This window comes from Oryzias latipes, chromosome 18, assembly GCF_002234675.1.
Source record: "Oryzias latipes chromosome 18, ASM223467v1".
NCBI lineage: Eukaryota > Metazoa > Chordata > Actinopteri > Beloniformes > Adrianichthyidae > Oryzias > Oryzias latipes.
Genome location: NC_019876.2, coordinates 4,510,821 through 4,654,999, shown reverse-complemented (window position 1 = coordinate 4,654,999; position 144,179 = coordinate 4,510,821). Strand labels below are relative to the sequence as shown.

The 144,179-nt window shown below is 42.4% G+C and overlaps 1 protein-coding gene across 3 annotated transcripts; it reads left to right on the top strand.

The window, feature by feature from the left end:
* Positions 1 to 33,857: 33,857 nt before the first annotated feature.
* Positions 33,858 to 137,465, top strand: LOC105356347 (dachshund homolog 2). 3 transcript variants are annotated; one of them, XM_023965843.1, is made up of 12 exons: positions 33,858 to 34,691; positions 87,883 to 87,998; positions 101,915 to 102,025; positions 117,955 to 118,155; positions 120,515 to 120,684; positions 122,069 to 122,174; positions 123,263 to 123,337; positions 126,237 to 126,337; positions 127,044 to 127,191; positions 127,283 to 127,453; positions 128,006 to 128,071; positions 136,007 to 137,465. In XM_023965843.1, exons 1-12 carry the CDS (start codon positions 34,090 to 34,092, stop codon positions 136,042 to 136,044), a joined length of 1,905 nt encoding a protein of 634 aa, XP_023821611.1. In that variant the 5' UTR covers positions 33,858 to 34,089; the 3' UTR covers positions 136,045 to 137,465. The 3 variants fall into 3 exon arrangements, with proteins under 3 accessions (XP_023821611.1, XP_023821610.1, XP_023821612.1); XM_023965842.1 differs by having other exon boundaries at positions 33,862 to 34,691; positions 128,003 to 128,071; XM_023965844.1 differs by lacking the exon at positions 117,955 to 118,155 and having other exon boundaries at positions 33,863 to 34,691; positions 128,003 to 128,071.
* Positions 137,466 to 144,179: the final 6,714 nt, after the last annotated feature.

Below are 144,179 nucleotides of genomic sequence, written 5' to 3'. Positions count from 1 at the left end.
ACCGGAGAGTCCGCTTCCCGCTGAGAAAACACGACTCGGTGGGAATCGTCTGTTCAGGGTTTCAATCCGACAACCTGTCGGATTAAAGGTAAAGCTTCAAACTCCGTCCATGGCAGAGCGTTCGCCTGCGTTCCTGCAGAGCGGATGTTTGCCTTCGAGTAGAGCTCTGTGACGGCGGCGCGGTGCAGGCCAGCGCTTCGTTGCCGCCGTGGCTGAGACGCCAGATTGTGCGTCTCTCTGTCCAACTGGCCTAGTTTCTATTTAAAAGGGTTGTCATGAGATTTTTCCCAACATTTGTGTCTGAGTCATAAAACACATTTGGAAGCCAAACAGACTCTGGACCAAGAATATGTGACCCACATAGTGGAATTGACTTCTGCTCCATGGACAGTAATAACTCGGACTGACACACATGGACGGACATGAATGAGAAAAAGATCTGTCTTCCTGTTATGGTGCCATCAAGTACTCGACTCACTACAAGTTACAGACATAGTGAAACATTTCAGTGGATGTCATATAAACAGTGTTCTTCAGAGATATACTGTACAGCATAGACGCTGGTATCGGGGTGATAGACACGCCTTGTTTAGTGTTTTCTACATAATGTGTGTCCTACTTTTTGGGGCTAAAACTAGAAAATTCTGTAGCATCAATTTCAACACTGCAGGTAGAAAAGGCGGATTTTGTCAGTAAATTATTCCAAATTCTTCATGTAAACAGACACCTACAGACGGTATCGGACAAGCGGCGCTACCTGGCCGTAGCGCGCCTTCGGGTTAGGGGTAGGCAGTCATTGTTGCAGGTGAACTTGTCTCAAAGTGTCATCAGCACACTTGCATTAAGACACAGAACTACTGTCAGAGTTTGTGACAGACCCGGGAGTGGAGCCCCGCCAGTGATGGACCACAACCATGACCAGAACCTCAAGACCTCTGGCCTCAGACATGGTTTAGGAAACGCCACCAAGCTGCAGGCCCGTTTACCAGATGTGAGGGGTACTTGGGTTACCAGACAAACCAGCCACAACCGACTCCACCGCTCTGACTCGAGAGCCAGACGACGGTTGCACGTGACTCCACTGACACCAAAACACCACCGTGAACACTTGCAGTGAACACAAGAACCATGAGACCTGGACGATGCAGTAATGGTCTACCGTCCTGTTGAGCCATGGGCGTCGGGTCACGTTGGATAGAAACGATGGTCGTCATGGTTGCTGGAGAAGGCGAGGAGAGCAATACGCTCAGGTCAACATGCTTGGGTTTGGTGGAGGAGGAACAGTCTGGACAGGCACCACCAATATGGTTACTGTAGACGGTCCCGTCGCTGCACATTCTCACCTAAGAGACATCATTAAACCATCATATTTCCCCGACTGCACCAGAACACCCCCAACGTCCAGGTCATGGATGATAATGCTCCACCGCACGGTGGCAGAACTGTCCTTCAGGAAGTGGGACTGTCTCATATGGTTGGGCCAGCAATGATCCCTGACCTGACTAAATCTAGTCTGGGACCAGCATAAGCTCAGACTGGATTATTGTACCCAGCAGAACCAGAACTAGAACAGCATGATGAGTCTACTGAGGACAATGAGACGTCCCCGTCAAGATGTCATTGCAGCAAATGCTGGAATCAACATTAACATTGTCAATGTTTGTTATTTTGTGTATTTTTTTATTATTCTCTTAGTTTTGAAGGTCATAAATATTAAGTGAATGAAAACTGTGTTTCTTCTCGTTCATTATTAGTGATATCAAAGGGAACTTTGACATATTTCGTTCAAATTCAGAACCAAAAAGGAAAAACATCGCGTGAACAGCAGCATCCCTAACTTGTGAGTAGTATGTGTCAATAATTCACCCAACATTAGAGAAGCAATTCCTGATTCATTTATCACCATTTTTGGTTTTGACCCAACACTTTAGGCCCCTAAATACCAAGTTGGGTCCAATTCTGACTGTTAGGGACAAACAGTTGAAAAGCCTCAGCTTGTCCTCCCCACAGCCAAACACACACGTCTCTGCAGCAAACAGCAGAGTTATGACTCTTTCATCCAGCTACTGAATTAATGTCAAAAATTTATGACCCTTACATGTCAATTTATTCATCCATTTCCTATGGCCGCTTCATCCAACTCAGGGTCACGGAAGGGGGGGTGGAGCCTATCTCAGCTGTCATTGGGTAGGAGATGGGGGACACTCTGGGGGAGACGTCCATCCATCACAAACGGTTTCATCGTTCGGTGTGACTTTTCCGTTCTGTACCATGAAAGGGTCTTTTTCTTCAACGTTTGTTAAAATGTTCAGTTGTGTCCAGCCTGAACACGCCTGTTCTTACTTCTAGGATGTCTTTAGTGATTTACAGCAACGTTTTGAACGGTTTCTGGGAGGTGTTCATTCGGTCAAGTTGGTACGAAAGTCCTTCTCTAAGGTGGGACACACAGGAAATGGATGCAAAAATGCATTTTTTAGGGAAAAGCGCCAGATAAATCCCAGTTTATGGAGACCTGCAACTTCTTTGATTTCAGGTTCCAGTAAAATACTGAACGTAAATGGATGTAAATGATGACAGAAATAAATCTACAGTCATACCATTAAACAGCTGGACCTTCCTTCCCATAGTTACATCTACTACATGTAAGACGATGACGACGTTCTACAAGGTGGAGCTGTGTGGAGTTGAAGAATGAGAGCTAGCAAACAAAACTGGGAAACGTTTATATTTTCTAAATCCTTCAAATGAAAAAAAAAAAGAAGTTTCCATGGTTACATAAAATTGTCTTTTGCTGCGTTTGTGAAGTTCATGTCTGTTAGACGGTTAGATCCATCTGTTGTTTGATTTCCGAAAAACAAGATCATTTTTTTTCTCAATGATACAATTAAATATTTTCTGTGTTTTTTCCAAAGGTTTTTTCAGAATTACAGAGTTTCTTTGTGTTCTATGCTTCACAAACGCCCTAAACTTTCTCATGTGTCCCCTGAAGTCACCTGTCTGTCATCATTTTAAACTTGACTCAAACCAATGCTGTCATTTCTGTATGCCGTGAAAGTTAAGACTCACAGATTCAGGATTGGATTACATGAAATCTTTCCACCTTTATCCACTTTTGTCATGGTAGGGAGAACACGTCAATGTCAGGGTGGGGTCATAGGATAGCACAAGGGTTAAGGTTGTGTAAGGCGCATGGTTCAGACTGAACCACTCAGGCTTTGGACTGGACTAGAATCCTCACTTCACCGATGGCGTGGGGTAAAATCCTCAAAGCGAGCCACAGCTGATGGTGAATCACCAACACCGTGAGGAGCAGGTTTTCAGGTTTTCAGGTCTGCCGTTTGGGACGGCAGCAGAAAGGACAGGAGAGGCCGTTAAATACGGAGGTCGGGTCTTTTTCTTTCATTTTTTTAGGGCAAAAAACATGATTTGCCTTCAAATCTGTGAAGAAGAGTTTTAAGCCAGTTAAGAGTTTACAGCAGCTTATTTCACACTGAGGAAATAGAGTCGCAGAAACTAAGAGATCGGAGAGAAAAACCCCTAATAATGCCGAAGCGACACTTCATTTAATTCACACGTTATTTCGTTTTTTTTCTTCTTCTTTTTGAAAGTCGACGAGGAAAGGCGGCAAAGACTAATCTGCGATTGAGTCCTAAGCCAGTTAAAGGAATCAAACGGTCGATTTCACGCTCAGGAAATGAGACTTCTTGGAGCCGTTTAGCTTTGATGTTCAGAACAATGTCGGATTTCACACAAACCGCTCCCATTGTCACGTCTCGGCTGAATGAGGCTCATTTCTTTTTTGTGGTATTTCTGTTCAAACAAAGGCCAAATGTGTCCAAATGGAATCAGAAGCTCCAGAACCAGAACGGGTCGGCTGAGCATCAGGTTCTGGACTGGAGACGGTTTGGTCTAAAGGTTTCCTCCTTTGTGTTCTTTCCTGCCTGTTCCAGTTCTCTGGAGGGGCCGTTTTAAAATCCATCTTCATCTTCTAGAACACAGACGTGTTCAAAAAGCTTAAAAGTTTGTTTTCAGCTGAAGCTATTCCAACTTTGAGATCTCTGCAATCCTAACTACACAGAAACAGCTCATTTTAAAGGTGTGTTTTCTTGTTTGGACAGGTAACGTGAAAGAATGTATCCCACCGTTCCTGTTTTAATGTGTAGTTTGTCTTTGATTTCATTTATGACAATTTTTATACACAATATGGAAATTAGGAAAATAAAGAAACGACTGTCAGGAAAAAATATGACAAATACGACAAAACGTTGTTCTTTCCTGTCTGTGAAGGTTCTAATTCATCCAGGTTGGCGCCGTATCAACAACATTTTTGAAAACAATCAAGGTCAGCTGGACCTGGGTTTTCATAGAACCTGGTTTTTCAATCCAGCTCCAGATGACCTTGATTGCTTTTTAAAAATGTCGTTGTTTATTCTTTAAAGGACTCACTTGGCAGACACACGTTCTTTGAACATTTTCGGATTCATTCCACTGCCACAGAGCAAAACGTGGCGAAGTTTACTAACTTAGCTAAGGTAAAGTCTTGTATGTTGGCGCAAAGCTGCTTTTCTCCGCCGTAGAATCCATCGGAATGACGTTGATTGTGTAAACGGTTGAAGATTTATGGGAATTCAAAGGAGATCAACGCTGGAGCTAAAGCTGTGGGGTTAAAGAGTTCAAAATCTAACACTGTTTGGCGTTTATTTACTTCTTGGGCATCTTAACGGGACAAAACTCTTTGTGAGCAGTACAGCAGCCGTACTTACTGATTTCCCCACATTAAAACCTGTGACAACCACACCTCTCTGCTGGATTCCTGCTTCTTTCTTGGCCTTTCTGTTTTCAAAAATCGGTTAATGCTGGTCCCTCCGTGAACAGCCGCCTTAGCCCTTGTGCTATCCTATGGGGTCCAGATGACCCCCCCCTTACATTGACGTGTTCTCCCTACCATGACAAAGGTGGATAAAGGTGGAAAGATTTCATGTAATCCATGGACACCAGTGAAGATCACAAATCATTGAAGAAAAAAGGTTCAGAGCACTGTCTAGTGGGTCGAGATGACCCAACTCCCAACGTTAAAGTGCCTAGGATAGCACAAGGGTTAATGTGGCGGAGAAGGGTTTGAGAGCTCCAGTGACCCCAGGAGCTGCGCTGTCAGGGGTTTTTGCCCCTGGTAGGGCCTCCCATAGCAGACAAGTCCTGGACGATGAGCCAGACAAAGAGGGGTTTACCGCGCCCTTATGAGAAGAAAAAACAACAATTCCGTAACGTCGCCCGAATAGGCGTCAGCGGGGCCCCAGTCTGGAGCCAGGCCCGGGGTTGGGGCTCGCAGGCAAGCGCCTGGTGACCGGGGCCCAGCACAAAGAAATGACATGTGATCACTCTCCAGTGGCCCACCACCTGCAGGAGAGCTCAAAAAGTGCTGATGTCATGTGGTTTGGGCGTCAGTTGAAGGCTCTACGCCCAGCAGCCCAAACCCCGGTCAAGGAACTTTAGGATGCCTCCTGGGGATGTGTTTCAGGCATGCCCCACTGGACGGAGGCACCCAGGGCATGCTGGAGAGACTACGTCCCTCGGCTGGTCTGGGGGTCGTGTCCCCCCAGAGGAGCTGGAGGAAGTGGCCGGGGAGAGGGAAGCATCTGTGCCTAGACTGCTGCCCCCGCGACCCGGTCCCAGATGAGCGGAAGAAGACGGATGTTAATGCCGCTGAAGAAGACGACATCCGTGCGTTTTTTTTCATCCAAACCAGTTTCTGAAGAGACTTTCTAAAGGAAACCTTTAAGCCTGGAAAAGCGATCCAGCATTAGGAACATCTGAGAGAGGAAAACTGCATCCATTCATGGAATGAAAGCACTTTGACGTCCATCCATCCAGTTTCTTGACCCGCTACATCCTTTTCTGTTGCCCGATCCTGTCCTTCATAAAAGCGCTAACCACTGCACCGCCGTGCAGCCCGCACTTTGACATTGCATCACTAATTTGTACGGTTTAGAAAAATGTCAAAAGTTTTAAAAAATGCAAACATATCATCTTCTCATGGTCTTTTTAACCCTTGTGCTATCTTAGATGACCCCCCCCTTCCATTGACATGTTCTCCCTACCATGACAAAGGTGGATAAAGGTGGAAAGATTTCATGTAATCCATGGACACCAGTGAAGATCACAAATCATTGAAGAAAAAAGGTTCAGAGCACTGTTTAGTGGGTCTAGATGACCCAACTCCCAATGTTGAAGTGCCTAGAATAGCACAAGGGTTACATGGTTTTGGTTAAGTTTGGAAACTGGTTTTCTTTTTTTTTATTCATAGTGGGCCCAAAATGTTTGGTTAGAATTTTAAACTTTGACAAATAAGTAAATAAAGCGTGAATTAAATTGCATTGTTGTTGGTCTTTAAAACCAAAAATTAATGTAAATATGTGTGTATTTGTTTTATCTTCATTTTTTGTTTTAATTTCCAGTCATTTGCAGATATTATGACTTACATAGTTATTTCTATCTGCTGTGATTGGTTGAAATAAACAATTCCATGAATCTTCCTCCACGTAGGGACAAACATTTGTGGGGATTTCATTCCGTCTGGTTTGGATTTCAGTGTCGGACTTTTCCACGCCGTCGACCTCGCTCCCGCTGCGTTTGTGGCCGATCCTGTGACGGGGAAGCAGGTCTGAGTCCTCACAGCAGTTGACGTGACTGGAGCTCAGTCGCTGACAGGATTCACACGTCTGACCTTAAATTTACACGGTGAACAGAAATCCTGGATTCAAGTGTGTGTGAAGGATGTGCTAAAAGGATTGCAGCAGATCTCATTATTTCAGGGAAGAGTTTAATCATAGTATTCTAGATGGTGTTTTCCACTTGGTTAACTCTCTGTCTCTCTCATTTTGAAAATTACACGTTAGCTGTGAAGTCTTCGCTGCACTTTTCTATGATCCGTTCATTTAGTCTTTTACTCTTTTTTTCCATTTCTTCCACTACTTTTTCATTGCTGTCTGCACTGGCGTTGGTTTGTCACGTCTACTATTTTTTTAAAGGTTTTAGCTCCAGCTTTGATGTTCTTTGCCCAAAAAAAGCTAAATGTCTTTGACCGTTTATGCAATTTACGCAATTCCAATGGATTCTGAAGCTGAGAAGAGCAACTTTCTGTTGATATGCATCACGCTGGGGTCGTGAAGTGTTTAAGCAATCAGGGTAAACCCAAAAGCCCCTCCCTGCATGTCCAGTTTGAACACTATGGGGTACACTCAAGAACCCGTGTTAAGCGTGTTTTTTAAGATGTGTTTGGAAACAGTGCAAAAGAGTAATGGGAATTTTATTTCAAGATAGAGGTGTGAACATTTCTACACAGATTTATCCAGTTCAGATTTGAAAAAATCAAATGGTTGCTATGGTCCAAACTCGTTCCTGGAGACTGCTGCTTCTATTCAAAGTAGAACTTCTGGTCTATTTCAGTACTACATATGATTAAATTACTGCTTAGCTTAGTGGTGGGCAAAATACACCCGGGGCGCCATATGTGGCCTGTTAGAGTATTGAATAAATTCGATTTAATGATCCTTATTAATGTTTTAAATTCACTGTAATTCTGGCGTTTGCCCATAGGTGGCGCTCTTCAAAAACACTGACCATTATCTAGGTTCAGAAAGTTATTCTGCATTCATGTGGTGTCTGTTTTTTCGGATGTGCATGTGCTTTTCGAGTTAGACACTCATTTTTCCGATCATTCCATGAACGCAGCGTTTCTCCAAGTTTTTGTTTTCCCTGACGGACATTGAAGAAAATAAGCCTCATAATTCCAAAATTTTCTCAACAAAAACAAAAACATTTTTCAATCGGAACTAAAGCAGGTTTTCGTCCAGATTCCATGTTATTTCTTTCTCGGATGAGTCGGGTTGCCAAAACGCCACGGATCTGCTCCCTTCTGTCCAATTTTAGAGCCCTTTGTGGGCCACAAGTCAAAAAGTTTGCACCCCCCTGGTTTAGCGTCTCTTATTATGGCGATGACTAACAAGTATTCACAGCAGGGGCTTCCACTGCACACGAGTCCTAGCTTAAACATCCATTCCGGTCCCCCTTTGATCCGTTTTCAAAGCGTTCCCAGTGGTCTTTTAATTAAGATTTTTAGCCAAATTCCAAAATCCTGTGTCTTTTTTTATTTTAGGACATAGTTTCTGCAGAGCGGCAGGAGTTGATCAGAAAAATGTGGGCAGGATTGTTGGTGTGGAGCAAACACGCCCCCTCTTCCCTTCACTGTAGCTGGGGTAGCGTATATTCTACGTTACAATTATGACCTTTTTTTTACTAACAACATTTTTTTTCGCCGATTCACTGCGCTTGGAACGAGGTAATTCTCAGAAATGCAATTTTTGAACTTCTATTTTTTCACATTTATCTTCCATCATCATTCTCATGGAAGAGGGTCTTTAAGGCCTTCTTATTTGTCTGTTAGATTTCTGTTTCCATGTCGACGTGTGTGGATCTTGGTCAGCAGGTAAACCCACCTTTTCCTCCGTTCTCCATCCATGTCTAATCCTTCCCACACTCGTTCCAGGTGAAGGGAAAACGGGACCAGTGGGAGCTTGTGGAATAACTGAGCTGTGTTTGTTGGCAGACCTTTAGAGAGGAGAGCATTCCTCTTTCTTTCAGGAAGGATGAAATCGTGGGTCTGTTTCAGATCCATCATTTGTCTTTTTTTGTGGTTGATACTTATCCTTCTTGTAAAGTCAGTAGAGCCTCAACAACAGCGGTTTTTGGTCTCAGCGCTCATTTAATCTAAATGAGAAGCAAGTCGTAGTTCTCCTTCAGTCCCCGTTAAGATCTTTTGTCAGTTTGTTTAGAAGTGATTTTGCGTTTGATGGCGTGAACGTAAATTTGTCAGCAGCTTTTTATCTTCCCAGAGAAGCTCCTGTTGCGTCTCTTTCTTCTTAGACGCTCGTTCGTGTCACACAGCCACTGCGTACATTGGGCACACATTCCATGTATGACATTTCAGACTTTTGTGATCCATGCCTGATCATTCGTGTGTCTGTCATTCGTCGACGTGCGCAGATGTGCGTCCACGGGTCTTTACGTGAATTGGGTTTTGAGCTGTTCCAAAGTTTTTGGTGGGTTGAGAATTTTTAAGTTTATTTTAGTTAATAAGCTAGTGTTACCTAAATCCCTTGCACTTGTGCGTGACCTTTTGGCGAGGTGCATACGCAAATTTGTGGCTTTCTACGACTGTTACATGTATGTCTAACGGACTTTGCGCTTACGTACCACCTAGGTGTAACTTTTTGAGCATGTATCACCTTCAAATTACAAAATTGACGCACAAATTTTGGGCCAGATTTGTTTTTACGTTGATTTACGAGTTCTCTACCTGGTTAATTCGTACTTCTTCCGTGGTTTTAACGTGGTTCATTCATGATACATCTGTGAAAATTTCATATGAAAGCCCAACTTTTCTCACTTTTTCCTCGTACATTCATGTACGACCAATTTTCATCCGTGCAATATGAGTATTTATGTAGTATAATGTACGTAGAATGTTCAATAATCAATCACAATGTTTACATGGCCTCCGTCACGTCTGCATCTCACGTCTGTCCGTCCGGAACGCAACTCAAGCATCCTTCAGGACTCCTAGATGGGTCCGTCAATGTTGCTGCAAACAGTCGGAGAAACACATCCAGGTTTTGAAAAACAAAAACTTTCTTTGTACTTCCAAGATAAAACTTTAGGAATTTGTATTGTATTTTTAAAGTGACGTGAACATACCATAACGCACATTAACACCGCAGATAAGTTTCGCCACGGACGGCAAAAGTTAACATTGGCTGTACAAAAACATCATTCACACAAAACATGCACTTTATAAGGACTCGGTGAGGAAGTACAGGGCTCTGCTCGCTTAAGTGTTGGTTGAGCGAAGAGGATGGGACGAACTACTTAACACGGGGGTGTCAGGGTAAACCACTCCTCCAGGAGCCAGGGGTAAACGGACTGGACACGCAACAGAGACAGACTCCCCACGCAACGCAACAGAGACGCATCGCAGATGGAAATCCGGGGTTCGAACAGCGGACACATGGATGTGAAAGGTTGTTGGTTCCACGGTTCCCCCTCCTGAAAACTGATTAAAGAAGAAAAAACGTTGACATCGGGTCAGCAACACTGCTGGTAGATTAAAATCAACTTCAGGAATAGAGACTTAAAAACAGGATGAAGTGGAAGTTTTAGCTTGGTTCAGCATTGTGTCACTTTCAGCCGCGTGTGCGATCATTAAAGATGCAAAGTGTGTGTGTGTGTGTGTGTGTCTTTGCCTTTTACCCAGCATCTTAATGACGCCCCCGCTGAATCAGCAAAACAGTGTTAGGAGGATGAAATACGGAAAGATGGGACGCAAGGGAGGGAGGGAAGGAAAGATGGACGCAAGACAGAAAAGTAGGATAAAAAAAATGCAAATTAAGCAGAAAAGATGAGTGAAAAACGCCCATTCTGACTGGAAATGTGATAAAAAGACCGTGACCTTTACCCACAAAGACAGTCAAAGAGTCTGAATTGGTTGTTTTTGATGCTAAATTGCTTATTGCATGGTTGGTTGTGAGCATTTCTTTGCATGTCCTGCATGCACGATTGCACACACGCATTGCCTGTTGGTGTGTACATTAATGTGTGTGTGTGTGTGTGTGTAAACAATAGAGTTGATTAGGCGTTGCGTGGCAGTGACAGCACTGAGGGGAGATGATTAATGATTCTCTGTTTAATGTGATTAGTCCATTAATACCTCCTGTGATGGCTCAGATTCACTAAAAGTGGGGAAAGGTCAGTATACACACACACACACGCACGCACACACACACACACACACACTCACACACACACACACACACACACACACCAACACTTGGCATTATAGATCAGTGTAGAAGTTGAGGAAAATTTAGCCAAAAAAAATCAGCAACGATTTTTTTTTAATGTAACATAAAAACAGAAATTAAATGTTTAAAATGTCAGTTTTAGTGTTGAAATAAATGAAATTAAAAAACATGAATTTTCCCCTTGTTATTACATTTACTTGACAGTTTCCCGTTCCTTAAAATGCAAAAACTTTAACTGAGATAATTTTTTCAGCTGAATTGAAATACTTAAAGATTGAAAAGTAGCTATTTTAGTCATTTCTAAAATAAAACAAAACAACTATTTAAGTAGATTTCAAAGAACAAAACAAAGTTGCTGATACAAAAATATGTGAGCGCCTCTAGCAGTATTTCTTTTTTATCGAGGAATAAACATTACAAAATATTTAAAAGCTCATAAAAGGTTTGCTTTTTAGTTTTGTGTTTTTTGCTACATTTATTCACCTATTCAGATTTACAAAACAAAACACAGACGAGTAGAAAGGCTTTGAATAGAAATAAAATAAACTAATGTTAGCATTAGCTTGCTAGCTTGCTAATGCTAACATTAGCATGCTGACAGATTTAGCTGACATAATGAAATGAAGACTTGTTTGTGGAGAATATAAAATTTTATGTCAATGTGATTGTAAAACATAAAATAATAACAATTGTTGACGGTTTGGGGCATTTCTATGCTAATAAAAAGCTAAATGTTAGCATCAAATGACCTTCCTACCATGTAAGCTGCAGGATTTGTCTTTTCTCTTTAAACCTTCACTCAGCCATCCCGTTCTGGCTGCGGTGCAAAAACTCCCGGTTGGAACCGTGTTTTACACTAAAGTGTGGAAGAATTCTGCTTTTAGTCGACTCGAGCACGCAACACCGTAAGTATCTGGGAAGCCCCCTCAGAAATCTGATGTATTCCTCCTTTTCTGGCCGGTCTGAGGAGGAAACCCTGCAGCTGTGCCAGTTCCTTTCCATGGGAATCCGGACCCCACAGAGGAAAATAGTTCAGCTCCACAAACGGCTTTGATTTGTTAGAATTTGATTTCAGTCGGTACATTTTTAGGTGAGTATTTGCACCTGCGCGTACCTATCTTTATGTGGCCTATTTTGAATCACACAGTGTTTTATGCAGCAAATTTGCTCACATCTTTGACTGTTAAACTAAATTAGGTGTGATCAATAACGGCATATTGGTTTCTTGATTCAATTCAGCTGTGTCTGCGTCTGTGTGTGTGTGTGTGAGACACACAGCGTGTTAATCTAAACAGTATAGTTAATATGTTGTTCTCATACTCTATTAGCCACTGCTGACAGCCCATGATTGATCTTCTCATCAGTTTTCCCTCAACACCCTGCGGTGAGTGTTTGTGAGAGCCTGAGTTTGTGTGTCTGTAAAGATGATTTCATGTTTGCTTTTGTTCCAAATTTCTCCACCTAATTTCTTAACCTTCGGTATTTAAAAACCTTGTTTGAATTCAGTTGATTAGGGACAACAACTTAAGGCGGATGAGGGGAGATGCCGCGAGAGTTTGTGAGGCCACATGCTGTCTGGCCAAATAAGCGGTAAAACATCTTTAAAAGGCGGCATTCCTGCATGTTTTCCAACCTTCCCTGCTCTGGCATGCTCTGATTGGCTGGACACACCTGAACCAGGTAATCAGTCATGAATAGGAATGGGTATACCGATACCACACCCGTTATCGATTCTGCTTATCGATGCGGTCTTCCTATCAATACTTTCCTGTGTGAAAACCTGGAGAGAGAACACGAAAAACAAACGATGTGAGCCCCGAAGGGACAAAACGGGTTTACAAGATGGATAAATGGATGGAATTTAAAACACACTACATTTATACATTTTCAATAAATACTAACATGTCTTTGTAATAATACCATACACTTTGAGCTAACAACTTAAATAAACAAAGCTCCAAATAAAAGCCAAAATCCAGAGTATATCAAATAGCCTCCTCATTTCAAAGAACCGTTACAGGGGAAATAAAAATGCACGATGATTTATTTTAATTCAATGTACTTTATATGCTGGATAATTTGTTATTATTGAGGCACAATATGAATGTTCAGCCTGTCAGAGAGCTGTTAGTTCGTCTTTAGGAAGCTTTTCTTCCATCCATTGGTTAATATCACCCGTTTGAACTGATTATCTGTATAAAGACACCTGTTCATAAGACTGCAACCTCTCCACTATGATAAAGACCAAAGAACTGATAAAGGTCACCACTGACATGATCGTAGACCTGAACTAGAATGAACCAATTTACAGTAAGCAACTGATGGAGCAATTATTGGAAGAAATACGAGATAACTGACAATCCTGCGCCACCTTCATGAAACGTCTCACTTAGTTTCTCTTTCAGACTCGTCTTACTGAACTATTTAGACTTTGGGGACATTAAATATATCTGATGTGACCTTTAGAAACAAAACACATATGTGTGAAAAAAAAATTCGATTTGTAAAAAAAACCTCTTTGCATTTAAAAAATAAAGTGCATTTAAAAAAAAAAAAACTATAATAAAAAAACAGACTGTTTGAATAAAACATTAAATTCAAGGGGGAAAAACAACCTTTAATAGCAAAATAAGTTAAAAAAAACCCTACGTTCAAAACAACGCTAACATTTGAGCTTAAACTTTGTATCTGAAAAAAAAAACGTTTGTACGAAAAAAAAAATACAACGAAAACCGTACAGTAGAACAAGACCTACTTTCGTAAAAACGACTACGTGTTACTATTAAGGTTGAGAGTTCACGTTAATGTTTATTTTAGCGGTAGCCTATCAGCCAGCTTTTTAACGTGTTGCAAACAAGGTTGGGAGTTACAGGTATTGTGGATATGCTAATGTGGCTAACGTGTAGCGGTGTCAGAGTGTATTCATTTTTTAACGTGATACTATCAAGGTTGGAAGTTAGCATAGTTACAGTAATGTTTGTTTTAGTGGAATCAGTCAGTTTTGCGCCAAGTTGGAAACAAGGTTGAAAGTTACAGGTATTGTGAAAAGGCTCACGCAGCTAACGTGTAGCGATGTAGGAGTGTGTGAAATTTATTTCACGTTTTACTAGCAAAGTTGTGAGTTAGCGTTGTCAAGGTAACGGTCGTTTTAACCCTTGTGCTATCCTATGGGGTCCAGATGACCCCACCCTTCCATTGACGTGTTCTCCCTACCATGACAAAGGTGGATAAAGGTGGAGAGGATTTCATGTAATCCATGGACACCAGTGAAGATCACAAATCATTGAAGAAAAAAGGTTCAGAGCACTGTGTAGTGGGTCTAGATGACCCAACTCCCAACATTAACGTACCAAGGATAGCACAAGGGTTAATGGTATTAGTTTGGTTTTATGTGTTTCACATTTGTATTGTTTACATTTTCTAAACACTAATACAGCTAATATTTAGTGGTGTTGGATTTTTTACATGTTACTAACGAGGTTGAGGGTTAGCATAGGTACAGTTACTTTTGTTTCAGCGGTATCAGTCTTCTTTTTTTACGTGCTGCAAACCAGGTTGGGAGTTACAGCTATTCAATTCAATTGTATTTCTATAGCCCAATATTACAACAAGAGTCGTCTCAATGGGTTTCATACCTGTAATTGTATATGAAACATTAATATGTATTGTGAATATGCTAACTTGGCTAACGTTTTTAATGTGGCTACCATGTAGAGTAACTGTGAACGCAGTTATTAAGTCGGACGTCTCTCTGACTCTTTTGTCTTGCTCAATGCAACTTCAGGGTCAGGCAGTTCGGCACATTTTCAAAGCAGCTTTGTTCGTCAGGATGAAAAACTCCAAATGCTGGACTAACTTTGTGAATCCAGCCGATAAGACGAGGGTGTTTTTTTCCACAGGAGCTCACCTGCTGCTCTGTTTTTATGGAGCTCACCTTCGGCACGGCCCTGCAGGGCCTTGGGAGAGCCTTGGCTGCCGAACACAGCCCATAACTCACGGCAACACTTCAGCAACGCCGTTAAGACTCAATTATTCTCCACCTCTGCTGCGTCCCAAGCAGCTCTCCAGGAAAAGTCTCACCAACCCGTCCAAGTTTTTAAGCGGTAAAAGCATCACTCCTTCTCGTCGGGGCTTAAGAACTTCCTTCAAAGCAGATCCGTCTTCACTCGGAAAATTAAAGTGGGAACGCCTCGCGTGACAGCTTTCAAGTTGGCAAACGGCAAAGTTTAGCGCTAACGAAGGCCGTTATCTGTGCCGGAGAAGTTGGTCCGTACGTGGAAGTATCGGAGGAGATCGTAATTTCAAAGAGTCGCTGGCGCTTATCCAATCATGCAGCAGTTGGCCTCCTTCGTTTCTTTCTCTTTCCACTTTATCTTCACCTCTCACTCGTTCCCTCGATCCCCACTCCCTTCAGCCCCCCCCCCCCGATTCCTCTGAATTAGATCCATGTTTCGCTATCACTCGCTGTCAAATACCCCCCCCCCCTGCCTGCTTTATCTCCCCTAAAGAGTGTTGATCCCCTTCCCGCTCGACAAACCTCGACGCCACGTGCACGTTTTAATTAATACGTAGATTTAAATTGCGATGCCTGTGTGGTGAAGTGATATACACCCCTGCTAGTTAAGAGTCTTTTTTTACTGCTTAATCAATGTTGAAATTAATATGATTTAACTCCCGACCTCTCGTTACACATATACATCCCCCTCCCCCCTCCACATGCACGCGTCTGCTGGGTTATTAATTATAACACTAATTAACCTACAACTAATGATTTGGCCTCTGCGTTGGTGCATGGGAGAGAGGAACGGCGCGAGGGACCGCACGGAAAGTGTGTGTGTCTGTGTAAATATGTTAATTTGATTCCCAGATATGATGGATTATGGCCGCTCACGATAACGACAGAGAAACGGCTCTTCAAAGCGCTCTCTTGTATTCCGTTTGGCACTCGGATCAATAAAGTTTTCAGTCACATTTGCGGAGACGGCCTCCATCCAGATGCTTTATTTTTTTCAAAATTCTTCCTGTGCCATTTCTATGTCCCTGAGGGTTGGCTTTCATATAAATTAAATAAATTATTTTGTGTGGAAACAATTAAAAAGAAATTCCTGCAGGTCTCAGGAAGCCGGCTTTGATAGATTTCATCAAGGGTAAATGCTTAATTTTCTGATTTTCATTGATCCTGAAAGTAGATTTGAAATTTTTACCACACTTATTATACTCTTTAGCTGCCACACACACTGTGTCTCACATGGAGAGTTTCTATTAGCATGTCGGCATAATAATGTATTTTCTAAACAAATAAATGGAAATTAAAAAGACATTTTAAAACCCGGAATTTTTAAGATTCTTGTAAGGAAAGCGATGACCTATAGCAGGGATATCACTATCGATTGGTCGATCGCGAAGTAGGTAGAAAAAAAGGGAATTAAATGTTTCTTAATGGCTGTCAGCCAATCATCATCCTCGCTGTGATACACGTCACTTTTTTTATTTTTTTATTTTTTTTTTACCTTGTCCTGTCCAACAGCTGGGCAAACAGATGAGAGCTGAGGGCCTCTTGTGTTGGACATATTTTACTTTAACAAGAGGGGTTATTAATCTTCAGACAAACCAAAGGTATGTCTGAATAAACCCCTTTTGTAATTGAGGCCAAACTTTATTAATTTCAAACATATTTGAAGATCTTTGGTGTTGGACCGGACGGAAAAGGAAAGAGGGGAAGAAGAGAGAGGGACCTTAGAGAGAGGGGGGGAAGGAGGGTGATAGTAGGAGGGGAAGGGGGATAAGACCATGAAGCAGCATAAAGCAACAAGTTTACTGGTTGTTAATCACCATGGTAAGGCTCAAATGCAGTACAAAAAGGGCGGAGCCTGTCCACACACACACACCCAAGTGTCAAACACACCTGCTAGCTGCAAAAATGTCCCTCTGTCGACATGTACACAAAACAGATAGTGCTCACACGCATACTTATGCCTTAAAACCAACTAGTGTGAAACATTTCAGTCATTCAGTCACGCAAACCGCCAGTGCAAAGGTGAGCCAACACCCGTGCTCAGGTGAGTGCTCATGTTCTTCTAAAATGGATGGTGGAATGTGTAAAGAAGGAGGGAGAGCGCCCAGCCATCCCCACCCCAAGACCCCCACCGCAGCAGCAGCGGCAGCCGGAATCCCCCCCACGCCACACGGAAACCGGCAGGGAACAACCGCCGCCCGGGCGACCAAGCCCGCCACCCAGGCCAGGGCCAGCAGGACCGCCGCAAGGCCCCCAGAGCCAGAGAGCAGGGAGGCACGGAGGGAAAGAGAGGGCCGCCCCAGCCCAACCAGGAGAACAGCCCCCCCGCCGCGCCGGGAGAACCCAACGCAGGGCCCCACCGGAGAGGGACGCCCACAGCCCCAGACGAGCACCCCACCACCACCCAGGAGTTCTGGGCATCCCCCGCCCCAACCCCAGGTACGAGCCAGGACCCCCCAAGGGAGACCCGCTTCGCACTCCAGGCAGCCATCCGCCCGGCCCACGGTTGGTCCAGGGAGGAGCAAGGCAGGGGCCCGCCGCCCCCGCCCAGGAGGGGGGAACCCCGGGGAAAAAAGAGGGCCCACAAGGGGTGTTGTAAATATGGCCCGACCAGGCTCGGCCACAGTTGGAAATTTGGCGGGGCCCAGCGCTCAGGAGCAAGGACCAGAACCCACCCCCCAGGGACACCAACACCCCCGGCTCAGATGTAATGTGAACCCCCCCACCGCGCGGAGAGAGCACCGCCGGGCCCAGGAAGCCGGCACCCCGGGGACACGGCCGCCGTTGCAAAGGGGCCCGTACCCCCCACCAGGGAAGAGGCAGGGGACAGATGGTCCTAGGTCCCACCTTCCTTGCAAAATGTGTGTGCGTGTATGTGTTTAAGAGGGTGTGTGTGTGCATGTGTGTGTGTTTATGTTGGGATGTATATATTGAGGGGGGAGGGGTGTGTGTACTAAGGGGGGTGCAGTTACAATTGGCGGGTAGGGCACTAAGGGGACATCTCCTGATTACTCACAGTGATGTCCCCTCACCCCCCCCACCAAGGGGCCCTAAATGTCTAAGGTGCGGCTAAAATTGGCGGGTAGGGTGCTAGGAGGACATCTGCTGCTTGCTGGCAGTGATGTCCAAGCACCCCCCCCTACCAAGGGCCCTACATGTCTAAGGTGCAAATAAAACCGAAAGAGGGGGGGCCCACTCCATACGGCAACCATAGGAGGGGGGGCCACTGCCTAGTAAACCCCCCCCCCCAAGGCTCATCGCAGGCTAAGCCCCCCACCCCCTCACCCTATTATACAAGTGATACACGTCACTTGATTGACATGTAGAACTTCCACTGAGCAGGTGTGGTCCTGTTAACATGCATTTAGTTTCAAATACAAGAGGGGTTTATACAAATATACTCCCCGCGTGACAGAAGATTCATAAACCCCTATCGTAACAGTAAAATCTGTCCAACATGAGAGGCCTGCAGCTCTGATCTGTTTGCTCAGCTGCTGGACAGGACAATTTTAGAAAGAAAAAAAAGAGAGGGGGGGGGTTCCTCCAAAACCTTACAAAAGTGTGAGTGTTCAGCGTCAGCCTCCTATTTGGGGATGTTGTTGCTAACGCGCCTTTTTTCATGTCAAAGATCTCTCAGGGAAGGTTTCTGTTGTTGGTAAAACCGTGTGCTTCAGCGCCGTTGACATGACGACGATAAACACTTGTGTCTAATTCAACAAGTTTTTGAAGGAAAAATGACAGAGAGACTTCCTATCACGCTGTAACGTTGACATATTTGTCAAAATAATATAAATATATATATATTTCAATAAGGATAGATCTTGAATGTTTGATTAAAAGATTCAACAGTGAAGCAGGAGTTGTGTCGTTTTGGCGGTAAGGCTATGGGCTGGAGACATGTTGCATGCTTGGGATGACCTCGCACCATAATGGAGAGACCCTATAGCTTAGATGCTAGTTTTTGGCCAGACTGCGCCAGGAGAACATGGCGAAGGTGGGCCGGCGGAAATGTCTGGAATGCAGATGAACAAACATCTATGAATTTAAAGGCAGGAGTTTGGCTGTGAAAAAAGTGAGCAAAAAGTGAACGTATATGTAAGGGTTAATGGCCGACGCAGTATGCATTATTACTTTTTGACGCACTTTGCGTCAGATGGTTCAGGCTTACAGGACGTGCGTTAAAAAGTGATAATGCATACTTCGAAGGCCATTAACCCGCTTACACCTAGGTCACTTACAAAAGAAATAAATAGTAACCAGCTTTTGGCCCTTAATTCTTGTTTTTTTCCAATTTGGATCGCTTTTCTCACAAAAAGCGGACTATTTGTTACGTGGTGCGGCGCAACGTAACAAATACTCCGTGTATCGCCGCACCAATGCTGCAGTCAAGATTCGGCGATATATATATGTTGATCTTTCGATGGGTTGAATAAAGCATCAGTTCAGAGAGAAAGTTCACCTCTTACCGCTTGTTTTTGATGATGATGAAGCTAAAGGTTGATTTAAGGAAGATTTAAGATAGGTGACCAGAACTTCTTTCGGGGTGTGCGGTTATGACTGTGGTATATCACTTTTTAACGCAAACCCAGCAGCCAATCAGAATCGAGTATATATATATATATATATGTAAGCTTCCAAATTTGCCCATTAAAAAATATGGGTAACTCGTATTCTGAAAAAAATGTGGATGCAAACTAAAAACTGTTAAAAAACGGCTGAAAGTAGCAGCAAGATAGCAGGGTTTGTCCAAACAGATAACAAAGCGGGAAACATGATGATGGGAAGTGATGTCATCCTAACGACTTCGCTGCGTTTGAACCATTTTTTCTGAAAGCCACTGGTTGAAATCATTTATTTCCTGCGCCCTTCGTCGTGTCCTTTCGCAGCGTCTTCTGCCCTCTTGTCTGAGACAGAGTCGTATTGATTTAACACACCTCGAACAAATAGTATGAAGTGCGTTTACCATCTCTATTTATCCTTCTCCTGGTCACACACAAACACAAACGCACACACAGCAGTGCAGTGTGACAGTCAGGCTGACAATAGGTGGTTGTCACAATGATTGATGGCGCTGATTATGTGTTAATAATGAAATAAACATTAAAAACACATTCAATACAGCTCCACATTAATGAACCCACCATGGTATCTATCTATTTGAAGGGACTCTTTCTGTTTTTCTGTCGCTGTTGTTTCGCTCTGCAGAGGAACTCGGTGCTCGTGACCCATTTCTGCGTCGCTTCGGTTGGGTCGGGTGTGTCTGATCCTCTGCTGTTTTGTTCCGTCTATAACAAGTTCGCTGCTGAACTGTGAACTCTGCACAGGACGGTTTAGCCGTTTAGCTAAAGATTCAGATTCAGTCAGAATCTTGGTTGATGTTTGGTAGAAAAGCTCGGATAGTCGGTCAGAAAAGAAACCAACAAAGGGGTCGATTGCACGACAGGCTGGTTTATTACTGAACTCCTTCAAATGTGACAAAATTGAACTTTTTTTGAAATGCAAAAGTGTGATAGTCGTGAGAAAAACCTAATGCATTCAGCTCAGAATTGAAATATCATCTAATACTTAGCGTTTCTTTTGTTGTTTCCTTGTTTTTGCTGTGATGGTGGGTCTCTGTGATGGTGGGTCTCGGCCGCTGTCTCACCCTCATTACGACAGAATTTACGGCACAAGTCAGTTAACTAAATCTTTGCGTTACATTTGACTTAGACAAAAAAACGTCTTTTTTTTAACCCTTGTGCTATTTTAGATGACCCCCCCCACCCTCACATTGACGTGTTCTCCCTACCATGACAAAGGTGGATAAAGGTGGAAAGATTTCATGTAATCCATGGACACCAGTGAAGATCACAAATCATTGAAGAAAAAAGGTTCAGAGCACTGTCTAGTGGGTCTAGATGACCCAACTCGCAACGTTAAAATGCCTAGGATAACACAAGGGTTACTAGTACTATTTACATAATTTCATCTAAACAGTCTTTTATTTTGTCAGTGTAAGGACTAAGGGCACATCTGCTGGGACTGAAGCATCTTGTGTTCAGTCTAAAATGTTTTGTGACTGGAACACCTTGAAACATTTGAGGCTATCAGTTTTTTGTATTGAATATAAAATACAAAGATGAATGATCCCAATGAAAATCAGCTGAAACCTTTGGCCACCAGTTTTCCACAACATGAAAAACTGAAGCGCTGAGCAGAGAAGCAGAGATTTATCTGTAGATGTTGGAGATTTCCTCGTCAGGGAGCGACTGAAAGAATGAGATCAGAAATAAACGGCCTGAATTAACTGCTTCATGTAAAGAGGGCCGGCCTTCCATGTCAGAGGAGGTGATGAGGTCATCCATCCAGGAGGAAGCAGCGTCCGTCCACACTGAGGATGCTTGCAGGACAGCTCCCAGGGGGGGTGTTTAGGACATTTACCACCAGGAGGGGGCCTCGGGGCAGACTCAGGACTCGCAGGACAGATTAAATCTTTTGACTGAGTTGGCAGAGCTGAGAATTCTCATCAGAGGAAGACGTGCCTCAAAAGAAAAAACTCTTGAGGTTTTGGGACACCAGATCAGACCCCAAAACTGAATTATATATGTAAAAAAAACAATACACCAAAATTTTTTATTTCTATACTTTAACTATGAGTTTTTTTAGCCACATATTAAAAACACAATTAATAAAAAATACTTTCAAGCTTTAAAGAAATCTGTCTGTGTTTTTATATATATTTTAAACCAGTGTACATGCAGCCAGGTTCAATTCCAATCATGTTATTTCATTTTGTGAATTAAGTACCTTAAATAAATAAATAAATGCCTACAAATTTTTTTTTCGTGGGAAACATTTTTAAGGTCAAATTGTGAGGTTTTTATATAAATTAGATATAAATATATAGAGCATATATTGCTAATGAATCAATTTACCTACATTTAATGGAGTTTCACTGTAAAAAATGGCTAAGTTTTCTAGAAAACTGCTACGTCTGAATTTAATCAAGTCAGTTTTGCTGTTTTTTCACGGCTTTGACTCTCTTTCAGCGAACAGTTGGGAGGAACTGATGTTCACATCAACGGTTTCGGAACAAAAAACAGTTTAAAAGTTTTGAAGGGAAAAGAAAAAGAGAGAGAGAGGAGAGTGTTTTAGTATAAACAGAAAGCAGGACACCGTGGTTACCGGTGGCAACCATCATCAATCAGAGTTTGAAGACATCGCTGCTGGCAAAGACGACAGGAACAGAGGGAGAGGGTGGCATCAGGATGAAGGGATGTAAATGCTGAAAGAGAGCCAGATGAATATAAATAAAATGGAGTGGAAAGGGGGGATGTTTTTAACCTCTTTTCATGGAAATGGCAGGAACGGAGGGGCGAAGGGGGAAGAGGAAGAGATAAAACGACAGAATGAGGATGACATAGAGAAAGTTGTTTTTGGTCTCTGACTGTTTAAAAAAGGGAATTAGGACAATGAGTGGTCACCTTGAGAGCGCCATTTTTTTCTGCCATTTTTCTCTTTATCCTTCCTGTAAGCGAGAGGTCAGATCACACAGAGTAGAAAGTCCTGAAATCCTACAAAACCATTTTAAAAAATCTGTTCTTTTAAAAGAGCAGTTCGTCTCTCCATCTGCATTTTTTCCTTCTTTTTATCTTCGAGCAGCAGTTTGTCAGAGGGGGTTGCTAATCGGCATGGATTATGGGTTATCGAAGGTAATCAAGGCTACAGCCACAACGTTTAATGTCACAATATGTGCTCTGCTTTTAGATCCCCTTATGTTTCTACGCGGAACAAACAAAGAAAGGATTAAATTGTCCTTAACAGATTCTCATTTTCATCAACAGAGGAAGTATGGTAGGTTACTAAAGGGCTGTGCTTGTTGAAGAAACCAAATAAATGTGTCCTTCTGTGAGTGTTATGTTGGCGTGGTGAGAAACCCCTTTTGTCAGTTGGCTGCAAGTCATCACTGTATCGCAAGTGTACTGCAGCAGTTTGGTCGCAGTCCACTGGAGATAAAAAAAAATCTGACAAAGAACGTCAGACGAGTGTGAAGCAACCCTTTAACACCAGTGACGGAAAAATAAAATTTCCTTCCTGTCTATTTTTTTTTAATCGCTGAAAGTTCAGAAAGATAAAGTAGGCTACAAAAATAAGGTTCTGTTGTTTAAGCTGAATTGAGCTAAGTTAGTTAAACTGTCTAAGCCAAGTTAGCTTTTGAACTGCCTAAGCCAAGTTAGCTTTTGAACTGTCTAAGCTAAGTTAGCTTTTAAACTGTCTAAGCTAAGTTAGCTTTTGAACAGTCTAAGCTAAGTTAGCTTTTGAACAGTCTAAGCTAAGTTAGCTTTTGAACTGCCTAAGCCAAGTTAGCTTTTGAACTGTCTAAGCTAAGTTAGCTTTTGAACTGCCTAAGCCAAGTTAGCTTTTGAACTGTCTAAGCTAAGTTAGCTTTTGAACTGTCTAAGCTAAGTTAGCTTTTGAACTGTCTAAGCTAAGTTAGCTTTTGAACTGTCTAAGCTAAGTTAGCTTTTGAACTGTTTATGCTAAGCAAACTGTTTGAGCTATGTTAGTAAAATTAGCTTAAACAGATAACAAGCTAACAGATAACAAGCTAAAACATGCTGTGTCTGAATTCCTTCCCTAATCACTACAGTGCTTTCGCCATGTTGTAGTGTTGTCCGAAATCTACATGTCCAAAATCGACTGACCTAAAATCTTTGCAAAAAAACAATTTGCATCGATGCTCACTAGATTGGCAAATGTGCACCACCATGCATTGCATTTCAACAATTTTTGTGAAATTTTTTTTTACTTACATTTTTTTTTAATAAACCATCAACTTTTTTATCTTCAGAAGAAAAACACTCATATCATTAGATTTTAACTTCGTGAAATCGATGACGTCATAGTCATTGTTTAAAAAAAAATAATTAATGAGCGTGTTGTCCAAACTGCTTTTAAAATCCAGAGCACTACATAATGCCACATCAAATAGTTTTGTTGTAGTTAGGCGTTAGGTTGGGATTTCGGACACATCCATAGTTTCCCATGAAGTTATGACTCCAAATATTTCTTGATTAGTTCACAAATTCCTTGCTGTCTAATGTATTTTGTTTGAAACAACTGAAAGTTGTTCAAAACAAACAGAAAGTACACAACTAAAGGAGGCGCGCCACTATTAAAGACCAGCGTCTAAAGTAATGAACACCTGTTGGACCCCGCTTTCATTGGAGACCAGCGTCAATTAGAGACCAGCCACCATTAGACGATAATATTAAGTATTCTTATCGTTTTTATTTTCTTTAAAAATATTGCTTTTATCATTATTTCAACGCTTACAAAGCTTGTATTGATGATATCCTAATCTTTGTCAATAACGACAGTAATCATGACTCAAAAATTGGGGGGAGGGGGGACGCCTGCCTCCCCTTTCCCCCCCATAGCTCCACCCCGGCTGCTAATGCAGAAGTTGTTGCAAAAAATGTATATTTTATGACGTGTGACGGTTTAATCACTTTAGCAAAATGGAGTCCGTTTCAATAAATAAAATAATAAAATTATCAGTGACTTCTCCCTCAGACTGAGCTTTTATTATACTTAGCGCTGAAAGAATGCCTCGAGTGTTTTATTTGTTTTTAAACAGCTATATTGGTCCCCTAAGCACACATATTATTTAATCTAAACATTAAAGTGTCTATAATCTGACAGGTTTAATTATGCAAACAAGTTTATTTTGTTTTAAGTGAGCTTTTTACTGAAGCAGGACTCCACAGACTTACAGCCACTTCTTCAACTGCTTGTTTCCATTTCATGTAGATTAATTGACCTAAACTGGGAATTCTGCCTCTATAGCGGATGTCCACCCTTATTTTCCCTTGCGTCTGTTATTTGTCTCTCCATCCAGCCTTCCGTCTCTCCGCTGTCTTTATCCATCACTCATTTTTCTCCGTCTCACTCTCCTCCATCCTCCTCTAAACTCTGTTCTTTCTGGATGAGCAGGTTTTATGAGTGGAGTGATAAAGAGAAGGGAGATGAAGGGCAGAGAGTGAAGGAGAGGTGGAGGACAGACAGGGCAGGGGTAAAAAAAAAAGAAAAAAGAAAGTTAGCGGTGGGGTTAGACTGAGGTGGAGGCAGAAATGAGGCTCAGGCTTTATTACAGCGGCCTGGACAATGCCAATGTTTTAATGGTTTGATGTCTGCGCCTCACTGGCTCTAAGTTCATGTAAGATTTGAATCTTCAGCCTCCTTTCTGAGAGAAAAAACCTAAAGAAGACAGTGAGCAATAATTTTTTTTTTTACATTTTTGTTTAAAAAAATGTTTTTTTTATATTAAACAACCAGGAAAACAAGCTGGGTCTGAGCTTTCTTACTTTAACCTCCATTTCTCCATAGCTACCTTGTACTGTATTAAAAGATAAAAGCTGTTTCCTCCTTCAAATCCAATCCAATCAGTCTCTGTTGTTGTACTTTTTCCGTCAGTGAATTGTGCTGATTCCACAAGCAAGTGTTCGAGTTTAACCCTTGTGCTATCCTAGGCACTTTAACGTTGGGAGTTGGGTCATCTAGACCCACAAGACAGTGCCCTGAACCTTTTTTCTTCAATGATTTGTGATATTCACTGGTGTCCATGGATTACATGAAATTTTTCCACCTTTATCTACCTTTGTCATGGTAGGGAGAACATGTCAATGTAAGGGGGGGGGGGGGGGTCATCTAAGATGGCACAAGGGTTAAAAATGCAAAAATGGATGGTGGTGGTTGGGGGGGGGGGGAGTCTTGTTTGTTAGCCCTATAACCCTTGTGCTATCTTAGATGACCCCACCCTTACATTGACACAAGGGTTAACAGCAGAGCTTTAGCTGCCGTGTTGACGCTCCCGGAATTACCAAAACTTTTCAACTACGCATTAATGCAATTCCCGCAGCTTCCGGAGCAGAGAAAGCATCTTCACGCAAATATACAAGACTTTACAGTATTGAGATGTTTACAGAGTTAACGAAAACCAGCTGATTCTGACGCAGAGAAAGCTGCTTTGTGCAGATGTGTGATACTTTACCGTAGTAAAGTGATTATGCAGTTACCTTTAACCAGTTGAATCTGGTGCAGAGAAAAGAAGCTTAGTGCCAAAAGCGGATCAGAGCTGATTTACTCCACTAAGAAACGGTTGGAATAACTGAACTTGTTCAAATACTAGATCAGTGATTTTCAACCTTTTTTGAGCCACGGCACACTTTAACCTTGACAGAAATCCCGCGGGATCCAAAGAAAGAAAAAAAAAAGGAGAACTCATAGTGTGTATTTATCTACAGCCCCTCCACAATCTCACATGCATTTTTGTGATAATTGTGGCAGAAAAAGCTGGAAGTTGCAGCTGTTTTTTTTTTTTTTAGCTGGTATTTTTGTTGGAACTGAGAGACTTTACGAGCAGAATCTGAACAAGGAAGTGAAGGTGTCTGAACGATGTCTTTCATTTTGTGTCACCGACAACAGCTTTTGTATCAAAGGTTCAACCAAAACCCACTGACTTTGTGAAGCTGGTACAGTGGAAATCCGCTTGCTCAGCAAAATTTTCAAGAACCAAATGAACATCGTTGGGGGTCTTGGAACCTTCAGATGATGTTGATACCGGAAAACAAACTGTGAGTATCTTGCCATCAGATTAGGTCTGATATTTATCAATCAGACCCATAGGCTTCAAATGTGCAGTATAAATGCATAAAAAAAGTTCCAATGACATAAAGTTGTGATGAACGGCCAACAGGGGATCGAATAAACGGTAAGTGGAGTGTGGCACCCTTCTACCTTGAAGGTCCAGTGTTTTACAGTCACAGTTCCAATCCACACACACATATTCACACACTGATGGCGGCCGAACATTGGCGCCAACCTATAACCACCAGGAGCGATGTGGGTTCAAGTGTGTTGCTCAAAAGACGCTTTGGCACATGGGTGGGGAAGGCGAGAACCAAACCTGCAGTCTTTCAAATAGAAGTCGACTGCTCAGCTTCATATTTAGGATCTGAGCACGCCCAGTCAGGTAGTTGTAGAGCTGAGAAGTTTGATTGACATCCACTAATCCAAAGGACGTCTCTGTCTGTGACCAGTTTAAAAAAAGTAGATAACATTTCAACAGAAGGTATGTTGTCTGTCTGTCCGTCCCTCCATCCGGCCGTCCGTATACACCCAAGGTATGTTGTCACGGTGGAAATCCAACATTTTTTGATACGACACATTTGGGATTTGGTACCTGGTTGTAATTGAATAAGCTGGACCGGGACAGGGATATGGTTAGAAGTAGGGTAGTTTATTGAACGTAGAAATGTGGATGACTTATCAGGTGAAGTGGCAACTGGCAGATGGGCAGCAGGTCCAGAGTAGTTCTTTGAGGGCGTAGAGGGGAAGAATGCAGAAGGATCATACGTGGTTTGGTTTGGTTTGATGGTACTTGAGTAGACCAGGCTTGGCTTCAAGTGACTTGGCTTAATGTGGTTTGGTTTGGGTTGGCTTGATCCAGCTTGAAGAGGCTTGACTTAACGGGCTTGGCTTGGCTTGATCCAGCTTAAAGAGGCTTAGCTCGGCTTTGCTTGGCTTCAACCAGCAGAGATGGATGTAATCTCCCATAGAGAAGCAGACGAATTGACGATGGCTGGAGGGCGTGATGGACTGATAAAGGTCGTCTGATTAGATGTAGAACAGGTGCGTGTGACCCGATCCTCAGGCAGGTGTGCGAGGGCGACCCCAACACCTGACACCTGGCTAAACTTCATTTGGTTTTCAAACATGCTTCAATCCGGAGGTGAGGAGGTAGTTGATCGGCTGCAAACAAATCAATATTTTCTTTATTTTTATGATAAGTATGGCTTTTGCTAATGTAACTACCAATCTTGCGGCCGAAACAGGAATGTTATTGTGAACGAAGTTGATCACATTTCCAAACTTTGCAGGTATTCTGGAGCATTCAGGAAGAATGTACAAATTCTGTAATGAAGACACTCTTTTTTGCATTCAAAGGCGTAAATATCCAATCAACAAATTCAGCAAAAAACTGCTTTTGCCTGCTTTCGCTATCGACAAATCTATTTTCCAAGTCATGTGAGCGTGAAACAGGAGCGGATTCTTTCGGAATCTTTGTGGTGTCCAGACTTTTAATTTAGCTGATGATTGTTAAAAAACTAAAGTGGCTTGAGTGAAAACAAAGCTTTGCTGTCATTTCAGGCAGCCTCCAGATGATTGCTCTGCAGTTTGACACTTGGTAATTGTGTTGTTGAATTAGATTATTAAAGAACACAACTTAACTAAACAACATCATCGCTGGAGGTTCAGTCCGTGATGATGAGAAAACACACACATACACACACACACACATAAACACACACACAAGTGCCACCAAAGACTTACTGTTAAATCAACACAAAGTTGCGAACATGCACACAGTGTCATCTGCAGCTCACATTTATACAGGAATTGTAATGAAAGCTGTGGGCTGTTGTGCGTGAGATGGATGGTCTGACTTTAAGCTTGTATAAATAAACGCTAAGAGATCCTGACGGCCTGGAGTGATGGCTCCAACGCCACAGCGGTGAGTTAGACCCAGATTGGAGGACATCCATCCAGCCTGCAGCTCCATCTCATTCATGTTTGCAACACAAAGTCAAGTCAAAGAAAAGTAGATAAAAAGACACAAATACCCACCTCTAAAGTCAGCCATTTTAGCATTTTTATCGTTTTTCTCCGTTCCCCGGCCTCATGTCCTGTTACTTTTGTCCAATGACCAAAGCCCCCTTAAACATTTCATTGTTATTAGGCCTCAGTGACCCGCATGACCCAGAACAAGTATTGAAGATGGTGAATGCTTTACAGTCAGACCCATTCACACACACACATTCACACACTGGTGGCGGCTCCGCTGCCAAACACTGGCGCCATCCTACCACCAGAGGCAAGGTGGGGTTCAGTGACTTGCCCAAGGACACTTCGACAGATGGACGGGGAAGGTGGGAATCGAACCCGCAATCTTATGATTGGAGGTCACAGCCGTCTATGGTGCAGTGATTGACCCCACAAGATAGCACAAGGATTAAATGTGCTAAACTAATCTCATAGCAGCTTGAAGTATTTATCAATTCAAATAAATTCCTTTATGCATTTGACCCATTTATTTTTTGGCAAAAATTGTTCAAAAATGCAATGCATTGTGGTCTATATTTGCTAATCCAGTGAGCATTGATGCACACTGGTTTTTTGCAGAGACTTCTGGGAAATTTCTAAGCCACTCGATTTTGGAATTGTAGATTCGGACAGCACTGCAAAATGACGAACGCACTATATAGTGATTAGTGAAGGAATTCTGACACAACCATGATGTTGTTACTCTTTGAGGGAAATTATGAAGTTGTGCGTCCTTCCCCTTCATTTCCTGTCACCTAACTAACCTGTACGCAGCCGTGGCAGTTCCACATCACAACATGCCACATGGAGGTTTCCCTTGCATTCCTGCTGACGTAATGCTGTCCACGTCAAGCGGTTCTACTGCCTGTTCCCGAGGAGGATTGCCAGAGCCGCTTCTCTTCATTTCCCTTGCCTTTGAGGAGGGTTGTCGGGCCGCTCTTCTTCATGTCCCTTGCCTTTGAGGAGGGTTGTCGGGCCGCTCTTCTTCATTTCCCTTGCCTTTGAGGAGGGTTGTCGGGCCGCTCTTCTTCATTTCCCTTGCCTTTGAAGAGGGTTGTCGGGCCGCTCTTCTTCATTTCCCTTGCCTTTGAGGAGGGTTGTCGGGCCGCTCTTCTTCATTTCCCTTGCCTTTGAGGAGGGTTGTCGGGCCGCTCTTCTTCATTTCCCTTGCCTTTGAGGAGGGTTGTCGGGCCGCTCTTCATCATGTCCTTTGCCTTTGAGGAGGGTTGTCGGGCCGCTCTTCTTCATGTCCCTTGCCTTTGAGGAGGGTTGTCGGGCCGCTTTTCTTCATGTCCCTTGCCTTTGAGGAGGGTTTTCGGGCCGCTTCTCTTCACTTCCCTTGCCTTTGAGGAGGGTTGTCGGGCCGCTCTTCTTCATTTCCCTTGCCTTTGAGGAAGGTTGTCGGGCTGCTCTTCATCATGTCCCTTGCCTTTGAGGAGGGTTGTCGGGCCGCTCTTCTTCATGTCCCTTGCCTTTGAGGAGGGTTGTCGGGCCGCTTCTCTTCACTTCCCTTGCCTTTGAGGAGGGTTGTCGGGCCGCTCTTCTTCATTTCCCTTGCCTTTGAGGAGGGTTGTCGGGCCGCTCTTCATCATGTCCCTTGCCTTTGAGGAGGGTTGTCGGGCCGCTCTTCTTCATGGCCCTTGCCTTTGAGGAGGGTTGTCGGGCCGCTTCTCTTCACTTCCCTTGCCTTTGAGGAGGGTTGTCGGGCCGCTTTTCTTCATGTCCCTTGCCTTTGAGGAGGGTTGTCGGGTGGCTTCTCTTCACTTCCCTTGCCTTTGAGGAGGGTTGTCAGGCCGCTCTTCTTCATGTCCCGTACCTTTGAGGAGGGTTGTCGGGCCACTCCTCTTCACATTTCCCTGTTGGCAGCTCACAGCTCATGATCTGTTCAGCTCGTTCTTCACCTCTGTGGATTCAGGAGACACAAAAAAGCAGAACTTTTGCAAGAATAGTCTTAGACTCCAGATAAACCCTTCTACCAGTCGGTTGCACCAAAATATTTTGACAAACAACAGTGGAGTCCAGCTAATGGACATTTGGTTGACTTTTTACGCCAACCCTCGCTCAGTTTAGCGACTGAACTTCAGCTAATCGTCTAAGAAAAGGAAAATCAGTCTGTTTTCTGCTTCCGTCTCTGTGGATTACCAGCATTTAGCGGACAAGCTTTTCCACTTTGATGTCATCCCCCCTCTCTCTCGTCACCTTTTCCATTCTGTCCGGTTACTCATCTTTCCTTCCTCGTGTCTCCATTTCGGCCTCCTCTTCCTCCTTTTCCCGCCTTCCGTCAGTGGAGGTCCAGCTCCAAGTTCATATTGGTCATTATATCCCCATAGAGAGAGATTCACCTCCGCTAAGAGCTCATCTCTCTCTGTCTTTCTCTGGTCCAGCTTCGGTTTGATTGTTATTAGTCCTGAGAGAACAATGATAACCACCTGACTCTGTCTCTGTCTCCACTTTTGGCTTCTCTGTGTCTTTTCTCCTTCACGTCTTCCTCTTTGTACATTCAAAAAATGTTTATATTTTTAACTTCCTGCTCCGTCTAAGTTACATTAATGAACAAAACCTCCTCTGTTTTTGAATCGCACGTCTGAATCTTAGTCAACTGTTGACATTTTGTTCATGCAAACTAAAACAATCACCTCCACACAAACTCCAGAAAACATTTAAATAAATAAAAAAACATTTTCTCAAAATAAGACTTTTCTATTTACTTGAACAGAAAAAAATTAAGTTTGAGGAAAGATTTGCCGGCAGATTATTTACACCAGGACACAACAGTGTTTATCAGTCGCAGACTAGACCAAAGAACCGTCTAAAGCTAAGTACACACTGGGTATTTGACGCCAATGGTCAGCCAATGGAGTTCACACTGGACAAGCAGGGAGGGGCTACTTCTTCTTGTTCTTTTTCCACTGTCCATTCTCCGCCACTTACAGTTGGAAGAGGCTTGGTGCAAAATGTCAAAGTGGGGCAAATCTCACAAATCGGGCGCCAAACGGACACAGTTCCTTTCTAGCGTCCTTGCAATGGCGAATATGGATCTCCATCATGTCAGGAGAGCGGCCTTGGTTTATCTCGGTTTAAAAAACAAACGTTGTCAAGCTCGTCATCGTGTTTGGGTTTACCAAATTCAAGTCCCTGATTGGTCAAACTTTGACCTGGTTTTAGTGGCAACAATGGACGTGGCGTGTTTTACATGTAGAGCCCAAGAATTGCATAGCTACAGGTGAACGCAACGCGTATTTGTGCGCATTTGCAAAGAGTTCTCATTGAAACTGGCTGCTTGAACGGGCCTTTCAGAGGGAGGTTGGAACGTAGTTCCAGGACACTGGGGACAAGATTGTAGTGTCACATCCCTCTTCAGGGAGGGGGGAGAAAATGGAGTAACAACAAGAAAAATTTATAACCAGGGGGTTTAAGTTCACAGTTCAATTTTATTTATATAGCCCAAAATCACAAGAACAGTCATCTCAATGGGCTTCGTACCGGAAATTGTAAAATAAACGTAAGATCCTAAGGATCATGAATGCATAGAATTCAATGGGAAAGTTCTAAACTGAAATAACTAAACAGACTAAATTGGACATCCCTGCCCTTAGACCCCCCTTCGCGGTAAGGAAAAACTCCTAAAAAAAAAAAAAAAGGATTCCAGAAATAAAGAAGAAACCGTAGGGGTGTCCACATGAAGGAGGGATCCTCCCCCAGGATGGACAGGGGATTTACCAGAACCCATAGAGTAGAATTAACTTATCTACTTCTACAACTGCATATTTAAAGTCCAACAGACGAGCTTCATCCAGAAGAAGTTGGGGGGACGGCCGGGGCACGAGACGAGCCGGAGGCAGAATCCACAGCCAGGTGTAAGAGCAGAGACGAGGTACACGGTCAGGTACAGGAGCACGGATGAGCCAACTGGAGTCTGGAAGCACTCCCACTCCCCAGGAGGGGAGAAGGAAAGAGGGACAGTACATGAATCGCACTGCACCAAACAGAGCCATGGAGAACTAAATGATAAGTTATGATCAAGAATAGAGGAGAGAGGAAGGGTAGAAGTAGATGAGAATAGAGGACAGAACCCCAGTGCACCATACTTCCCCCAGCGTCAAACTTTAAGTTCAGATGTTTATTAAGGTGGCAGGTGGCAGAAACCAGAGGGAAGTGAAGAACAAAACAAAACAACAAAGGATGACTTGATGTTGGAAAATAATAAACCGAAATGATTAGGCTTCATAGTAGACAAATGAGTGACAGGAATACAGTCACCAAAACAACACCTAGAGTTTAGATTTCTTAACCACGCTGCGGCACGCCGCCTGAATCGTGCTGCTGCCAAACCTTGGTGCCACGCCCGCAGCTCAAATTGCGCCGCAGGACCTCAGATTGCTTCTGCACCATTGACTCTACATTGAATCGCACGTCTGCACCAATCGCATTCCGTCGTGAACACAGCGTAAGGATGAAAGACTCTTCTGGGACAGGAGTGGGAGTCCGATTACCGGATGTGGGAGTCAGATTACTGTGAGCAGGATGGCATGGGAGTAAAAATCCACTCCTGCGTCATCTTCTACCCACCACTAAATATTTGCTAAATAGCGGTTGTTATGGCTTTAATTGTCCACCAGAGGTCACCGTTGCGGAAACCTTGAAGCTTTGAGCCTTGAAGCTGTTAGCAAAGCTTCAGCTTCACGAAGCTTCACTCACTCACCACTAAATATTTACCAATGTACGTTTTCATTTTTTTTTTACTTTGGGGGCAGGAAAAATCCTTTTAAAAAACTGAAAGAAACCCAGATTCTGTCCTTTGTGTCAGACAGATTCATTTTAGTCGTTATGGAGCCTTTCTCCTTTGGCTTCTCTTTTCCCTCCCTCTTTCATTCAGTCAGGGTTTCTCAGTGTAATGAGATTACATGGGATTATAAAAGTCCATCTGCCTGTAATCCACACCACTCAATCCTATTTTCCTGCTTAAACACACACGTTTCTAATTCTCTTTGCTCTGATCCTCACTCTGTTCTTCTGAAGACCCTCCTCTTCTTCACTTCACCTCCTCTTTTTTTGGTCACTTCTTCATGTTTGATGGAGCGTTGGATGGAGGTCAGGGAAGGGGGCTCATGCGACCGAGCCGCCGCCAGAGCTCGCATGTGAGCCGCGGCCGGAGCGAGGAGGAGGAGGAGGAGGAGGAGGAGGAGGAGGAGGAATTCCCCGCCTGAGAGAGGAGCAGCTCCGGAGAAAGTTTGGGAAAGAGATCCGCTCAACACATCAATGGAAGCGCTCCCCCCACCAATCACATGCGGAGGGCTGCTCCGATTGGCCCCGCGCGCTGTCCGTCTCGCGCAGAGGGGCGGGGCTTGAGCGGGGTCTGACCTGGAGTCTGATCCAGTCTCGTTTTACGCACAGACCGGACAGTCCGCGCGCGGATCTGCAGCGCGGGGCCCGATTCTGCGCGGAAAGCGGGACGAGTGGAAGACGGGCGGAAACCCAGCCGGAAGGAAGGAAGGAAAGAGAGGAGGAAGCGGAAAAGTCACAGTAAAGAGAGTTCTGCGGGAAAAGTGCGCGCGCGCTCTCTCTCCATCCCACATGTCGCTCCCCGGATCCCCGCCGCTCCTGTCGCCGGGCTCGGGCGCCCCGACCCCGGTGGGGCTTTACCGCTCCGCCCCGGAGGGGCTCCACACCTCCGCCGCCTCCACCGGCACCTCCAGCCCGGCGCACGGAAACTCCCACGCGCTCTCTCCGTCCCCGCGGCTCTCCGGCGGCATGCTCAGCGCCTTCCTGCCGTCGCTGGGGAACGGCGGCGGCGGGGCCGCGCTGGGACCCCTCGGCGGGCTGGGCTCCCTGACCCCCGGCCCCCCCAGCCTGGTGCACGCGCCGTCCGGCGCGGGGCTGGGCAGCGAGTGCAAGCTGGTGGAGGTGCACGGCGTGAAGGTGGCCAGCTTCAGCGTGGACGGCCAGGAGCTGATCTGCCTGCCGCAGGTGTTCGACCTCTTCCTGAAGCACCTGGTGGGGGGGCTGCACACCGTCTACACCAAGCTGAAGCGGCTGGACATCACGCCGGTGGTGTGCACCGTGGAGCAGGTGCGCGTGCTGCGCGGGCTCGGCGCCATCCAGCCAGGCGTCAACCGCTGCAAGCTGATCTCCAGGAAGGACTTCGAGACGCTGTACCAGGACTGCACGAGCGCCAGGTGAGCCCCCCCCCCCCCCCCCCAGAAACCCCGCAGATCGGGAAAAGTTTTGGGTCCCGCAAACTTTTACTTCTGTTGCGTTCAAGGCAGAATTTGCTGTTAAGGTCACTTTTTGCGCAAACGTGGTGCGTTCATGGTATTTGTTGTGGAGTTTGATGGATGAAAACAGCCAAAGCAAGGGGACAGAGGCTGGATGCAGAGTCATAGCTCACGTTCAGCTGGAGCCGTGGTGCGTTCACGGCCCTTTGTTTTATCAAAGTTTGGTTGATGGAAACGTTGTTTGCGCATGATCAGGACCTGGAAATTGGAGGTGATGCGGATCCGCATCCAGCCTCCGTCACCGCTCACCTTAAGGTACGAGCGTGGTGCGTTCACTGACTGGCTAAAATAAGCGCAGTGTTTGCCCATGAGCTGCACCTCAAGGTGAGAGAGGTTGGAGGTGCAGGCGTGCTGCGTTCACGGCCCCTTCTTTGGAGTTTGGGTAATGGAAAAAGCGTTTGTGCATATTTAGGACGTTTCCACCGGGTAGTGAGAAGCGAGGGACGATGGTAATCTGCGCGTGCGTGTGGTGCAGTCCAAACATTTTCCGTTTAACTTAAATTATTTCTTCTATAAGTGGGAAAAAACAAACAAACTAAAAAAACCATCAAACTTTATTTTTGTGAAAAATAAAAACAAACTTCCTAAAAACGAACGTTTCCTGGAGAAGACAGGAAGTTCCTTTGATCTCAGAGCTCGGGGGCCCTCTGGTTCTTCTGGGTCATGCGAACGGGACAGGTGCCTTTGGACTATTCCTTATCAGCATGTTAGCAGTTGCAGTCGTTGACGTGCAGAACCTATTTTAGGACCCCCCCCCCCCCCCCCCCAAAAGAAAAGAAAACGAGATAACTGGAAGTGGCGGCGGGGGCTGAGTGGGGATGGAGCTCCAGCTTCCCTTCTTGTCCTCCGAATGGTGTCAGGAACCGAGGCCGGGTGGAGGTTCAGTTTTCAAATGAAGGCTTCCTTTGGAGTTCAGGACGATGCTCCTTGACCTTTGCCCTCTGCAGGACCAAAGACGGTGCAGAAGATCCCCCCCCCCCTCCACAGGTGTGTTTCTGCCCCCCCTTCTTGAAACCCACTCCCATTGGTACACGTCAGGGGTAATAAACGGCGGCGGGAGGGCTTTTGTGGCTGAACGCTCAGCGGACGCACCCCCCCCTTACACCTCTATAATGGTCAACTTCATTCACTGGGAAAAGAAAAGAGGAGAAATTAAAGGCACACACAGAGCGCCCCCTCCGGGGTTGTGCGCTCCTCGTCTTTGTGTTGTTGTTTTTTAGCCTCAGAGCGGACTCTCTGGTGGGTTCGGGGGCAGAGGAGTCGGTTTTACCGACGGCTTTGATGTCAGTCCTAAGCTGCCGATGGCCATAGAAACGTCTCACTTGGTCACTTTTGCAGAGTCTGGGAAAAGTTTATTCAAGTATGCGCCTCCTGTAGCATGTCCACCCGTGTTTGGACATGCACCAACCCGGCCGTCCTCTGCCGGCTGGGTTGGTGCAGATCCGAACCCCAAACCTCTCATTGGGTCGTCTCTCTGAAGACCTCCAGTGAGGAAATATGTATCCAGAAGCAAAACAAAGTTCAAAGGTCACGCTGCGTTCACACCGGGCATGCAATGCGCGGTGAAGAGCGGTGTTCACTCTGGACCGTCGCTACCCGATACTAGCTCACGTCCGCTGGAAAAGCGGAAAAAGTCTTGGTGCGAAATGTTGAAGCGGATCCCGGAAATCTGGCGAATGTTCCTTTCACAGCTCGATTCCGATAAATAAAAGACTTAGTGTCACAGAATTCCGGCGCAGTTTTCTTCCAGGGTTTGAAAGGGAAGCTACCCGGACGAGTCCCTGATTGGTCAAAGTTCAGCATCTCTTTAAAACGTGTGTAGCGAGGGGCGAAAGCCAAAAACATGGGTTTAAGTGCGTTTACGTTGATTTTTCGTTAAAAGTGATGACTTGAGCGCGAATCAACGTGGCTGGTATCTATGCGCGTTTACATACACTTTTGGATGGAAGTGGTCAACGCGCGGTGTGATCGTACATTTCAGCTCAACCTGGAGCCGCAGACGCTTCTGGATGGGAATCCGCCATTGTGGCGCCCGCTCAGGATCACTGGACAACCTTCTCCGGATTCCCCACGGTACCTGGTTTTCAGGAATGCTGCCGATCGTCCGGATCGGGTGTTTTCTGATCCGCAGTCGGGAGGACAGGGATCCTGGAGAACAGGCGGCTGGTGGAAGTCAGGGGGGCTTCGTGGTTCTGACCCAAAGGGTCAGCGAAACGTTTCAGACTTTCTGCTGAACATGGTCACATCAGAGGTTTTTCTGGTGAATCCGGACTGGAGGGAGCGTTTTGTGGTCCCTTGGAGGGCCGTGCTTGCAGTGGAGTCAGGCGGCGTGTTTGCCGCTTCGCCGTCACCTCGCCGTTTCGGGGAATCGATAGTGAGTGACAGCAGGGAGGGTGCTGATGTCGGAGGGTTATTCTGGGCTCTCCTTATCACCACAGGCTGTTACCCCCCCTCCCCCGCCAGGTTTGTTAAAGCGCCTCTGCACGTTCTCCGCCGTGTGGAACGCCGGGTTCTTCCAGCGGCGTGCGAGTGCGGTGGGTTGTTGTGCCTGGCGGCTGAGGCGGCGGTGGAGGAAGCACACAAACAGAGCTATCGGCTGTCGCCGGGGTTCTGGTTACATCTGCCGCTGGTGTTGTTTCAGGTGGCGTGCGTGTCTGCGGCGTGTGCGTCTCAGCACCGCTTTGTGCTGTTGGGTAATTGATAAAGGTTAAAGCGCCCAGCGGCCGGACCTGGGGTCAGTCCGCTGCCCGGGGGGGGGGGGGGGGGGGGGGGGGGGGGGGGCAGACGCGCCTCGTCTGCTCGCTTCACCAAATGTTTGGCTCCAAATAGTTTTTTTAATTTTTCTTCTGGACATTTAAAGAGATTGAAATGATTTTACCTTCTGAAAATCCATCGTCAGAATTCATCAGCAGAAGGAATTAGAATAAAAAAAAGATTCTAATTGTGATTTTCATAAAGCAAACTAAAATCATCGATTCATGTTCTTCACTCCAGGAAGAGAAAAAATGTACAAACATCTGTTAAAAGAAAAATCTGTCTTTTGAAAGAAAATTTCTGTTTCTGAACTTTAACGTCTTAAATGTTTGCAGGTTTTTCACAATAAAAGCCTGAGTTTTGTTGCTTTTTTCCCAGCAAAGTTCAGGTTTTCTGTTCAAGTTTAGCTTCACGTGTTTTGTTTGAAAACTTTCTTTACCAAGAAAGCAAAACAAATCAAACAAAAAGTCATTAAATACAATAAATCTGTTTCAGATTATTTCAAAAAACACAGATACCGTTTTTGTTAAGTTTCTTTGCAAAGAAAGCAAAACAAATCATTTTGGATAATTAAATTAAATCTATTCCAGATTGTTTCATAAGGCAAAAATATAGCAATTAGAACCTAATTTACTTTTCTGGTTCTTTGCAAACTAAGCCTGAATTTTTTTTCTTTTATTCTAGAAAATTCCAGATTTCATGGCGGAGTTTTGCTCAAATGTTTATTTTTACCCAAAATCAACAATGAATGTTGATCATAAAATGTTTGTTTCTTTGCAAAGAAATCAAATTCAATCAACCCCCCCCCCCCCATCTCTTCTGAATGTTATGTTGATTCCAGTGACTCTCAGGTTTCATGTCTGAGTTTAACCAAAATCAAGAAAATTCGATTGAGGTTGATTATAAAACAACAAAAACAGAGTTTATTTTTTAAAGCGTATTCGTAAAACATAAGTCAAGTTCCTTAAAAACATTACAATAACTTTATTTCAGATGGTTTCATACGGCAAAAAGTGACATAATTTAATCAGATCTTGATATTTTACTATAAACATATAAATAATAATAAAGTCATGTTTAATTGACCATTAGAATGCAATGAAAGATTTTTAAAGTATTCATTATTGGTTTTCTTAAACCATTTAAAACCAATTTTTATACTGTTATTACTTAAATTGCTTAAACTAAAAGAAAGACTAAATGTTTAATTTACAAAAAAGTCTGAAATATGACCAAAAAAAGCTGTTTTGATCCAGAAAAATACTTTAGAAAACTTTTACTTTTACTAAAAACAATAAAAAATCAATTTCTTGAATTGATTTTGTGTTTTTAAAATGTGTTTTTGAGCGTTTGTTGTTTTTTTTTTTACAGTTAAGGCCTTTTCGGTGACGGTTTTACAGTGTAGACCCAAACCTTAGTCTGTAATCCCCAACAAAGGGGACTTTCTGAAATGTTTAAGGGAGGATTTTTACTGTCGGGGTCAGAATCCGCTGATGTAGTGAGAACGGCGGCGATGGCGTCGCCTCCTCGCAGGTTCTTCCCCGCCCGCCTTCAGTTCAGCGTTTAACTGGGTGTCTATCCGGCTGCGTGTTTGTGACTCTCGGGGGCCGGCCAGGCGGTTTCATGCTTCACTAAACCGTCCCGCCATCCGGCCGGGACGAGAGACAGAGGGAAGACATGCTCGCTCTCTCAGGATCACAGAGACGGAGGGAGAGGTGAAGATCAAAGCAAGAAATATGACCCTCTGTCACCATGGAAAAGAGCCGGTCCACTGTGTGTGTGTGTGTGTGTGGGGGGGGAGCATCACCAGTGTGTGTTGAGGAATAGATAATGTTTCACAAAGGCTGCAGATGCCAAAGAGAGGCTCGTTTAGTTTCTGTGAAACAAAAACTTCACAAAGAAAGAATATTTTCTTTTTTTCAAAAGAAGGGAAAAGAGAGAAAGGCCAGCGGAGAGAGGAGCACTTGTTCATTTTTAGTCAATGTTTAAGCTGTGATTTGTTCATTTTTCTGCTGTCAGTGGTTTGTTTTTATGCTAACAGTAGAATTAGTGGTTGACGGTTGTAAACCCTTCAAAATGCAACGACGAACATCCGCCACGAACAAGAAGGTCGGACGGATCACATTTGAGCCAAATATGCATCAGAGGCTGATGAATATTTAGATGGCACCCAAACGTCCACCCGTTTACCTTCCAAACCCGCTGAATCCCTTTCGCAGTCACGTGGTTGCTGGAGCCTATCCCGTATGCCGTTGAGTGAAGACGCGGCTCATCCTGGACAGGTCTGTCCCAAAATGTCAAATTCTTCGTTTTGTCTCCAGTCAGTCAAAATTTAGTTTCACGGGTCCAGAAACGGAGTGTTTTGAGACATCTTGGTGGAACGTTTGAGACGTCTTTGAGACTTTTTTGAGATGCCTTTGAGACACCTTTTGTGAAACATTTGAGACATCTTTGACATGTCGTTAAGACACTTTTAGGACATGTCGGAGACCCACTTGAAACATTTTTGACGGTCTTTCAGAGACTTTTGGGACACCTTTGAGATGTCTTTGAGACACCTTTGACAGGCCTTGAGAGGCCTTTTAAGACACTTTTGGGACATCTTTGAGACACCCTTGATACACTTTTGACGGCCTTTCAGGCACCTTTGGACACCTTTGAGAGTCTATGATGACACTAAACAAACTAGAAAATGGTGTCCATCTTTAAGACAGTCGAAGGCTCCTCCCTCCCTGTCAGAGCTTTGCTTCATCGTTTTCAGCTTCACACTGAAAGGTGGACGGAGGCTTTGGTCTTTACAAACTTTACATTCTGATGAAACTCTTCATTTTTTTTTAAAGCTCCTTTATATGTTGATGCGTTTTAAAGCTTCCCCTTTTGGCTCTGGAGGAGATTAAAAATGTCCCCCAGGAGGAAAGTTCTAGTGCTTCTCAGAGCTTTCAGGTGCTGAAAGCTTTTGACTGAATAAAACCGGAAATTCAGCGGCGAAACGCTGGAGAACCTGCAGATGTTTGGCGTGGAGGAGTCCGGGCTGATGGAGAGGAGCAGGAGATGAGAGATGAAGGAGGGACTCCGCGAAAACACGCTTTTCAACACGCCGGGCCTCCGAGCTGCACTTAGCAGATTGGTTTAGAAATCGCATTAGGGAGTGTCACAACAGCTTCTCCTCTCGTTCGCCAGGTAATCCCTCCCTCCCTCCCTCCCTCCCTCCTCCTCCACCTCCTCTCACTTCTTCCCGTCAGACTTTGAATCCCATTACGCCCAAACGTTCATCCATCCTCTTCCTCCTCCTCCATCCTTCCTTTCTTCAATCTTCTTGTCGTTTGGACTTGTTCCTCTGTTTGTTGTGGCAGCTTGTCAGATGTGTGTGCTAGGTGTGTGTGTGTGTGTGTGTGGGGGGGGGGGTTACAAAAGCGAGCGACAGATTTACAGTTCGCAGCGAACCCTGATCTCAAAGAAAAGACGGATGAAGGCGGTGAGGAGGAAGAGGAGGTCAGAGGCGAAAGAGGAGATGAAAGGGGAGCAGAGGGGGAGGAGCTTAGGGAGAGGGTAAGGAGAGGGCAGCGAGGGGCTTGACGGGTGATGGGTGTTTGAGCCCCCCCCCCACAGACAACGTGTTATTAATAAAAACAGGAAGAGGCCGTAATGATCATCCATCCCAGAACCTGAGAGAGTCTGTTTGTCAGTGTGTTATTACAGAAATAATTACAGCCGAAATCAATTAAGAACATGACAAGAGCACGTATGTGCGGCGCTGCAGCGTCGCCCACCAGCGCCGCGCACAAACTTTTACCAGACAGCGTGTTATTAGGAGAAACTTTGTAATTAGCAGCGTGGAAACATGTCAGATCGGAAAAAAAAAAGAAAAGATTTGGGCCACTTTTTTCTGCCTCAACGTTCTTCATTTAACCCTTTTTCTGGGGCTTTGTGCGCTTTTGTGCGACTGCAGAGTGTGTGTTCACTCCCCCCCCCACCCACCCACCCACCAGCGGGCAGCTTGTTATTAATGAAAACGTATAATAATCCATTTAAAAACATGTCATCATGATTAGAATAATAACAGGGCTGAAGCCGACTGAGACAACTTTCCCAACTTGTGCCGTTTTCTGCCTTTTGTTTATGGAGGAAGACGAGCAAAAGGAGCTCCAACAGGACGACGTCCGCACAATAACGATCGGAACTTGACAAGTTAATTATCCAAATGATAGATTCCTTTCAGCCCCACCTGAAGGTTCAGCTTAATGTCTGTTATTTACCACTGAAGAGGACAGCGGAGGGGTCCCGGGATTCCACAGGTTCTTGTCTTTTTACTTTTGTTTTATCCCAATCAGAAGAGAAACTTTGGAGATTCTGGGGATCAATCGGATTTTGAAAGCAGGAAAATGTTCCTTCAATTTGAACTACAGACGTTTCTCAGGTACTTTGGACAGAGGACATTCCTGAATTTGGAGCTGCGTTTCCGTTGACTGTGAAATTCTGCAAATTGGAATTGCGATATTAAATTCATTCACCCAATGAAAAACTCGCATTTATTAAATAAAGGTTTCTGCGCTTGGTGGTTTTTGAGACATATTTGGCAAAACTGCAACGGAAATACTTTTTTAGAATCCGTTAAGTCATGTGACCAACACCTGGATGGCGGTGCGTTTCTTGGTAGGAACTGGCGGCCATGGGCGCTGCACGGCGGGCGCCACCAGAGGTCCCACAACGTCACACAGCTCATCAAAATTGTTGGAGCAACGGCTCCTCTGTGTAACCCTTGTGCTATCCTAGGCACTTTAACGTTGGGAGTGGGTCATCTAGACCCACTAGACAGTGCTCTGAACCTTTTTTCTTCAATGATTTGTGATCTTCACTGGTGTCCATGGATTACATGAAGTCTTTTCACCTTTATCCACCTTTGTCATGGTAGGGAGAACACGTCAATGGAAGGGTGGGGTCATCTAAGATAGCACAAGGGGTACACTGTCAAAATTCAAACCCCGGTAGAAAAATAAGCCCGGCACAAAATCATGCAAATTTGCACCCCAAAAAAAAAAAAAAGAAAAGCTAAACGGCGAGACTGCGAAAAGATGTCTTTATTTCATCCCAAGCAGTAAAACATACCATGATGTTAATTGAAAGAATTTTACTGTGAAAAATTTGGTAAAATGTCAGCAGATGAAGAGCAGTGAGGAGGGGACAAGATCAGCTGACTGCGTAAACGGTCGAAGAGTTACGGTAGTTTAAAGAATGCGTGTTCTAAAGGCGTCACCGGTGACGGCTCAGGTGTCAAAAGGTTAAGCGTTATTAATGGCAAATATATATTTTTTCAATTAAAGTTAATTTTGTTAATAAAAGTAATAATATCAATTGTCAAAATTAATTATAAAGAAAAAACAAGCAAAGAAACAAAAAGAAAAAAATGTTTCTTCCTCTACATAAAGTAGCAGTTAAGCTAACGACTCAGAGATGGACGGCAACTATGTTAACATTTTGCAAGATCTTCACATTTTATTTTTTAATTAAATGTATAAAAATAAAACCAAATGAAGAGGGGATCTCCTTTTTTGGCAGTTCGTGCTCAGTTTAACTTTATTTGCCGGACTATCTGAAGGAATGTTTGTTGTGTCAAAAAACTCCAGTATCATCTGTAAAGTAGTTAGACTTTCCATGAAATGGACAAAGACTGTATTTGTACTAATCTGAAGATGTAACAGGCGTTTTGAGTCGATCTCTTTTTACTGTAGGTGCCGCATTAAAGCAAATGTGCTGCTTTATTTTTTTGGTCAACATCATTGTAGCTGACTTTCGCCTTCCAGCTTGTGAGAAATGTCGGAGAGAAAGAACGAAACAGAATCCACTTTCCTCTTGTGTGAACAGCCCGAGGATGTCAAATAAGTTCTAAAACACAAAAGCAGGAAGTAAATGCGGCAAATTATTTTGCCATGAGACACCAAACTTGAAAGAGCTGATTGTGTTTCACTAAAACCTCTTCCTGTTCTGTTTTTTTTTTTTGTGACCCACTTTGTTTTGTCAGCATTTATTCTGACTCTTAAATATTTGATCAATGCAGGAATTAATCTTTGCTGTGTCGTTAGATACATCTCACTAAGTGCCATTGATTTAGGCATAAGAACAGATCCTGAGCTGCTCTCTCCCACTTGATGGGTTTAAAACAACATCCTAACCGAAACGGGGACTAACTTTTCCAGTTTTATTCCTACCAAGCATCCGTTGCACATTAGCATAAAAATGACTCGTGTTTTTATGCCTTTTTTTCCACTTTTTTATTGGGGCACTAAACTTGTTTTTTCCCTTGTTTCCTGCAGAGAGAGGGCTCCCGGTGTGAATGTGTGAAAACATTGTTTTGCAGCTATGAACTTGTCATTCAGTAGCAGCATGGTTCTAAGTGTATTTGCATCTAAACTTGTCAATATATGCAATTGTCTACCGCGGGCTTTTTTTTCCGGTTGCCGTGGGCGCGCGTGTGTGCAGGCAGACGTGCCGTCGTTTTCACAGCTTGTCATTGAGGCGATGTAGCCCACAGTAATTTTCTACTCAAAGGAAAACAATGCAACAATACATACCTCTCTGTCAAAAAGGGATGAAAAACCCTCCAAATGCATGTCTGCAGTACAATACTTTAGAGTATTTTAGCACTTTTTCTCTCTATTTGCCATGTTTTCCCCACATTTCTGTGTTTATTTTTATTTTCTTGGGTATCACATTCCAATGTTTGCCTAATATCTGCCGGCAATAAATCACTAAACTTTATCCCGTTTAAGCAACCGAAGGATAAACCGAGTAAAAAACCTTAATGTAAGCATATTTTATAGTTATCTTTTTTAAAGTTTGCAACGTGTAGAAGAAAGTCTTCTGTTACCCCCCCAAAAATCAAAGTAAAGCACAAAAAAAAAAGAAAAGTGGTCTCTGCAGGAGTATAATAAAGTAAAATGAAATTGCAGCTAAAGCCAGTAAAATCACATACTGCTACCCAACATAAAAGAGGAGTCAAACCAATAAAACCACATACTGTAACATGAAAGCTCAGTGAAAAGCAGAGCAGTTACTCATAAAGACCCTTCATTCATTCATTAACCACATTTTAATTATGGCGGTGGGCACTTTTGACTGTAAATCTCCGGTTATGTTGTGTCAACTTTTTGTTCTTTCCTGTCGTAACTGCAATGCTGTTTTTAAACACTGTTTTTTTATGAAGGCTTTACGTTAAACCCTTTTATGGGTGGAATTCCTCTCAATCACAGATGTGAAAAGAAAGTGAGTAAAATAATTGTATTTATCACCCTAAATACTAAGGTGGGGTCCTAATCTATAACTCCAAAATATAGGCTGTGTCAGAATTCCCACCCTAACCCCTAAAAAACTAGCTAGTGCTCTGGATTTTAAAAGCATTTCAAACACCATGTTCACTACTTTTTTTTTTAAATAGCGAATATGACATCATTGATTTCAAGAAGTTAAAATCTAATTGTGACAATTATGTAGTTCTGAAGACTTCTGAAGGTAAAAGCGTTGATATTTGATTAAAAAACTACTTTTGAATAAAATTTTTTGGCAAAATCATTCCAATGCGATTCATTGTGGTCTATATTCTACAGCAGTTGTCAAACTCATTTCCACTGAGGGTCACATCAGCATAGTGGTTGTCCTCAAAGGGCCAGATGTAACTTATACATGTAACTAAATGTAATTAAAAATAAATGTAACTACTCCTTAATGTTAAACAACTCATAATTTATTTACTATGTTTTAAAGTGACAATTACAGTTGCATAGAAAACATATGTTTGCTTCTTACTCTAGTATAAATACACACCAATTTTCATTTTTTATTTTAAGAAATTAAAAACTTTTATGCTCTCGAGGGGCCACATAAAATGACATGGAGGGCCGCATAAAATGACATGGAGGGCCACATAAAATGACATGGAGGGCCGCATAAAATGACATGGAGGGCCGCATAAAATGACATGGAGGGCCACATAAAATGACATGGAGGGCCGCATAAAATGACATGGAGGGCCACATAAAATGACATGGAGGGCCGCATAAAATGACATGGAGGGCCACATAAAATGACATGGAGGGCCACATAAAATGACATGGAGAGCCGCATAAAATGACATGGAGGGCCGCATAAAATGACATGGAGGGCCACATAAAATGACATGGAGGGCCGCATAAAATGACATGGAGGGCCACATAAAATGACATGGAGGGCCACATAAAATGACATGGAGGGCCACATAAAATGACATGGAGAGCCGCATAAAATGACATGGAGGGCCACATAAACTGACATGACACGTGTTCTACATCATAAATGGAGGGACCAAGCATCGTGGTTTTGACACAAAAAATTACATTTAATCCTATTTAAGAGAAACACACTACTTTATAAATGATTAAATTCTGTTTTTAAATACTATTTAAAAATGGCAATCAGAGAAAAATAAAATGTTATCTGTTTGTTGCAATTGAAGAACAAGTCTGTCATAAAATGACAACTTTACTAGGTTAGAATGTCAAACTTTGAACGTCTAAACTGTAAAGTGATGTCATTTATTTATTCTAAAGGCTTATTGTAGAGTTATAACAGGTAGATTTGTTCTCCAATACATTCAATTGAGTGGTGGATGGAGCGTGTAAACTTCTAACTGTGTCTTTAAATTCTGATCGTTTATTATAAAGCCTGAAAGTAATCAGAAGTGATAAAAGTTCATTACTCTGCTGCTTCTTAAGCCAAAAAAAAGAAAAGAAACAATCTTCATATTTGACACACCAGCTTCCAGTCAGATAGCGGTAAAAGGTAAGAGTTTAGCTCTAAATCGAAACCGTCACAAATCATTTATTCCCGGGCGGTAAGTGATCAAAATCCATTTGCCTTTAATAAAAACCCTTCAAATCTTAATCAAATGGATGGAATCTTAGAGTGGTCGGACACGGCGGCTAAACAGCAGCAGATAGCGGTTAAGCTCGCGGCTCCGCGCTAATCTAAGCCCGCATTAATCATTGATTCGGTGTCTGCCTGTAATTGATATGTAAATAGCATGTTTAACCTCCATTTACATGTGTGTTTGTGATCCGCGGACTCACACAAGCTGATGTGTGTGTGTGTTTGTGTGAGAAAAGAGTGCAGGAGGCATGTTGGGGGGGGTGGGGTGGGGCTCAGAGTTACAAAAGAAGTTAATTAAAAATGAAAAAAGAGAAGGAAAGGGGGGGGGGGGTTGGACGGAGTGGGGGAGGAGGGAAAGCGGCGTTTTTATTGAAAATGGGTGGACAAACAGTGCGTAATTGGCTGAGGCTGCAGGGGCTAAAGGGGAGGTTCAAAGGGAGGGGAGGGGGGGGCAATGAACAGATAATGGGGGAGAGACCATTGGTACCTGTCTAAAAGTAGAAAATGTGGACACCTGAGCGTTAAACCAACACAAACCTCATAAAGCGGCAGCATTAATCCATTAACAATCTGCTTAGGTTTCCCAGCAGACCTTGGGACCCGGTATCCGCAGGGATTTCACCTTCATTCAAAATCCGAGACCAAAAATTTGAGTTTTTGGCCGCGAATCACAAGTGTGCGGTTGTGTGGGAGAGGTCCTAAAACTGATTTACAAACAGACCCGGCAGCTCGTTAGTTAAGAACAGCAGTCCTGTTCAAGATCCAGAGCAGGGAAGAGGCGGCGGGATCAAAGCCCGGAAAGGCAGTAATGTGCCGACCTGTTCTTTAAAGTATTTAAGATCTGTTTTTTTTAACTTACATGAAAAAGACATGCGGTTCTCTGCACTATAGAGACAAAACAACATTAAATATGTATTAGTGGGGCTGGGTTGATAAAATCGATCTGAATCGATCCCCATACTATGGTCCAGGTGAAAACTCGATTCTGATTGGCTGCTGGGTGTGCATTAAAAAGTGATAACCGCACGCCTAAAAAAGAAGTTCCGGTCACCTAGCTTAAATGTTTTGTATCACTGCGCCGGCTTCTTTAAAACAAACTTTAGCTTCATCATCTGGACAAAAACAAGCAGTGAGACGTGAACTTTGTCTCTTTATTTAACACATCGTGATCATCAGCGTATATATCGTTTTCCTTTACCGCTGGTAAACTTTTGTAAGTATAAACGCGATAATGGCCTTCAGAGTGTGCATTATCAGAAATGAACGCACCCCGTGGAAGCCTGAACCGTCCGACGCTCTGCAGAAAATGACACATTTCGGCTAAAAACAGCATATTCCTAATTAAAAGACCACTGGGAACACTTTTAAAAAAATAGATCTAAAGATGATCAGAGTGGGAATTTAAGTTGATCAAGCGGATCAAATGCTGATTATGCACACTTCCAAGGCCATTAACCCGCTTAGACCATGGTCACATACAAAAGAAACAAATATTCTATCAGTTTTTCATACTTTATTCTTGTTATTTTCAGTTTGGATCGCCTTTTTACAAAAAAGTGGACTATTTGTAATGTGGCCCAGCCGGCGCTAACCTTGACTGCAGCGGCAAAGGAAAGCGATATATACGCTGATGATCACGATGTGTTAAATAAAGCATCAGTTCAGAGAAAAAGTTCACGTCTCACCGCCTGTTTTTGTCCAGATGATGAAGCTAAAGTTTGATTTAAAGAAGCCAGAGCAGTGATACAGAAGATTTAAGATAGGTGACCGGAACTTCATTCTAGCCGTGCGGTCATCACTTTTTAATGCACACCCGGCAGCCAATCAAAATCCAGAATTCCCCTTGGACCATGGTACAATTTCTGATAATGTACACTTCCTCAGCTATAAACCCTTTTACATATAACATACATGTACCACGAAAGACCAAATTATCAAAAAATGTGGAGCTCAGTCCGATTGGGAAACGACCAGGGATACACCCCCTAGATCAGGGTCTGCTTAGGTGGATCCAGACTCAAAATTGGATTGGGATTGTTGGGGGAATCGAACCTTCTCACATTTCTCCTGTAGAAACCCAGCAGTATTCTGGATTCTGTCATAAGTATGACATCAGTCTCTTGCATCTCTTCCTCTCAAGAGCTTTGTTTGTCCTTTTGTCAGATGTCTGCCTCTTGCTGATAAATCCATGTCCACGTTTTTTGCCCCACATTTCGAAATGAGGAGCTGCAGACTTTTAGTAAATCTGGGAATGCTAAAGTCCCATTTGGACACCCCCCCCCCCCATGCTGGTGTGATCACTGAATCAGGTAAACCAGGAGCTTCCTATTAGCATTTGGTGGGTGGATGTCTGTGAAGTGAGCGTGTGTGCTGACTAAGGCTTATCAGATTCTCAAGGGGCGAGAAAAAAAAAACTGTAAAAAGACTTGGGGGTGGGGGGTGGGGGGTGGAGGTATTCTCTGCCTCGCTGTCTGATTGAATGGAAGCTGAAAGGTCACAACCTCTTTCTAAACACTCCACGGTTCTCAGCATTAATCAAATAACACTCACACACACATTGGAGCGCACACACACGCACGCACACACACACGCTCTTCAGCGCTGACCTTCACACACGTGCGTGAATGCGCCGAACTCACGCGTTTGGAACGGCGGGCCGAGCTTACGCGGCCAGATGCAAATGGCTCTGGCTTCCTCGCGCAACCAGGTGAATTTAGATTACACACACACACACACACACACACACAGTGCACTGTATAAACAGTGTCAAATGCCCTGTGTGTGTGTGTGTGAACATGTTTATTACTTCTTTATGTGTGTGTGTGTGGTCATAACAGTGACATCTGCACCGTTGGCTAAACAGCTTGCGAATATGCTGATAAAAACAACGCCGGCAGGCGAATTTACAACACCTATAAAACACACACACACACACAAACCGTACACTCACAGGGCGTATTATGGCGAGATTTACGGCGTGTCTGTGTGTGCGTCTGCCTTTATTGCAGTTTACAGGACGGTGTGAGCGTCTGTGTAAGCAACAACTGCTATCTGTGTGTTTTGTTTGAGAAGACTTCCAGTCATATTTCTGCTTTTGCTTTATAGAAACCACGTTCTGCAGAAGCAGCAGCGTTTCTGCTCCGACATCCAGTTGATGGTCTTTGTTGAATTAATTCATTTCATTTACGAAGTGTAGTTTTACAAACTTCAAGGTTCATAGCTAAAAAAAAAACACAAGATAAATCACTATTTAAAAAAATTAAAGGTTTTCCCTGAATAATAGGAAATGTTAATGTTTTTAAGAATGTAACAATTTTTCTGACTTTATTGTACTTCTCATGTTTGACACTAGGGGGAGTCAAATTTGCGAACTTACTTAGAATTACTTGTAAACCAGTTTACATTGCCTTGCTCTGCCCCTTGTGGTTACTTTAAAAACTGCAGTTGGAATAAATTGGAAAAAATCAGATGACCGACAGCTTTGTGTGCATTTCTTAAAAATAAAATAAAATACAATGGTGTCAACTAAAAACATAAAAACTAAAATGTAATCAAAAATAGTGGTTAGACAACAAATTGGTTAGTTAATAACATAAAAATCCCATTTCAGTTCCTTTTTTGAAGCATTTGTCAACATTCAAGATGAATTTTGAAAAAGTTATGAACAAAGAAAAAATGATCACTTTAGACTTATTCAAACAAAGGTGGTTTTTCAAAATAAAACAAAACAGAGGAAGTTTAATTTGACATGTTTATGGATATAAAAAAAAATAACACGAGTTTTTGGATAACCGTGACTGTAATATTTTGGAACAACAGCCATTAAGTGTATTTGTACCACAAGTTACTTCTCCCACTAAGAGTGACTAATGAGTTAATTAGTAATAAGCATGACTTTTCATGACAAGTTTTGTTTAACCTTATTTCCAGAAACCCCTTTAGTTGATCCGGAACCGCTGATTCGGAGACGTTGGATCGTCACAGTGTCAGTTGGAGAGGCGCTGACCTCCCATCTCGCGGAACAGTGCCTGTGAATGTGTGGGAGTGTGAGAACGCACAACAGGAAGTCATTAAAAATGAGTGTAAACACGTTCATGTAACATTTTTGCTGCATAAATACAGCGAGGTTCTTAAAAAGAGCCAGTGCACTCGGGGCCCAAATAAAGGCCATGTGTGTTTATGCAGCCTATATCAGGAGCTCTTGGCCCTTTTTTTTTCCGGCTCACATGGAGTAAATTTAGCCCGGGCCTGGGACACAGCGGTCATCAGGAAACGAGCTGGACTCCAGCCGCCGATAAGTTCCTGTAATTTTGCTGTAAAACGGTCAGTTATTGAATATTTACTCACAGCCTCCTTTTCATGGCAGCAAAACACCACAACGGCTTTTATCACCACTGGCTTAAAGACTCGCCCCAATAAACAGGTTTTCCACATGTTCTTGTAGGATTTTTCTGCCGATTGAGGACATCTATAAAGAAAATTGGGCTAAAAATTGCATATATTAAAACATTGTATTTGTGACGTAGAAAACACGCTGGGATCCATAAACATCTTTGTTTTCCTCGTCCGAGCTGGAATCTGGATCTAAACTCCGATATCGCTCGGCTAATTTGTGGCAGCAGCGCTGATAGGTTGGGGGTGTGAGAGGTTGTAAGCTAGCAGGAGAGAGAGAGAGTAATGGGCAGTTCTCGGTGATGGATGATGGGAAGGGCGGTGCCCACAACTCTGAACTTCTGCCGCTCTGCAGAAAAACAACACAGGTTTTATATTGAGTCCATAAACGACAAACGTAACTAAAAGACCACTGGGAACATCTTTGAGAAAAGATCAAAAGATGATCGGAATGGGACTTTAAGTTAAAATTTAATCTTAAAAATGGAACCGTTTTAGTTAGAAAATGGATGCTAAGTTAGTTGTTGATGTTTCAGGTTATTTTGGTATCATTTTTTTAAATTTTTTCCTAAACCAGTGAGTGTTTTCACACTAAGCTGTTTGGTCTGCCGATGTTTAGAACCTTAAAACCTTCCCTCCAGATTTCCACTGGTCCGTCTGCGTCTCCCTTTCATAGCTTGGGGCGTCCGTCTCCTCAAGCTATGAAATTCTGTTTTACCTTCAGTGAAAATGGGAGAACGCACAAAAACTTTGACCTCTGTCATTACCAGCCACAGTTACGCACCATTTGGTAAACTTTTGCTATTGACTGAATATGTATTTTCTGCCCCATGAAACAAATAAATTGATATAAACTCCTTCAAAGTAGTTTCTTGGATTCTTCTTTTACGTCTCTCACAGTTGGAGTTTCTCTGATGAGGGTAACAGACCCAACCGCAAACAGAATCGGTGACCGATAGATCCAGACGTGACATTGGTTGTACCTGTTTGTTGGGTCCGAACCGCAGTTGTTGTTTATACACAAAGGTGAGCAATGATTGGATGAAAGCGTTGATTCAGTGAAAGGTGAAAAAGAAACTGCCTGTTTTCTGCAAACAGGTTGGAACGTCAGAAGCAAAGATCTGTTTTTTTTTTTTTAACTTTGGGCTGGCATGGTGTTGTAGTGGTGAGCGCACTCACCTCTCAGTGAGAAGGTCCAGGTTGGAATCCCAGCTGCTCTACATTGTGGATGTGTGCACAGTCTTAAAGCATGCTTCATAGGTTCCATGGTGACTCTAAGTTGTCCCTTTGGTGTGGAAGTGGTTGTGTGTCCAGTGGTGGCGTTGAGAACCATTGAGGGTGTACCACCACTTCACCCAACAGTGGTTGGGATAGGCTCCAGTATTCCTATGACCCCGAAAGGGATTAGCAGATATCAGCTGGCTCCAAGCAAATATCAACCCAGTTGCCATTTTCGCGATATGGATGCCGCCATGTTGGAGCCAGGCATCGTCAGTAAGCAGTGATTGGTCTGAGTCAATTCTTGCCAACTCTCGATCAGGAGTGAGCTTGCTGAAAGGCCACACCCCTACCACTTAAAAGTGGGCTCCACGAAATTTGTCAGACGTTTTGAACGTTGGACGTGGGGGCCAGCAGGCTCCACCTACTTTTATTGAGGCATCTGATTGGTCAGTTTACAACTTTTAGTAAATCTGGGAATGCTAAAGTCCCATTTGGACCCCCCCCCCCCATGCTGGTGTGATCACTGAATCAGGTAAACCAGGAGCTTCCTATTAGCATTTGGTGGGTGGATGTCTGTGAAGTGACGATACAAATATGTACAGTAAAATGTCATGTTTTACTGTACAGATTTAAAGATTTGATTATATATCTTTTTAGTTTCAACATTGCTGAAATAAAGGGGGAACATCGTTTCCTAGAGGTTTTGAAAAAGTTCTTCTTCCGGATTTTCTATATAAAAATTTGTTTTTTTCTAGTTTTGCTATTTAGAACGGGTTTGTCAAGACTAATTGAAAAAAAAAATTAATGGATTTAGAAATGTTTCAAACTTGTAAAAAGTTTTTACAGTTGTTGACGAAAAAAACCCCAAAAAAACGGACAACTGGGGCGAAAAAATGATTCGTCTCGAAACTTTTTTATTTATTTTTAGCACTCAAGGTCTGTTGAACGTTAAGGGAATTAAAATGCAGGTCAAAATTGGTGCTAATTGGCGTCTTTTCTCAGATTTTGGTGAAGAAGCAACAGGTGAGGTCTTGGAAGTGGAGCCAGCATCCGCTTGTTAAGGTGTTGTGATTTTACAGGAATCATGGGAGTCTGAGTCCAGGGCGAGGAAAGTTCTGGAAGTTCCTGCAGTGAGAAAGCAGCTGCTCCAAAGATGTTTTTAGATTAAGAAAATAAACACTTTTCCAGCCTCAAACTAAAGTCTGTCTCTGCTCCTCTCATGTTCCTCTTCATTCTTCTCCTCTCCCCCATCCCTCCAAAACCATCTCCCTCCCTTTGCTTGGAATAAGACAATGAAAACAATGAATTTGGTGTCTGTTTCTTTCTCTCTGGGAGTCTGGCCCTCCCCCATCCTGCCTCTTGGTGACCCCCGTGTCAAACTCTTTTGCCTAACACCAGCCTCCCCCACTTGTCCGTCTTTATTCCACGTTTATCTCTCGTATGTGTTTAGCTTTTTCTCTCTGTGTTGGAGTGTTGGTCTCATTTCTCTCGTTGCGTTGCCTCTCCAGCCTTTCTGTGTCTGTGTTTTTTTGTCTTCCTCTCATTCTTTCCTTCTTTCTGTATGATTTCATGCTCCAGCTGCTCCATTATCCGTCCGTCTGAGGTCGCGTTAACACCAACAATACGGCTACACATGCACCGATGGAAGAAAGACAGTCAAATGGACAAAACTCTGCAGGGCGTTTTAACTCATTGACGAAGCCCCAGCAGCTATTTCTGTGAGTCGAACTTAAAGTTGATCGTCAGAACTCCACTTTTGTTACCAGGAGTCGTGATAATGTTGTTTTTATTGCTCCAGATGATGCATCTGCTTCACTTTTCACCCTTCTGGTTAGGCACCATTTGAACTTTAACACCAGCTTGAGCTTAAGCTAACATCGTTGAACGGCGTTTGGCGGTACCAACTTCTCCATGGACGTGCGAAACACTTGGGTCACCAATGGCAGGTTGACCTGCATTCACGTGTTGTCAAACCTTTAGGGTGCATTCAGACTGGACACATTTGGTTCGCTTAAAGTGAACCAGAGTCCGTTTGCCTCTATAATCCGGAAAGAATTTTCAGTCTGAATACACCCAAGCCATTCCTGGCCCATGGAACTGCTCCTGGATCCATCTTTTAAGGTGGTCTCGGTTGGATTTAGCTCCGGTTCGCTCTGAGTTTCTTTAGTCTGAATATTACTCATGCTCAGAGTGCAACTACTGTACCAAAATGGCCACCGTAACCAGGCATTATGGGATATGGGACAGAGTAGGAAGGAGGTAACCATTGAAATGTGGTCGGATAATGCAGGCACATAAAAACAACTTTTAACATGATTTCACATGACTTCTCACACTGTTTTCCCAACAATCTATATGTCATAAACACTCAGCCGTCATCTCTTCAGGCCCCGCCTTGCATCACACCTCCGCCGTACCAAAGTAGCAGTAAAAGGTGTTGTACCCGCCGTTGATACGGACGTTCAAAATTGGTCAATGAAATATAAAGTTTGAATCAGTGAACTATCCTGACAACGACTGCAAAGCTTAGGACTTCCATTATTCATTCAATCGCAGCTTTGGCCCGCCCTCTTAATTCCTAGCCAATGACTGAAGAGATCTGAACACAGACCAAACGAAAGACTCAGAACTCGATCCGGACCAAATGAAGTAGACTTGGTCTGGACCAACAGGCTTTTCTAGTTTGAATACACACTTAGTGAAAGTGTTAGCCTTCATAGTCCACAGCAAATCAACATTTATTGATATGGATGTGTGTTTAGCATCTTTCTCTGCCTCATGTCCAAATACATTCTTCTAAAATTCTTGGCAACCAACTTTAAGCCATTAGGGTATTTTGTACCAATGCATGTGAGTGAAAAAGTCTGTCGTGAGAAAAAAATAACCCACGATAGCTGAAATCTGCAAAGTAGTTATCTTTATTTTGACAATAGTTCTAGATGTTTTAAGGTTGTAAAACCCCTCACTACACACTTTCTACACTTTTCTCAGACAGATATGAACATTTTACACCAGTGTTAAAGAAAGAAAACAAAGATCTGATCCGATTTGTTCAAATATTTATATCTAATTACAGATCTGTTGTTTTGATTGTTACATTTTTAAATATGTTTTATAAACATTTGTTTCAATATATCACAGGTAAACCCTATTGATAAATACGCAAGTGATTAAAAAAGTAGGTTTCCTAAACGGGAGCCTTGAGGAACCTCTTTTACAAATTTGTCTGTATGGTTTTAGAATTCATCAAAATATGAAGATTTTTGATGAACATATTTAATAAAAAAAATCATTTACATTTAATTAACTTAGGACAAAAAACAAATATAATAGTTTAACACATTCAACTAGTAACATGAATGAAAGAGATGGTTACCTTTACCTAATTCACTGTTCAGTGTTGCCCCAATGTTTGTTTTGTTTTGCTTTATTTCCTGAAAAACTAAGACTTTTACTATTACTATTTGGGAACAAAGTGGTTTTGTAGCCCTGAGTTTAGTACACAATGACCTCCAAAAATGAATATAGCCTTAAAAAAGTTCTGCAACACCTTCAGAACTATGTAAACAAGCTGCACAAGACAGGACAGGAGGAAGCATGAAAAAGGAGACAGAGGGAAGAACCGAGTTTAGAAGTCGATGTTGGACGGAGACCAGGAGATGGAGCGGCCGATGCTTTGACCCTGTCGTGGGTGTCGGACGCGACGTCTCTATTCCAGTCACAAACGAGATGTTTAAAGAGCCGTCCGACCCCAAAGGAAGTGACATAAGTTTGACGTGCATGAACCTTTGGATTGTCCCCAAAAAACTGCCGGTTTGAAGCCCCGAAAGTGACCTTTTCATTGCTAATATTTTCCCTCCGTGTGTTGTTTAGAGAGCCGGCAGCGTCCAGCGTTCAGGCCGTAAAGTAGCGTTTGTCATCGTTTGGTTCTGTCCAAACACGGCCTTTCTGAGGCAGCTAAACACGTTGTTTTAACTCAGACCCGTGTTTTGGTTTCCCATTCTCCCACAAACCGGGACCGTTTGGTGACGGATAATATGCCTTAAAAAAACGCTCGCATGAAAATTTTTAGCAGATGTTGTGAATAAAAACTGTTTATGTTTGCCGTGAGCCCCAATACGCCGCCGCCGACCCTAAAATGAATCCGCCGTCACAGACCGGAGCCTGAAAGCGTCTAAAAACAGCCGATGTTGACGTTTCCTGGTTGACTCTCTTTTCTGCTTTGAGTCTTGTAAATATTCAATCATTGAAGCCGAGTCCTCTCTTTGCTTCTTCTCCTACAACCACTCTCTGTCGTACTTTCATCGCTCTTCTCTGTCTTTGTGGTACTTTCATCCTCTCATCTCCTACGAAAGCCTCACATTTTCTCCTCTTTTTCGTTTCTCTTGTGTGCGGCCGGCAAATCCCTCCTCTGTTTTTGTTTGGATTCCTTCAGGGATTTTGTCAAATCTCGGCCATGTTTGTAGTTTTCCCGCGTTGAGGAATGCGGAGGGAAAGCGAAAGTGTGTGCGCGAGCGCGGCAGTGTGCGTTGGGAGCATTTCCTGCCCTGGAGGATGAAAGCCTCCTGATTATTTGTGTTGTGCTGTGTGTGTTTGTGTCGCTGACCCACTTGAAGCCAGCAAGGGCCCCGCGGTTTGTGCGAACTCCTTCTGGATTCTTGTGTGTCTGTGGCACCTGTGTGCCACATTAGCAGCCCGGTCCGGGTTTTTTTGTGTGTCCCTCCCAAAAAACCCCTGAGTCCCGCTATGATGCCTCCACTTAACTCGTGTTGAAGCTATTTAACGATACATTCAAAAGAATATTCGTGAAAACCAGGAGGAAATGCCGTCTGATAAAAAATGGATACACAAAAGCCTTGATTCTGGTCAGCGGGAGGGAACTCGCGCTCGGAAAACATCCTGCTGCTTCGTCAGCTGCTCCCCTCACTTCCACTGAAACGGGCTCTCTGAAAAGCTGCTGCATGGTCTCAGTGATGAGTCAAAGTCTTAAATATGATGTTTAGCTCTGATGCAACGGGAGCGTCGAGCTAAGCATGATAGCGCAAACCCCCTCGCACAGAAAATCCTCGTTTAAGGCGGGTTCCTCCGCCTTCGATGCTCCTATGTGTTTTTCACAAAGAGGGCTACATCTTTCTGTTTGCTCCAAAATGTTGTCTGGACACTTTTAAAAGGAGTCGGTTCACGCTTTTCAGTGTTTTAGCAGCTTTTTTCTGTCGTCCTATAACTGTCTTTGGTGTTAAAATCATCCCGTTGAAGGTTTTCACAAGTTTTTTTTTTTTTCTGCTCAATAACTATTTTCAGATCATCAGTTGCTGTTTTGACTGCTTTAGAAAAATCTTCTTAAAAATTCTGATCCTTTATTCATGGTTTGTGTCCTGGGAATTGTTTTAAGGCTTCTAATGAACATTTGTGTTTTGTATAAATGTTTTTTGTCCTAAAATCTGTTTAATTTTTGCGTTTTTTGTGTGTTCTGGCCATAATGTTGTGTCCCATCACCTTTTTCTGTTTTTAAATAGTTTTTTAAGTCAACAAAAGCTACTTTTGAAGGTTTAGTTACTACTTTTAAGTTGGAGCAACATTTTTCAGCGTTACAGCAAATAATCTTTAGTTTCCCAACAATTGTTGTCAGTGCTGCAAAAACTCATCACTTTGCTGAATTGTTGGAAAATAAATGGATTCATCAGTTAATTGTTAAATTGTTAAACCTCCTGTTTTAATCGTTAAACATAGAGTTTCAGCTCTAGCGTTTCAAAACGTAAAGGCGGAGAAAAGCAGCTTTGCGTTGATGTGCTTACACTTTATGGTGATAAAGTGTGTTGATATGTTGCAGAGGAGTAAAGTTTTGCAACAAAGTTGAGAAGTGTGCAACTAAAGTGTCGGCACAATCCTGTCTCTCTCCGCTTCAGAATCTGTTGGAATTATTTTAATTTCTCAAACGGTTGAAGATTTCAAAGAAGGTCAACAATCGAGCTAAAACTGCGGTGTTCAAGAACTTTTTCAGTTTCTACCAACAGTTTTTGTGTTTCTTAACTATTGTTGTCCTTCAGTGTTCTATCCACTGTAACGTTCTATCAGTTGTTCTCAGCGTTTTGGAAATCTTTGTTGCGTGGTCTCTGTTTTTAGCTGTATTGAAGCTGTTGTGGGTTCTGGATTTTTCAGTTTCAGAAACTGCTTTTGGTGTTCTCCGTGCTCAGAGGACTAGAAGCAACACAGACAATTCTCATAGTTTTTTCTTTTTCTGTTTTTTAACAGTGCATCATGTTTTGCATCCTAATTGGCCTTGGACGATTGTTAATCCATCTCTTCCGTGCCATGTCCCATTTTTGCCAATACAGTATTTAACATAACACAATATAGGTATCGTAAAAAATAAAGTAGAATACTTTTCGGATGTTACTACAGTGATTTATTTGAGAGAGTAACTCCATGATAAACAAGGTTACACTGTGTATATATATAAAACTTTTATATTAATGGGAAACACTGGTTATGTTATTAAAGCAGTGTCATCAGCAAAGATTATCTTGTTTTTAAAATGGCGCAGATTTTGGAGTAAATAATCGCATGATTTCTATAGTATTTAGCCGCCTGCCATCCATCTGTTTCACAGAGCATGTTGGGACAAGGGATGGCTACCAAAACTCGGTACAAACTTGGTACTGGTACCACTGTGCACAGTAATGTTGGTACCATATAAAAATGCAGATTTCGGTGCCTCATTTCGACCATCTCAGTTCTTTGTATTCTATTCAGGTTTGCTGTGAAATTCTAGCCAGTTGTTTTACCGTACCAGTTATTGTGGGCCGGCTCATCTGAAAATGGGCGTGGCCATGATCCTGGGTAGAGACTCATTCAAAATGTCGAAGGTGAAACGAGTGAAAGTTTGTCTGTACTTTACAGTAAGAAATTCTCATTCATGGATGGATCAGAGTGACATGTTCAATGCTGTCTAAAAAAGATCGTTGCCGTGGTGATGAGCGGTGAACTGCGTGTTTACTTCAAAGGAAGTGTCCCTGCGGCTACGGTGTAGAGGTAGAGTGGTCAACCTCTAATTGAAAGATCATAGGTTTGGTTCTGCCCCTGCCTGCCCATGTGTCGAAGTGTTCTTGGGGCTACAAAGAAGGTAGTAAAGTGCTATACAAGTATACAGCATTTTACCATCTTAGGCACATTCAAGCAGTCTCCTTTACCTTGTGACGCTGCTTCGTCACACTTCACTGGCGTCTGATGGAATCCAAACTGTACCCTTCCCAGTTGGGTCTGTATGGGGTAGAAATGCAGTAATGATGAGTGTGTGCTGCTACAACCCAGGGATGGGCTCAGGCGGTCCAGACAAAGTATAGGAACACCTGTTGTTTGGTAGGATGCCTTTATCCTTGATAAAACCACGTTTGAATCATTAACTATAGCAGTTTCTCATAATCTGTCTGTGTTTATGGTCTAAATCCATCTGATTTCCTGCTGCTCTGCAGTGAACTCATAACCGTCATGTTCCAGCTCTCCTGCTGACGACATCGTCACTGGTGACAAAAAACAAACATCCAGCTTTAAAAACCTCTGACTTTGTTCTGATATAAAGCTAAATCATTCACAACACGCCGACTGCTTTGTTTGCTCAGCTGTTTACTGAATGTTGTGACACAAAAAAGAACAAAACTGGACAATTATCATTCAGCTGCAATTAATAAACAACTAATGCTGACTCTATTAAAGCACGGGGCTGGTTGGGGCTGACGCGGCACAATCCAAACGAGCAGAGGACTCCGTGAAAACAAATTAACCAGAATAGCAGCCTAATGAGACCAGAATGAGCTGGTTTATCTGAAAAAAAAGAAAAGGAAAGGTTTTGTTAGTGAAATGTAACTGGCAGAAAGACCAATACTGTTTAACAAGCTGTCTGCTTCCAGGAAAGGCAATGATTGTCACAGCCAGTGTGTCACATGTTTACTGGAAATACTGGTGGGCTCTCAGGACTCGCTGTGGAGGGGCGGAGTCAAGCAGAGAAGAAGACAGAGAGAGGTTCCTCTGCTCTGAAGGATGAAGAGCTGCTAGTCTGAAGCAGTTGGTTTTCTGTGTTTGTCATTGGTGAAACACCTGAACTCTGGTACAAACCGGTCAGCCTGAAAACCAGGATCTTGGCTCACTTGCAAGTGAACCCTGGTCCGGTTCAGTTACAGTGTAAACGCTATACTATACTCTGACATAAGAAGGTTCTTTTTCTTTAATCCAGAACATATTTTTACAACTATATTAGTGTATATTATATATTTTTATTTTATGCTTTTTAAAGCGCCTATATGCTTTTTAAAAGTCTTTCAAAGTGAACTATATCCATATATATGATAATATATTACCTTTGGCACACTAAAGAAAAAAATGAATGAATGAATTTTAGTGAAGTACGAGTTATTGTTGAAGCTTATTTTCCTTCCCGGAAGTAAGACGACTAAATCTCTGAGGCTCCGCCTTTTGCTCCCTGTGACACGCGGCCGAGGCAGCGTGTCTGTGTTTTGCCACGAAAACAAATAGCATCCGAACTTTTGCAAAGATGGATGTGCATTTTGTGTTTAGAAAAGGAAAGCGTTAAGCCCTTTAGCTCCATGACAAATGGTGTGTGTGTTAGCCTGGGGGCGGAGCTGGCAGCGCAGACTCTTGCTGGAAGGTGTTGTTCCTCACTTTGTGATGTCACAATGTGAGGACCTGCACGTTTTTGGGCTGGTGCTCAGAGGAATGCTCAGAATTTAACATTAATATCATAATACACTTAAAAGCTCTTTTTTTAAAAGCTCTGTTAAAGACCCTTTAACAAGTGTGTAATTCTTTATAAATATATGGATATTTGATCAAAGTACTTGGTATGAAGAAACACAAACATCAAATTATAAAAATGTTCCGATAAGGCCTTTGTACAACTTCTTGTTTACTTTAGACAACAATATTTAGGATTTAGTTCTGAGCTTTTTTTATTTTTTTAATTTCCTGATGTTTTTTCTAAACAAAAGTCTTTGGTGCAAACAAATGGAAGTGGTAGAATAAAAGGTAGCGACTTTCAATTTTTCATTCTATAGTAGCCGGATGTGATTTTTGTATAAAGCAGTGGTCCCCAACCTTTCTGACGCCACGGACCGGTCATTCTAATGTAGAAGGGTGATTTTTGTAGCAATATTACGTAGAAGGAAGAAACGTGACAACACGAAACCCGAGCTTTTATTTTGACACACACTACATTGTACATTGCTCAGGTGTCATTATCCTCTCCCCTTCCCACACTCATGGTGCCATAAAGAAGTACTGTCTATTAAATGTAGCTTTCTCCTTTTTGGAAGTCAAAGGCTCCTCTTATGTCTCCTGACTGGGTCTTTTCTACTTGGCAAAGAAACTTTCCAAAGACGTTTGTTTTTTACTCATTTTGCTAGATCCTGGGTTTGATTTTAGCGATAACCTATCACGTGACCGAGAAGAGCGCCTTGGACGGCGTCAAGAGTAACATAGACGGATGGAACGGAGAATTGTGCAATTTTTCAAAATAAAACATCTTTCAGATTCCGAAATAAATAAAACGGAAGTAATGTAAGTTATTCGCCCCGGTGGTTGGGGACCGCTGGTTTAAAGTATAAAGATTTGGGCTTAGATGAGACTTAATCCGTATGTTTTTCAATGAGTATTTTGATCCTTTTTAGGTTTGCAAGTTAGTCCAGATTTCACCGTAATTGACCTAAAGAGCTGTTTCAAAATCTAGTGTTTATATTTAGTGGTAATATATTGAAAACAGGAATACCGGCGATGCTAGTGATTGTAACCCCCGACACTACAGCCAGGACATTTTCCTTTCCTCCAGCTGCCGCGCTCCAGCTCACCTTGTGTCCTTTGATTTAAAATGACATGGCTCCTGGTCTGGAGACCTGCTCGAATCCCCTGATGGCACAAATGGTGTCATTTTGCATTAAATAGATTGTGTTTTGGAGCATAATGTTCTTGGGTGGCTGCCACTCTCAGCTCCCAACTGCACAGACTTGAAAGTGACTCAGATTTTTGCACACATCCTGATTTCCTTTCCTTTGACCATCAGGAGTCTACCTGAAGTGAGGCTTGTTCCGAGCTGATTGCAACAGAAGTTGATCTTTCTCAAAAATAAAAATTACCCCCCAAAATATCCTTTAAGTAAACAAGTGGACACATACGAGTAGAATTTTTTTTTTTTTTTTACATTTAAAAAAAAACCCAAATGAAATAAAAGTTATTAGAAACAGATGGTTTCTGCCCTCAGAATTAAGAAAAATCTTTAGAATAGCTCTTCATGTTTAAGTTTTGAACAAACAACTGTAAAATCTACAGCCGAGTTTAATTGAGTTAGTTTTGTGCCTCAAAGCCGCTTTAAAAACAAATGTAAGCTTTAAAGATGAACCAAGAATGAAGAAAAATGCCCAGGAGCAGACGTTCAAAAATACTTTGGTTACACTTACACTGTCTTTCTAAAGTAATTCTATCCATCCAACCAACTAACCATCTACCCCCTCAATCGTTTAACCATCCATCAATTCATTATACCATTTACCTACCATCCAACTACACAAGCAACCAAATAACCATTCATCTATTCAACCATTTAAGCATCTATCAACCAATACAACTAAGTAGGTATTGATCCATCCACCCAATCGTTTAACCATCTATAATTCATCCATAAAACCATTTAACCCTCCACCTATTCAACCATTTAACCATCCATCCACTCAACAAATTATCCATCCTCTCAACCAACCAACGATTCATCCATTAAATCAACCATTGATTCATTTTTCAGTGTTTTACTGATAGAAGTGTAGATTTTATTAGTGATAATTTTTTTACATTTTCGAATCTCCGACAGAAATTAGCCTGTGGCTAAAATCTGGGGTGTTGTTTAGATTTTAAATATTCATCAATGTGCAATGTCCCTTTCTTGAATAGACATTTATTTAGTTTAATTAATGTTGTACCTCAAATCATTTCGAGTAATGACTGCTTTCAAGGATCCCACCCAAATAACATAGAATTTAAATAGAATTTTAAAAATTTAAAATAAACGTAATGAACACGCACTACTTAATGCAAATATACAAAAGGAATAAAAATACTATTTAAAACAATGTGTGAGAATGAAAATTGTGTGTTTGCAGGAGACAAAAAGCAGAGTGTCATCTTCAAAGAGTCAAACCTGCCACAAATTTGGAAACGTGTTTGCAGGAAGAAAGCAGCCTGGATGTGTGTGAACGGGTTAAACTTTAAATGCAGTTGGACAGAAAATGGACAGAGGTGAAGCAGTAAGAATGAGGCAGCCCCTTCTTCCTTTCTTCCTTTTATTGACTAACTGATAACAGAGTTAACAGCCTTATATAGTGCGGCAGTTTGTGTGTAATCAAATACTATCGACATCCCTGTAAATAAGGACACAGGGAAATTGTGGGACCGGGTTTCCTCTGATGGAGCTCGTTGACGCCGCCGCCGCATTAAGATGAGGTCAGAGCGGCCTCAGCCAAAACCACAGAAAGCAAAAAAAAAAAATACAAAAGAAAACTGATTCTGTTTTCTTCGAATTGAACAATGTGTCTATGATGGCTTCTCCGGAGAGCATTGATCAATAGGAGCAGTTCAGTAATTGCTTCACCAGCTACCGTTTGTGGCTCTACTCTCACATTTGAAGCCCAACTTCCCCTCCGGCTGCACAGATGAACATTTAACCTACGAGGGATAAAAGGCCCCTGTTTTCATGCCAAAAAAAGCAAATGACAAAGCAGTTTTATTGTTCCGGTAGTTAGCACGGTGATATATTGCCTCCTTACTGGACGTTTCTCCTGAATCTCTGCTCCAATTAGCCAGATTACTGAGCTCTGTTGGAAAAGTGTTATTGTTAGTGTCATCTGCAGGACTCTGTAGCTCCAGGCTGTTTGATGATGCTCCTCTCTGCCAAAGACAGTCGGTCCACTTGGAGATCAAGCAGGGCCACCAATGAGACCTGATGCTAACCTTTTAATAAAGGAGGTTTATGTCAGTTTACATTAAAGCCAGTCCATTCAATTCAACGGAATACTCTGCGCTCTGCAGGTTTTTTGTTTTGTTTTAGTGGAGATGCTTTTGCAGACATGTCAGCTACCAATTAAAATGGTGACCTGTCCAAAGGAAAAGGGCTGTATTAAACCCTACCACGAGTTTTCTTGAAACAAATGTGTGCAGTCAGTGGAGAAGTTAAAAAAAATGTCAACATTTCATGCGACAGATGGAGTTTAAAGGAGGAACAGCTGGTGAAAAGTCAACGTTTTTTCCTCCATTCAGATGCTATTTGGTGAATTGAAGGACTAATGAAGCTTTATTGGAATAAAATTTGATACACTATTTATAACTTTTTTATTCTGAGATATAAAAATGAGGCTAAATAGGAACAACAATACTTGATTTACTGAAAGACCCACTCTGATGAAAATCATGATATCTGTACATGTTCTTGCAGTAAAGAAGACACATATATCCCAAAATGCTACCTAAAAGCGAGTTTGTCAGGAAAATTGGCAGGTGGCCTCGAAAAGGGTTTTTAAAAAGAAGTTACAATTAAATGGCGAACGGACGGTTTTTCTGACGTAAGTCAGTGGCCGCCCGGGTACATCTGGTGGCAGTCCAGGGACAGGTGGGTGGCAGGAGCGCGATAATTGACTGATGAGAGGGTCTCCAAGGTCCCCAAAAATGTCTGATGATCGTCAGATTTCAGGTTGGCCCTGAACCCGTTCTGCCATCCCACTGCCACCGTCGATTGTTGAAACGCATACGGTAACATCGTGGGCACTCAACGATGGCTGTTGAAATGGACCGGGGGCCCAGCGATGACCAGATGACAATCTGGCCACCGTGGGTCCAAATGGGGAGACTGTACTGATGCTGCATTCATGCTCTTCATCCGATGAAGACTACTGCTGTGGTTGAACCACCTGGTGATCCGTCTGCGACCGCTCTATGGCCACCCAGCTGTCGGACGATTTTGTAAAGATGTCATCTTAACGATTCTGCCGATGCCTCCTCCTCACGCTGTGGCAGTTGCATATGTGACCCAAGCCTAAAGAAAATGAAGCTTAAAATAACATTTCTGAGTCTTTCTTTACTCAAATGGTTTTGAATCAGGAGCGGACGAAAAGCTTCATTCTGATGCACGCACTTGTAAACGACTACATCCATTTTAGTTTTGCTTGTCTGAGCTGGAATCTGGCTCAAAACTCTACGGCTGGATACCTCCAGAATTGCTTGCTGTTAGTGTTGCTTGCTATAATTATACTATTAATAAAAACACACTATTAATACATTTCATAAGTATACTAAATCTTTACAAAAATGTGTAGAGTCTTGCTTTAAAACTGCACCTGAAAGTCAGAAGTCCCCATATTTGCCTTGATCCTTTTAAATAAACTCCAAATGTTTCAGTTTTGCAGATAAGACATCTGCCTTCCCTGATTATTTACGGAAATTCTGACGTCTTTTTTCCTGACCAGAGAGCCCGGCCCAGGCCCAGCCTTTGTCACTGTGAGGTTGATGTTTCTGATTTTACACTGGGAGAAAAAACGCGGGGATTAAATGGGTCAGACAGCCGTTATTAAAGCTGATATGTTGGTACATCACAGTAAAACTTTACAGCTCTTTGAATGTTTATCATTCTTTAGAATAAGCAGCATTGTGTGTTTTATTGCTGGGGTTATCACTTTTTATAATAGCGGAGTGTTTTTGTGCGTTTTCTCCACAAGTCAACCTTAGTGAGGGTTTAATAGAATAAAAGGCCCATGTGTTTGTGTGTTTCTGTGTGCAAATGTAAAATAATAAGAGATGCAGCGTGTGTGTTTATGGAAGAGCAGAGCTGTGTGTGTGTGTGTGTGTGTCCACTGTGACCAGTGTAAACTAATATTGATTCAGCTGTTGGTGTTACACACAAGTCATAAAACTGGACTTATTGTTGGATCTAGGCTTACCTTCTGACTCTGTGTTTTTATGCCTATATTTGTGTGTGTGTGTGTGTGAAGGTGAGTGTGTAGTTGTTGCGGGAGTTTGACCGTATGCTGATGATACTAAAGTGTTTTCTTTTCTTTTGTTGTGAATATTTCACACCCAAAACCCGCCTTTGTTGCTGAGGAACCAGGTGCCTCCAACTGGAATGTGATGAAGTAAACGATGAGACTGACTGAAAACCGGTTTGATCATTTCCCGGTGGTTGATGTTAGGACGTCTGTTTGCAGTTGTAGTTCAGATGAAGCTCCGATCAAAAGTTCTTCTGACCTTCAGAATCCACTGGGATTACGGCAACAAATCCACATATCCATCCATGGAGCAAAAAGGACCAGAACAAAGTTCCATTTATTTTTACTGTTTGATTTGATTTATGATTTTAAATTTTTTTCTCAAATTTCTTTACTATCCCTTTCCACTGTTGTCCTCTTTAAACTGTACAAAGATGACACTTTTATTAATGAACAATGACTGGGGTGCACCGGTAGGGCGGTCGACCCATAATCGTCGATTGCAGGTTCGATTCCCGCTAGGGTTGTGCCGATGGACGATATCATCGTCCATCGTGATGGGTGACTGACATCCCAATGGAGAGCCCACCATCGTGATGCCACGCCCCCGCCACGTTGCGCGTCGACACCATAAGCCGCGGTTACATGTACAAAATATCTTGATGGGATCAATGGTCGGATTAGAATCCAACCGTGTACATGGGCCCAGAAAAATGTTTTCAGAATATAAAAACGTTCACTAAGGTCACACTTTCCGTCGGAATAAATCATTCGCACATGCGCAGTAGGGTTTGAAAAACGGAAGGATATAAACTCCGCCGAGCGGCTTTTTTTTTTCAAACTTTATTGTATGTAACAATTCAATACAAAACAATGTTAAACAGCGCCGAGCGGCTATATACATTGACATGTCAGCTCGGTAAAATACGAGATGATCTTCTAAACGTGCCTTTAATAATGTTACGGTTATTATGAATCACCTGTTCGCTCATCATTTGAATTTTAATCCGTGTGGTCAGTGCTTTTTCTGAACGAAGCCAGGATTAGTATGCTAACACGGGCTAACAACATTAGCTTTGGATGGTGCTGCTTGCTGGCTGCACGTAAACATGTAAGAATAACATCAGCCTTTATTTAGTCGGGACACGACTGGAAACACAAAGGACTAAGGACTGAGCGACATTTCTGCTTTGAAGCTCAAACCGCTGTTTGTCTGCTGACGATCCGAGCTGTGCACAGACACACACTTTTAGACCCGGTTCTGAGTTCGGTTGCTTGTACCCCTAGAGCTGCGGGACGGATCGCAGTCTTAAATCTCCCACACATACCGCTCATGTACCCCCCCCCCCCCCCCCCTTCCCATCAAACACAAAGCTGTAAGAGCGGACTACTTCTCTTCTGTTTTGTTTGTTACTTTTTTGTTAAAGTCACTTCCCTCAGTTTATACTGGATCATCGCGGATTGGGAAATAAAATGAAAAAAGCAAAAAAACGAATAGCAGTTATATAAGAACGAAAAATGTAAAAATACCCCCCCCCCCCCCCGACGATGTCATCGTCCATCCCGATGGATGACAGCAAACATCGTCAACGGCCAATTTAAGGGACATCGCCCAACCCTAATTCCCGCCTTGCACGCCCATGTGTTGAAGTGTCCTTGGGCAAGACACTGAACCCCACCTTGCCTCTGGTGGGAGGTTGGCACCTGTGTTTGGCAGCAGAGCCTCTACCAGTGTGAATGTGTGTGTGCATGGGTGAATGAGTCTGTGACTGTAAAGCGCTATGGGCCTTGTAGGTAGAAAAGCGCTGCATAAGTATACGCCATTTACCATTTTTATTGTAAAATCCGTTGTTATCTGATTAAAAGAACACGTAAGGTGATGTTTAAATGAAAGTGGATCTTGCTTGTGTAGTCCAAGTGTCCCAATTGGCATTATCTTTTCATCTGTTTTCAAAGCTTTCCCAGTGGTCTTTATTTTACGATTATGCCGTTATATTCGGAAAACAGCTTCAATATTAGAAAAAACTACAAGCTTTTTAAAAACTGCATTTTTTCATCTGCTCCTTATTCACGATGATTTGAATGAAGAAATTCTCAGAATTTCAATTTTAAGCCTTCATTTCTTTTAAATTCCTTTTACTTTAAAGGAAAGTGGATCCTACTTGTGTTTTGTCTTTAAGCCAGTTTAGGCAGATTTTTGTTCCTGATATGTTTGTACTTTTTTTGTTTTTACACCACTATAGAAAAGTCTTTTTGTGGTATTGTGGACGGTTGAAGTTGTTTGATGTCTTGTTCGTTGCGTTTGCTAATAATCTTTTTATTTTTCTTCATTATTTTTAATGCCAGTTTCCATTTTGTCCTTGACTTTCACCCTTAAGGGATCTTGATTTTCACTGGTCAAGTATTGGGTTTGCCAACTGTGACCAATCAGGTCCAAGCTTTGCCGAGCCCTCATCATCACCCTCAGTCACATGACCGTGACAGAAAAGCCGCAGTTGCGACGGTTTTTATCTCACCTGCTGAACAGCATCCAGATGTTCCACCGTAGAGAGGGAATCTGGTGGTTTTGGGGTTTTTTTTCTGGGCGACACGATTTCTTCAAAAGTTAAAAGAAGCAGAAAGTGAGAGTTTGCCTTTTGGTGTCCTTGCGTGTCTGTTTGTGCACAAACAATGAGCCAGAGTGTGTATTGATGAGTGTGTGTGTGATGTATGGAGACGGTGAGTAATACTGCATGTGTCTGTCCGAGTCCCCAGAGTTTTCTTCCTCTCTTCTCCTCCTCCTCTCTCTGTCCCATCTGTCTTTTCTCCTCTCCTTCCTTCCCTCTCCTTCTTTATTTCTTCATATCTCTTTTTTTTTCCTGTGACATTCCTGTCCAGCGCTCAGAGTGTCATCCTAGTTTTCTGCTGACTCGGTGGTTCTCTAACACACACACACACACACGCACGCACACACAAAGACACACACTCCAGCTGTTGAGAGCGGGGGTGCTTATTGGATTGTCTGTGTCCTCTATTTGGATAAGGAGAATGAAACGACGGAGCCCAGGGAAGAAAGAAGGGAACAAAAGAGGAGGAGATGAGAGAAAGACAGGGAGGAGGAAAACAGGAAGGACACCGGGAAAAAGAAAGGAGCAACATGTGGAAGAGCACAGATTAGATTGGATGATAAAGTAGTTATGCTGCGGAACAGTTTGATTCCTTTTTACATAATGAAATCACCGAAGCTGTGACTAAACACACAACGATGTTTACTCTAACTGAAAATAAAAATGGTCAAATTATCAAACATTTTTTTGAGAAAAATTGATCCACCAAAATAAACAGAAGAAAAAATATTCTTAGGTTGTTTCAATTTCTCCTCTGCTCTCTAACTACTAATGTATATAGTCTTCAATGCTTTGTACTTTTTTCCCCTCCTATTTTCAAACATTAAAATATGAAAATAGCACGGTTTCCCGTAGTAAAAACCTAATAAATTTAAACATTTTACGAAGACCTGGATGGTTTATACCAAATAAACGTTTTCCCACAGAAAGTCGTTCAATGCATTGTGGTCTATATTCACCAATCTAGTGACCAGTGATGCCCACTAGCTCTTCACTGAGACTTCTGGGAAATTGAAAGCGCACCGGATTCGCACACCGCGAAAATATAGCAAACGCACTATAGTGCGCTAAGTAGTGAGTAGGGATGGAATTTGGACACGACCTGAAATAATTCTTTACGAAGACATTTTACGTGTCATTTTTTTTAACCCTTTAACAGCGGAGTTGTCCCCGGCGACGGGAAATAACACAGTAGAGCCAGCAAGCGGACACACATACCTTCACTGTGGTCCTCTTTACATTGGCTTTTAACTAAAATCCAAATTGGTTTTGAAATTAAAAAAATGAGTTTTAAGAGCGTTGCACGGACAAAGTTCAAAACAAATTCTTGACCTTCTAACCAGCTACTCCTTTAACCGATCCCTGAGGTCTACAAACCAGAAGATTTTAATTATTCCAAAAACCCACCACAGAACATGAGGAGATTTCGCCTTTCTAACGGTCGCTTCTCATCTTTGTCATTACCTCAGATGAACTCAGTTGAGTTTTTTAAATTTAGTTCAAAATGTTTGTTTGGGAACACGTTTAGTTGATCCAATGCTACGTTCACACCGGTAATGTAACACGTGTTTGAGAAGGTACTAAACACGGGTTCTTGAACACATGTACGGGATATGCAGGTAGGGGATTCTTTATCTTTTTCTACTCTTTACTAGAGTATGTCTAACATCTAGAGTCAGACAAGGTTTGGTGCGAAATGTCGAAGCGGTGAAAATCTCGTGAATGTCGACTTGGTGTCATAGAACTCCACAATAAATAATTGCTCCTTGGTGATCAATTTTAAAACAGTTGACACTTATGTAAATTAAAAGGGACGCCATCTATACATCACTACCAAATCTGAGTCCCCGATTGACCAAAGTTCAACCTGGTTTAACTTAATGCATGTTCAGTGGTTGTGCATTTTGTACATAGAGCCAGAAAATTGTTGTAGAAACTTGCGTAGCGACTTGTGAAAGTAGGAGTTTTTAACGTGGAAACCAGAAAAACGCGTTTACATATTTTTGTTGAAAGTGGTAGCTTAAACACACATTGCAGACGGTGTTGTGAGCATAGCTGTAGTCCTATGGTGATTTTTAGTTTTATCTTCCCCTTTAACATGTTTGATCCGTGTAAGATGTTTTAATTGGTTCGTATTCTGTTTTTTTATGCCATATTGTTTTTGTTAAGTAATTTTTTATTTTATTCTGTGAATAATACTGAATAGTAAAAGACTGTACGTACTTACACAAATTACCGTAACTTTTCAACCGTCAACGGAATTCACGAAATTCCAAAAGAGGAAAAAATAAACTTTGTGCATTAATGAATTACTTAATGAATACTGTAAACGTTACTACTTTACTGCTGTAAATTGTTCATTATCAATACAAAGCTGCTTGGAATTTCATTAATTCCGTAAATGATCAAAGAGAACGGTATTTCAATGATCGCAAAAAAAGAGAAGCAAAAAAAAATATATGTATATTTTATATATATAATTTTAATATTTTTAATATATATATATATTTATATATATATATATATATATATATATATGTATACATATATATACATATATAAAAAATATTTTAAAAAAATATATATATAATAAAACTTTATTTATAAAGCACTTTTCACATAGAACATAACAAAGTGCGTATAATTATAATTGCACAGAGACAACTCAAGCAAGAATGAAATAATTATTTTAGGCATATATGTCTTCATTAAATAAATGCTTTAAATCAAGATTTAAAGTATTTAATTAAGACATAAAATGTAATATAATATATTATAAAATATTATAATATAATATATCAGAACATTTATTTATTAAGATAGGGACAATGGATATTAAAAAAAAGTAAAAACTAATGTAATTTTCCAGAATGTAAATATGCCAGATTAGTTTTTAATATATTAATCAGTATAAAAAAACAAAACAAAAACAAAATTTGTATAATTTTTTTCAGACACATTTAGCCTTCCATACACTTTCTATTATAAAAATAATAATAAAAAAAGGCACCTTTCAGACAAAACAAATCGAGTTGAGTTGGTAGCCTAACCTTATTAAGGAGGTTTTAGAATAGTAGGTTTTCATTAACAAAGTTAGAAATGTTAAATAATAGTGCTACCCTCCTCCTTGACAAACTTGAATGATTTAATCATAACTCAATAGATTGATTTGCTCACATGTTTTCCTCTCTTTTTTCTGGATTCTTCTCATTTTTTTCTTTTCTTCCAGATTTACATAAACTTATTTTACAAAAACTAAAAGAAGGGTTTTTTTCTGGCAGGAAGCGCAGCGATGCAGACATTTCTGTTGATGAAGGAAGTTCTGGTTCTTCAGTGATTTACAGTCTGATGACAGCAGAGAAAACACAAGATCCGCATTATGACAAACACAAACAGGCTCCTTGTGTTTCGTTCAAGGGTTCAATTCCCAGCAGAAGAGTTGGCGACAGTGTGAAGCCGCTGCAGCGGTGGACAGTAAAACAGATGAAAGAGCTTTAAATTTATTTCCCTCACATCATTCTCCATCACATCTGCAGCTCCCATGAGGCCCTCCTCTTCCTCCACGCCGAATATCAGGATTAATCTGTGGGCTGATGCCACAGTAAACGCACGTCAGCGTCCCGCCGCCTCCCTCAAAACAAACATAATTGTTTGTACTTACAGGAAGAAAAAATGTTGAAATACTATTTATTTTTATTTCGTCTTCAAGAAGGCGGCTGAGTTTCTTTCTAAAGGTGTAATGTTGGTGTTTGTTTACTAACTGTGGTCTACAGTTTGAAACTTTTGAGGAACATTTGACCACTATGACTGTGGTGTTCACCACTCCGTCATTTCATTTATCATAGATAAATACATAAATATAAAAGTAGATGGATAAATTATTTATTTATCTACACATGTTCAAATTGTCAAACACGTGTGTTGTGTTACAATACACCAGGTTCCGGATAAGGCTAACGGATAGGTTTTTCTTCATCGTTGCTAACTTATTAGCATTTTCAATTCTACTCAGTTCGGTTTTATTTACATAACCCAATATTACAACACAGTTGTCTCAATGGGCTCCCGTAATTGTACAAAACAGAAAATGTGTTCAAATCCAACAGCTGATTGCTTGACAAAATCGTGTAGTACTGGGGGTGCGAGGTGAAGTACAGCAGCATAGATGAGCCATATTTGAAGAATTTGATTGTTCTTTTTTTTTATGTAAAACACAAGGAACCATAGCAAAACCGTCACCCGAAATTGAGGTTTGAACCAAATGGTGGGGAAAGTGAATCAACGCGTCCCGAGTCTAAATGTAATATAAAACAATAAACAAAGGGAACATTTTATTTAACACTCTAAAATCAAGCTGAGATAATAGATTTAATACATTAATGTCAGATTAAGAAAATATAAAATGAATATTAAAACACAAGTAAGTAAAATTAGAGTAAAAAGTGGTAATAACTGTTTAGTGTATGCACAGAAAGTATTCGTTCGTCACTGCAGGCGGTTTACTCTGCCTTGTGGCGGGAAGAACAGATGCAGACGTGTAATTTGAGGACCTGAAACTTTCCCTTTGTCCCGCCGCTCACGTTTGTGCTTCGGTTTCAAAGGCGGCGGCAGAAATAGAATCTGACGGAGAAAGGAAGGACGACTTTCCCGGCCTTCTGACTGATGGCGGGAGGATGCTCCCTCTCCCAACTCCTTTCTCTCTGTTATCGTCCTACGCTTTGGTGGTGGTGTAAAAAAAAAGAAAAGAAAATTTGCCGTTAATGCACAGCGCTGGCCGCTAGATTCCTCCGACACACACCTTGTTCCGCACATGAAAGATCAGTTTGGGAATTGATTTTCATCAGGAAGTGTGGAGAACGGGGAGCGCGTCAGGTTAAGCAGTTAAAAAGAAGAGAGTGGAGGCGGATCAGACCTGTAGAGGTGGTCTGTGCTCCTTTAAGTGAGGCCGGCAGGCAGAAGATGGACTGCAGAGACAGCAGAGAGATGGAGAGACGGGGGGGAGATGAAGAGAGGCCCAGATAAAAGATGGCAGAGGCAGGAAGAGACAGCAGATGCTCCCAAAGAACAATGGAGTAAGAGAGAGACATAAATGATGGCCGGTGAAAGAAGGGAGGAAAATGAAGGGAGAGGGACGGATGAAAGATGACAGGCGTGGGAGGCAGCGGGCGAACGGGGTAGACAGGAATGGGGGAAAAAAAAGTGAGGTGGAGGAAAAGAGCAGCTGAGGAGAGAGGGACCGAGGGAAGGGGTGTTAAAAAAAAGAGAAAGAGAAAGATGACAAGACGATGAAGAGGAGGAGGAGGAGAGGTGAGCGTCCTTGCACTGTCAGAGGCGATCGATGGCACATCATTTACATTACACTGACTTAACTGCAGAGAGGGATGGAGGGATGGAGCTGGTGGGGGGTGGACGGAGGAGAGGCAGATTGATATAGAGCGAGAGGACAGGTAGACGAGGAAGAGAAGCGAGGGATGAGAATTAACTAGAGCTGAGGGAAGATGGAGGGAGGTGGACAGACTGATGAAGATCTGAGCCAGTCTCTAGTTTTTTTGCTTCCCTCTTCTTGCCCTCCTTCATTTTGTGACTCTTCTCCCCTCATCATCTTCAATCATTCCAGTGTTTCCTCTCTTGATGGGACAGATGCTGACAGCTTCTCATCTTTCTAAACTACTCGTTAATGATCAAGCGTAGACCAGCATAGATTTCATCGCAATCATAGAAAGATAAATCGAGCGGCATCAAGTCCTTTGGCTCTAAACAGCTGAAGGGTCATGATTAGAAACGAAGGTTATTAGTCCATAGCAACCATACAGTTTACTTTAAGACTAAGGCTAAGGAATGGGTCCACCAATTTTCTTGAATCTACTACAAACTAAATTTCCCCTTCTCCATAGCAACCATACATTTTTTTTTATTTCAGACTGAGGCTAACAAATGGATTTACCAATTTTCATGCTTCTACTACAAACCACATTGTCCTCTCTTCCATAGCAACCATTTTACCTTGTTCATAAAAAAATCTTTATATGACCTGTCATTGTTCCTAAACTACAAGGTTACTTACTGTACTGAACACTTTTTTAGAACAAGACTTTTGGTCAAAGTTGTTTTGATCTCCATGGAGAGTTTAACCAGGTCAAGCCTTGTCATCTGGAGGTTTGCGCCTCATTTCCCTGCCCTCATCTTTAGCTGTGACAACGCTTGGAGTACTGTTGCATGCCAGCCGGTCAGGACTCATCAGTTGTGGTTTTTTGACTTGACTGCGGTCCAAGATTGTTGGCGTTGCTCTGCAGAGAAATCATGATACCGTGGGTTCTGCTTAAACTATGTACACACCGCCCTCGGCAACGCACGTTCAGGCGGGAACTTAAAAAGTATATGTAAACTCGTGTTTCAGGCTTTCACGTTCAAAACTCTCACGTGGAGCTAGTCCCGTTTTTACAACCTTTTTTGGACTTAACGTACAAACACATTTAAGCTAAACCAGGTCAAACTTTGACCAATCGGGACCTCGAATTTGGTGGTGACGTATGGATTTGGTTTGTCTGTTGAACCCAGACACGGTTTGGAGCCTGACGATCTTTGCATCTGGTTTTCGAATAAAGAGAAAGCAGGGCCGCTCCCCTGACATGATGGTCATCTGTAGCCGCCATTGCAAGGACGCTCGCCATGAACCGAATCGTGTCCTTTTCTTTCCCAATTAGCAAGATTTGCACTGCTTTGACATTTTGCACCAAGCCTGTTCCAACTGTAGGTAGCAGCGTACATGCGCTAGTTAACTGTAAAAAGAATAACAAGAAGCCCCGCCCTGCTTGTCAGTGTGAACACCATGTGCTAAACACACTTTCAGGTACCCTGTGTGAACGTAGCATTAAAGTTAACGTTGAAGTCTCATTATTCTTCAGGTGTGTGAAAATTGTCCTCCGCATTCAACCCATCACCAGGGGGAGGAGTGAGGTGCAAACACCCCTGCGCTATAGGTACTGTAACACCCCCCACCCCCACCCCAAAAACCAGCCCCTTGATGCTGAGGTTAAGCAGGGATTCATTGGTTCCCAATTTTAGAGTCTTTGGGTATGACTTAACTGTGGATTTGAAGTATGAACCTTCTAGTCTCAGGGCGGACACTCCACCACTGGGCCACAAAGTGTTTTTTTTTTTTTTTTTTTTTTTTGTGAATAGTTAGAAAAACTGAAACCATTTTCAGAGCTTTATCAATGTTTACTTTTAAATTTATACTCAGAAAAGCTTATATACTAATATATATACACTATAATTTATACTGTGAAAAAATTCTAGTCAAACTCCAAATTAAAGAGTATTTCTTTTTGGAAAAGACCAACATAAGTTAGCGTCTCCATCAATATATGAATTCCTTTATCTTCTGTTCACCCCCCCCCCCCCCCCCACCTCATACCATATGTGACATTCCTTCTCAATGTGGCGCATTGAAAACTTCCTGTTGTTATACTTTGTTATGGAGCACTTCAAAGGGGCTCGGGAGGAGGAGACGGACAGGGAGAGAAGGGGGAGAAAACATGGAGTCTGGTATAGTTTTACCTCTTAAATGCTACCATGTGAGAGCAGCATGTATGCCTGTATGAATTATCCGTGTGTGTGTGTGTGTTTGCCCACATGCCTAGGAAGTAAGGTAATGACGCTTAAAGCCATCGCACACTCGCGCACGCTCTCACAGACATGCAGACACACGTTTGCCCATCGACCTGTATAACTCGTCTCGTCAGCGATTGTGTGTCTCTGTGCGTGTGTGTGTGCTGGCGCTGTTTAATATTTAATGGATACTGGTTAAAAATGCAGGAGTGTTTTTGTCTCGTGTCCCGTTGCACACCTGTTCCTCTGTGGAGGGAGAGGGATGGGGAAAGGGATCGCCTGGGGGGGCTGATGTATGGACGGATGCAGAATCGACAGATGCGTCGATGGAGATGGCACTCGTGTGGATGGCGGAGAGATCGCCGATGTGCAGAGGAGCCGGTGGAGGGTGGACAGTTTTGAAGGAAAAAATTAGCCTTCAGGTGTTTTGAAAGTTTTGCACAAACTTTAGTTTTTTTAGATTCTAGTTCAAGCATGGGGGACACGCTCGGTTTATTTGTAAATCAAATTTTACATCCAACGCCACTGATTAGATTAAATAATTAAATCTATTGGTAAATCAGTAAAAGGCAGCTAAAGCCTTAAGCTATGTTCATGCCAACCATGTAATGCATATTCAAGAACATTCTAAACGGCCATTTTTGAACTGTTTTTAGCGTACGATGTTCTCTATGAACTGTCCCTACCCAATGCTAGCGCATGTACCTTCAAATCTCGTGAATCTTCTTCCAGGCTTTTTCTTTCTCGGCTCTATTCAGAGATATGAAAGATTTGGTGTCATAATTCCGGCCTCACACAAATCATAGTTATTTATTTCTCCACATGATCAATTTTTTAATGGTTGGTACTTCTGTGTTTCGTCTCTATGTCTCTACCAAAGTCAAGTCACTGATTGGCCAAAGTTCAACTGGTTCCAGTCTTAAGGACTTGCATAGCGACACGTGAACATGAGAGTTTTGAACATGGAAGCTGAAAATGACCACACTCCTAATTACACCAACTTTTCATTGGAAGTGGTTGCTTGCGTTTCCAAGCCCAGTGTTGACGTTCCATTAGTAACAACTGCCCTTACAGGTGGATAAAGGCCCCCGCGGGTTAAAACTGGGTATGGTGAGCAAAAATGTTTGCGCATAGTTTTTGTACTGGCATGCTGTAGGTCATAGCGAACACCTGTACAACATGCAATGGTTAATGAGGATTGAAGTAGGTGATCCGCAGGTGTGTCACAGTTTGAAATTTGTGTGGGAATCCATACACACACTTATGTATCACCCCATGCAAGCGGTCAGTGCCAACACTCGACTAACGATTAGAGTGTGTCGTAAAGGCACCGTACGACATCTTCACCTGTACGTCGTAAGTGTGTACAACCTACATTATCCTTATGAATACTTCACAATACAATTACCACACGCATGACAATGGTACATTCTTTTTTCATGATTAGGTGGCCGTGTGAGCCACATGGGAGCAAGACACACCCTTGAGACACACCTGCGCTCACTTTGGGGTGTGGCCACTCCTCTTTATGACCTTCCGCGTTTTTTGGACAACCCAAAAATCTGCAAAACGTGCAGAGTCTTCCTTGGTATGTGACTATTGCTTAAATCCTAGAAAGACTTTGACACAAGTAGTGCAAGTTAAGGTCTACTCTCTGAACAACGAAGACAGGACTGATGTGGTCCTTCGTCCTGGTTTTAGTCAGGACTCGATTCCAGTGACGTCTAACCTGCTGGAGATAAGGTCTCCTTCCCCTCAGTTTCTAAGTTTTGGATTGGCCAGGTTTCTTTGTAAACGTTTCCTCTCAATCGCTTTCAGGCTTTTCCGGAAAGAAAAACTTTCACCAATTACTTTCTAAACATTTTCCGTCTTTGTTTACTGCAGATACAGACGTTTGACCAATCAGGGAAAACAAAAATCCATGTTAATGAACTCAAAGGAGAGAAATGCTGAAATCAGGTCAGATCATCTGCTGTTCCTACTGTAGAAAACGTGGCGCATTGGCACCACCGACTGAAAAGACTTCAGATTGGTGGAGTGATGGATGAGAGGACAGACAAAGGGATGAATGGATGGACAGATGACGCTTGAGTGATGGGCAGGGACCAGTGTAAACGAATGAAAGCTGGATCCTATTATATATAGATGTTAAAACAGATATAGGATGGACCGATGACAGGCGGATGAAAGTATTACTGAAAAATGGATAGATGAAAGAAACAAAAAAAACACACAGATGGATATAAAAAGACACGAGAAAGGATATTGGCCTAAAGGAAGAGATGGATGGAAAAATAAGTGCACACAGGAAGAATAGATTGAGTTACAGTTTAAGCAGAAGTGAGGGAATATATGCAGGACGGAGGACAGGAAGTGTAAAGACGAATAGTTACTGAACTGTAATAGATAAACAGAGGGAAGAAGTAGAAGTGGGGGATGAAAAGAGTGAGAAAAGCGTCACCAGTTAATCAATACAGTTTCGCTGTTTTCCTCCATTCTGTGTTTTAGGGTGATTTCCCCCCCCCCCTCTCCTTTAATACTCTCGCTCTACTTCCCTTATCAATCAATACTTATTATTGCTTACCTCACCCTACCTCTGTCTCTCCGTCTGAATTTATTTTCCATCTCTCCATCTCCTTTCTCCATGTTAAAACGAAAGAGAAGGAAACGCACACACAATGAAGTCATTCATCTGTCCAATCAAAGAGGCGGAAGCCCGGAGGAAAGTAAACATCCATCTCTTTCTCCTCTCTGTTCCTCGTGAGTCCGTGAGCTTCCATGATTATGACGCCCGTCTGTGCGAGTGTGTGCGTGTGGACGGACATGGATCCCATTTCTCTGGTGTCTCTTTAAAAAGAATAGATTGTTCTTCTGCGACAAACAAAGAGTAAAGGGAGGATGTAAGCCCGCAACACGATTTATGACGGGCGAGGGGACACGGCCAGACAGAAAACAGAGATGTTAGGGCCGAGGGAGACGAGGAGGAGGAGATGGACCGAGGGAAGGGACTGTATGAACGTAGACCAAAGGAAGACCTCAAGAAGCTCTGACATTACAAAGGAAGGATTGGATGGCGGTGGAACAGGCAAACAGGTCTTAAAATGTACAAAAGCAGCTTAAGGACGTCTTCAATGTAGAACAGCCATACCTGACAGATGCTACATTCATACTGAACGTGGTTAGCGGCCAGTTTCAATGCTAAGTCAATGTACGGACACAATCAGAAGTCCTGCGGTGCATTTTGAGTGGAGGGCGTGGCACGATTCTCTAGCGGTTCAAATATTGAGTTCAAATATCGGAACTTTGCCAAAGACTTAGAGTCACGTCAACCAATTTGGAACTCAGCTTTGGTAGGGACATGTTGATGATTTTATTGGCAGCTGGAGTCAAAAACCAACACAGAGGAGAATCTGATCATTCTCCTCCTGAACTTTGTCACGTTTGTCTTATTTGCATCAAGACACTCATAAAAAAGATCCTCTATGTTTAGCACCCGCTTGTCACCGGACTATCACCACGCCACCTCCAACTGACCGATGCTAAAAAAACGTCAGAAAAATGTTAACTTTTTCCCAAAATGTTCCGCGGCGTGTAAAAAATTGGAGTGCCGCCTCCCAATCACAAATGCGGCCATGTGGCCACCTGCTGGATTCGCTCATAGATGTCTTCATTTCTCTATAAAATGGTCCTGTGATGCTGTAAGTCAGTTAGCAGACAGCGCTCCCGCTGGAATCAGACACAGCATTTTTCTCCGGCTTTAGTCAGGACTGTAGGCTGTTTCCAAATGGAAAAAACCATTTGGAAGTTGGGTACTCATTAACTCATTGATAAAAATAAAAAAGCTCACGTAAGTCTTATTGGATTTTCATATTGTAGGAGGTTGGCGAGGCATAAACACCCGTTACGTGTTAGGAAAGGAAAAACAAGGAGTTAAAGAAAAAGACAAATAGAGAAACGAAACCACAGAACAAAGGCAAAAATTGATCCCAAGATTGATGGAGGAGTGAAATAGAAAACCAAAAGGAGAAGAAATAGGAAAAAAATAGAAAACATGAGGGGGTTAACAGATGAGCCCTCTGATGGAGAGATGAAAGAAAAGAACGAAGAGAAGATGAAAGATTTGAGCTAAAGAGGGTTGACCCCACGTTCTGCCCCACGTACTGACCGCATCAGGCTTTGATAAACTGCAGCATGTGTGTGCGTCTGTGTGTGTGTGTAAAATCTCTGCACATTCTGGGTAAATCAATCTGTCAAACGTGTTAGCGAGTCCGTGCTTATTCACCGCCATGCCTGTTTGTGTGTGACTGACCCTGACCGGCCATCAGAGCCAATGACGAAGTATTGATCAAGGTTCCGTCACCATAGAGACGGCCATTTGGGAGGACAGGCGAAGGGGCGTGTGTGTCACGGCGCTAAGACTTACTCCAAGACGGCTCATCGGGTCGTGGGTGTGTGTTCGTGTTGGATGTCAGCTTTGTGTTGTTTATTTCCAGCGTGGTTTGTTTTTTTCTTCATCGGGTCATCGGGACACCCACATTCATGAAGACTAAGCCGTGTAAGTCACTTACGGCTTTTCACTGTCTGTTATTTGTTTAAAACAGAAGACAAGCCTTAAAAACCTCCATTTTTCTCTCAATTTAAAATTGATAATTTTACTATTTTTATCAGGCAAATAGTTTGTTGTTGGTATTCTAGTTTCTTAACGTAACATTAATTTGAAAAGTAAATTTAACATTAACGATATAAATGGACGTTAACACACTTTAACCAAAAATGTAAGGAATTTAGAAGAAAAAGGTTTTATTTTTTCTTAACTCAAAGGCCGATAAAACTAAAACCCACATAATGGAGTCCAAAAGTGTGTTGACATAAAAGACAGGAGTTATCTTCTTTACATTTACACATTCATACAAACCAACTGTAAGCACTGGAAGGCAGCACAGGAGTTGTAGCTGTAGCTGTTATAACACAGTTATAAACATGCAAACATATTCCAGGTTTGGGGAAAGATTTGAAAGCTAGTTAAGGCGTAAAACTTTATTTATAAAACTTTATTTATAAAGCTAAAGATTTTTAGATAGAAATTAGTTTGATCCCACAACCCAAAACACAACACAAATATGTAAGGGAAAGTGCCCGCCGAGTTGTGCATTATCAGAAATTAACGCACTTCACGAAAGTCCACTTAGCGTTTGACGGTTCGGGCTGTCCGTTACCCTGAGTTTATCTCCATTTCAACGGCTATTCAAAGTGTGGGAGTGTAGCTAGTAAACGGAATAAGCGGATATCCTGATCCATAGTTGTCATACACTGGAACTTGAAATAAGTTTTAGGTCGTCAAATGAAACTTTTATGATTCCTTGAATATCTGTTAGACCCTGTGACAGGCTAGCGACCTGTCCAGGGTGAACCCTGCTTCACCCAACAGTTGCAATCTTAGGCTCCGTGACCCCAAAAGGGATACAGTGGGTTAAGAAAATGGATAAAGAGGTGAACATATATATACATTTGTGAAACGGCTTTAGAATTCCACAAAACAAAAGTTTTGTCATAGCTTTAACCTTTTCTGCTACTGTAGAAGCTGCCAGTGTGGCGCCATTTTTGGTTTGGTTTCTTAGGTGGGGTACTGGCAGCTGTGATGGACAGATGGATATTTACATTTGTAAATAGCAGCACAGTCTTGGCTCATTTAAAGCATTTATTTACTCTTTACTCTGTAAGTTTATCGGATAGTAAATGTGAGGAAATCAAGGACCTTCGTGTGGCGCTACTCATGCAGTTGTCATCTGTAAAGAACGTAACTCGAATTGAAAACAACGACTTGTCCCAAGTGTGGTGGAATTGAACAACGACATTAAAACGGATGCTGACTGGCATCCTCATAATCTGGATTTCCAAAACTCTCCTGTTCTTTTACGTTCAGGTGAGCCCACACCTGCTAAAGGCAGTGTCACACAGCCACTATGAATATTTTGCGCATATTGCACGGATGAAAATTGGTCAAACGGGAATATACTTGGTAAAAGGGAGAAATGTTGAGGTCTTTACGAGAAAATATTTACCGATGTATCATGAATGAACCACGGTAAAATCACGGAAAAAGTATGAATAAATGCGCAAAGAACACATAAATTATTATTATAATGATTATTACGCTGTTTCTATGTGAATTATTAGTGACTCGTCCGTCAGTTACTTAATTGTGCTCATGTACATCTGTGGTACATGAGTAAAAAGTCAGACAAATGTGGAATGGTCGTGGAAAGCCACAAATTTGCGTATGCCTCTCGCAAAAATCATGCACAGTTGCATAAGATTTACGTAACATTTGCGTAAAAACGTAAACGTAAACTGTGTAATTCTCAACCGATCAAAAATGTTGAACAGCTCCAAACCGAATTAATGCAAAGAATGCAAAAAACACTTAGGAATGAAGTACATCACACATGTATCACGAAAGACTGAAACCTCATTCGTAGAAAATGCACAAAATGTACGTAGTGGCTGTTTGACGCTGCCTTAAACAGCAGACCTAACAGCTCAGTGTGAAACCAGTTGATCCAGTAGTATCAGTTAGATCCAATAAGATCAACTCAGTTTATGATTTAAAAAAAAGGAGGGGAATCAACCAATAAAATAGGAGTTTGGATATGTTTTAGGCACTTGAGTGGAGGTCAGAGGTCACTTTGCCGTGTGTTTCTCTGGTTGTAAGTCAGTGTTTTGGTGAAGACGTGTCCAAAGGCCTGGATCTGAATGCAGTTAAGGTTAATAGTCAACAAATAAATGTAGGTCAATGGACTGCCTGTGAAGTTTGCTTGAGAGTGTGTTGCCAGACTTCTGCAAACTGTGTTGTGTACACGTGTGTGTGTGTGTGTGTGTCTGCACCTCTTTTATAGGAGAAAGCTTCTGTGTGATGTGCTTGTGTGTGACCTGCTCTTTGTTCTTGTGCTCGGTGCAGTAAGGAGAGTGGACCGTTGACGAGGATTAATGCCCAACATATGGCAACCCTACGGGACACACACACACACACACATGCACACACACACTGCAGTCATTACTTTGAACAAAGAACTGTAGGACTAATGAGAAGGCGATATCATTTGTGCGCGCGGTGCGGCTACACACCTTAATGTTGCTCACACATGGATGGATGCAGATGAACACACTCACACACCTGGTGGGGTGACACATTTCCATTATGTGTGTGAGCGCCGTTGAAAGGTAGCAGGTAACTGTTGACAGAGAACACCTGCGTGTTTGCGCGCTCGCCATATCCCCTACGCGAGAGGCTGCGATGGACTGCGTTCCTGCCTCTGAGATCGTGGTGTCAGTTTGATGGAGGGACGAAGAGGTGAAGTGGAGTTCAGAGGGAAACCCGGGGGTCATGTTTTCGTTTCCTCCCTCCCCTCTTTTAACGTCTGTCTTTTTTCTCGAGTACAGATCACACCCAGAAAACATTTGCAGCCGTTTGCTCTCGCCGTCTTTTAGCAGACACTCCCGGCTCCCAGCGGGGTCTGACCGATTTACTCGACATGTTCCTGAAAAGCTCGACATCCTCTCATCCTGTCTGTTGCAGCACTAAAGTGAGTGCTTCTGCCATAAGCCACGCCCCTCAGGGTTACTGTTGCTATGAACAACAGTTCTGGCTTTGACCTAAATTAAAGATAACCAGCAAAACCTAAACACGAAGAAAGCAATAGTGTGTTAACTATCGTATTAAGTACGTTTCTGAATTTTTCTCAGTTTTACAAATCAATTTTACTCTTCTTTACCAACTTTTTTCATTCATAAACACTTCAGTAATGTATGTTGACCAATCATAAAAGTTTGTAACAAAACCGCAATTTAGGTATAGTATTTTCTATCCAAAAACGACACATGAAAGTTGTACAGTGACCCAAAGCTGTTTTTGTGTGACTAAAAAAAAGAAACATAAACCCCATTTTCTGAATTTAAAAGCTTTTTTTAATCTTTAGCCTAGCTTACGCGCTAGCAAACGGACTGGTAGGGACACCAAAATATAGTTAGCTGTGCTTTTTGGTTACAGGTACTCACTACAAAAGTAAAAGAAAAAAAATAATGAGAGATGACTGGACTGAAGACGACAGAAAAAAAAAACACGGTTGTCTAGCTATCCCAATGCTTCTTACCGTTTACACGCTCAACATAAATCCATCAGATTCTGATGTAGATAAAAGCGGTTTTGCACTGATGTGCAACGCTTTACCGTACTTTTCTGCATGTCAACACAAAGCTGCTTTTCTCCATGTCAAAATCCGTTGGTTAACGTTCATTGCGTAAACACAACTGTAAAGTGTTGCATATCGGCGCAAAGCTGCTGTTCTCCAATTCAGAATCAGTTTGTTTGCATTCGTTGTGTAAACACTTTACAATTGTCAAGTTTACCCCTGTGAAGTGTATGTATATCAGGGGAAAGTCGCTTTTTTCTTTAAAAATCGGTCGTTTTACGCAAATTACGTATAAAAACGTTAAAACTGTAAGGTTAACAACTGTAAAGTGTTGTATATCGGAGCAAAGCTGCTGTTCTCCAATTCAGAATCAGTTTGTTTGCATTCGTTGCGTAAACACTTTACAATTGTCAAGGTTACCACTGTGAAGTGTCGTATGTATATCAGGGGACAGTCGCTTTTTTCTGTAAAAATCGGTCGTTTTACGCAAATTACGCATAAAAAACGTTAAAACTGTAAGGTTAACAACTGTAAAGTGTTGCATATCGGAGCAAAGCTGCTTTTGAGTTACGATAATTCAAAGAATCAGGAAAGCTTTTTAGGATACTTTCATGTCTAACACATTTTTTACCATCTCCTTAAGCCATTAGACAAAATAAAAGAAGACATATCTGATGTAACAAACAGTTTTTCCACGATAATGTAATTTCATATGCACATAACAGACTTCCTTGTCTTGAGTTAAGGAGTTTGGCGGTTGGTTTCTCAGTGAAACTAACTAAAAAAGGGTGATCTACTGAAGACGAAGATGATGATAATACAATACCGAAAGTATTGACCGATGTCTTTAAAAGACGTTTCTACCAGATACATCAAGGTCTACTGTTTGGTATGCATTTTTTCCCTAAGCGGTATTACTGTACATCTTTTGTTGTATGTTCAGTTCAGATGTGCTTTAAACATTTGGCGCTTTTTCTACATTTTCCCGTGTCTTGTCCTCATCCATGGCTTTCATGCGGTGGCTTTGTGGTGTTTGTCATATACAGGTTTTATTTTTTCTCAGTGGAGGTGTAAATGACTTTGGACGGCCATCTGTTACTTAGCCACCCTGCAGAGAGTTGGCCTGTATGCACACCTCCTGAGTGTGTGAGTGCGAGTGTGTGTACTTCCCCTTTTACGGTCAATTGCTTGTGTTGGGTTACTGTATTCTTGTGTTTGAGGGGGGGGTTATTTGTGTCTACGTGCATATGCATAATGAAGCAGGTTACACGTGTGCGATACAAAATTGGGGCGTGAGAGAAATGCCGGAGTATGTTGTTCAATGTGCAGGATGTGTACACTTGTGTTTGTGTTTGTTAAACTATTTTTGTAATGATTCTTAACACATATTACAGAATAAAACCTAATTTACAACATGGTTTTGTCTTTTAATATTTAAACAAATAACTTTTTAGGGGACTATAATGAACTTTATATGATGCATCAACCTGGAAAGGATCTAACTTCTTGTACAATTGCTGAAATAGTGACTCAAATAAATTAGTTCCTAGTTTAAAATTGAAATCTTACCATTTCTAAATTTAAATATGGTTAGTTTCAGAGTTAAAGGTTCATTTTTCAGGAGATTTGTTCGGTATTGGTGTCATGAGTATAAAAATATTGTGGCCAGTATTCTCCAGTTCAACTGTAAAATGAAGTCCCCTCCCAAGCTGTTAAAGCACCCCCATTATTGGTCACCAGAGCCTGTATTTTATTGTGAAGGCGCCGAATTGTGAATACTAAAGCTCCTGCTCTCTGTATAATAAAGCTGCTGGGTTTTAGGACAGATCTTGTGATTTTTATTTTACCCAAACTTCCAGGTGAGAGAAATGCTGTCGGGTTTTTTCTCCAGAGAAGTTGATCAGCAGTGACCGATTAGACATCACCTCTTTGGGTCACATCAGTCATCCGGGCCGTCGGTTATGGAAAACCATTAAGAAGCTGATACTGTTGTTATATGCTCTTATTCTGACCATGTGACCTGGTTTATCTGCTGGCTGTTCAGCTTTTTATAGTCAACCAGTAGAAGGCCAAACAAGTTTTCCTTTCACGTTGTTCACCTTTCGGCCCATCCCTACAGGAGTCGCGATTTTTAAGCCTGATGCCCTTCCTGACACAACCCTGAACCTTGATTTCCCATGTTCTTTGGTTGTGGTAGACATGCAACCATCCAACTACGACCGACGTGTCCTACCATGTTGTCACTCTGCGTTGAGTTTGGTTAGTAATTAGGAGAGAAGAGGCGCCTCTGGTTGGTTATATTATTATTGAACAAACAAAACATGGTCATTCCAAACACCAGAATCCTACATGCCTCCTTAAAGACAAAAACCCCAGCCGTGCGATAAGAAAAGAAAGATGGCTGAAAACCAATGACTTAACCAACAACTCAGCCTTAAGCTAGGGCTAGCGATAGCATTGGGCGCAAGCTACGCACTAAAATTATGTGTGACATGATTCTTATAGATCATATCTACTTACCCATTGCTGTTTCGCGACTCATGTTCAGTGCAATTTTGCATGCATTGTGTTCTGCATCCCGATTGGCTGCCGACCTTGTCTATCAATGTGCTGTGTCTCCTGTATTGAATACAGACAGCTCACCCCATCTTTGATCACGATCAGATCCTTGGTTTCATTCTATTAAACTGGACATATTTTTCTGTGAAAGTTTTCAAACAAGAGAGAGAAGTGTGAAAATGTTGTCTGAAAAAAGCATGTAAAGTGGGTAGTGAGGAGTTTTGCAGTCTTAAAAAATATGTAATCCTAATTTAAAGATTTGATCTATCGTGGGTGGATTTTAGGACGTAACCTCCACAATAAACGAGGGTCTACTGTTCTACAAATGCAACTCTTACAAGTTGTAAATAGTCATAGAAAACACTAAAGCACAGGACGTGAGAGAAGTTGCGTACTGCTACCTGCATGGCCTGAAACAGCACTTGGCCTGTGCCCCCAGTAACACTGTGAACTGTGTTGCTTTCAGGTGCAGTAAGAAACAAGCTTGACACAATACAAATAAAGACTAATCTAATAGGACATTTCGTTTATAGAGTTGATTTGTGGGATTTGACGGACTGGTAACCTCGTTACACAACCGTGACTCAAAGCTGACACTTGGGTGACATGAAGTATCTGCTCCAATAAAGGCCATCGTCACTTTTTCAGAGTTAAAAAGCAGACAGTGAATATCAACACCAGCATGTTGAAAGTCACTGCACAGTCACGGATTTTCTCACAAAATTAGTCAGTAGTGATGAATTTAAGTTCAGAATGTTGGGTGTCTGCTCGGCGCCGGCGTTCTGCTTGTGTCCTGGTAATATAGCTCCTTTTTCTGTGTCTTCCCCTCCAGCTCTCGTCCGGGCCGTCCTCCCAAGCGCTGCTCTGGTGCAGGGATCCAGGAAAGCCCCAGGCTGCTGCACCCGGGACTGCCAGGCCTGCTGTCTCCCAACCTGCTCTCCCACACCGGTTAGTTACCAACAGTCCCATTTTCAGTTTCTACCATTCCTTAAACTGAGAAAGAGAGTTGAATATTTCTACTCAGTGTCTTTGCTTTGGCCCTTTTTTGTCTCATATCGCCACCCATTAAGTGATTTGATGACATACAGAAGATGGACCAACACTGTGTTCCCATTTGTTTAGGTCCATTTGAAAACAGTTTTTAGCTTAGCAATCATAGCCACTTTGACTGGATAATAATAGGCAGGACAAACATGACTTATAATTGATAAAGCACCTCCAATAAGGCTGTTCTACTGCTGACGGTCCAACGGTTGTTTGTTCATGAGGAGGCCCAACCCCCAAGTATTCCTCATGTCTTCCAGCCATGAACTTCCTTTTTGGTGGTTCCTCCTTTTTGGCATCCTGTCCCCAACGTGTCGTCCTCTAAATGTGTGCAAACCTTTTTCAGTCTGGTTTTCCTGAATTCATGTCCAAACATCTGACCGCCGCTGTCAGTGATCACTTCCAGAAAGAACCTTAGCCTCTCCAGTTCTGCCCGTTGTCAATTTCCACGGTCTGTTTTGAAACCAGACCGCATCTTCGGTCTCACTATCTCTCCCATCATTCTTGCTGTGACCCTTTTTTTTAATTTTGTCTCACAATCACACCTATCACATTTTTCCACCAGTTCCCACCTGCCTGTACAGGCCTTGCAACCTTTTTTGGTTACCCGTCCATGGAGGCTTGTAAAGAGCAGTCACATCTTAAGAGGTGTGTCTTGCTGTACTCTTGAGGATCGTACGCCCACCTTAAGGAACGAAAATGAAGTATTCTAGAGGCAAATGTAAGGTGCTCGCACTTACTGTGCACGTGGGGTGCTGTTGTACGGTGTCCTTACACCACATTCTAGTGGTTATTAGAGTGCAAGTACTGGTTCCTTACTGACTGTGTGCAAATGCCATGTGCAGGTGATGTGCAGGTGATTTGTAAGTGGCTGTAGGATGTCCACACAAACTACCCTCCGATTCTCTAATTTCCTCATTTCCAACAGTCAGGTTGCATGCAACAGTTTGGTCTACGGTAGGGAAAGGCAATGTTTCCCAACATACCCAACTTTGGCATGCTCTGATTGGCTGGATGCATCTGAACCCGGTAATCAGTCATGAGTAGGGCCTGGTTATCTGGAAATCATGCTGACACACCGGCCCTTGAGGCCTGGAGTTGCCTATCACTGGTCTACGGGTTCGCCGAGCGGTCTACACCCTTCCTGTGAACTGTGTTCCTGTGAACTACCTGCGTATCCCATACAGATTTGCTCCTTTTTTTACCCCGCAGACAGCCTGTGTCCACCTGTAAGGGGAGTTGTGACTAAAGCTAAAAATTTTCCCTTTTGATATCATTCATCTCCACTAAAATGGGATGAAATTGTCAACGGCCAATACTTTTTTTATCATGTTTTTTCAGTTCCCACAGGAGTCAGGGTTTTTGGGAATTATAGTGCTACTCTACACTCCTATACAACCTGAGTAAGGTAAAGATGACCAAAGACGACCTGTTTGTGTAGAACACTACGATCAAGAGAGACATTTTGGAATTCTTTGACCAAATAATGTTCCAGTAGGACTTCTAGTCGTCATCTGGAGTGCTCAATAGACTCATGGCTGATGTTTGAAATCTTTCTCTTTGGAAGGCCAGTCTGCGTCAGTCCAACGATGGTCACTGAGTACGACGCCTGTCTGGCTTCAGTTTAAAATTGGCAGCAGCTCTGAGAAGAACCTGAAGGCTTTGATAGAAAAGAAAGCACTTGGCGGAGTTTTCCTGTAAAGGTGATCAATAATACTGATCAAATATGGACGGACACATTTGCTGGGAGCAAAGCTTGACCTGCTTCTTAGAAACAAGTTTTTTATGACTTGTGATGTAAGTCCTCAGTCAACTCTACCGTTTCCTTTATGAAACTAGACGTTTGATGTACAGATTATTGAAATGATGAACAGATCAGAAGACAGTTGTTTACCCTGTTGGCACACTTTCAGATCTTTGATAAAGAAGCAATTTTAACAATCATTTCTCTGTTTTATCTATCTATGTAGAAGATAACTTTTTAAGTTATCAATAAAAACGCAATGAATGGACCTTTGCTTACTGTACCCTCTGTGGTTTGCTGTAGAGCCCGTCTATATTGAATGGAACCAGATTTACTTGAATGGGAACTAATGCTACGTTCACGCTAGAAACAATTTGCGTCAAATTTGCTGTTGACACTTGTCCAAAAGTGTGTTCACGAACCTGTCGTTCCTTCCAAATGTGGGAGGGAGCCACACCCCTACCACTTGAAAGCAGACCACCATCAAACATTTTGAAGTAGGCTCCACCTACTTGTATCGAGGCATCTGATTGGTCAGTTAATAACTTGGACGACAACCTACATTTTTGCTTCTTCTCAGTTTAGTTCATAACAGGAAATGAACCGAAATATTTTATTCCCTCCATTTCTTCTTTTTCTCTCCTTCCTTTGGTGTGAACTGCTCCCACACTCCATCTTCCCCTCCTCCTTTGTGGACTCAACTTCCTCTCCTCCATTCCTGTTTCCTTCCATCCTTTTGGTCAAGCCACCTCCTCTCTTCCTTTAAACTCCTCCCTTCCATCCGTCACTCCTCTTGGTTCCTTCTTTTTAAAACAAACAAACAGATAAATGAAGAAATAAATAGAGAAGTGAAAGAGACGGAAGGGAAAATGAAGAGGACGCAAGACGTCGCCAGAAGAAATACTGAAACCCGAACTGGCCGCCAAAGTGGCGAGGGAAAGATGGCGAACGGAGAAGACGGTGGAAGTGTGACAACAGTCTAAGAATGAAGGATGGAGGGATTAAGGATCGGATGATCGTGTTTTGAAGAAAGACAAAGATGAGGAGAGGGAAAAGAGGGTGAAGAAGTGCAGATTGCATGTTGGTGTGATGAATGACACGTCTCTGGGGTCCCACTCCTCCATCTGTCCATCCCTCCCTCCTCCTTCACTCCTGACATCTCCCTCTTCTCCATCCTCCTCTTCTCCTTCTCTCTCCTTTCTACCTTGAGGTCTTCACATTTTTCCGTTCAACTTTCTTTCTTCTTTTGTCGCCTCTTCATCCTTTAAACTGCTTTTTTTCTGCTCTTTTTTCCTTTTTTCACCCGTCAAGGTTTCTTTTACTTTTCCTAAAAAGGGTTTCTCCTTTTTCCTCCCTTCCTCTTACGTCCATTTCTTACCTTCCATTCCCTCAATGTTTCTGCTTTTCCTTTTCTAAAATGTCTTTACTTCCTTCCTGAATTATTTGATCATTTCTCCTCTTGATCCCCAGAATTTCCTCCTTTCATCTTCCTCTTTTTTTCTTTCCTCTTTCCTTTTCTTTGTCTGTTTTTCTTCCCCCCCCCCCATATTTTTCCTGTTTTTCTTTATTCGATTACTTTTTTTTAACTTCTCCCTCTGACTTCCTCAATCATTTCTCCTCACTTCTCTTGATCTTCATCTTTCCAAACTTTCATTGATTTCTCTTGGAAATACTTTCTTCATCTTCCTCCGTTTCTCCTTTGTCCACATTTTCTTTCATTCCGATATTTTCCTGCTTTTCTTTATCCGATTCTTTCCTCACTTCCTAGATCATGTCCTGATTTCCACGATCATATCTCTTGGTCTTTTCTCCTTCCATCTTGCTCTTTAATCTTTCCAAACTTCCTTTTACTTTTCCTAAAAACCATTTCTTCTCTGTTTTTCTTGTTTTTTTATTTCACTCCTGAGTGTTTCTGCTTTTCATTTTCTCGCTCTTTCTCTGCTTCCCCGTTTTTACTCCATTGCTTCCTTGAGCTTCAGCTTTTCTTCCTTTCATCTTCCTTGTGAACATTTTTCAAACATTCCTTCATTTTTCCTCAAGTTTTTCTTCCTCCTCAGTTCCATTTTTTTCTTTGATTCCATTATTTTCCTGCTTTTCCAGATCGGATTCTTTTTCCCTCTTTCCTTCTTTACTTCCTCGTTTTTTTTACTCCCTTGTTTCCTTGATTCCTCGACCATTTCTCCTCTTTCCTTGTCTTGATCTTCAGGTTTTCCTGCTTCCATCTTTCTTGTGAACCTTCCCAAACTTCTTTTTCCTCTCGTGTTCCATTGTTGTATATATTTTCCTCCTCTAATCTCATTTCTCCACTTTTCTTTTCCTCTCCATCCTTCCATCCCCTGACAGTGACTGTTGGCCTCCTTCCTCTCCAGGATAAATAAAACATGCTTGTGTTTTCGTGACATATGGACACAGCTCACTGTGGCATACTAATGACACGTGCGTGCACGCGTGCACGTACCTGATGTGTGTGTGTGAGAGTTTGTTGAACATTAGTGGAACCCAGAGAAAACATTTGCTCACTTATGATCGCTCATTAGCTCACACACACACACACACACACACACTTGGCAGTCGTCGGTTGGCGCATTCCGCCTCTGTCGCACACACGCAGCGCTGGTCGTCTTAGCGGCCTCGCGTCCATGGAGACGCCGCGTTGCCGGGGGAGACGGGCTGTTGTTTACGACCTCGCGGGCGCCATGACGATGGGGGGTCATCGGCCAATCGCAGATGGACATTTATCTCCCAGTCGGAGGACGAGGAGCGAGGCGTCCGGAGAGCCGGGCCAAAGCGATGAGGGAGAAGAAAGAAAGAGAAGAAGGAGAGTCACGGAAAGGGATGAAGGGAGGAGTGATGGATGAAAACATGAACGAAATAACGTCTTTCCTGCTGAGTGAACGGCGAGCGAGCCTCTGAACGCCAAGAGAAAAGACGATGAAACTGTGGAAGGAAAGAGTTCTTCAATGACCTTCAGAGAACCGACGCTTCTGTTCCACTTTCATCAGGAATGATGATGAAGAACTGAGCGGTTTTTGAGTCAAACTCATAAAGATTTCTTTGGTCTTAAAAAAGTTTATTTTAAATCCTAAAAACAGAAAAGTTTGACCTAAAAAATGCAGCCGTCTGTGAAAAACTTTACGAGTATCTTCTCCTTATTTTCACTTCAGGGGTCGCCACAGCAAAACCTTTACAGCTATAATAACCAGAATTATCAGCAAGAATTGACCTAAATGCAGTTTGGAAGTACGATTTGGGCCTTAAAGTTAAGTAGAAAAATGCTGTATAGGAGAACGCCGTTTACCATTAGCTAATAAAGCTAAACTAGTAAAGGTGCAGAATGAGATACCGAGAAAAATTATTATTTTTATTAATATTATTAAACTAATTTTTATCTTTGTATGTGAAAAAGTGGTTTAGAAAAAGTTTCATTTTTTGTATTTATTTCAGTAGAAGTTACAGTCAATGTCCCAAAGGCTGATGGGAACATTCCTGCAGGTGATGTCTTTAATGATACTTTGAGCCTTAGTCACATACTCCAGTATGTGGGGGGTCGGTCCGCACGGGTATTGTAGGTTTTTGGGTTTCCCGGGTCCGTGGAGGGTCATAGAGAGCAGCGGTTGCATCTTAAGGGGACCACAGGTGCGTCTTTTTGTTCCCCTTGAAGCTCGAATGGCCACATCAAAAGGATAATGGAAGTTGTACGCACTTATGATGTGTGGGTGATAATGTCGTACGGCACCTGTACGACACACTCTAGTCGGTAGTACGGTGTGGGTACAGCCTCCTTACTGACCGGACTCCAATCCGCAGGATTTTGGGGGATAAAACACGTACAACACGCCTGGAACTTACCTACTTCATCCTTACTTACCCTTGTGAGTTGTCATGACAACCTGTCGCCCGCAGCATGCCCGTAGTAACAAATGTGCATCAACATTTTCACTCTACGGGTTCATCGAGGAGACTCCGACCTTGATATTTTGTACTAGTCGTCTGCGTACCCCGTACAGGTTTGACCATTTTTCGCCTGTATCTACCCCCTAAGGGTAGTTGGATGTTTGGATGCTGAAATGGTTTTTAGGGTGTTGGCTAGCAGCAGTATCAAGAATAAAATCGTACTGACAAAGCATTAGCAGGCGCAGAGGTGGAGCGGTCGACCTCTGATCGGAAAGTCCCGTGTGTTAAAGGGCGCTTGGGCAAGACTCTGTACCCCATATTGCTCCTGGTGGCCGGGTAGAAACCCTTCAACATCGGAGATGTCACTAGGAACAGCAAAATAACATGTTTTTTGTGACTACCGAAACATTGTGTCCGTTTATACAATTCTGACGCGAAAAAGTATTTGCTGCGTCAGAATCCGTTAATCGAGTAAACACTCTACGATTGCAAAGTGTTGCATATCAGCGCAAAGCTGTTCTTCTCTGCTTTCAGTGGCTAGAGTGTCCGCCCTTTAAGAAAAAGGTCGTGAGTTCAAATCCAGGCCGAGTCATACCAAAGACTCTAAAAATGGGACCCAATGTCTCCCTGCTTGACACTCAGCATTAAGGGGTTGGATTGGGGGGTTAAACCACCAAAAGGTTTGCTGTTTCTGCAGCTCACCCCCCCCCCCCCCCCCCCCCCCCCCAGGGGGCAGAGAACAAATTTCACACATCTAGGTGTGTGACAGATAGTAGGACTTTAACTTTCAGAATCCGACGGAATGACATTATACGGTTGTAGACTTACTTTAGCTCGTTTATTCAAAAAACACTGGAACTAAAAGAAACAACAAGACAAAATAGAAAAAGAGAGGATGCAAAGACAAAAAGAGTGAGACTCGGCAGAGAAGGAAGAGAGGAAACAGACAAAATGGCGGGAAATGCAAACCAGAGAGGAAACTGAGACGCCCAAACGACAACGAGAGAGTGATACGGCTTTAATTGGTCTGATCTAGGTGAACAAAGACGCGGCTTTGATAAGCGTGGGAGTGTGTTTGTGTGTGTGCTAACCTATGCAGGGCGCTGCAGCACTCATTTGACTTGTTAATTCCCCTCAAAAACGGCTCAATGGCCGGCCTTGTCTGCCAGCGCCCGGACCGACCGACCGACCGCACGCCGGCGTGCTCTGGGGCTCGCGCTCTCTGGCCGTAAACATAAACACATCTGGCGCATCATAAACTCCTTGGACTCATCCACGCAGCGCGTACAGATAAGACGCTTCCAGTACTGAAAAGAAGAAGTAAACGCTCTTATGTGCACCTGCAGTGATGAAGAGGAGGAGGGGATGAAGAGAAGAGCGGGGGGAGGCAGCTGAAGAGGTCCAAAGTGACATTAAGTCCTCCTCCTCCTCCTTTCTTTACTTAGTGATGTGTTTTCTGTGCAAACACTGAAGCAGTGATGTTCAACCGTTAGTGCCCCCTACTGGTTTGCAGTTTAATAGATTTTGTTCCTGCACAGACTCAAGATTTAGGAATTAGGCAGCAGAACTGCCTTCAGCAAAAGACGTTTTGAGCTAAAATGAAAAGTCTTTTTTGGTAAAAACTACAGAAGAAATCAGGCATTAAGTTAAAAAAAACAGCACAGACGGTTTAAGTTATCTTTGAAGAAAAAATAAATTTATAGGACTTTTTTGGGGGTAAATTTCTGTCATTCAGATAAATAAACAAACTCAAATACTTTTATTCTACATTGACTTTTTACATGATGTCCCACGGATTCTACTGTAGACCTTTTAAATCTTGTTTAGGCCCAAGTTCAGCAGGTTGACCTCTGACCCCGAGGAGACTTCTCTGCTCGCTCATGTCCTTTCTTCAGATCGCGACTGAAATAAAAAAAAAAAAAAAAGAGTTTTGGTTGATTTTGACGACCAAATGTTGAGTCTCTTTGATCTTTCTGCTGAGCTGGTGACATTTGCAGGGTCCAGGTCGCACACTGACACAATCACAGAGAGGTTAGTGTCTTTCTCTATTAGAAGAAGCACCAAGTGGCTGAAAATGGGCGTCCTGGACAGTCGGTGAAAGCTAAAGATGGGCGACTTAAGTGCCGGAGCGGTGAGCTGAAATCTATTTGACTCAGCACAAGAGCAATTGGCTGCATTTATAAACTGGAACTCCTGAGTGCTCGCAGGAAGACAAGGAAGCAAAACAACAACAACAGTGTGTTTCTAAAATCAGAACACAAAGAGCAATTCCTCTGTTTCCCCGTTTGTTTTATTCAAAGTGTCACTCCGTCTCTAAGAGCGCCTTCAGAGCACTCCTGCAGATGTAGGTGCAACTCCTTAAATATTTAAGGCTGCAGCCAAATGGGGGGGTCCACACGAGCCCAGGAGGGGCTTTCAAAGACAATCAAACGGCATCTTACTACAGATTTTCACTTTTTTACGATCGTCCAGATCTGTTGTACCCAAAGAATAAGCTTTTGGTGCCAAATGAAAAGCAGTCCGGCCGATCTAGTTTCAAAGCTTTCTGCTGCCTTTCTCTTATCTTTTTCCCATCACAAGTAAAGGGAAAACCCTTGACTTAAGTATTTCTTACATGACGGATTGTAGAAAAACTTCCCGACAACAATTGAGTAAAAAACGAATGGTGAAGAAAACCTCCTACGTGGGGTTTTGCTCTTAAATCACCAACATTATTGGACTTAATGTTGCATATTTAAAGTTACACCATCTGGACAGAGAACAGTTCATGGTTTTTCAGGTCTGAAGAAGACAGAAGGGTTGCATGATATGAGGAAAACTCACGATATGTGATATTAGTGATCAATATTGCGATGACGGTATAACTTGGAGTACATGAACAAATAGCCAAAGAACTAAAAAGGTCATTTCCGATTCCCTGCAACAGTTCCAGCTCCAAATGACCCTCGTCTACATGGGATGAAATGAGTCCTGAAGGAACGCTCACTGAGCCCGTAGAGCGAAACGTTTTCATACACGTTTTTCGCTCTACGGGTTCACTGAGTGGTCTACAATCTTGATTTTTCAGGTTAGCCCATTTCCCCCCCCCGCAGACAGCTTGAATGTGACCAGAGCTTTAGTAATATAACTGCCCTTTGAATCAAGGGGAAATAAACGTAAATGTTTAGGTGATTTGGCTAAGTGTCCCAGTTCTTCCGGTTATTTACTTCTCTTTTGTGCCGGGTTCCTCGTGTTACGCAGACGACTCACTGCTTTACATCTTGAAGTGCCTGTTTTCCGTTGACTTTACCTCGTCTTTCATTTTCTTTATTTGTCCTTTGGAAAGCATTATGATTCACGTTAGTGGGGGGGAAAAGAGATGGGTAAAAGAGGAGAACACAACCCCCTGGGGAATACTGAAAACACACACACACACACACACACATTACAGCTCTATATGGTGCGTGTCTTTGAAGAAGTCTGTCAATCAATCACACACTAATTCCCAGCGTTCCGTGGTCGCCATTAGCGACGGGGGTCGATGCTCGGTAACCGTGGACACAGCGGACAGCCATCGATCTGGGACAGAAAGAGGTGTGTGTGTGTGTGTATGTGTCTGATAGTCATGATGGAGAGGAGTATTGAGGCTCTGCCCTCGCTATTGATCGACTTCTAGCTGCACTGAGGCGAAGCGGGCGTTCGGACTCTGTGTCCGAGTGGATGTGTGTGTGTGTGTGTGTGTGTGTGTGTGTGTGTGAAATGGAGGAGGATGTGTGCCCACCAACGTGGATTTCCTGTAACTCTCGTGTGCGCATGTTTGTGTGTTAACGTGTTCTTCGGTGAATAATCGATGTTGGAGAACCGTTTTGACCCCACAGCGCTCCACAGATTCCATTTTAACCTCCGTCTCCTTAATTTAGAACTCATTCAACTTTAAACAGCTTTTCCAAGAAAAAATTAATACTTTAAAGCTTCCAGCGATACAACCGGAAATCATGTATAGGATTTAATTTTTGTAATTATTTTTTTTTTTTTTTTTTTTTTTTTTTTTTTAACTTGTCCTGTCCAACAGCTGGGCAGACAGATGAGAGCTGAGGGCCTCTTGTGTTGGACATATTTTACTTTAACAAGAGGGGTTATTAATCTTCAGACAAACCAAAGGTATGTCTGAATAAACCCCTTTTGTAATTGAGGCCAAACTTTATTAATTTCAATCATGTCTGAAAATCTTTGGTGTTGGACCGGACGGAAAAGGAAAGAGGGGAAAAAGAGAGAGGGACGTTAGAGAGAGGGGGGGTAGGGGGTGATAATAGGAGGGGAAGGGGGGTAAGACCATGAAGCAGCATAAAGCAACAAGTTTACTGGTTGTTAATCATTATGGTAAGGTTCAAATGTAGAAAAAAAAGAAAAAAAAGGGGAGGAGCCTGTCCACACACACACTCAAATGTTATAAACACACCTGCTAGCTGCAAAAATGTCCACATGTCAACATGCACACAAAACAGATAGTGTTCACACGCATACTTATGCCTTAAAACCAACTAGTGTGAAACATTTCAGTCATTCAGTCTGTTGAGCTAACACCTGTGCTCAGGTGAGCGTTTATGTTCTTCTAAAATGGATGGTGGAACGTGAAAAGAAGGAGGGAGAGTGCCCAGCCATCCCCACCCCAAGACCCCCACCGCAGCAGCAGCGGCAGCCGGAATCCCCCCAACGCCACACGGGAACCGGCAGGGAACAACCGCCGCCTGGGCGACCAAGCCCGCCACCCAGGCCAGGGCCAGCAGGGCCGCCGCAAGGCCCCCAGAGCCAGAGGCCAGGGACGCACGGAGGGAAAGAGAGCGCCGCCCCAGCCCAACCAGGAGAGCAGCCCCCCCGCCGCGCCGGGAGAACCCAACGCAGGGCCCCACCGGAGAAGGACGCCCACAGCCCCAAACGAGCACCCCACCACCACCCAGGAGTTCCGGGCATCCCCCCGCCCCAACCCCAGGTACGAGCCAGGACCCCCCAAGGGAGACCCGCTCCGCACTCCAGGCAGCCACCCGCCCGGCCCACGGTTGGTCCAGGGAGGAGCGAGGCAGGGGCCCGCCGCCCCCGCCCAGGAGGGGGGAACCCCGGGGAAAAAAAGAGGGCCCACAAGGGGTGTTGTAAATATGGCCCGACCAGGCTCGGCCACAGTTGGAAATTTGGCGGGGCCCAGCACTCAGGAGCAAGGACCAGAACCCACCCCCCAGGGACCAGACACCCCCGGCTCAGATGTAATGTGAACCCCCCCACCGCGCGGAGAGAGCACCGCCGGGCCCAGGAAGCCGGCACCCCGGGGACACGGCCGCCGCTGCAAAGGGGCCCGTACCCCCCACCAGGGAAGAGGCAGGGGACAGACGGACCCAGGTCCCACCTTCCTTGCAAAATGTGTGTGCGTGTATGTGTGTTTGAAAGGGTGTGTGTGTGCATGTGTGTGTGTTTATGTTGGGATGTATATATTGAGGGGGGAGGGGTGTGTGTACTAAGGGGGGTGCGGTTAAAATTGGCGGGTAGGGCACTAAGGGGACATCTCCTGATTACTCACAGTGACGTCCCCTCACCCTCCCCACCAAGGGGCCCTAAATGTCTAAGGTGCGGTTAAAATTGGCGGGTAGGGTGCTAGGAGGACATCCGCTGCTTGCTGGCAGTGATGTCCAAGCACCCCCCCTACCAAGGGCCCTACATGTCTAAGGTGCAAATTTTGTAATTATTTTCACATTCATACATCATAAACCTTTATGGATCTGAGTCGGCGGCTAAGGTCCCTTATTTTTTTTGGTAAAAGGCATTGCCATGCAAGCAGTTGTACAAAACAAAAGGATAATTAAGAATAAAAAATGAGATTGACCAGTGATGTCATCGATGATTCATGCAAACACCAACGACAAGTGTGAAAAACTACAATTCCCAGGTAAAGGTCGGTCAGAAAAACAAATTCCTTTATTATTTATTTGGGTTTTAAAATAGAAAAAGAAAGAATTTTGTTCAAATATGCTATACCTAAACTTAAATACCAGAAAGGGTCTTAATGGTTTGAGCTCTAATGGCACTAAATGGTCAGTTTTTTTGAATTTGTCCACTTCGGAACATAAACCCTTTTAATGTAGCTTTATTTTGTAACTTTATAAACACAGATCTATTTGGCAGAACTTTTTTTTGTTTTGAGAACCAAACATTTTTTATAGCAGAAATGTGTAAAATGTGAAGAAAACTACAATCTTTGATTACTTCAGTTTTATAGTGGCACCTTAAGTTTTAAAAAATCACAAGTTTAGGTCATAATAAACAACTAAGTCTAAAATCTACTTTCAACATTTAGTTAGTACTAATCTGTATGATTGTTGTTCTGTTATGTTTCTTTACATTCAAGAGAAACGCTTATTTGGAAGCTGTGACTCTGTGGACTGTGCCCTTATTGATATTTTAAGTTAATTTAAACATTTAAAAAAATATATACATATATATGCTACGGGATATTTTAAGATAAATTGAGAATTAAAAAAATATATATATGATACAATCAACTTTGTTTAAACTTTTGAAAATGTTTAATTATTGAGAGCAAAAAAATTAGGTACTATACAATTTTTAAACCAACTGGTGATAAAGAATATCTGAATAAAACATTCACAGAGGGGAAAATAAACAAATAAATGAAAAAGTAAAAAAAATTTGAGAGTTAACTTATGTAACTTGGCTCGTCAGTCTTTTTGTTTGTAAAGCCTTTTCTCAGTGATGCCATCAATACAAAAACACGACGACTTGATTTCTCAGGCTCCGCCTTCCTCTCCTTGAGGGTGCCGCCCGTTTCATGATATCAAGCTAGAGTCGGTCTTGGTGGCGCGTCTGCGTTTCGCCCATGAAAACAAACGGCACCCAAACTTTAGCACAGATGGATAAAATGAAAGCGTTTAGCCAATCAGCGCTAGCTCCACTGAGAAAGTGGGTGTGGCTAACTACCGACCCGTTTTGAAATGCGGGCCGAGGAGCCAAACAGTCTGTGTAAATCTTAGTCTGTGCGTAGATTTGAATAAAATCCCAACCGTATGAAGACGTTTTTATCCCTAGAGAAGCTGTTCATCTGCTGCACGTTGTACAAAAGCATTATTACCTCATGCTGGGCATCCTTTTTTTATTTTATTGGAAAATCAGACCAAATTTAAGTATGTTGTAATCCTTTTACTGTATCTATTGTTTGCAGAGCTTTTTGAGTGGTGGATGTGTTATTTCCATGGAAAGTCCTGCTAAAGCTAATAAGCAAACATCTAATATTTACATTTGGTGAACTCTGAGTTAATTGGAACCTTTTTTCCTTCGTCCTTTGCTTTACCACACTAAAAAAAAAAAATCAAAGCTGTTCCTCCTCTGTCTGGGCCCCCACCCCACCCCCCTCCACCCCCTTTCTTGTTTTCTTTATAGCTTACAACTGTACGGTGTGTAATGGACATTCCTCCAAGGCTGTCAACCATGACTGCGCCAAAACCAACTGACCTGCACACACACCCACAAGCACGGATGCAGCCCCTCACACACGCATTGGTGCACCACACTGTACAGACACACTCAGCACAATGCAAACGCACACACACACACACATACACACAGCGGCGGATCAGCACAATAAGACACACACACACAGCGACGCTCGCAGAGAGGCTCATCTCTTTCACTCTGCTGGTTGTTGTGTATAGAAGTCAGTTCCAGGTCAGTGCACAGAGCCGGGGATCTCAGTCCACACAAAAGTGTGTGTTTGTGTAGAGGAGGGCCCGCTCTTGTTTGTGGTTGTGTTGAGTTTTTCGGTGTATCTGTGAGATGTTTTTCAGGCCCCGGGCGCCTGAAACTGCGCTCAAACCTCGGAGACGCTTCAGCAAAACACTCGCGCTGAATAGAAAGTTTGACATCCGAGCCCGCGCTGTCGGTGTGTGTGTGTGCGTGTGTCGCAGCCTGCTGCAAAGCATGCTGGGTAGAAGCAGCCAGCACCTGTCGGTCGAGGTGCTAACAAGACGCGGGGATGGATGTCTGTGAGACTGGAGAGCTTTTCATGCAGCTGATTAGATAGAATCAAACACGGACTGACAGTAATGACAATGTGCTGCTAAAGATGTCTGCCTTGATGATGATGATGATGCTAACTCTGTGTGTGTGTGTGTGTGTGTGTGTGTGTGTGTGTGTGTATCAGGCCTAACAGCAGCCGCCATGGCCGAGCTCCAGAAGCTACAAAAGATGAAGATGATGATGAGTTTGCAGAACGGCAACGAGTCCGACAACGACGACCTGCACTCCAACACAGGTGCAGTACACACACACACACACACGGACACACACACACATGCAGGAGTCAACACCTGCGTGTTCACATGAGGAGGTTGGGCTAAAAGCTGCTAAACGCAGAGACACATTGACAGTTTTGGAGGTTTTCCTCTGGATGTTCCCATCATCCCCTGAAACCTCCGGAGACGCGTTCAACGTTTTCAGCCTGTTTGTTTTTCCAGTGTGGAGTAATGAACTCTCCGCCCACCTCAAGCTCCTCTCAGGCCTTTGCACTGCTCTGTTATGTTAACATCAGCAAAACACACAGAACTAAACTCATCAGCATCTTTGGGAACTTCACCCGCGTTAGGCTTTTATGACGGCACGAGTCTTCATCAGGAATCAGCTTTAACCCTAATGGTGGAAGTTATAGTGGAGAAAACTCTAATGAAGGAGTTCCCTGGACAAATACTTCCACAAATGAGCTGAAAAGGAAGGGATCTTCTTTTTCTAATGTTCTTATGAGCTAATGAATTGATCAGCATCTGCTTGTTCTGAACAGCACAGCACAGCTCTCATGCAGGTATGAACTCTGATCTGCTGAGCCAAGGATCCACTTGCAAGTGAACCTTGTTCTGGCTCAGCGGAGAGATTGACCACAGACCAATGACTGGGAATAAAACAAAACCAGGACAGAACATGTTGTGTAACCCTTGTGCTATCTTAGATGACCCCACCCTTGCATTGACGTGTTCTCCCTACCATGACAAAGGTGGATAAAGGTGGAAAGATTTCATGTAATCCATGGACACCAGTGAAGATCACAAATCATTGAAGAAAAAAGGTTCAGAGCACTGTCTAGTGGGTCTAGATGACCCCACTCCCAATGGTAAAGTACCCAGGTTAGCACAAGGGTTACGAAGATGACCCGTAGCCAAGGGCTGCACGGTGGTGCAGTGGTTAGCGCTCTTGCCCCTGGTTCAAGTCCCGGCATTGGGACCTGAAACAGAGCATCAAAGGGGGAACTTTCTGTGTGGAGTTAAGTTGGTCAAAGGAGGAAGTAGGTCTGACAGTTATGCTACGTACACATCTGACATGTGACTCACATTCAAGGATGTGCCAAACAGGCATTCTTGAACACACTTTTAGCATAAGATCTTCCCACTGGACTGTTGCTCTATTGCGTTATATGACCAGTAGGGCGAAAGTAAATCAGGCGATAGAGCAAGTCGGCGGTTCGATCCCCGCTCCCCCGAGTCAACTTTCGGCGTGTCCTTGTTCCATGTTCCTCGCCACGCCACAGCAAGATGGCTGCCGCCGCTACGTCTGCGTCCACCTCCACTGCCGTGACTGCACCAACAAACCCTGACACACAGATCACTAACCTCAAAAAGGACATCCAGAAACTCTCTGATGAGTTGAGGTCAAAGAATGATCTGTTGAACTCTTTGCTGGACCTGGCCCATCAACAGTCCATGCATATTGCTTCCCTGAAAGCGGCTGTGGAAGACACGGTTCACTGGGATCCTGACACCTCGCCGCGGCCTTCCTCGAGCTCCACACCAAAACCGCTTTGGTCTGAGGTGGTGTGCCGCAGGAAAAGACCCCTGGACTGTGATGGGCTCCTTCTCTCCAACCGCTATGATGTTCTGTCGGCTCCAACATCTGACGACGTTCTTCTGGAAGCTGAAAACCATCGCCCTGTCGCTGCTTCTCGGCCCGAGAAAGAAAGCCGCCCGCCATCTGCCTCTGGAGGTTCATCGTCCGCCAAACGCCGACAGCTACTGAGGGACGCAGTGAGTAGACGCCCTGACAGCCGCCGCCGCCCGAACGTAACCCACGTCCTCGTGGGATCAGTAAGCAATGCGGGTTTTCCATCTGCGGTCGCGACCGGGGCGTCAGGTTCAAAGTCCGCTGCGTCTCCCCCCGCGGCAGGTGTCGCGGTGACCGCCGCCACCTCTCCTCTTCCTGGCGGCTCGCCCCCCTCATCGGCCACTTCCCCGGCTCGCGCAACAGGTGTAACGCCAACTCCCGCTTGCTCTCCTGCAGCGACGGGCCCGCTCACTTCGGCGGCAAGATCTTGCGGCCGCGGGGACCCCCCTGGCTCCCCTGGCTCCTTCGTCGTGGGAACCTCTATGGTCAGGCATGTTCGCGTTGACGGGAGCCGCACCTTCTGTCACCCAGGCATCCTCGTACGAGACATCACCAACTCTGCCCACCAGCTCTCCCTTCGTAACCCCTCCACACACACAATAATAGTCCACGCAGGAGTGAATGACCTAAAGTTTCAGCAATCTGAGACCCTCAAGAAGGACTTCATCACTCTCATCCACTCCATCAAGCAGCTGGACAAACAGTGCATCATCTCCGGTCCGCTTCCATCTCCCCGCTTTGGAGACATTAAATTCAGCCGTCTGCGACAACTTCACATCTGGCTTAAAGGACACTGCCTTTCTAATAATATTCCATATGTTGATAATTTCACCACCTTCTTCAATAGACCAAATCTCTTTAAACCAGACGGCATCCATCCAAACCAAACAGGATCTCAACTTCTGTCCATGAACATTGAACTCACACTCCGCTCTGTTAAACTGCTCTCTGACTGACTGGACCACTGGCATCCATCCTCAGTTAAAACCACGGTTATCACACAACAAATTCCAGTTCACATAACAAGCAGATCTCACAAACATCCCCAGATGAGATCCACCAGATCCACAATTAGATATCTCCATCACATTCACACATTACCGGACAAAAAAGATAAATCAATCCATCTGCACACACACACTGTTTTAAACTTTGCTGTTTTAAACATTCGCTCTCTTTTAAACAAATCTTTTATCGTGAATGAGCTCATTTTAGACAACAATTTAGATTGCCTTCTTTTAACAGAGACCTGGCTGGGTGCTGATGCTCCTGTTGTTCTCACTGAAGCTTCCCCACTAAATTTTAACTTTTTATTTTCTACCAGGGGAGATAAAAAAGGCGGTGGCACTGCATCGATTGCTCGTGGCTCATTTGCAACCAAAACAATCACGCTACATAGCTACTCCTCATTTGAGCACCATGCATTTTCTTTTAACAGCCCATCTATCTTATGTGTTACTGTTTACAGACCACCAAAGCCTCCCTCCTGTTTTATTCAAGAATTTTCTGAATTTTTATCTGTAATACACTCCAAATATAGTAGAGTTTTAATAACTGGTGATTTTAACCTACATGTTGATAAAGATAGTGATGCTCATGCAAAGGAGTTTCTTAACCTCTTGCATTGTATGGATTTCACACAGCATGTCACACAGCCTACTCACAGCAGGGGGCGCACTCTAGACCTGGTGATAACCTATGGGCTGTCCTGCAGTGTGTCCTCTGTTGTTGACATGGCTGTGTCAGATCACTATTGTATATTTTTTAATATCACCAGTTTTACTCGACAGGAAGCTCCAGCGAGAGCTGTGAGGAAACGATACATAACTCCTGATGTGGCTGCAAATTTTATCAATATTTTACATCAAACTCCCGCTCATATTTTACCTGCATCATGTGATTTTATGGTTGAACATTTTAACAACAAACTACAGTCAGCCATTGATGCTGTAGCTCCACTTAAAACGAAAACGTTGAAAACTAAAGCTACAGCACCGTGGAAGAACGAACCAATCAGAGCCTTGAAACGCGAATGCAGGAGAGCGGAGAGGAAGTGGAGAAAAACGAAGTTAACTGTACATTGCGAAATTTTTAAAGAACAGCAAACGAGGTACAGTCATGCAATAAAAAAAGCCAGAACCCTCCACTTCTCAAACTTAATTTTACAAAAAAAAAATGATCCTAGAGTTCTTTTTAAAACAATAGACAGTTTAACTAAAAGAGACTCTCAAAGGACCTCCATAGCAGCCTCAGATGCTGTATGTGAGAGTTTTGCAGACCACTTCAGGAGTAAAATCAATGCTATTAGATCTACTCTTTTAATTCAAAAATGTGTTGCTTTTAATGAATCTATAGCATTGTATTTATCAGAGGAAACATTGGAAAGTTTTGTCCTGGTTGATGCTGTGGGACTTGGTCAGGTTTTCTCCCAGTTAAAGCCAACCACCTGCCTTTTAGACCCAATCCCCACATCGTTGTTGAAAACATTTTATGACTTCTTTGAGTTTGAGCTTTTAAATATAGTAAATTACTCTCTTCAGACAGGTGTCTTCCCTGCTGCCTTTAAAACGGCAGTGGTGAGGCCTCTTCTGAAGAAGAGTAATTTAGATCCAAACAACTATAACAATTATCGTCCAGTATCCAACTTACCATTTTTAAGTAAAATGATTGAAAAAACTGTTTTAATCCAATTTAATGAGTTTTTAAATAGAAATAACATATTTGAAAAATATCAATCTGGTTTTAGGACGAACCACAGCACAGAGACGGCCCTTGTTAAAATAGTAAATGATATTAGATGTAACCTGGATTGTCAGAAACTCTCAGTTCTGGTACTACTGGATCTCAGTGCTGCTTTCGACACTGTAGATCACAGTATTTTACTCAACAGACTGAGAGGTCTGGGCATCTCTGGTACTGTACTAAAGTGGTTTTATTCCTATCTCACAGATCGAAGTTTTTACGTAAGTATGGATACTTGCTCCTCAAGGGTCTTCGACATCAACTGTGGGGTCCCCCAAGGTTCAATTTTAGGCCCACTACTTTTTAATCTATATATGTTGCCACTGGGGGACGTCATCAGGAGGCATGGCGTTTGTTTCCACAGCTATGCTGATGACACTCAACTCTACATCGCTGTGTCTCCTGATGATGAAGAGTCGGTCAACACACTCTTAAAATGCATTTTAGACATTGAGTCATGGATGGCAGAGAACTTCCTACAGCTAAACCAGGACAAAACAGAGGTTTTAGTGATCGGTTCTGAAGACAAGAGAGAGATAGTTTTATCTAAACTAAAGAATTACAAAACTTCTCAGTGTGTGAGAAACCTGGGTGTCATTTTTGACTCTGAGTTGAATTTTATCCCACAAATTAAAAACATCACAAAAACAGGATTTTATCATCTAAAAAATATATCCAGAGTCCGCCCATTTCTCTCTCTTGCCAGTACAGAGGTGCTAATGCATGCTTTTATTACCAGCAGATTGGATTATTGTAATGCCCTGCTCTCTGGTCTTCCCAGAACAAGAATAGCAAATCTTCAACTGCTGCAAAATTCAGCAGCACGCGTTCTGACGAGGACCAGGGGGCGGGAACACATTACACCGATTTTAAGATCGCTGCATTGGCTCCCTGTGCAATTCAGGATTGATTTTAAAGTTCTTTTATTGGTTTACAAATGCTTTTATGGTCTCGGGCCTTCATATTTATCTGACATGATTTTAAAGTATGAGCCCTCGCGGACCCTGAGGTCCTCTGATACAGGCCTTTTGGTTATCCCAAAAGTTAGAACAAAAACGTACGGCGAGGCCTCATTCAGTTTTTACGGACCTCGCCTGTGGAACAGCCTCCCAGAGAGCCTCAGGGCTGCAGAGACAGTTCACGTTTTTAAAGGAAGGCTTAAGACCTACCTTTTTAATTTAGCTTTTAGTTGAATTTTAGGATTTTTTTATTTTATTTTATTTTATTTTATTTTATTTTATTTTATTATTATTATTATTATTATTATTATTATTATTATTATTTTTAATTTGTTATTATTATTATTTTTAAATATTTTAATTAATTTATTTTTCTTTTAACTAGTTTTATATGTGTATGTAAATACATTTATTTATTTATTCTATTAATTTTTAAGACGCTCTTACTATTTCATATGCCTATTAAGGTTTATGTGATTATTTGTTTTTTGTCCATGTTTTATATATATTTTAATTTTATTCCTTTTACATTTTATTACACTCCAGTGTTTTCCTCTGAGGGATCCTCCACATCAGTGACTGACCCTTCTCAGTGAGCGGGGTCGCTGCAGTGGGATCTCCTGGGTCTGACTCTTTTGATCGGATCTGGGGGGTTCTGTGGTGGTGTACTCCGTGAACTTGGGTTGGGGGGTCGCTGGTGTGGACATGTCCCCAAACTATCGTTTTCCCACCTCAGGACAAAGCCAGGTCTCTACATTCTATCATTCTATCACTTTTTTATTTATTTATTTATTTATGTGTGTGTGTGTGGGTGTGTGTGTGTGCGTGTGTGTTTTTGCGGGGGGGGGGGGGGGGTTGTCGCACGGTTTGTCTTGTCATCTTGTTTTTAAATTTTATTGTATTTTATGCACAGCACTTTGAGTGACATCTGTTGTCGAAAAAGTGCTATATAAATAAAGGTTGATTTGATTTGATTTGAAGACTCTCCCCCCTCCCTGCCTCCAGCGTGGCTCCGCTGGTGTGTGAATTTGCATGAATGTCCCGCTGATGGTCAGACGGCGGTAGGTGCGAATCGGCGGCCACGCCCCTGTCAGTCCGCCCCAGGGCAGCTGTGGCCACAACAGCTGCTTCCCGTCACGCAGTATAAATGAGGAGCGAATGAATAATGGATAAATGACAAAAGACAAGCTTTAAAGATCCCTAAATATGACTATAAATAAAACACCAAACACAACTTAGAAGTTCATCGCAGTTACTGCGGTCAGTTGAAAACAACGGACCCTAGTATGAAGTCGATTGCATTCGATTGATGAGATACAAACATGTACCTGAACTTTAAAGTTCTGGACCCTGCTCAAGGAAATCTGTCATTTTCTTCGTTTTATTGACAGCTTTGGAATAAATGCAAACCTCTCCAGATCAGGGGGGAACCGGAGCGGTCCAGCGGCTCACTCCTCTGCCTGTAGACGGTGTTTTGGTTGAACATTGTTCTACATCCAACGCTGGGGCACTTTCTGCTGCACTCTGTCTCTGCTGTGTTTGCCTCTGTGAATTATTAAAGAATCAAGAAAAACAAAAAGCTGAGGGAGAAGAAAGGAGGCGGCAATCTTTCTCTGCTCCTCCACTCCCAATCTCCTCTTTCTATTTTCTTTTTTCCTCTTTAGTGTCGTCCTTTTCTTCAGCTGACCTGGCAAATCGGCCGATAGAGTTACTCTTCCTCTGTCATTTTATTCTCTCCGGCCGAGTCGTTTTTTATTTATCCTCTCCTGCTCTTATTCTCCATTTTCCTCTCACTCCTCTCTTCTTTTGTTTCATTCAGAGTGATTTTTTTTTCTTCTTTTCATTGTCCGACCTTGTTTTCTTTGTGACAGACACTCACACCGGCCTGGGAAACTGTGGCGGACAATAGAGCAAAGAAACGAGTGTGAGCCAAATGAAAACGAAAAATCAAACGAGGGGGGAAAAGTGACAGAAAGGGATATTTAGGGCGAGAGGGGAAAAGGGCAAAAAAAAAAAAAGGATCCTCTTGTGTTTGATGGGTGAAAGTCGATCACTCCGGCCTGGAGGTGAACATCAAGTTTTTTATTTCCTCTCTAGATAAAAATGAGAAAAACAGATTGAACTGACGGATGAGGGGCACGAGTGATGGAAAAGGAGACGAATGTAGTTTGGTTTTAACGGGAAAAGCTGTTATTTTGTGAAAGACTTGAGGAGGGAGGAGGGACGAAGCAGGAAGTTGGAGCCAAGATACAAAAATAAATGAATTGTGACAAAAGAGGGATAAACTCCTGAAGGAATTCAGGAAAAGTGAAGAAATGTGAAGAAAACAATCAGATGAGGTGGAATTATCTATTAAACCTTTAATTTGAAAAAACTCATTAGTGTGTAGATTCTCATTTATCCAGTTAGATTCTATCATGGTAGCTGGTAAAAAAGTGGACTTAATTTTATTTTCAGAATTCTTCCTAATTTAATTTGAACACTTAACTTGTGTGGTATTACAAAGAAATAGACCTTTTACAAAATAAAAATGTAAAATAATAAAAAATAGAAAAAAGGCTTTAATCTGGAGGCTTTATAGCTTTTTTTTCCTTTTGGTTCCTGGAAAAACCCCTGTTTTTCCACCTAAAGTTAAAATTTGGAAAAAATAATGTCTTATAGAGTAAAATAACCTTAATAATAGTTTGCTTTAAAATAAAGAAGTATATAAGATTATATGTATGAAGAATGTGGAGTGATTTCTGGTTTCTGTTGTTATAGATGTCAGCAGCAAAATGTCACATGTTCCTGGAATGACCGTAACTCTTTGACTGCTTACGAAATTCACGTAACTCCAAATGATTCTGATGGGAGAAAACCATAGATATGAAGCATTTAATGCTACACTTCACCAACACTAAACGTACTTTACGCCACGAAGTTGCTTCTCTCCACACCAAAACCTGCTTGGTTATGTTAAATATGTGAACACTTTGTTTCAGTCAAACTTATTTTCAGGTTTACCTTGATTGCATGTTTTGAGTGGCAAATGCTGCATATTAGCTAACAGCTGTTTATGTTTATTGCACATTCATTACACTTTATTCCACAAGATTTGAGCAAAAAAAAAAAAAAAACTCTGCTTCAGACCACAAATATTTACTTAAAATAATGTTTCCTCAAAAGAGTTTGAAAAATTCCTGCCTGTGAGTTTATAAAGCTGTTCATTTGGTCAGCAGTGTATGTTAAGGTAATACGAGCGTTAGCATTAGCCGTCCTATGAGAAATTCCATTATACGTTAGCATCAAGCTAGCAGACTTTGGTATTACTGCTGTTCTGCGTTAAATCACCGGAAAAGGAAAGGCATAAAAGATTGATCCATACTTCTGAGGATTGATTATTGATCTATTAAGCTTGGATAGATTCATATTGATTAATCGATTATATAATTCTAGGCCTACATATCAGTGCAAAGCTGCTTTTCTCCACTTTATCAATATGCTGGAGTTACGTTTACTGTATAAATGGTTAAAGAGTTTCAAGAATTCAAAAATGTCAACACTAGAGCTAAACCTAAGGTGTTTAAGCGTTCAGAACGACCACAAGTCCAGGCGTGTCCAAAGCCCGGCTCTTCAGTCAAAGGCATTGATGTGAGTCTCAGAAGGGGCCTGCAGAGATGTTTCTGTCCACACATCACACAGGGAATAAGTACTCATGACACGCAATAACAACTTTATAGTTTGCACTTTTAAATAATATGACTGCTCAATTTTGACTTCACTGTTAAATTCCCTTTTTGCTTTTTTAATGTTTATTTTTTTTTCTTTTTTACACGACCTTCAAGCATTAAATGTAGAGTCATCGAGATGTTTTATTTTATTTTTAAACATTTTCTTTAAAATGTGTCATTTTTAATAACTTATATTTGTGAAAGTGCATCATTTACATTCTATGTAATAGTTCATGTTGGCCCTAATATATATTTTCACTTTTCTAAATCTCAGTTTGCTCTGCTTTGCTGTAGTTCTGTATAAAGTTAAGTTTTTTTTAAATTCTGGTGGCTCAGCAGTTCTTTTCTAGATAGGCAGACAGACAGGGATCCATTTTCAGCCCACAGAGCGGTCAGAGTAAACTAAAACCAGAGTCAGACGAGGATCCAGCCTCAACCACGTCTGGACAAACGCTGCTGGCTGCAGATCAAGACGAGCATTAAAGGTTAAACGCCTCACCAGTCGGGCTGTGCCACAGTGTCCGTACAGTTTTAGGGCAGATTAAACTTTAACACTATAGAGACCCAAAAACAACACACATGCAAACACACAATATGTCGACGACTAAATCTTTAAACAAAGCTGGAGAAGGATTGACAGCTGATAAAATATTTCCAACTTAAATCTTTTGAAATGAAATATTGTTTGGATCATAAATGTCCAATTAAAAGAAAAACAAAAATGTGATTTCACAAACAAATTGTAGCTGGAAATTAAGATGTGGAATAATTCAGTTATGTTTAGGAAAACACTTTTTAAAAACCTGTTAAAGAGAATCCATTATAGGATAGATTATGTAAAGGAAAACCCAATGAGGTTTCCATTATAAGAAATTATTAATTTTCGGAGGGCATTATCTCGCTCATACTAGGGTCCGTTACAAAATAAAGAAATATTAAACCGATTATTTTTGACAGGAAGCTCCCTATTTGATACACGGTCATCGTTCCAATGGCTATAAGAACCAAGGATGCAATGCAATGAGACACATTTACTTATTGTTTTGTTATTTTGATCTCAATTTTAATTTTATTTATGATGTATTATGTAAGGGACAATACCCGACGATATAATCATACGTTGTCATGCGTTCAAAGGCGATGATCGCGTCAGACGGTTTGCCTCTGCATGTCTTGTGTGAGTTTCTAATGATGGACGCCTCTAAGGGCGTTATCCCGCCTATGCCGCCCGCGGTCACTTATGAAGACGACATTCAATGATGTTCGTTCTTTAATCGTGGGATTTTGGAGATTTAAATCGTTTTTTAACTATGACGAGCTATGTGACGCGTTGTCATGGTAACGACTATAGAGCCGTCACTGAGCTCGCTCTGCAGCAGTGGAGGAAAAACGTTTTATATGCTAAACGTCGTGTGGAGACTGATACTCCACGCTCACACCAAACGCGATTCGCATGTCAGGGGGGGTCCAGTTTCAACGCCAAGTCAATGAACAGAAGTGATCCAAGGTCCTGCGGTGCGATTTGAGGCGTGGCACGTCGGCGTTGCACGTCGGTCTGGCACGTCGGCGATGCACGTCGGTCTGGCAGCGGTGAGTTCTGGGCGTCACGCTGCGTCGAAAGTTCAAAAACCTGCATTTGGCAAAGAAGATGCGTTGCATCAAATGCAAAGAAAGTAAACCTGATCCCTCAACATTATCCATGTCTGTCATACATTACAAATGAGATATAGAGGCAAAGCTTCCATGTAGCAATGATGCAGAAAACTTGAAGCGGTAGCTCCTCCCAAAAGTCTCAGGAGCGTCTAGCTTATGAACGCAACAAATCAGTGTGTTCAGTGTGAACACAGGATCCCATCTTCCTGTTTATTTTGAAATATCACGCGTCAAAATGGATCTTCTTACCATTCTTCTCGTCGTTTATGACAATTCACACTGTAAAACATGAATCACAAAAACCAATGTCATAATTTGGTCCCAAGTAACATGTTTGAATCCGATCTGAAATAAATTGAGGTCGTTAGAGATTTTCAAAATAAAAGTTTTTTTCCGTCGTCGGTTCGCTGTAGTGTTTCGTTGAGCTAAAACTGTGATGAGAAACGAGCAAAAATAAAAAAAGATTTCTAAAATGAGTGCTCTCCTTATAGTTAACACTAAAGAGGTGGGGTTGGGGGGTGGGGGGGGTCATGGTTTAGATGGAGGAGTGACTCCAGCAGATGTTTAAAGCTGAAGCATCAAAGGTAAAAAAAAAAATCAACTTTGACAAAGATGGAGGCGCGAAAAGGTTTAAGGAAGTAAAAGTAAAAAATGAGGTGGTGGTGGTGGTGAGGTGGGGGGTAAAAAGAGTTATTAGAGAAAAAAGTGAAACAAGAAGGGGGTGGGGGTGGGGGCGGGGGGGTTGAGGACAAGGCCGAGGAAAAAATGAGAGAAGAGATGGAGAAAGAGGGAGAACATCTGCCCATCTGTTTATTCTTTTCCTCCCCGGTGTAAATGGCAGACGGGATGAGGCCCAGCTGTCACACACACACATGCGCGCCCACGTGCGCACACACGGAGGGCGGGGAATCCAGCGGGCAATAATAGAGAGAGACGGTCGCTAATTCAAACTAATGGAGGGAGATGAAGATGGATGAGGGAGGGAGAAGGGGAGCAGATATACGAGTCCGACGGAACTTTGGAAAAGAGGAGAGAGACGGGAGATGGAAGTTTAGGACATTTTACGGATGTTTTGGTCATTTTAGTCACAAAAATTCACACGTTTTAGTTCAGATCATCAGAAGAACTGATAATTACTTAACAGCAGCTTCAAACTAAATCTAAATGTGGAATTATATGATATTTATATATCAAATAGTGTTTTACACTCAGAGATAACTTTTTCTTTCAGTAAATTCTTCGAATAATTTGATTGATATTTTGCTGATACGTCTTCAGTGCTGTTTACATGAATTCATATTAAAGAATGTATGTTTATTCTTATGATTTAACATATAATCTAATAAAGAATTTAGCAAAATGTAATCAAATCAAACTCTGTTTATGAGCAGTTTTACCCTCTGTGATCATGTTTAGGTCATTTGATTGATTATTGATTATGAGTTACATAGATTCATATTGTATAATTATTATTATTTGTATTATTTATATTTATATAATATTTTAATAATAGTAATAGTAGTAATAGTGTTAGTTTTCTTTTTATTAATATTATAAGTAAAACAATTAAATACGTTTTGCTATACTTTAACATGTCGTTTAATAAAAATAATATATTTAAATCAAATTTTATTGAAAAAGTACTTTTTACACATTAGTAACACAAAATATTTTTACATCTTAAAAAAATTACAACATAAAATTGTCAGCAAAAAACAAAGACCTCATAAGGAAATATGAGCAATGTGTCTGTGATATAATTGAGCAATTAATGAACTGATGCTAAAATGACATAAACACACAAGTTTGATTATTTTTACTGAAATTTTTACTGAAATATTTTTTTTTTTATTACTCCATGCTGTAGATTTAAAAAATATTGTGAATTTAGTGAAAGTATTCGGGCAAAACAACAAACACAAAGAAATTGATTGAACCTGTTTTCTTAGATTTTGACTGAAGGAAATGGTTTTGACACTTTTTTTAAATTGATCTCCACCTTGATGTCTTTCAAAGTCTCGTTATTTCATGTTTCAACCGTTTTGTTCTTAAAAAAATGTTATAAATTTAAACTTTACGTGACAAACATCTAGTCAGACTAAATTTGAACCGTTTGAAATAAAATTACGGTTTAAAAAAGTCAAATCCAGCAGTACAGTTGTTAAATGAACGTTTTTACTTCACGTCAGCAAAAGTGCGTCTGGGAGGTTCAAGTTAAAAGCTGCCATCTATAAAGACGGTAAAGAAAACACATGTTGGTCAGAAAACTCTGGTTTCTGTCATGCAGGCTGCAGCACTAAAACCTTTGTTTTCGGTTTATTTGGCTCTTCCAGCAGCGTTGGGTTCAGTGGTCCAGCGTGGTCGCCGAGCCTCTGGAAACCCAACAAATTGTATATTTGAAGGAACAAATAAAGAATAAAGTCCACCTCTTTAGAGGAGAGGAAACTCCAGTTCAGATGCAGACTGAGATTAAAACGGTCTTTGATGCCTAAATGAAAGGAGACGCTGGTCCTCGACCGTCTGGAGGGACAAATGGAAGACGTCCACTTTAGTGAAGAGTGCAGGCGTGATGAGAAATGAAGAGGTAGAAGGGAATCTAAGAGACAGATGCAGCATTTTACTGGTTTTCCCTCTGTAAAATGAAGGTCAGTGAAGCCTCAGTAACATGTAGACCTTCGTTTTTTTATATTGAAGCCTAAGTCACTGCTGGTACGGGTGGATATGGGCTGTCTGTGAGCCAAAAACGGACAAACCTGTACCTGTAGGACAAAAAATCGAGGTCAATGACCGACTTCTGGGTTCTTCTGGTTTTTTTATTTTTTATTTTTTTATTTTATTGAGAGTTTTTCAGTTGTCAGTGTTTACAAACATGGGTCAGCTACTACAACAAAAATAAAAAAATACACAATAATTGGGCTGTTAATTAATGGTTTTCCACATATTGGCACCATTTTTCTCATTTTTGGGGGGAAAATGTCTAACTTTAGTTTCATGTAACCCTTGTGCTATCCTAGGCACTTTAACGTTGGGAGTTGGGTCATCTAGACCCACTAGACGGTGCTCTGAACCTTTTTTCTTCAATGATTCGTGATCTTCACTGGTGTCCATGGATTACATGAAATCTTTCCACCTTTATCCACCTTTGTCATGGTAGGGAGAACACGTCAATGGAAGGGTGGGGTCATCTAAGATAGCACAAGGGTTAACCCTTTGAGTAAATGGTCCATATGATCTTCACTCAGTCATCCTTTCCTGGGGGGGGGGGGGGGGGGTCCACCTCGTGCCATTTTTTTGTCACTGCTTTCTTGCTTGCCAAGAGTAATATACTAACCAGGTAAAGATCTTCATTCAGTACAGAGTCTTCAATATTCCAATAGGTACAGAGTTGGGAACTCGTGTGGCGGGTGATATCCCAGACCTTTCTTGAACTCTTCCTGTTTGCATTAAAAGAACGGTAAAATGTTTAAATAATACGGAGAAAAAGGAGAAAAAAACAAACAAACAATTGAAGTAAAAATAAATAACAGCTGCACACCTGTTAGTAATGGGTGCGCACCCATTACTAACAGGTGAGCACCCATTCCTAACAGGTGCGCACCCATTACTAACAGGTGCGCACCCATTCCTAACAGGTGCGCACCCATTCCTAACAGGTGAGCACCCATTCCTAACAGGTGCGCACCCATTACTTACAGGTGCGCACCCATTACTAACAGGTGCGCACCCATTACTAACAGGTTAGAAACTATTACTAACAGGTGCGCACCCATTACTAACAGGTGAGCACCCATTACTAACAGGTGCGCACCCATTACTAACAGGTTAGCAACTATTACTAACAGGTGCGCACCCATTCCTAACAGGTGCGCACCCATTCCTAACAGGTGAGCACCCATTCCTAACAGGTGCGCACCCATTACTTACAGGTGCGCACCCATTACTAACAGGTGCGCACCCATTACTAACAGGTTAGCAACTATTACTAACAGGTGCGCACCCATTACTAACAGGTGAGCACCCATTACTAACAGGTGCGCACCCATTACTAACAGGTTAGCAACTATTACTAACAGGTGCGCACCCATTACTAACAGGTGAGCACCCATTACTAACAGGTGCGCACCCATTACTAACAGGTGAGCAACCATTACTAACAGGTGCGCACCCATTACTAACAGGTGCGCACCCATTCCTAACAGGTGCGCACCCATTACTAACAGGTGAGCACCCATTCCTAACAGGTGCGCACCCATTCCTAACAGGTGAGCACCCATTCCTAACAGGTGAGCACCCATTCCTAACAGGTGCGCACCCATTACTTACAGGTGCGCACCCATTACTTACAGGTGCGCACCCATTACTAACAGGTGCGCACCCATTACTAACAGGTGCGCACCCATTACTAACAGGTGCGCACCCATTACTAACAGGTGAGCACCCACTACTAACAGGTGAGCACCCATTACTAACAGGTGAGCACCCACTACTAACAGGTGAGCACCCATTACTAACAGGTGAGCACCCACTACTAAGAGGTGAGCACCCATTACTTACAGGTGTAGAGTGAAAATGCGCATTGTTTCTGCAGGCGACAGGTCGTAGTGAACACTTAAACATCATGCGATGAGCCATCAGGCCACAGGAGGCAGCACTCTTTACTACAAAAGTTGTTTTCCTAAGGAAATCCCAGCAGGCAGCCGTGGATGCAATTTACTTTTTTTAAAGACCAATAAAACGGCAGCATTTGTTTTTGTTTGTGCCTCTTATGGATCAACTATCAACGATTCGGTTTTCATTCTATTCATTTTATTTTGTAGTTTGTTTCTTTAGTTTTTGTACATTGCAGCCACTTAGCTTATAGTTTTTTTTATTAAATAGTTTGTACACAGGTTCACATTTAAAACTTCTTTACTTTGGTAAACAAAGATGATTGGGGTTAATTATATGACTCCAAAGTGCAAAGGTGTGGGGAAACGAGCCCATATCATGAGCCCTCCACCTAAAACGGAATTTTTGTTGCTGAAATGATAGAAAAAGTAACGTTTTGGTCACTTTTCGTCGTCCAAACATGTTTAAAAAAATCAGAAAACCACATTTGAAGATTCTGTGAGATGATGCATTTTTCTGGTAGAAAACAGCATCTCAGTATAAAGGCGGGAAAAGTTCATCACTTCCTGTGAAAGAATCAAAAGATTTTAACGACACAGAAGGTTTGTGACTGACGGATCATGAATGTCTGTGCCTCCACCCAGGAGGGAGCGAGTGCTCCTGGGATAAGGAGCGTCTGACCAGCCCCCCTGCTGGAGCCCACGGCGGAGGCCCCGGAGGAGGAGGCGGAGCCGCACCGGCGGCGGGAGGAGGAGGGGGCGGAAGTGTGGCAGGGAGGGGCCCTGCCCTCGGAGCTGTCAATCAGCAACAACTGCAGCAGCAGCAGCAGCAGCTACTGGCCAACAGTGAGAACACACCAGAGTGTATGGAAACAGCCGTGTGTGTGTGTGCGAGTGTGTGTGTGTGTGTGTAAAAGACAAAAAAAAAACACACACGCCTCCATGGCGTTTGCTAAAGGACGGCAATATTTGTTAATGTACGCCATTTAATCTGTCGCCATCTCCTGTATTAACACTCCGCCTAGATTAATCAGCGCACACTCTACTAAATGACTCAATTCATCAACACACACACATGCGCACACACACACACATATAAAGAGATAGCAGCTGCTTTTCTTGCTGCAGAAGTCATGTTTCTGCACATTCACACTGGACAGCAGGAAGCTCCAAACACTCACGTTGATTATTCCATCGCTCCGGTCGCCACGACGACAGCAATCAGTTTTACTGTTTCATCGGAATAAAAGCAGATGTGTGAGTCTGTGTGTTTGGCTGATCGAAGACCTGCTTTAATGTGACCGTGGGGGGGGGGGGGGGGGTAGCTTTTAGGTGGTTGGGGTGGGTGGGGGGGGTCAGAGGTTTTTTTAGGGTTAAAGAATGAGGCTGAAGTAATGGAGCATCTCCAGAGACAGAAGAGGGTGAACACAGAGGAAAGAGCTGATGGGAAGTAGATATAACAGAAGGTAAAGATGGAGCTGCTGGAGGAGCATTTCTGTCCACTAAATAGTGTACAGTGGTGCGTTATTACTTTATAAAAAAAAACACCTGGACAGACGAAATCTGCAAAGTTTTTACATTGATTCAAAATGTTTTAAGGTTGTATAACTAGTGCTGTCATGCAACTAATTAATTAATTAATCCAATGAATCAATTTCAAATCAAACCTGTTAATTGACATGGAAAGCCACAGTGGTTTTATATAAATTCATTGCATTTTGGCTCAGTAAAAACACAACTCAAATCATGTTTCTTTCATAACAGACTTCTAACCTTTAACCTTTGACACCAACAGGATGTCATGTTTTCGGACCCCCATCAGGTCCAGAGTTCTCTGATTTGCCACGTCAAAATGTCTCGGCGTTCCCCATGAATTTATTATAACCAGCACCTCGTCGGGCTTTATCCCTGCCATGATAGTTAATATGTTTGTTTTTGTTTTGGGTCAATTCTGTAAAGAACTACAAAGTCGAACGTTGATGACATCACAGCACCGACGTAAACCGATAAACCTTTGTTTGGTGTGTTTGAGAACACAACAATAGTAATAGATTCAAAATGTTCGGTGTCTGTCATTAGTTATTGGTATTACAGCGATAATTTGGCGCCTCCATGGAAAACTCCTCACCAAATTGTCACAATAAATCGCAAATGTATCGTTATGGCGAAATCAAGCTGTGCAACAAGCATATCGCAAAAGACGCCGAAAACTGCAGTAAATGGTTACCTTAAATGTGCTTAAACAGTCTAATGGCAGCTTGAAGTATTTAGCAAATCAAATGAATCCATCGAGGCATTTGACCAATCAGATGAAGCCCTTTGATGTCAGATGCTCACCTCTAATGTAGACCAGGGTCATTTGGAGTGGGATTTTTATGAAAACAAAGTTTTTGGTTGTTTTGCTATTTGTTCATGTACCGCAAGTTATGTCGTCAACATGGATCACTAAAATCGCACCTCGCCAGTTTCCCTGATATCTACTCCTCATCACACTCTTCATCCACTTTTCACACCGCGTTTCTCTCTTGTTTAATAGTTCAAACCTTTGTAGAAAAATAAGTCCAGCGTCAAAGAATAAAAGCAAAGATCTGATTGAACCATCAGATTCTGCGTCGAGCCAATCGGGACGCAGATTCTGATGGGATTACTACAATCGCGTAAACTGTTAAAGATGATAGTAATGAACACCATAGTGAAGGATCAGGTGATGAAAGGCTACAGTGCCATCCTCATGGGTTTTAACCACACACGTCATTTGACAAGCCAAATTCAGGAAAAACCTTGAATGGATCACATGACCTCAGCTTCTGTAGCTTCATGTTTTTGTTTTGATGAGGCTTGAACATAAAAGTTTTCCTTGAAGTAAACCAGACGTTGCATCGTCAGCGGTTGCAGTGACAACCTGAATCATCCGTCTGACCTTTTTTTTGTTTGTTGTTTTTCCCGCCTGCTGCCTTCTTGGTTTTGCTTTCGGCTCATTTGAGCGTTGGGGTGAAGTGTCGTGCGTGTTCTGAAGGTGCAGTGCAGCACGAGTTCACAGGGATGATATTCTTCCCCTCACGGCATCAGCCTGATGTGTGTGACTGAATATTTAATGAAAGGTGAAACCCGACCGACCGGAGTGTCGCTGAAAGGACGAACGAACGCCGCGGTTCGGGACGGCGAGTTCCGTCTGGTTCTCAGGCAGCTCCCTCTTCCTCTTCAGGACTGGACCTGCCGTTCATGATGATGCCCCACCCGCTCCTGCCCATGGGGCTGCCGCCTGCCTCCGTTGCCATGGCGATGTCCCAGATGAACCACCTCAGCACCATCGCCAACATGGCCGCCGCCGCCCAACAGATACACAGCCACGCGCACCGCGCCCCGGTCATCAAGGTAACATTAAAGATAAAAAGCTTTTGCTGCTGATTTCTGAACACAATCAAGAGTTTCAAACAAAAAAACTGGACATCGAAACCAAAAAAGTTCTTTGTGATGGTCTGGATGTTTATGGGAGAAGACGAGTCGCCGACTAACGTCGTGACAGAAAAACCTTCACCACGTTGAACCCGTCCAGCTTGTTTATGGCCTGACTCCGCCCTGCAGCAGAGCACACCTGATCCCATCAGGTGGAGGCGTCTGAAAGACGACCCGGACGCCTCAGGGAACGCCGTTCGCCACGGCTGCTTTAACGATAACCGGCTTCAGGCTCACCATAATGTCCGTCCAAAAAGTGTCAGTTTCTCAGAATGAAATCATACAATTACAGTTAGAATTAGGAGAAAAATGTACAATTTGACAAGAATAGAGTTGTAAAATTATTAAAAGTCAGATCTTTACAAAAATGTTAAATAATGAACAAAAAAAATTGGAAACTAATGGTTTAAAATCATTAGAAAAAAAGTCAAATTTTAACAAAAATAAAATCAAAAAAGTCAAAATTTTCTAAGAATTATGTTGTGAAATTATTAAAGGTCCAATCTTTACAAAACATACTTGAATATATATAAAGTTGTAAAATAATGAACAAAAAAAGTATTAGGAAAAACATTTTACATTAATAAAATTTTAAAATTAAAAAAGTCAAAACGTTTTATGAATTACGTCGTAAAATCATATAAAAAATTTTTTATTTCACAATAGATGTAAACCTATTAAGGAAAAGTCACATTTATACAGGAATAGTTGCAAAATTCTTTGAAAATAATTTAAAACTTTGCAAAACTGAAATGACAAATTTATGAGAAATCATATTTAACAAGGAGAAAATCGTTCTTCTTTTGAAATTTGATAGTAAATAAAAGTAAAGCAGAGCAGTATGACATCCATCCGATTCCTCTCAAGTGTCTAAAACATCAACTAAAGACGAAAAGTTTTTCTTTGTTCAAATTTGTTCAATTTGAACTTTTTGAACCCATTTAAAGTGAAAGAAAAGTCATAAGTAAAAATAAGAACAATGATATTTATTAATAATATTTGTTATTGTACGACTATATTCTCATGATGATTCAACTTTTTTCACGTAAACTTTGTACTATTTTTTTCCATAATTGAACCAATTTTGGTTCAATCCTACGACTTTTCCTCCTAACTTGGCGACAGATTTCTGTTCTTTTCTGGCCCTGATACTCAGTCGTAGCCGTTTCACTTTTCTGAGGTTTGGACGTTTTTAAAGGAGAGTATTTGTCATGTAAGAAGGTTTCTCCCTCATCCTGGCTCTGGCCCCTCCCACCCCCCTCTTCCTGACTCTGGCTCCTCCCACCTCCCTCCGTCTCCACAGGAACGAGTGTGCGACAGTCCCTCTCTTTCTCCGTCTGTTGATGACACCAACACTCCTCTGCAGTCGCAGCCCAGCAGCTCCGCCTCCAGCTCGCCTGAACGACTGGGTACGCAAACACAACCGCACACACAAACAATCACACTTTTTCTCACATTTTCTGCCGTTTGGCGCGTCATGAGTACTTCTTTCTCTAGTTTTTTGAGAATTTTGGAGACCTCAGTGTCAAGAATTGACGCTTTTCTCAACAATCAGTTGATGTTGGTGCTGGTGACTCCGCCCCTCCCACAGTCAGTTGAAGCAAACTCACACAGCTCCAGCAGAAGACAACGACCCGCTGATTTGTTTTCTTGAATTTTTTTCTTCTGAAGCAGAAATGTACTAACGCTCCCGTCCCCATGTCCGGGTTCATGAGGTCATTCAGGGACACGCTCAGGCGCTTTCAGCGGTACTTTGGTTTCTCTCCACCCGCTGATCAACCGCATCACGGGCCAAAGCCAAGCTCCCGATTGGTTGAGGCAAAGTGGATTCTTTTGCCAAACTCTGGGAACATTGTGGCCACGCTTTAAGACGGTCCAACACGTCTGCTTGTGTCCCCAATGGAGCTTCAAAATAAACCGTCAAACGTCAGCTCTGGATCCGTGGGAACTTTTTTCAGTGGCGTCGGTTTCCGAGGTTAAGAGGATGATTGCTAAAAAACTTTAGTCTGTTATTTTACCTAGTTGTTAGACGTATTTTCTTGTTGGGGTGGGGCAGGTTTTGCTCCATATTTACCCTCATATTAGCCATGTGGAGTCTATGGTGGGAAACTCCTGGCTCAAAGGGTTGCCGGCACGATTCCCAGACGCCCATGACGTTCACGGCCAATGAGGACGTGACGGAGCCGGGTATGCTGGGAGAACGAGCACGAATGCGGTCCTCAATGCCCCCCCCCCGGTGCAGCATTGAGTTCATTTTGTCAGATTTGATCAATGATTAAGAGACGCTTTTAGAATTGATGCAAATAATCAACTTTGTTTTCACGCTTTTCCGTCTTGTTTTGTCGATTTAAACTCTGAGGACCATGAATGTGTTTGTGCGTTCACATGAACACGCTTCTGCACACGCGTGCAAGCGTGTGTGCATCTGCAGATGGATGCGCTCTCAAAAATGCCAGCAGAGCCGTCTTTTAATTGTTTTTTGTTGGTGTCTCTGCAGGATTGGTGTCGGCTGATGCTGAGGCCGCGCTGACCAACTCCGCTGCCCCCATCAAGAAAATCACAAAGGACAAAGGTGGGACCATCATCCATTATGAATCGAAGCCGCCCACACTTGGGGCTCTGTCCTCATCTGCTGCTGAAACGCACACAAACAAAGGCGTTGCGATGTTGGGCCCCGCCCATCGATCACCTGTGTGTGAGTCATCAATCAGGAAGGAGTGAGCGACGGACGGGCGGGTGGGGAGGGGGGTGGGCGAAAGGGTTGTGGCTAAAAGGGGTCAGAAGGTCAGGCACTAAAAGCATGCCCCCCCCCCCCCTAGCTCTTCATTTCATCCCCCCCCCCCCACCTCATGGCGCCCCCCCGCCGACGTCTGCAGCTGCGCCTCCTTCAGGATCGATGAGGGCAGAGGGAAACGGGGGAGGTGGCGCAGAAGACCCCAGCGCCGTTTCAGCCGTGACCAGGTTTCCTGAAAGTCCCCGTTGAGCCGAGACGAGCCAAAAACAAAAAAAAAAGTCTTTGCAAATCACGTCGTCTTTTTGAATCTAACTTAACGTTTTGGGGTGTTAGCGATCCCTCTGGAGCCCCTCTGCCCAAGAAGATGTTTAAAAAAAAACAAAAACCCATCAAACGCAATATGTGTTCTGCAGGGGCGGAACTACAGGGGGGCAATGGGGGGGCCCACACTTGAGTTATTATGGACAAACGATTAGGAAATCATCAATACGACCTTCCTTAAGCACTGCAAAAATAACAAAACAACTTTTTCAAAATTAAATTAAAAAACATTTAAAATGTTAAATAAACACATGTTTGCAATCTGTAACGGCCCCTCCCCCTAAATAAAATGTTCTAGCTCCGCCCCTGATGTATGTAAAAGTACCAATAAGTCTATTAATTATTAGAAAATTATAATGTTGATAATTGATGAATCAATTTCTCGAATACGTGATGTATTTGTGGATTTTTATTGCACTTTTTAACGTTTTTATTTTTATCAATTATTGCTTAAAACTAAATGCATGGAAACGATAAATTGTTTGGTAAAAAGCCTCATAGCTTGAAGTGACTTTCTGTTGCCACTCAGAGGCAAACTAAGAAACATTTAGGGAATTTTTGCAGATTTTTGGGTATTTCGTTTTTGTTTTAGTCCCATTATTTGAACATTTATTGTATTAATAACAAAAAAAGCAAACAAACAAAAAAGCTTCTTGTGATTTCTAACAGAAAAACCTGTAAACTTCTGACCAAAGAACAAAATCAAAAATGGTGCAATCATGTAGTTTTTGGATTTTTCTAATAGATTTGAGGATTATTTATTCTGTTTCTTGTTCAGTAAAAAAAACTGTTTTCTAGTATAGATATGTCTGAAAGGATTCATAAACATTTTTTTTGTCTGCAGATAATTATGAAAAAAATCTTTAGGAGATACAGATCTTTTCCTTTCTTTCTTCTTGCTTATATTTGACATTTTCTTTGTTATAAATGTCTAAACCAGTTCATAATATGCGACTATTATGTACATTTTAGTTATGTACAAAAACCACATAAACCAAAGGATATTTTTACAAGAACGTGCTTAAAGTATTATAGATAACAGAGATTAAACAAGACATTTTTTTATTTTAGTGGGAAAGATTTTAATTTTCTTTTTTTAAACAAATAAATAAATAAAAATATTAGTTTATGGTTAAAAAGCCGCATTAAATTATTAATATTTTGGAAGAAAAGGGGTTTCAAAAAGAAAAAAACATTTTCTGTAAATGTAAAGAGTTTAAATCGGAGAAAAAACAAACAAAAATGATGACTAAAGCGAGAGTTTTGAAGTTTTGAAGAGAAAAAAACAAAGAGGATGAAGATGTTGGTTGGGATGAGGAGGAAGAGGAGAAAAGGTGATGAGGAAAGATAGGAGAGCAGAAGGATGTATGGATGAAGTGACGGCGTGTGTGTGTGTGTGTGTTAGAGTGCGTCTTAATCAGCGTTAATTTCACAGCAGAGTTATCCGGTGGCGGCGGCGTTGGGCTGAGCAGACACTGTGACGCACTCACAATGAACACACACACAAATCAAGGATGTCGTTAATCCCTGCCAATTAGTGCCCCACATGATTGTGTGAATACTAACGAGCTGTGTGTGTGTGTGTGTGTGTGTGTGTGTGTGTGTGTGTGTGTGTGTGCTGTAATTGATTTCTCTAATGCTGCTTGGCTGCTTTTCATACCTTCGTGAACAGCAGCGTTTTCTAGGCTTCAATCATGACACTTTCCACTCAAGAAGAGATCTCTTCAAAGATTTATTCCTTTTTAACAGAAACTTTTTCTTTCCTTGTTTTTCCAGCTGCGAGTAGAAAACAACATTTCCACACCAACGACAGTTTTCTGAAACCTTTAGCGTTGTTGTTTTCTTTCTTTTTTTCACCCATTTTTCTGTTTAAAAAAAAACTTCTTTAGTTCTTTTATTATTTGAATCTTTTACGAGTCATTATTGTCTTGTTTTCTATAATTTGGTGTAAACCTTTACTATTGTTTATTGATTTAAACCGTCTCTAGATGTGTTTGTTATCGCTAAAATGCCATTGTTAAACAGTTTTTAATGATATTATCAGGAGTTTTTAATTTTCGAGGGAATATTTTGTTTTTTGTCCTTTTTTTGCCTTTCTAAAACAAATTAAAGGCCCTCTCTAGTTTTGTTTGGGTGTTTTTTCTTTATTTTTACCATTTTTAATGTTTTTAAATGTTGCAGTTCTGCTTTTATACCATTTAGTTCGATCGATCACGACTCTGATCAGCATTTTTCTTTGAATTTACTTCTGTTTCTGTACTGACACAAACCTTTTGTCAGGAAAACTCCTCCAAAATGTGGAATTTCCTTTGACGTACAGAAACATTGGTGCATTTATGTTCAGTTGTTGAAAAAGGTTCAAAACAGATTTGGTGTTTCCGGTTACTGAAACGATTGTTTGAACCGTTTCCCACAGAAGAGTCTCCGCTGACTCAGACTCTCCCTCCCGGCTTTCCCGCCCCGTTCCTGTTCGCGGACGGTTTGTCGTCGGTGGAGACTCTGCTCACCAACATTCAGGTGCGACCACGCCTCCGTCTCCACCTCTGTTGGAATGATCTGCAGGGAAAACCATCGACTGTATGTGAGAACTGGAGTTAGTGGGCGTGACATCACACATAGAAATGGTTCGTTCCGGCTCCAACCAAAGAGTTTCAACCATTTGCTGTTGTCAGTAAGCAGTGATCGGAGTCGTGTTTCTATGGTAACTACCCTCACCAACCAGGAGTGAGCTTATTGGAAGGCCACACCCCTACCATGGGAAGTGGGCTACACAAAATCTGTCAGACGTTTTGAACGTTGGACACGGGGACCGGCAGGCTCCGCCTCTTTTTGTTGAGGCATCTGATTGGTCAGTCTATAGGAAGTTGACTTCTTGGAACCAGTGGGTACTTTCAGCTTGGAACGCCATGAGGGGGAGGAGTCACTCAGTCCAGCTCTCATATACAGTCAATGCAGGAAGCAGAGAACTTTTAAAGGGTTTTGCTCTGAATTACAATTTTCACGATGTGTTTAACCAGATCTGAAGTTTAAATCTATCACCAAACTGTATTTGTCCTAAATTAAATGTTTACTTTTGGTCAAACCTTCACCAAATTGATGCTCCTGTCATGCAAGCTGTGTGGCTCCAAAAGATTAACGGTGTGAGCCTCACCTTTACTGTCAAAGAGTTAAAAACCCTTCTGAGCCTAACACCAGACGTTCCTGATGAAACCCGGGTCCTCAGGGCCTGCTGAAGGTGGCCGTGGAGAACGCCCGGGTGCAGGACAAACAGATCCAGGCGGAGAAGAGGGAGCTGAAGATGGAGCTGTACAGGGAACGGGAGATGAGGGAGAGTCTGGAACGACAGCTCAACTCCGAGCTGCAGAGCAGAGGTCAGGCGGGAGAGCAGAGCATCCCTAGCCGCTCGAAGGCAAAAACCCATGAAAACGCACCTGATCCATTTCTCCTCTCCGCGCCGAGCAGCCTCCATCCAGAAGCGGCTGAAGAAGGAGAAGAAGGCCAAGAGGAAGCTGCAGGAGGCGCTGGAGTTCGAGTCCAAGAGGAGGGAGCGCGTGGAGGACGCTCTGAAGCACTCGTCCTCATCCTCCCCTTCTCCTGAGCCGACGCACGCCGCCAACAACACCGCCAAGAACGGTACGGTGCTCTCACTCGTCTCCAACTGCGGCCAAAGCAGCTTTTGTAGTGGGGAATTGGTCTGATGCAGATTTGTGAAGATTTGAATTTTAGGATTAAAAGAGAATCCAATCCTAAATTCTATCATTTTCTAATAACTAAACATGTTGTGGACTCTATTTTAAAATGGAAATTCCTACCATTTTTTAAATGTTTTTTTTTGTGTGTTTATTTTATGATTTGTGAAGTGTTTTGCCATATTTTTAGAAGAAATTCTGAATTGTGTTTTAGAGCATGTAGTAGAGAAGTTTGTGTTCTTCGCTAAATGAGATAAACGGACACAAAACTGTTCTTGTTTTGGGTGAAACGTTGATGCTGCCTGTTGTGCGTTTCCCTGCTGTTCTGCTTCTGTAGGAAAACTTTGTGTGTGTGAGAGTCTTTGGACAAATTGTGTTTGCAGTTGTTTTTGTCTTGTTTTTGTTTAGCACAGACTTACAAGGTGGGATGTGTGTTTTTTTTTCTTTTTTACAAGCCGACCCACTGAGGTTGTGCGTTGTCTCTGTTTCACAGCAGACGCTCCTGTAGCCGCGGATAAACCTGAAATTAATGGGAACCAGCAAGACAACGGCGCTCTGCAAGGTACACACACACACACACACACACACACACACACACACAGAGTCATGCAGAGTAGCTCACAAACAACCTCATGCACACACATGTCGCATATTAGCAGGTAGAATGCTGTTAGTTCAAAGGCGCACACGCACAGGCTCGATATATATGTGTGTGTGTGTTCATGTGTGTGTGTTCATGCTTACCATGGAATGGTGGAGACATGAACCAGACAGAGTGGCCTCCTTTTGATGTTCAACACACACACACACAGTGGAGCCTGTGTGAGTGGACATGTCAGCTTGTGTTTATTTACACACTTAAGAAAATAATAAAGTACATGATAAAGAAAAAAGAATCTTTACACAGAAACAAAAAGTTTTATTTTGAAATTATACCTCAGAAAAACTACTTTAAGAATGTTTTTATGTGTACTTACCTTGTTCTTACATGTGGTAAGTACAACAAAAGACACCTTTGCACAACATATAAATACCCAGTGAGTATATTATAAATACCCAGTATGTACCACATAAGTAAGAACCAAATAGTACCACATAAATACACAGCAAGTACTATGTAGGTACCGAGTAGACACAATAAGTACCATGTAAACACTCTGTAAGTACCCAGTAAAATCCATAAAAAAATATCATGTAAATACCCTGTAAGTACCCAGTAGTTACATTAAAAAGTACCATGTAAATACCACTTAAGTACACTGTAAGTACTGTACTGTAAAAGAAAGCGTTACCGAAAAATGTTCACAAATCGGTTCGGCATAGAGTCAGATTTGGAGGAACATTCATTTCCAGAGACAGAGAGTTGGTTGACATTTGAGGACACCTGAGGGCAGAGTCAGACTGGAGGTCCATTGTTCCGGAATGAGTCTGCTTAATTTCGTCTGTATCCAGTCCTGAACCTTGCGTTTGGTCTGTACTCAGACGGCTGTCTACTGGACTTTTCTGTTTCGAGCCAAAGCCTGTAAACAAAACCACGTGACCAAAGATCTCTTCAGGCATTGGCCAGGAATCACGAGGGCGGGGCAAAGAAAGACTGATGGAAATCCTGCGCTTTGGAATCCTTGTTGGGATAATTCACTGATTCAAACTTTCTATTTCACCGACCAATTTCGAACGTCTGTATCAACGTCAGGTACAGCCGCTTTTACCTTTTACTTTGGTACCGCTGAGGCATGCTGCAAGGCGGTTGCTAAGGAGACAACGGCTAAGAAAGTACACCAATTGTCAATGACATAGGCTGGGTCCGAATTCCTGCCCTAATCCGTAACTACTAAAAAACTGTATAACGCGACACTATGTAGTGCCCTAGATTCTTAAAGCCATTCGGACACCATGCTCACTACTTTTTTTTTTTAAACGGTGGATATGACATCATCGATTTCACTAAGTTACAATCTAACTGAGATGAGCGTTTTGCGACGATCATTTATGAATCCAGTTCTGAAGATGAAAACGTTGATGGTTTATCAACAAAATACATTTAAATACGATTTTTTTTTGCCAAAATTGTTCAAATGCAATGCATTGTGGGCCGTATTCACCAATCTAGTGAGAATTAATGAACATTGATTTTTCGCAGAGACTTCTGGGAAATTTCTAGGACACTGGATTCTTGAATTGTAGATTCAGACAGCATTACAAAATCTTGAACGCACTGCATAGTGAGCAGTGAAGGACTTTGGACATAGCCCTAGATTGTTGGGAAAACGGCGTGAGAAGCAACGTGTGTCACGTTAAACGTTGTTGTACTGAGCCTGCATTCATCCGACCAAATTTCAATGAGATGCTGTGTCTCATCGTCATGGTTGCTACCTTTCTTCTAAGTTTACATCGTAATGATCGGCTACGGTGGGCGTTTGGCTCTGTCCGTTCCGAACACAGAGCCTATTCAGGCTACGGAGCTCAGTCCGATTGAAAACGAACCGAGGACACCTGAGAAGACGGGTCCGAGAGCGGTTTCTGCTCCCAGGCTGAGTCCTCTTGAGTGTAGTCAGACTGAAAGTTGGTCTCGGGATGTCGATGGAGACGAACTTAAAGTGAACCGAATGTGTCCAGTCTGAACACACTCTCAGACTTTGTTGACCAAAGTGCTCCTGCCACAGGTTTCACTGCAGCCTGTCAAAGACACGTTGGTGCTGGTGGCGCGGCGTCGCTCTCAACCTGGAGTCTAGACAAACGGTTGAATAGCTGGTGAAGTTCTGAAAATGATGATGCGCTGTAAAGAAAAAAAACTTTTAGAATAGAATCACATCAGTCCTCTCTAGTCACATCTTGTTGTTTTGTGCAGTTTAGCCATGTGGTCATCAACAGGGGTTGCAATGGTAACCTGAAAGAAGGTACGCTGTGATTTTGACTTCTTTACACGAAACTTTGGTTCTGTTTCTATATTCGGCGGGTTCTACAGATGGTCAGATGGATAAACTGGAGATCAAGTCCTTCACAGGGCTTAGAGTCGCGAGTCAGAAACCCGACTTCAGGCAGAACTCCGGCAGAAATCCCCAGTCGGGATGAAAATCGGACACGCCAGATCAAAGGGAAGAAGCGCGCGAGTCCCGGCCTGTCACTTCCGCCCTCTTTGACTTCCAGCGTGTCTCCGTCCTGCAAAGTTGAAACGAAGTTACGGCTAAGTTGCTGCTGGAATTATGGGATGCATTTGGCCGACGAGGAGCCTCAGGAGCGCAGCGCTGATGTGCGCGTGTGTTAGTATGCATGTGCCGTCCTCTTTGCACCAGCTGTGCTCAGTCCTCCCTGACATTGAAAACCTCCACTTGAAGCTCACACACACACACGCACATGCACACACACAGACAACCACTGCATGTGCTCCCTGTACCTGTAGTTGTGTATGTGTGTGTTTGATGTACACACTTGTGAGACAAGGAACTCTAATTAGCTCTCACTCCTCTTTAGACCCCTTTTAGATCCCCCCTCTTCTGCAAGCCAAGCACTCCGACAAACACACACACGCACACACACACCTGATTTCATTAATGTTGATTGGCCCAGTAGGACCCCTTTGGAGCCTCTCACACACACTAACACACACTCATCCATGCTGCCATAAAAGCATTTTGCACCTACGGTGGTTTACAACACACACACACACATGCACACGCACAAACACGCACACACCTCCCCTGCTTCGCTCACCTTCCACACTCTTAATTAACGAGTGAAGAGAAAACTGCTGAATACAAAGAAAGACGTTGCATTACGATCAAAAAGAGAAAGAGGGAGTAAAAAAAGAAGATAAGCAAGGGGGAGGCGTGAGATTGGAGGAAAGAAAAGTGGAGAAAAAGTAAAAATAATTGGAAATATTTAGAAAGAAATGATGACTAAAGATGAGAGAGAACGAAGAAAAAAGTAAGTGGGCATCGATTTGGAAGAGAAAAGAAGTAATGAAGCAAAAGAGGAAGGAACAAAAGAAAGTTAGGGGGGTCTTGAAGAGCTCCTCTTCAAACGTGAGGAGGAAGAGGAGGAAGGAGGCAGGTGGAGGACGGATTTGCCGGGACAGAGCTGAAAAATGGTGACCTGGTGACATTTTCTCCTCCCAGCTGATAGACTTTTAACAAGGCAGGTCAGCATCATTTTTAACCAGGACAGCAAACACGTACCCACACACACACACACACGCACACACACACACACACACACACACACATGATGGAGGCGGGATTTGCACTAGATCACGAAAAACAGTCGAACTGTAAAAGAAAATCAACCCCGCTTCCCACAGAGAAAACAGCTTTATGGTTTTATCAACAAACATTGTGCTGCGTTCGTGGTACTTGGGAAATAGGAGCTGCTACCGCAACTTTTTTATTTTACTGTTACAATAGGGGGTTTTGCAACTTTGTACCATTAAATATTTATGCAAACTGGACTGTGCGACTCTGCCCCCCTGGTGATTCAAACAGGAAGTACCCGTTGGTTCTGAGAAGCCAAAATCCCATAGACTTCTATAGAGAAATAAACAGTTAATACTCAATCATTCAAATGGTCAGAATAAACATTCTCACTCTGATGCTTTTTGTTCTTTAACATCTTCTTGATAATTCTTTTTTTATTCAAGTTCTAAACTTACAAATCAAACGCTGAAATAAAAGTAGGCGGAGCCTGCTAGCCCCCACATCCAGCATTCAAAAAGTTTTTGTGCTGCCCACTTTCAAGGGGTAGGGGTGTGGCCTTCCAATAAGCTCACTCCTGATTGGTTAGAGTGGTTGCCATAGAAACGTTAATTTGGACTGACTTAGATAAATCACTGCTTACTGAGAACGTCTGAACCCAACATGGCAGCCCCCCCCCCCCCCCCATGGCAAAACAAAAGAAAGGTGACTGAATTGACTCCATTTCAATGGAGCCAGAAGTAACCGTTTTTAATGGGTGACGTCACACCCTCTCAGTCCAGGTTGCATACACAGTCCATGCATTGGACGCACGAGGAGTATATTTGTATAAACCCCATTTTGTATTTGAGGCTTAACTCTATTTTGGGGGACAACAAAGAAAAGAAGCATGTAAATAATTTGGATAATGATTGAAGAAAAACACACTGAAGGGGGTAGGACGGCAGATCCTAGGGAACAAGTCGCTCAAAGTTTATTAATATACCCTTCACAGGTAAAGCTTTACCGTTATAGGTGGGACCTTTGATGGGAGTAAAGCCCGGCCCCTCTTCCCATCCCTCATCTGTTTCCATGCTGTCCTGCTATCCTACAGCATGCCCAACCTAACATTAGCATAGCATTAGCAATATCTAAGCCATCCAGCCGTACAGTTTTGAGTCAGATTCCAGCTCAGACGATAAAAACAAAGACGTCCATGGACTTATTTGTCTGCAAGTGGATGCATCTGAGTGAAGATTGTGGCCTGCTTGGCGTAATCTTTACGTCACAAATAAGCTCTTTTTCTTAAACCAAATTTTTTTGTCTGCTAACGGTTTGAATAAAGAAATGCAATTCTGTCTTAATTTCCTTCATATATGTCCTCCATCATGAGAAACATGCTACAAGAACATGGTAAAAAATACCACAATGAAGGTCTTCTCAGTATTTGGATGAAGAACTGATCACTGCAGTCGGCAAGCATCCTCTTCGGCCTCCATCTTCACGGAGACGCTGCGAGTTTTAGGAGGACGGGGGCGTAAAACAAGACATTTGAAAATGTCACTTTGATACTTATCAGGCCCACATTCTGCTTTTTATGAACCGCCGGAGCTCATCAAAGATGAAATAATAAAACTGATCATTAACCGGGGATAAAGTTGTGGGGGAAGTTACAGAGGGAGGGGCTGAACTTCCCAAGTTTGAGCCAAATGGACGGGGGGGGGGGGGGTAGGAAAAGTAGGGGAGGTGGGGTTAAAGAGGTTAAAAAAAATAACAGAGAGAGGACAGGAGGGAGGCAGAGAAGACAAAGGGATGCAAATGAAATGGATGAGGAGGAAGGGTTTGAGTGGCGGAGTGATAAAAATAGGAAAGGGCAGGAGATGAAGACGAGAAGAAGGAAACGAGTGGCAAGTGCAAGATAAAAGAGAAAATCTAACCGTTTTTCCCCTTCTTTTATCAAAAAAAAGAGAGAGAGAGTGAGAGGTGTGGTGGAAAGGTAAGAGAGGTCAGGATAGAGGGTGGAAAGAGGAGGGCGGGCAGCTTTATGGCTGCTGTTATGCAGAAATGTAAACACTTTGCAACGTTGCAGAAAACAATGACACCGCGGGGAGAGGAAGGTGCGCGCTTCTGCTGCACGGCAGCGTGAGTCCGGTGTGTGGAAATGCCGGTGTGTGCGCGGTAACGGCACCACGGGGAGCGGAAGGAGAGCGCCGCTGCTGAAATGAGAAAAAGGAAAAAAAGCAGGAAGAGTCCAGGCGGCGGCTTAAACTGTGGACACGGGCTTCAGATGCTGCATAGCGACAGAATTGATCCAACTTCCATTTCTACTGTTGACTCCTGATGGAACCACAAGGTTCCGTCGAGTCGGTTCCTCTAGTCGTCGTCTTTCCCCAGATGAATTCCAAGAATCTGCTCTTAAGTTTGATGTGATTATTTCCCGTAGAGTCAACAACCGAACCGGCCCCGGGCTGCTTCCAGAGGGCAGTTTCTGGGGTGACGAGCCTCTTTAGCGAGCATCTCGTCACTTTGAATCGTGTGTTTGAAGTTGATGCGGCTCTGAGGCACCAAAGGATGTAATTACAGAGCCAAACTGGCACCAAAGTGTTCAGTGGGAGGAAAATTCTGCTGATTTCACCATGCTGCTTTGCTGTCTGTGTTTGCTTTGAATGGGTTACCTGAGGGAACGGACGAACTCGCCGTAGGTCAACATTTCAGCTGTTTGTGTTCAGAATTTGTCGTCAACTTCAGGGAACATACAGACAAGAATCTGGTAGGCTTTAGTGGCAAGTGTTTAGTGTAGGGGTGTAACGAGTCAGTTCATAAAATTGCAAAATAATGTTGAATTTCAAGTATAAGCTAAACTAGGTATGCACTACTGTCAATGGAAGTAAATAAATCTTCAACGTAAAGTTGTCGGGGAAGCTTTTCGAGCTTTTTTTCAATTTTCCGGTTGAAAAAGATGAGAGTGAAGTTCAGTTTACTGAAATAAGTACTGAAAAACTTTTGAATATAGACTCAGTTTGTCAGGTCTACCTTGTTAGCACTGGGTTGGACCCCCTTTTGCCCTCAGGACTGCCTTAATCCCTGGTGGTATTGGCTCAACACGGTACTGGAAACATTCCTGTGAGAGTTTAGTCCATGTTGACATGACAGCATCAAGTAGTTGCTGCAGATTTGTAGGCTGCACATCCGTGATGCTGATCTCCTGTTCCACCACATCCCAAATGCTATTTGAGTCCAGAGAACTCATTGTCATGTTCAAGAAACCAGTCTGAGATGTTTCCAGCTTTATGACATGGAGCCTTATCCTGCTGGAAGTAGCCATCAGAAGATAGTACACTGTGGTCAGAAAGGGATGGACGTGGTCAGCAACAATACTTAGGTAGGCTGTGGCGTTGGAACCATGCTCAATTGGAACTAAGGGGGCCCAAAGAAAACATCCCCCACACCATGAAACCACTACCACCAGCCTAAACCATTGATACAATACAGGATGGATCTATGCTTTTATGTTGTTGATGCCCAATTCTGACCCGACCATCTAAGTGTTGCAGCAGAAATGGAGACTCATCTGAGCAGACAATGTTTTGGTCCAAGGTTGGACGTGTTGTGCGTTCAGAGATGTTCTTCTGAAGACCTCGGTTGGAACCAGTGGTTCTTTGAGTTCCTGTTATCTATCTTTCAGCTGGAACCAGTCTGGCTATTCTACCTCTGACCCTCTGGCACCAACAAGGCATTTCTGCCCACAGAACTGTCGCTCATGGGATATTTTCTTTCTTTTTCTGACCATTTTCTGTAGACCCTAGAAGTGGTTGTGGGTTAAAATCCCAGCAGATTAGAAATTTATGAAATATTGACCAGCCTGTCTGGTTCAGACAAACTTACCACATTACAAGTCACTTCAGTCACCTTTCTCGGTCCTTCTGACGTTTAGTTTGAACTGCAGCACATCGTCTTGACCTTGTCTACATGACTAAATGCATTTAGATGCTGCCATGTGATTGGCTGATTAGAAAATTGCGTTAACGCATAGTTGGACAGGTGTGCCTAATAAAGCGGCCAGTTAGTGTATCTTGACAATTTGAATGAGGAAATATAAGTAATGAGTTTGAGAATATTAGGACATTGTCTTTATCAATTATGTGACATCAGGTGAATGTCTGAAAAAACTTCTGTAATAATTGTAAATAATAATTACAGACTATTTTGCAGATTTCGTCTATTGTAGATTATATTTGTAACAGATATCCTGTGATGAAATGTTAGCAGTTATTCTGTAATTTCCATGTTATTCACGAAGGTCTTAATGGATTTCTGTTTTTCTGTTCCAGAGTCCCGGCCGTTCCTGAAGACCCCGATGATGTTTTAGAGACCGACCCCCCCCTGTCCTTCAGAAACGACACACCCCTGCACAGAATAAACTCTACCAGCCCGGTTCAGCTGTCACTTTAGCTTTCATGTGAGCCTGGATCGGCACGGCAACAACTTCCCCACCTTTTGACACAAAGCGACCTTTTGGACGTCGCTTTGTCGAGACTACTGAGAGCAGAACTCCCTCCTTTTTGACTAGTTTTTTTGGGGGGGGGTTTCCTGTACTTTGTTGTTCTTGCTCTTTTTAGACGGACTTCATCCAGTTCATGTAACTTTTTTCTGTCCCCGATCTCACTTCGTTTCTTAAGATGAACAATAAATAAGCATTCCCGATTAAAAACATAAGGAAGGCGCTACGATAAAAGGAGAACTGCTTGCATTGAAGGACCCTCTGGAGGAAACGTCTACTCCCTGGATGTGCTGTTGTCTGCTCTAGGCTGGACGTAATCAGCCGGTGGGAGGAGCCGAAGAGGAACGTTTAAAAAAAACAGAAATCTGAAAGACAAACTGAAGAAAAAAAGAGAAACTGTGGAGGCTATTTCAGTCTCACGTTTGATTCATTTTTGTTTTCCATACAGGGACGGTACAGAACGCATGGGAAAACTTTTGTTGTCATTGGGCTTATTTTAACCTTTGGACTCTCCTTGCCTCCATCTTCCCTCCTCCGATGAACTCAGCTCTACTGCTTCAGTTTTCCTTCCATCTATCTCCTCTCCCTCTTTTCCAAACCCCCTTTTTTTTTTTGCATGATTCTACTCTTATTCATGGATTCTCCATCCTTCTATGTTTTCCGTTTCTGTATGTAAAGGACTAAAAATGTTGGACAAAAGTGTAAGAAATATTTTCTAAATCCCTTAAAAAAACCAGAAAGGAATCTGTTTCTGGAATGACTTTTAAAGAACACAAACCATTTTTTAAATATAAAGAAGTACTTTTTTTTGACACAACAATCTTACATGTAAAGTTGAATTTTGTTGCTGAATTTTTCACTTTTTGACCTCCCTGCTCCAAACGTCAGGACAAATTTTGGCGTTTGCCTAAAAGACAGAAACATGTATTTCTATGTTTGTTTGATCTGCAATTTCAGGTAATTAAACGGATTTCTTAGAGCGATAATGTCAGCCACAAAAAAACCTCTTTACTTCCTTCACTTTCTAAAGTACTAAAAGTGCAGGTGTTGTGTTTAAGTTGTTTTTTTTTCACTGCGTGTTCTGTTTCTTTGTTGATGACTCTGAAATGTGTGTGACAGGAATGGGGGAGGGCGGGGCTGATGGGTGGGATTCGGGGTCAACGGATATTCTGTGTAGATAGGGACTACATTCAGCGTTTTCTTGAGTTTTTGAGTTTTCCTCCTGATGTTCTCTCAGTCTGTCACTGTTCTGAGTTTGAACTGATTGAAAATATACAGTATTACAATGACTGGAGTCTGCTGGTCTTTTACGCATCATATTCTATGTTCCATTTCAAAATCACCATAAAGGAAAAGGGAAAAAAAGGGTTTAGCAAAAAATGTAAAAATAACATTTTTGTGGTCTTATTGATAAAATGACATGAGTTCAATGATATTGTACTTTAACTGTAATTATTAGCATTGTTTTAGGGATCGGCACAACAACATATTTCCTAAAATTGAAAATATTAACTAAAGATGATAAACTGGACATGAAATCCTTATCATTTGGGATTTGAAGGTTTTCCAATGACTTTTGATTAAAAGTTTAATTACGTCAACTTTGCAGCTTTTCAAAGTAAAACTTCATTTTAAAGGGCAAAATCCATTTTTTTTTAACTTTTAAGGGTATTATAATGTAAATTCCTCTCAAAAATCCTAAGAAATTTGATCTGTTCATGCATTCCTGAGTATTCCTCTGAGCGAGCACCAGTCCCTCCAAGTACACGAAAATGAGCGGGTCTTCACATTGTGACATCACAAAGTGAGGAGCCGCCCCTTCCAGGAAGAGTCTGCACTGCCAGCACCGCCCCCGGGCTAACACACACACCCACTTTCTCCACTGAGCTATCAGTGATCGGCTAAACACTTTTATTTTGTAAGAACAATATGCTCATCCATCTTTGCAAAAGTTCGGATGTTGTTTGTTTTCGTGGGTGAAACGCAGCGAATGCCGTCTCTAGATTGACGTCATGAAATGGGCGGCACCCACAAGGAGTGAAAGGCGGAGCCTCAAAGATCGAATCGTCTCACTTTTGGGTAGGAAAAGGAGCTGCGAAAATAACAAATATATAAAAAATCATTCTTTATTGCGCCAAAGGTAATATCATAGATGTAATTTACTCTACTACGGTTGCGATGGAAACCGACTTGGAGCAATCACATTGCTAAAATAAAGGTGGAAAGATTTCATGTAATCCATGGACACCAGTGAAGATCACAAATCATTGAAGAAAAAAGGTTCAGAGCACTGTCTAGTGGGTCTAAATGACCTAACTCCCAACGTTAAAGTGCCTAGGATAGCACAAGGGTTAAAAATAGCCTACCCTGTGCATGCCGTCCATTGACTGTATATAAGAACTGGACTGAGTGTCATCCATGAATGAAGTCCAATCAAATAAGGTCAATTCAGTGGTCATTTTTTTACGATACGGAAACCACCACAATGGAACCAGACGTCATAAGTAAGCAGTGATTGGTCTGAATCCATGTAACGCAACATTTCTATGGCAACGACTCTCTCCAATCAAAAGTGAGCTTGTTGGAAGACCACAACCATACCACTTGAAAGCAGGCTCCACCTACCTCTATGGAGGCATCTGATTGGTCATTTTATACCTTGAACAACAGAAACTACAGAAAAATGGAAAAAAACAACTAATAAATATTAAGAACATGTTAACAACATGTAGCAGTTTCTGACAAAAACACAGTGAAAATGCTGGGTTAAAAATAACCTAACTTTGGTTATTCTGTAACCTGGGTCAAATATGGACTGGCTCCACACTGTTTTTTTTAAGCCAAAGGCATAGAGTTCTCTGTTTGACCCAATTAAATATGTTAGGTTTTTAACTCAAAGTTGGGTTAAAATGAGCAGTATGTTGAGCTTAAAGTTTTGTTTTATAAAAACTACAACTAAAAAACAGAATCTGGGTATCACTGCTTCCACCCCCACCGATTAATACCAACATTTTGTGGACATGTTTAAAGAAGCACTAACTGTCAAAAACAAACAAACGCACATTTCATGGAAAACATTGTAGTGTAGGACAAATAAAATGTACCACAAGTAAACAGGAAGAAAACAATGAAAAGACGATGTGATTGACATTTTTGAGTTGGTAACAAAAAAGAATAATAATAAAATGATAAACCAAAAAGTAATCGGTGTTGAATTGTATTAAAAGTGCGGTTTTGCCCATTACTAGTATAAAAATGAATAAAATCGAAGTTCACCAGAGTGTGGCCGGACGAACGTCTTGAGCGCATCGTCCAGCCTGCTCCCTTTTGAGGATGTTAGAGAATTCTTCTGGGGTCAGACGTTATTTACACGTCAACGCACGGGTGTTTCAGTAAAACTAATCTGGTAACACAAAGACAGATCAGCACTTTGGGATTGTAGTGATGCATGCGGTGGACAGACTCACACAGAGTGGCCTGACAGTAAACACATCCATGCTCTCTGTTCCATTTAGACGGTATATTTACTCTGCATTACGGGGTTAATGAGGTGAGGCCATTCCCTCTCACCCTCGCTCTCCTTCTAATGGATTTCTACCTCCCTCTCTCTTTTCGTATTTGTCTTTTATTCACTCTCACCGTTGTCACGCGCCTTACGTCCCGTCTTTGTTTTCCCCTTTTTGGCTCTTTGCAATCATTCCCCCCGTCACTCTTTTGACCTTTCCTTTTCATTTTTCCATCTCTGGTTTTATCTCCCGTCTCTTTCTGTCTCTCCATCCCTCTCCGTTTACCAAATAGCTGATGTCACTTTTTCCATTTCCCCCTAATGGAGGCAGAAACACTGAGCGATGGACGGTGAGGAAAGATATCTGCAGATGAAGAGGGATGGACAGAAAGACGGGGAGACAACAACCAACGGACGGATGGAAAGGTGACAGCGCAGCAGAGGAGATCGAAGGAGTCAACACAAGATGGAATGAAGGAAATGCGGTGATGAAGCGAGAAGGAGGACAACTTTAATGACGAAACGACAACTAAGAAAGAGCAAAGGGAGCGCAAAGTTTTACCGAAAATAAAAGACATCAAAGAAAGACCAGCCAGTCCGATGAAAAGCCTCTTTGTCAGGTTCTCATGGTATTTTTCTGATGGTGGAGGACAAATGAGACGTATAAAATTGCATTTCTGAGGGTTTCTTTATTCAAATGTTAGCGAATCAGGAGCAGACAAAGATGCTGCTTGAAAACACCTTCTAGTTTTTACATAGCTTATCTAGAACACTTGTGGACGACCAGATCCATGTTCGTCTTTGTTTTCCTCGTCTGAGCTGGAATCCGACTCAAAGCTGCGTGTCTGGTTTGCTCAGATATCGTTTGCTATTTTTGTTCCACTGTTAACGTTCATCTGGGGACAAATTGATATCTCTTCTTTTTTTTTTTACAGTCCTTTTCAGAAAAGGTTTCCTGAGACCCGTTTCTTTTTTTTTTCTAACTATCTCTCCTAGAACCATCCTGGGTGACTGAGAAAAGATGTCAACATGTTCTGAACTGAGAGACCACCAAATGGTTCCTCAGACCAAACAGACTTTCATTTTGTTGATCAAGAAATGAAGCATCACATGTGACATGTGGGAGAGTAAAAATACACATTTTAAGCAAAAAGAACAATAACAAAAAAACCCGACATGGACAGTTTTTGAGGATATGTGTGGATAAATGTGTTTTTATCGCCACCATCTAGTGAGGTGTATGGTTTAGATATAGATACCTTAAATAGGAAGCAAGTCAGTATAATCCCCAGTACACTGCTTTGGTACATTTCAAGACACATTGCATTTTCTCCAACCACAACCCCGCTGCGTTATTTAACTTTCAACAGCCACTGGTGCACCTCTGATAAAAGCTGAATGAGTCCATTGACGCCTCCTTGCCTTTCATGTCTTCTTTTTTTAATCTTACTATGTGGATTATAGATACCTTCAATTTACCTTTGATACTAAAGAACTCCCACTACTAGGGATGCACGGTGGTTTTGGCACAATAAGCAGAAATTTGCCTAAAAATCTCATTGTTTCCAGGAGCCAGTGTAAAGATGTGAGCCGGTTCTGCTTTTGACTAGAAAGCCATGATATCTTATCTGGGTTTCCGCAACAACAACTTGGAGCTGTCATTTTTTTTTAATGACATTGCTAATATTAACTAACAAACGAACAGAAATTTCTCAAAAACCATAAAAGGCAAACCATCCTGTTAATGCAACGCATGTACTCTATTGAATCAGAACAGTGACTCATAGGATCCAGAATAGTTAGGCTGGGATATAAAAAAACAAATAAGAGGCATATTTATCAAGTAAAGAAGGATTTTCCATTTTTGGCAGGAAAAACCAGCCGTGGTCACACAAATATGCTGTTTTACCTCAAACAGTTGTGTTCTGATACAAGGTTTGGGTTCCAGTATCTATTCTAAATATTCATAAACTCAAGGACTGATCGATAAACGGAACGGAAAATAGTTGGAGAAGCTAAACATTCAAAAAAGTGAGTGTGTTGGAATAAAACAAGGAGAAGAGAGACGTTCACAGACAATGCAGCCCGGCTGATGAACCACACGCACACACACACACACACACACACACACACACACACACACACACACACACACACACACACACACACACACACACACACACACACACACACACACACACACACACACACACACACACACACACACACACACACACACACTTTGCCCTATCATTACTCTTCATTAGAGTCTTTATGAGGAAAATTAGAAAGGGAGTTTCCTCCCAAAATGAACCCTGGGGTCCAACCTGCCTGCCAGAGAATGTGTGTCTTTGTGTGTGTGGGTGTGTGTGTGGGTGTGTGTGTGTGTGTGTAATTGTAAATTTTTGCATGAGTTTCAGAAGATGAAAGGAGAGAGGATGCGGTACCTGGGTGTAATGTCCTCTAAAAAGTGGGATACAAGAACACACACACACACACCTACACACACACACACACACAATCCTGATGAACCTGTGCGATGGAGCTTAACAGCTTCTTCATGAAAGGGACCAGACTTCTAGAGGATCAAACATCAACGTTGAGCTGCTCTGAGCTCAAACTGTCATCTGTTGTCATTTTAACACTGAAACTGTTGTAGGAGAATCTGCAGGAGATCAGGTTCAAAATGTATTTTTTATTGGTGAAGGCGTAAAGATAAACACAACTTATATTTACTGTTATATACGAAAAAAAAAGTCATTTTTGAGAATGTCCAGTCTTTTTTTCTTACATTTTTAGGTGAACAGTTTTAGACTTCAGTTATTAAGTTAACCATTAGAAGCACAAATTGTTCAGTGGTCACATTGACCCAAAGCTTTCGAGCTTTGACTGAATTGTCATCGTTTCGGGATGTGTAGCAGCACGTTTGGACACGCTGAGTCAGCTCCTCAACTGAACCCTCGCCAAAGGGTTGCAGGCCTTCTGCTGAGAGTTGTCCATTGACTGTCTATGTACTCGAGGCACTTCCTGTGCAGAAAACCGGACAGGAAGTGCCTCAGTCACAGCTGTTACTCAGTCATTCAGATGGTCAACCTGAACCTGGAGGACAACTCTAAACAGACCATGACAGGAACTAACTAACTATGTGTCACTGAAAATCCAAACCAACGGGCTTTCCAAATGAAAAAAACAAACTGTTACACTGCAATATTAACACGTAAAAATAAATAGACATTTATTCTGAGATGATCTTTGATCAGAGTGACTCACATTTGGTAAAATAAAAAACAATAATGTGGAACTATTTCTATTCTTTTTTTATTTTGGCCAACAGTAAACTATCGTTCCCCCACATTTCATTCAGTCGTCATTTAAAGCAAACTCTGGGGTTCACACAGTTATCACGCCTTAACTTTCATAATGTTTAGAAAAGATGGCAAAAAGGAAGAAACCCCAAATTGAAGTACAATGTCGTCAAACTCTGGAGGATCCAAGACTATTCTGGGCCTTTAAAGGGAATTGGACTTTTTTTTGTCTTTTTATCTCGGGTAATAGCAAACTGTAAAACATGACAAGTGGCCAAAGAAAAACCCCAAAAAATAGAATTTAATAAAAATAAATGTATAGACATTTTTGGGAATTTACTTAACAAAAAGTAACAATGGGGAAAACACAATAAATAAATGAAATAATATATTAATAGAAAAATTATTACATTTAAAAAAGGAAAATTCAAAACATAAAAAGTTTAACAAATACTTAACAGAAAATATTATTACAAATTTATAGACTGATTCAAATTTTAAAAATAAAAAAATAACGATGGTCAAAACATTAAAAAAACAAAATTTTATAAGTACAAATGTATAGAAGTTATTCTTGAATTTATTAAATCAAAATGACAACAGGCAAAACATTGGAAATAAAATAAATGATGATAAATTAATAGAAAAAATTCCAATTGAAAAATGTTTACCTGAAAACTAAAATACATAGTTATAAAATAAACAGAAAAACCATGTAAAAATAAAAATTGACAATGGCTAAAGCATAATAAAAAATCTATTTTACTATAAAAACCTTATCAACTTTAATTGTTGAAACGAAAAATGAAAATGGGTAAAACACTGGACATAAAATAAATAAGAATAAATAATAAGAAAATGATATTAGAATATAAACCTTTTTAAAAACAACAGCGACCACAAAAAAAGGGGGAAAAAGAAAACAGTGTGACTTCTTCGGGGTTATATTCAATCTAATTTCTGCTTAAACACTTTTTTTTAACAGGCTTGAAACCTAAAACAATCTAACATGGATTCTTTATTCCAATTGGCAGCGTTGACTGTGTTTCCCTGAGCGGTACACATGCCTGCCGACTGCAGGGCCACCACAATGAACACCTCCTCCTCACGCTCTTCTTTCCACGTCCTTCTCTCAGTCTCCCACACATGTGCATCAGCGCATGCGTGCATGCGTGTGCCAGCGCACACGGAGG

What these genes read in the sequence shown, in the direction of transcription:
- LOC105356347 (XM_023965842.1), top strand. Translation starts at nt 34,090, where the DNA reads ATGTCGCTCCCCGGATCCCCGCCGCTCCTGTCGCCGGGCTCGGGCGCC. An exon ending in CAACAACACCGCCAAGAACG is followed by an intron (nt 127,454 to 128,002) that starts GTACGGTGCTCT and finishes TCTGTTTCACAG; the next exon opens with CAGACGCTCCTGTAGCCGCG. An exon ending in AGACAACGGCGCTCTGCAAG is followed by an intron (nt 128,072 to 136,006) that starts GTACACACACAC and finishes TTTCTGTTCCAG; the next exon opens with AGTCCCGGCCGTTCCTGAAG.